The 129,389-nt window shown below is 38.8% G+C and overlaps 1 protein-coding gene across 1 annotated transcript; it reads right to left on the reverse strand.

Moving 5' to 3' along the window:
- Positions 1 to 5,470: 5,470 nt before the first annotated feature.
- PLA2R1 (phospholipase A2 receptor 1) lies at positions 5,471 to 109,364 on the reverse strand. The gene is made up of 30 exons (XM_006196204.4): positions 109,016 to 109,364; positions 93,086 to 93,466; positions 90,348 to 90,521; positions 79,763 to 79,936; positions 75,988 to 76,101; positions 75,359 to 75,502; positions 73,140 to 73,334; positions 71,716 to 71,873; positions 69,782 to 69,880; positions 66,494 to 66,606; positions 58,139 to 58,308; positions 46,846 to 47,048; positions 44,900 to 45,045; positions 41,489 to 41,573; positions 39,234 to 39,366; positions 38,618 to 38,653; positions 38,011 to 38,168; positions 32,526 to 32,590; positions 32,150 to 32,253; positions 30,432 to 30,571; positions 24,183 to 24,300; positions 23,364 to 23,494; positions 22,849 to 22,996; positions 19,466 to 19,704; positions 17,737 to 17,905; positions 15,829 to 15,969; positions 15,241 to 15,357; positions 13,960 to 14,136; positions 11,622 to 11,654; positions 5,471 to 11,475 (listed from the first exon to the last, which is right to left on the reverse strand). The coding sequence occupies exons 1-30, from the start codon at positions 109,125 to 109,127 to the stop codon at positions 11,264 to 11,266; spliced, it is 4,389 nt and encodes a 1,462-aa protein (XP_006196266.3). The 5' UTR covers positions 109,128 to 109,364; the 3' UTR covers positions 5,471 to 11,263.
- Between the last annotated feature and the right edge of the window lie 20,025 nt (positions 109,365 to 129,389).

The following is a 129,389-nucleotide window of genomic DNA, read 5'->3' on the forward strand; positions in this document are numbered from 1 at the left end:
ACAGGAAGCAGAGGCTAAGTGGATATGGGTTGGACCTGGAAGATCACAATTGTGCCCTGGGATCTGGTTCATGGTTTTAAGCCACAGAAACACACTCTTGTTTGGGGCTAGGGGAGGAGCCATCACTGCCACAATAAAATCACACAGGGGACTGAAGTTGCTGTTGCAATGCTGATGTATTAATTTACAATTAGAAATTTAAGACGAGTACTTACACAATCAGCACCTTTTCTCAAGCTGCATCAGAAACTTAATCATAATCACAAGCCATTTCCATTACCGTAGGCAACCCCTTTCCTAGGGGCCTAATCTACTCAAAGTCTGGGAGGCCAGACATTCTCTCAACGCCAGGCAAATCTACACTAAGGAGATTTTTGTTGGGCATGGAATGTAACAAAGGAAGTTATGCTTATAACACTAGGTCAGATGGTTAATACATCCATCTCACACAGAGATGTCTTTAGAACCCTAAAATCCTTGGGCTAGTCATACTGTTAGGAGACTTGCCATTAAGAAGTGGAAATATACTCTACTCTGCCCATTATCCAGGTCCCCATACCCCCAACACTGCTGAGGATGTCTATCTCTGGGCCTGCTTCCATAGGGTGCTCCCTACCCTCTTCCTCAGCACCTTCTGCTTTCTTTCCTCAGACATGTTTAATCAAGTTGGCAATCTAGACAGTAGACAGTTCGCCTGGGGAGCTGTTTTCTCTCCTGTAGATGACTTGTTTATTTATGCTCAGATCCATCCTGTGTGGATTTCAGTGTTAAGTTCTGAGTGAAATTCTCACTTCTTGTGTTTGGAGTAAACCTCAAATATTAACAGCTGAAGAAGCAGCAGCTGAAGGCTTCACTGAAGGCCAGTCAAGCCCTCTGTGAAAGATGATATTAAAATAAAGGCAAGGCTGCATTCCTGCTGGTTCCTTCAGGTACATGGTAAATGAGATTGGTTATGTTTGTTCCCAAATCCATTTATGCCAAATGTACTAGGTGTTGTAGTTTTATAGTTTAAATAAATTATAAAACAAAAAATGAATATAAAAGGAATTCTTTTAGGAAAACTAAAAGCTTTGCAAAGACTCAATAAAGGTAAATGGCTAAGAACTCTGTTGTTGAGTGATAGTGTCACCAGGCTGTGTGATCCTTCTCTGTGGCCAGGAGGTGTTGTTTCACTCAGGTGTGCCCCCTGCTGGGCAGTGAGTAGAGAGACTGGTTTTCCTTTGCACCTTTAGGCATTGTGGGGAGTGAAACAGGAGTAAAACAATTTTAAGCTGGACCAGAGGAGGACGTCTATTCAAGGATGCTCAATCTTAAACAAGTTTCTCCTTAATCTACACAAATCAAACTTTGAATCAGGAACTCCAAAGCTCTTGCTGACACGTGAAGTAACCCTTCCTGTTAAGTCCCCATTCCTCCTAAATCCTTTCAGTGAGTTTCCCCTGATTCTGCCTTCTGGTTCTGGGTCTTCCCCTCTCCCCAAAGTCCATAGGGGTAAGAGTCCTGATGATTCTTATATCTTTGAGTTGGGTTTCCAACTCCTGCCAAGTTCCACTCTCTGAGAAGGTGAAGAATAAAGTTTAACATAGGCAACATTATCTCACATATATCTCAGCAACGTTCTCCTAGAGCAGCCTACCCAAGCAATAGAAATAAAAGCAAAAATAAACAAATGGGACCTAATTAAACTTACAAGCTTTTGCACAACAAAGGAAACCATAAGCAAAACAAAATGACAACCTATGGAATGGGAGAACATATTTGCAAAAGATGAGAATGACAAGGGCTTTATTTCCAGAATATATAAATAGCTCATATGACTTAATAAGAAAGAAATCAAACAACCCGATCCAAAAATGGGCAGAAGACCTAAAGAGGCAATTCTCCAGTGAAGACATACAAATGGCCAATAGGCACATGAAAAAATGCTCAATATCACTAATTATCAGAGAAATGCAAATCAAAACTACAATGAGGTATCACCTCACACCAGTCAGAATGGCCATCATTCAAAAGTCCACAAACGATAAATGCTGGAGAGGGTGTGAAGAAAAGGGAAGCCTCCTACACTGTTGGTAGGAATGCAGTTTGGTGCAGCCATTGTGGAAAACAGTATGGAGATTCTTCAAAAGACTAAAAATAGACTTACCAAATGATCCAGCAATTCCACTCCTGGGCATATATCCAGAGAGGTCCTTAATTCAAAAAGACACCTGCACCCCAGTGTTCATAGTAGCACTATTTACAATAGCCAAGACATGGAAACAACCTAAATGTCCATCAACAGATGACTGGATAAAGAAGATGTAGTATATTTATACAATGGAATACTATTCAGCCATAAAAATAATAAAGTAATGCCATTTACAGCAACATGGATGGCCCTGGAGAATGTCATTCTAAGTGAAGTAAACCAGAAAGAGAAAGAAAAATACCATATTTTATCACTCATATGTGGAATCTAAAAAAAAAGACAAATGAACTTATATATAAAATGGAAACAGACTCATAGACATAGAAAACAAACTTATGGTTATGAGGAGGGGAAAGGGGTGGGAAGGGATAAATTGGGAGTTCAAGATTTGCAGATACTGACTGATATATATAAAATAGATAAACAGGTTTATACTGTATAGCACAGGGAACTATATTTGATATCTTGTAGTAGCATACAGTGAAAAAGAATATGAAAACAAATATATATGTATTCATGTATAACTGAAACATTGTGCTGTACACCAGAAGTTGACACAACATTGTAAACTAACTATACTTCAATAATAATAATAAAAAAGAATAAAATTTGAACAACCTCCTGGGGACATGACCTCTTAAATTGAGACTAAAGGAGCTCAAGCTAATTCATAAAGTACTGAATGGAGACAATACTAAAGTCACAATTTCAGGGTTGGAGGGGGGACAGGGGAAAATACTTAAATGGCCCTTTAAGTAATTTGCTTTGTTAAATTAAAAACAAATTTGAGAAATACCCAGGACAATATACAATGCTTGAATATAATATAAATGAGAGACTTACTAGGAGAAATGGAAAAGAGTATTTTATATTAGTTTTTAAAATACATTTCCATTTTCAAATAGAAATCCAGGAAACAAATTGAAAACAGCATAGATCAGGATTTTTTTTTTTTTTTGCAAAAAAAAATGGTATTGCTGCTCATAATTACAAGAAAAGGATGACAATATTTTAAGTGAGTTAGCTTTGGCCCATCATGATCACTTCATGGTGTGAAGAAAACAGCACTTGAATGATTTTTTTCCCCTTAATTTGTTCTGAATTACAGCAAAGTGAGCAAAGTGCTCTGTGAGAAGCAAGTGCTCGTGTTAATTAACTCTGCGTAAAGAAGGTCACTGGTATACATAGGACTCACTTTGTGGTTTTAGTTGTAGATTTTTTCTTCTGCAATTAGAATTCTCCATTAGGCATTATAAGCATATGCAGATAGTCACTTTTTTATCCAGCATTTTAGATTTAGGCACATTTGTTATTTTTCTCTAAAAAACTTTAAAATGCAACAGTACTAATGGAATTGACTTAAGAGTTAAAACATGGTTCAACATATTTATAGGTTTTCCTAAAATATTGCCCTTTAAAAAACCCTGAATATTATAGCTGATTGTTTAAAACTGCATGCACTGTTGTACTTCAAATTTCACAGCATAAAAATGAACAAATCTGAGTTTTCAGTTGTATATTGAATTGTAAACATTGAAGATAAAATTCTAAATGCAGTAAATTCTTGTAAATAATTCAAGATACCAAAAGTTTCATCAGGCTTTAGAGAACCGTGAACAGCTAAGTCAATGTTTCTAAAATAGATAAAACTTTTAAATGTTGATTTCTAATGTTCAGTTATAAAAGCTTTATGTTTTTGAGCATAAGCCATTATTTTTATGACTAAGAATTAAAAGAGCCATGGTATGTGTTAATTATGTTGCTCATATAACACATGCTATTGATTTTAAACTGAAATTGTTTATGGAAGTAAACATTAATGCCATGGTATGATCAGCAATGTGTATTTGCTCGCCCTTTCCATTCCACTCCAGTAATAACATATTATAGGAATAACTATAATCAAGTTGGCTTTAAATGGATTTAGCCATAGTGTAAAGGTAATAATGTATGCCATTCTTGTGATTGTCTTTTTTCTGAGGATTCAAAAGTTAGGTGTGTGTAAATAAGGTCCATCTTTTTTTCAGTATTGTCTCCAGACTAAAAAACGTCTTCAGTATTGTTCCAAAACTAAAAAATAAGAATGTTTTATCTAAAATTTCCTACTATGTAATAGGCATTGCTCTCTCTTATTTCTCTTTCTCTACCTGACAGAATTAATCAGTACCCTTTCTTTCTGATTCTTTTTATCCTGTAATTGTTTGTATCACATTGTATTACACTTTTAATTTACATATTCCTCTTCCCCTGAGACCTCATGAGTGCAGAGATGGGGTTTTATTCATATTGCCAGCTCCAGAGCCAAGGGCCCTCCCTGGGCCACAGTAGGCTCTCAATAGATGTTTACTGATCAGAACTGATTATCGATGCACTGAAGTGCTGCCCACTTATGTAACAGTGCTTGTAAGACATATCAAAGGATATCAGACTTCCCACTGGGTGTTTATGATCTAAAGCTGGGGCGGGCACACTTTTCCTGTAAAGGGTGAGATGGTATGTATCATAGTATCCTTTTAGACTCTGCTGTTGCAGTCTGGAAGCTATGTTCCACTAACTTTATTTACAGAAACAGGCAGCAGGCTGGATTTAGCCCTGCCAATCGCTGCTCTATATCATTGTTTTGGGGGGTGGAGGAAGAGGAAATAAAGATTCCAACCATGTATCATAATAATCACCACAAAGTTTCTAATAAATGTTGGCGGTAAGAATTATGGTGGATGTAACATTTTGAAATATCTCCCAAGTTTTGTTCCCTAAGAACGAAGAAGAAACTCAGAAGTTTTCTTTTTTCCTCTTCTGTACCCCGCCTCCCATGAAGACTAAGCTCAGAGGTTGTAGTGAATAAGCAACAGGAAGAGAAGTAGAAGTGCTGACAAGGCACTTGGGAGGCGAAACAAGAGTGTAGAGACGGGAAAGCAAATAGAAATAAATGTGGCTGACAACAAGACATATGTTAGTCCAAGGCCTCCTGTGTTTGGGGGTGGGGTGGGGATTGGCTTTTAGACTGAAGAAAAGCTGGGTTTTGCTTGCTTCTCATTTGGGACAGAAGAGAAAGAATGTCATATAGCAGTGGTCCTCAAACGTTTTTGCTTGCATACTTCCTGAAAGAATTTTGAAAAAAAAAAGTATGTTATCCCTTCATACATTTCCAATTTGACATCTAAAATTTTTTTATAATCAGGGTGTAATTATCATCATATATAAATAATTTCATTTAAAAATAAAAATGTCATGTTGCCCTTTCTATATATCCAATGGAGTCTAACATCATCGCAGATTTTAAACTTTTATTTTGAAATAATTTTAGATTTACAGAAAAGTTGCTGATGTAGTACAGAGAATTCCTATACACCATTCACTCAGCTTCCTCAAATGGTACATATCACATGACCATAGTACAATCATTAAAACTAAGACATTAATACCGATACAATACTATAACTAAACTATAGATTTTATTCTAATTTCACATTTTTCCATATGTCCATTTTCCATTCCAGGATCCTACCTTGCATTTAGTTATCATGGCTCCTTACCTTACTCCCATCTGTGACGTTTTCTTAAGTCTTTCCTTATCTTTCATGACCCGGACACTTTTGAAGCCATCAGTTATTTGTGTAATGTTCCTCAATTTGGATTTGTCTAATGTTTTTTATTATTAAATTGAGATTATGCATTAATGGGGACGATACCAAAAAAGACATGTGTCCTTCTAGGGGGTACATGATGCTGGTGTGGCTTATTACTGCTTCAGTTAACCTTTTTCACTTCCTTAAGTTTTCTCCATTGTAAAGTTAGTACTTTCCAATTATGATTAATGAGTATCTTGGAGGCAATATTTTAAGGCTCTGAAATTTTTCCGTTTCTCTTCAAATGTTCATCCATGGATTTTAGCACCCACTGGTGGATCTGTCCTGCAACAATTATTACTGTAGTGTTTGCCTAATTTTTGTTTCTCTCATTTCTTCTGCATTTTTCAATTGAAATTCTTCTGTAGAAAAGAACTGTTGCTTCTCCCCAGTTCATTCATTCATTCATTTATATCAAAAGGGACTCATAGATATTTATTCTATGCTTACAATCCAATATTATTATTGTTCTGTTACACAAAGTATTCCAACTTTGGCTTTTGGGAGCTCCTTCAGGTTGGTCCTGTGTCCTTTGGAAATTACCCCATCTTTTTGTGAACATTTCCTTACTTTCTGGCATCACAAGATAGTCCAGTTTCATTTTGTATTTTCACTGTCCCAGACCTGGAATCAATCACTTCACCAAGGAGCTCTACTTCCTTTGATTGGGGATACCATGACAATCTGAATTCTATTATAATCTATTTTAAAATAGAAATACAAACAAAGGAGTAGAGAACTTCTAAGTTTCTGGGTCCAGAAGCACTTGGTCTTTTTAGCAGTCAGAGATTCTTGTTTTGTTTTCCCTTTAATCTTATTTCCCATTCCAACTCCCATCCCACAGAATTTTTTCCTAATATATTTTTGTTCTTGGAAGTATCTTATTCGTTGTCGTATTTCCCTGAAGTAAAAAATACATATATATATATATGTAAGCTGAAATTATTTTAAAAAAACTTCCCTGTGAGCATAGGCTGTGTTACACATTTTCTGTATCCAGTTGCCATTTCAATTACTGTTAGTACACAGCTGATCAAAACAACATGAACATATTACAATGGCTAATAAATAATTAGTATGTATCAAACTAAAATGTTATAGTGGTGCATCTCTTAATGAAATGGGTGCATCATAGATCAAATTAATCAATATCAATTTAAAATTGCTAGAATGAGTCAGGATTCAGCACAAATTCTATTCCCCTCTACCTTTTTTGTAGCTATATGTGCAGAGAAAATCCGGCAGAGATCACTGGTGCTCACCGTGGTTGGTTACTCTCCTTCCTAACACCCTGGGAAACCTCCCAGACTGACTTGTAGTTGGGTTGGACCCTGTGACTACTTCTGGCCAATGATATGTGAGTGAAAGTGCCATGTTGTGCTTCTGGACCCAGAAACTTAGGAGTTCTCTACTTCTTTTTAAAATGACTATTAACTATGCCTGTTACTCTTTCACTTATAGGCACTTTGTTTTACCTGGCATGCAAAGTAAGGTTGGGAAAAATAAAAATAAAAATAAAAATAAAAATTGTTAATTTTATGCTTTTGTCATTACTATTTTTCTATTAAAATATCTTTTATCTTCGCGTATGCTTTAATCAGAACACTAGAACTGCACATATAGTTCATTTAATTTAATGAAAATGTTCATCATAAAACTTAATTGGTAAAACCAATCCTCATTGTTAAACAAATGAGCCAAATAAGAAAATGTTCAGAAAAAGTCTGATTTCATTTTTTCAATTCAAATAAGCATAATACTTATCCTCAGAGCTCAGTTAGGAATCTAAGATAAATAAAGCTACAGAGCTTTTCACCCAAATTAACACTTCAAGTCCTTATCAATAGTTACACTTTCTTTACTTTGCTCTCCCCAGATTTTCTTTCCAGAAATAGTCTTTTATTATAGACAGGGGCTGGACGAGATAAAGTCTCAAAGGAAGGTACTTAGCACTTCTGCATTTATATATATATAATTATATATACATTTGTATATACACATATACACATATATAATTATATATACACATGCGCAAAGTGTATTAATTTAGACTATCCCAACGTGGGGCAAAATAACTCATTTCTAACTCATCACTTCATCCTTAACAGAAAGATGTATGAACACAGGAAAAGACTTGAGAATTTACACTGGGTTTATAAATTTCTTTATTAAAAGAAGTTTCACTGACATCATTATTTTGAAATTTTTTCTTTGTTTGATGCCATGGAGGATTTTCCCAAGATAGGGCATCATAGTAATATTTGAGGTGAAAGCCATTTTTTAAAGATAGAAATGGGCATTTCTGCAAATTGAGGTAGGAAAGAAGAACCAGCATGACACCTTGATCTTAGGCAAGTCAATTCTAAGAAAGAATATATATGATGGTCAAAGAGTCTGGAAACTGAGCTCCTTAAAGATACCCATGCCCCGGTATCCCTCAGGGCACATGTCCTCAACTTAAAGACTGTTAACTTAGAGAATGTATTTCTGTAGCCTATAGGAGTAACATAATTAGTCAAAGACAGATCTCTAACTCCTTCTGTCAGGCAGAGGTAGGGAACCCACTGGGGACACCCAAGGCCTTAGGAGATGTAAGCTCTACTGTATTGGAGGAGCCTGACCTGATGACTGAATAAAGGAGAGTCTTTCTGCTAGCCCGTGTTGGTGTGGATGAGAAACATACCTTTGCTGTGTTAAGCCAATGAGATTTTGGGACTGTCTGCTACAGGATTAAGCCTCCCCTGACTAAGAGAGTAGCTGATGGTGTGCTGGGTGGGGTCTCACTACTGCAGAAGTGATTTAGCCTTATTGCCAAGAACTGTAATGTCCAGGTAGGGGAATGAATGGGAGTCATGGCCAATTCTCCAGGGATAAGGCAATGCCAGGGAGAGCCAGGATGGGGCCAAACCAAAGAGAACAGACTACAAGTTACACTAACTATAGACTTCATAGAGATGCCAGCAGAATTCCCAGGTGTGGGCCAGACAACTACCCTCAGTGGACACCAGGTAACACATCTACAGTGAGTTATCACCTGCTCCCCACAATACCACAAGGACAGAACAAGTTCTCATATATCCAACCACCATTTTGAGGAGGGAATGGAAACTCTGGAAGACTGAATGTCCATCTAAAGAGACCATCTACTCCACACTTGATAGGGAGTGGAACTTTCAATAGAAGAAACATTTAAACTGAAAGAAGGCTGTTGGAATTGGATCAGCCCTGGTTATCTTTAAGTGGAAAATCCAAGATTTTTCATTACTCAGAGTTATAGAAAATAATTTATTTTTTTTTTTGGAGGGGGCACATTAATGGTATGTGAATGAGTTTGTGACCCTGCTACTTTTTTTTCTTTTCAAGAGTAGCTATGAAATCTAGTTCAGATTAAAAAGAGATGTGGAAAAAAGTTTTCAAAAGTGCCTGTATACAGATAAAACAGTGTATTTCAGTACTTCCCATTTCTGAAATTTCAGTACTGAGAAGTAGTGCATGATCTGTCCATGGGGATGCAGTTCAATACTAAATAAGAAGGTACAGAGCATTGATGAGCAGTACAGGTTTTTTCCTGCAAAACCACTTTATTTTGACATATTTTGTCAGATTTTTATGTGTGACTGACTACTCCACTTCAATATACCTTGACTAGAAGGATAATTGATTAGCAGTTTTTACCAAGCTCACTAAAAAGATCAGAACTTTAATTTCACTTGACAGATTGTTAATTTGGGCTTTTATAACTGTTAGTCCAGGCCAATTATTCTTTTGAGTCATAAATATACAACGGCCACATGATGTAATGTTAAAAAAAATAAAGTTCCAAAACTTGAACAAAATTGTGGACATAGATTGTCTCAATGTGTAAATTACACAGTAGTAGCAAAGGGCTGCTTTTGGAAGCTGCATTAACTGTTTCAGGCCATGAGGACTCTATTCTTAGGACATGTTCTTCAAACTGTATTTCTGATGATGACGGTTTTCCACTTAGAAATTTATTCATACTTTCTCCTGCGGAACACCTTGTGACTTGTGGCCACTAGTTCTGAGGCAACTGGTTGTAATAATTAAAATGCACATTCTAGGTAGATCCCCCCAGTTTCTCTCTATCGCAAGGCCTTACTTAACTTTCATAACCACCTGATACTTTCTCTATGCATTTCTTTACTGGTTTACTGTCACTTTTCCTTCATTAGAAAGTAAGTGCTCACTCTGATACCCCCAGTGTCTAGAATGACTCTTGGTTCTTAATAGGAACTTGATAAACATTTATGTAATGAGTAAACTTTTGAATATTGATTGGGAAGTCATTTTTCTTTATAAGAAATTAATGAAGGAAGATCAAATCTGTGATTTTTAATTTGTGGATAATATCATACTTTGAATCACTTTTTAGTGACTACACTGACTAGTCCAATGCAAATAGAGTTGGTTCCCCCAAACCATAGTTTACTAAATAGAAATCCCCAAATAAACTCCTTTATATAGCAAAGGTGTCTGGATTACAACTGGACAGTAATTTATTTAGTACTTCTCAACATATCCTCTAGTCTAGTTCTAATGAAACTGTAATTCAGAACTTTAATTTTTCCCCTTTAAATTCAAGCTGTATTTTGTATCTTTTGGTTGCTAGGAGTGGTATATATTTTATACCTTTAGATTTTAATAAAGCTCATGAGTTTTAAAAGTATTAATATCTCAATAAATTCCTTTGAGCTAACTATAAGATCTTTTTAACTATCTAAATTTGTCATCATTTAGTAACATAATTTTAGGCCACATTGTGTGGTTGCTTATGAAAGTGTCCTGCTAACCAAGATCTTTACTATTTAAAGAAGGATTATTTTTCTTCTCCTTTAGTTTGAGAAGTCAGAACTAATAAAGATAAATGTCACCGTAAGTACTATAGTCCATAACCTGTGAGTTTTAAGCTTAGAAATTAGTGTTTTCCAAACCCTGCTGTTAAATGATTGAATCAAAACCAAACAAACAAGAAACCTCTTAGGAGCCTTTTTTCCTCTCTTATACAAGTGTAGGGCTTTAAAATTTGTTTTGCTCACTCTCTCTTTTAGTAGAATGAGATTGGGTAAATGTCTGAATAGATACCAGATTATTTTTAAAATTCGCAGAAATTTTTGGTAGAAGCACATTAATGCAACAACTGTTACTCACATTGGTTTGAGAGTTTTCAACTGGGAGTTTCTTTTCATAGTTCTTGTTTTCTGAATAATCGTTGTAAAATTTCCCCCTTTTAATAATAGATCACAGTTTGAGGAAATGAATAAATCAACACCCATCTGATTTGGTTACAATTCAAAACCAGTAATCACTTTAAGAATAATTAAACTGGTGATACAATTCACATTATAGTGGCATCTGGTCTATGAAGGAAGATACTCTTCTTGACTCATTCTCATGGCTGTGGCATTCTCTCACTTCATTATTATTAATCATTCTTCTCAAGATCAGAAATGAGAATATTTTCTTCTAAATGTACTCTTCTAAAGTTCGTTGTAGGATAGTAAGGATTTCCAAACTCTGCAAGTCTCCTGAAGATAACCCTACTATGTTTGTATATGCAGAAGGAAAGTGTGGAGATTGCCAGAATTGCTATCAGTGTCATTGCTACTGCAAGAGGTATAATGCTGTGACTTGGTCCTAAAAGAAGGTGAAAAAAAAAAAAAGAAAAGAAAAGAAAAGAAAACTTAAATGACAATGAAGTAAAATAGATACTGTCACATAGTTACTTTCTGTTTTATTATTTCTGTGAAAAATCAAATTGTTTTCTACTGTTCCAAACCTACCTTTTCCTGGATGTTCCTTTACTGTGTGAATATCTAAAATCAAATACAAAAAATATTGAGATGAATTTTCCTTTTAATTCAGCAAAGTTATGTCACTATTTATAGCAGGGCTCAGCCAACTATGACCCATGGATCAAATCTGGGCCTGTTTTTATAAATAATGTTTTATTAGAACTCAGCCACACTAATTTGCTTCTGTTGTCTTTGACTGCTTTTCTGCTATAATGGCAGTGTGACAGGGACCATATGGCCCCCACAGGCTAAAATATTTACTACCAGGTCCTTTACGAGAAAAGTTTGCTGACCCTGATTTATAGTAATCATTATTAGTGCTCACAAACACGCTCACTGTTTGTTTTTTTTTAAGTGGAAGAATCCCCATCCAGTCTCAGCACTGTGCTGCAATAAAAATATGAGTAACGTATAGTCCCTGCCAGCAAGGAACTCAGTTTGGTTGGAACTTGATGTGGAGTTGGTCCAGCAATGATAACCTCCCTGGCTTTTTTGCAAAGATTTTAAAAAATCAGCAGCTTCTCATCTTTTAGATCTCCAGAATCTTGGGAAATGAGTAATACCTTCTTCACTCAGAAAGTTAAGAGAGTTCCTGTTTGAGGATCTTCTACTGTAAGAATACGTACTTTTCAGGTAGACTTTATGTCAAAATTTGAACTCTGCTATTTTAATCTAGGTAAAGATCCAGAGAAATATGTAGTCCTTGGTGCAGGACTTATGCCCATTTACCCTTATAGACTTGAAAGAAATGTCAACATTTTTACCAGTAGAAAAGCCATATTTAAAAAAAAAAACCCTTGACCTTGTAATTTAAAAATAATATTGTATACTTTTGCATAATATTATTGAGAACATCTATTATTGTATATGTGCAAAGATACTTTTTAAACAAAGACTATTAAATGAGCATTCATTCTCAGGATTGAGGCAGTGGGCAGGTATAGAAGGGGCATGTGGATTCAGAAAACTTGGAGTGTAGTCCCCCAGGTACATGTTTGGACAAGTACTCTTCTCATCTGTAAAATGGGAATATTGTATTGGCTCCACTGCCTTGGAAAGTTGCTGTGAAGGATGAAACAGGTGTCCTATGTAGTACAGTGAGCTTTAAAGTCCTGTACAGACTCGAGGTATTTCTGATTTGTTCTTGATATGCTAGTAGTCGCTTGGGCACACTATTAGGTTAGTCCTGTTTTCCACACAGAGTTGATATCCACACTATTGGAGTTTCTTGTTTCCCATACCTACCAGTTTTTGTTCCTTCACTCCCAGGATCCAATCAGTCACCAAAGCCTGACGATTTTTTTTTTCCATTTCCACCCTTCCTTTTTGTTCCATTCAAATTACAATAGTCTCCTTTTACATTGGATGGATATGACTCCACTGTAGGTGTCTACAGAGCACAGAGGAGTTCCCTGTGTCCTTTACCATGAAGTTTAGCTCTTTAGGCTAGCCTGCTCTGTGGATGGATCCTACAGTAATACGGATTTATTCCCATCACTGCCTGACATGAGCCCTTCACTTGAGTCTAACCTCATTCTCAACTGCTACCTTTAGTCATACTGGAATCTTTGTCTGATACTCCTTCCCTCCTCTCTTCTCTTCATCTTTTGTGATTCCAAAGCCTCATCCTCTCTCTGAAGCCTTCTCCAGGGGCCCAGGCCACATCAATCCCTCCTTCTCTATAATACTGGCATTTAGAAACTATTATGATTATTATAAACACCTTCCCACTGTTAATGATCCTTGTTAACATCGTATCTTCGAAATCTCTGCTATTATTTGCAACTGACTAGAATTTCCTGGCTTAGAATTTCAACTGACTAAAATTATTTTTATCATTACAAACTAAGTATATAGCTCAAGATGAAGTTAAAATATGATTTTTATAACATATTATGGCTTGGAACAGAGAATCACATCTACTTAACCACAACAAGGATACTGAGGCCTGGATTATATTTCCTGGGAACAAAGATGAAGCTTAAAAATTCTGAGTACCAGTTGCTTGCTGGTATAAGTTTCCAGCTCCATTTGCTTGAGGTTAAACTGCTTGTTTGCCCATTAGTTTAACAGCTGGGGTGACACAAGAAAGTCACAGTCTTTGAGATGATTTATAATGATTTTTTCTTCATATCAGAGAAAGAAAGAGCTGAAATGTTGTTCTGTTATTTTCTGACTCGTTTGATATAGAACAAGATGATAATGTCAGAATCGATCTGAATAGTTTCTTATTACTTGGGTTTTAAAAGCTTTCAGTGCTAAAGAGAGGGGTCAGCTTTAGGCAGGGGAGAATCAAAATGAAGAATTACCTTCTGACTTTACCTACCTGCTTCCATTTTACATATAAATCCCTTTTTTTCTTGGCATGAGGATAATTGCCACACTCCTTCGGGAATCCTCAGGGCCACACACAGATGGGGTTCGACGTGGTTCATCTCTGGCTTCCGAATCCCCCAGTTTGACTGGTCTGTGGGAGTTCCATCAAACCACTTTATGGTTTCATCTGTGGAAAACATGTTGACTTATTATGAATTATGTACATGGTTATCAAACATATTAAGACTGGAATAAACCATAAAAAGCAGCCCCTAATTTAATGAGACTCTCTCCTTGTCTGATGCATTCAGCTCAGTAGGTACACTCATGAACTCCACATCTAGAGACAGGTATTATAAAGTTGCCTTGTGACCTACTCCCTTGATTTTAGGTATATTGTTCTAATTAAGTTCATTTAAGATAACACGTTTCTTAATGTAACAGTTTGAATTTTGAAAAATTCCCGTTAAATAACCAATTTAAAGAAATAATTTGAAGTCCTAACATCGATATGACAAAATGGCTCACTTTCTGAAGAGAATTTTGCAGTGAATTTCTTTAAAAAGCAAACAGTGGTTTACCAAGGGGTGGGGGCAATGGTAGAATCCATCTACCTGTGGATGATAAGGGGGTAAATTGTCTGAAAAGGATGTAAAACCAACAATAAAACTAAGTAAAAGTCTGTCAGCTTTTTATTATCACCATGTGCTAGAAATTTTAAGCAACATCAGTGATTGAAATACTCTTCCTTACCAGGGCAGACCCATCCTCCACCCTGGTACACCACTGTACCAAGTTCTCCGTGCCAATAAAAATAATTTTCTTTACAAGTAATTTCAATAACCATCAGTTACATAGAGAAAAGAATACCATGCTCTTATCTGATTACAAACTCTGGTTTTTGTAAGTAGCAAATAATAATCCTAATAGTACTATTTATCATGGAAACATTTCCATAACTCTGTTGTGCTTTTGTAGCATTTATGAACTGGGAGTATTTTCAAGTCCATATGGTTTTGGTGTCCATGAACACAAAGTTCCAGCCAAGCATCTTCGTGATGTGAGATTAAGTATAAGATAAACTTACTTGTTTTCATGGATCATTTCAGAGGACAAGAGGGTATAAAACAGGGTTAGCAATGTTGTTTTTGGGAGAAATGGCTTTAGGATTTATGCTATTTTTTCATGGCAGATGTATCTAAGGCGAGTTTTCTGGTTTGCAGATGCCATTTCCACCAACCTTGACCACTGTATATTTATTTACACCCTCTCCTCTACCCAAATCACTTACGGTCACCATCAAACTGAGCATTCAGCCAAACCATCTGGACAGAAGAACTGAAAGCAATAAGCTCTTCTAGGAGAAATGAATTTTCAGCCTCATCTTTGATCGTTAAAAGATTAGATCCTATAAAAAAGACAAACAGCAAATGAATAAGTATTTGTGTTTACATGTAAATACAATTAAAATAATGTCTTCTGTACCTAATTTGTAAAGTTCAGCCTTTGAAAAGTGAAAAGTTCCATTGTACATAGGTGATTTTTGATGAAGATTTTAAAAGTAGTATGGTATTTATTAAAAGATGCAAGCTTGTACCTAAAGTATAGATATTAATTTTAGGAAATATTAAAGATTCATAATTCAAATCTATTCAAAGGGAACATTTTCTTAGGAAAGTGCAGTATTCTGAGACATCATTTTGGGTTTTTAATTCTATACTGGACGTTGCACATACTGGCCATTGCCCAAATGCAACAACATTTATTTTTTCAATTGTTTTTGTTGCTCCTAAAGTCACTATATAATCAGACAAAAAACAATACATTGAATGTCAAGAAGGAACACATTGAAAGCATTTTACCACCACAAAAGAATTACCTTCCTTTTTGCAAAATTCATGAGCAGCCTCAAAACTTGTACTGTCTAGGACTGTAGAAAAACTGTAGCAATTACTTCTGAATTTTATCCAGGGAATAGATGTTTCTGAGCACAACTCTGGGTCTTCATATGGTCTTGTTTCTATGAACAAAATCAGTTATGATTTCAGGGTGGTGACTGGGTTCATTTATTGAGATAAACATTGCATTGAATTCTGTGAAAGACCAAGATAAAGATATGTAATGAGATTTTCATGATAATACTCTGAAAGAGTGGGTTTAATGTGAGTGATTACAAAACTAGAAATGGTTTATGGCATGTCTGACAGAAATAATCTTTATCTATGCATACCAGGGTATATTAATGTATAGCTTCATAGGCTTAGTTTGGGTGCTGCCCGGGTGAAGGTGGCTATCTTTCATATTTACAATTAGTATCCTAAAGGTTGGGAAAACTGGGAGATGTGATTCGTAGATTACTGGTAGCTGAATAAAGTTGGCAAAATGTACTTCCAAGTGTGCAAAATGTGTTCCATTCAGTGCTGAATATTACAGACTTAGTAAATCCTTACCTGCTAATCAACCTATGAGAGAAAATAAGGCATTCAGTAAAGTATCATAACATAGCATAGCATAGCATAGCATAACATAAAACACATAACTAAGGAAAATTTGGTGTAGACTTTGTTCCAGAGGGCAAGCCTGAGAGTCAGACACACCCACACTGAGAGTCTGGGTGTGTGGCTATGAGCATGTTATCTATCCTCCCAACACTTTGGTTTCTTTGTCTATAAAAGAGAGCTAACAATCACATCCTTCTTACAACTTGAGAAGTTTAAGTGAGCTAGAGCCTGACACTTAAGCACTCAATAAATGCAGTGTTATTGAAAAAAGAAGGCTAATTTTTTATCATATTTTAGAAGCAGAAATAGCTCTTTCAATATATATGGCTATCATTTACATTTCTATCCTGAATTGTTTTGATCTGAAGTTGCACAATATATATGCTATTTGACTTACAGTATCCAGAGTATAAGGAAATACATGCATACTTACTAAATGAGAGATTTTAAAAAGAGACCAGCTAGTGTTAAGGAACTCTCTTTTTGTACACCATAGCAACCAAGGGGAAGGGGACCTGGTGTAATGGGATAAACATCACATCAGAGAGTGAGAAAACTTGTCTTCAAACCCTGCCGCTCTTGACAGACATCTATGAGATCTTCAGGAAGCTATTTAATGCTCTGAGTTTAAGTTTCATCTTTAAAATAAAGTTCACCTGGTTGGGTCAGGTGAACTTAAAGTGTGATGAGATATCATTATCATTATTATATATATATAACCATGATCATGATGATGACAATGGCTCTAGAATCCTATTACTCTTTGACTTAAATATAAACCCTCAGTCTGGTGTTCAAGGTCCTCCACATATGCACCTAAGCTATGTTTCTAGCCTAATTTCCTACCCTTCCCTTACCCAAAACCTGCAATGCAGGGAACTATTAATACCGCCTTTGCGTTATACATGCCCAATCTTTTCTTCCTTCTGTGTCTTTGCCCAAGCTTTTCTGCACAGAATGCCTCTCCATGTCCCATAATTGCCTGATTATATCCCACCCATTCTTTAAGGCCAGTCTCTACAGCCATGTCCTTCAGGACGCCTTTCTACTTTCCCCCAAGTGGATATGATGTGTCTTTTCCTCGCTAACCCCCACAATACTTGCTGCATCTCTTATATCATTTGGTAGCACTGCCTTGTGTAACATTTATTTATCTGTACATCACCTACCAGGCCAAATGCTTCTCGAAGGCAGATGCTCTTCCTCATAGCTCCTGCTTAGCACAGTGTCTTGCATACATTAGATGCATAGTACACATTTCTTGAGTTGCATAGACTTGTACCTACCAGTGGGCACATGACAAATGGCCCCTTGCAGAAACGACTCGCAGTCTGTGGAACTCCAGTGTCCACTCGTGTCGGCAAAAACACAGTCACCCAGGAAGGATGACTCATCGTCTTTCCAAAAAGTGAAGGAGAATTTGGTGCCATCTGTCCAGTCAAAATGAAGACCATTCTGTGGAGGGAAATTAAACCATCATTTCCTTGCCACAACTGCTGGTGGCATCACCCAGTGATGTCTGAACAGCCCTCAATTCACACAAAGATTTGCATTTCCACATCTAGACTTACACTTCAGTGGGTAGGACAGCTTGTGATGATGGCCTAACAAAAAAGACTACCTGCCACAAGTAATATCTTTTTTAGTTTTTGGGAATCCTTAAATCCCTGCCACCATAATTTCCCAGTAAGCAATCAGAGTGAAGTTGAATCAATAGCTTGTCCTTTACACACAAATAAATTTGATTGATCAAAGATTCAAACATAAAATTGAAAACATAAAAGTGCTAAGGAAAACTTGGTGAAATATTTTATACTCTTGACGTTGGGAAAATCTTTCTAGGTCTGATAAAAAAAATCCAGAGGCCATAAAGTAAAATTGACTACATAAAGTTAAAACATTCTGTAATATAAAACTACAATAAATAACCACAAAATAACATCCATTCAACCATCCCACTGACAAGGATTAAAATTTTGACATACCCAGTGTTGGCAAGGATGTGAAAAAAAACTAGATGTTATCACACACCATTGTTAGCATGTAAATTGGCACACACTTTTGGAAGGCAATCTGCCACCACTTGTTAAAGTGTACTTAGCGACTTCATTTCTGGGGATTTATCCTACTTGTACAAGGATATTTGTTGTGCATTGTTTGGAGTTGTGAACTGGGAAGAACCCAAATGTCGATTCACAGCAGAATGGTTTAATAAATTGTGGTATATACTTATATGCTGCTGTCCTAAAGAATGTATTAGATTTTTATGTGCTGACATGGAAAGCTATACAAGGTATATTAAATAAACCAAGTTTAAGTGCAGCATATATAGTATGAACTCATTTGTATTTAAAAAACAGTATACAAATTAATCCATTACATGTGTATATATGCACATAGAAGATTTCTAAATGATGCACAAGAAACTGTCTATGGTGATTGACACTGGGGAGTAGAACTAGAGGTCAGGATAGAATAGATTTACTTTGCAGTAAACTGAGTGTGTAACACTTATTTAAAAAAAGAAAATTAAAAAAATATTACTTTTCAAACCACATTCCTAAAGTGGGGGAAGAATAATCCACATGTTAAATTCCAAAGGGTACTGAATTAATTAATAACCAAATTTCTAGGCAGGAAGCATGGTTCATTTTTCTTAGGGATTCCTTAAATGCAACAAGCTACCCAAACTGCAGGTGCTTGAGTTTAAAATGCGTTCCGGCTTGCATATTGAGGCAGTATCCTGCAATGGCTCAGAGATTTTCAGAGAACCTTTGAAGGGCTTTAATTTTCAGAAATTAGGCAAGTAGATGTTTACTCTAAAAAGGTGTGCAGCTTTATTTTATAGTCATAGGCTGCTCATAAGTTTGGTCAGTAGTGATTGTAGAATTCAATTACTTAAATGTATTATTTTGGTCATTTTTTTCTGTGCTAATTTCAGTGGCTATATCACTAAGGAAGTAGATGAGAAACTTAACCATGCCAAGATTGTCCAAGAGATTTTAGGACACCTACATCTTCAGTGAACAGTCCAATCCAGTGTGCATGTCCCAGCCGGCTGAGGATAACGGTGAGGAAGGACTGGTGGTACTGGTCTGTAATGCTGACCAGTTCTGCTCCATGCATTAGGCAGGTTTTCATTGCTGTATACCAAGTCATGTTCGCATTAATTATTTTGTAAGTTCTGTTTCCATATTCTAAGGTACTGGGGATTGGATACATATCAGATGTATTTACACTGTGTCCAGAAGAATCTAGAATAAGAAGGACAAAAATTATTGTAGCATCTGGCTGAGAAAGGGGGAGGCCAAGCTTAGTGTGGAGCTCTGTCACAGAGAGCCATGCTGTTGTTAACATCAGAGGTTTTCTTCCCAGAACTGACTAAAAATGAAGGCAGTACCTGTAAGCGTAGGTGACACTAAAGGATAAAAACACTTGGGAAATTTAATGAATGAGTTTTAAAAAATATAAACATATATTGAATAATTTCTAGAAGATTTCCCATTTTTGACCACTTTTTGGTGGAACTGATGGTGATCTCCTTAGACAGGTTTAATTTTATTAATTATGCTCAGCCTAACACATGCTGTTGGCAGAACTTAATACTCACTAAAAGAATACTGACACATATAATGTAGTCAAATACTGCAATGCAAACATAATTTTATAATTGCATATTCTCAAATATAATACTTTATTAAACTTTTAAGACTATGTGATAGTTGCTATCATGTTTAATATTAGCATGTATAAATTCTAAAAAGAAGTTTAAAAATTAAGTTGATAAATGCTTAGAAAATACATACAGTTCTTATAAATCATTACTATTAATATGTCACCTAGCATAGTCAAGATTGATAAATTAAAAGGCGAGGTTTTCCCACACATGATCATTGGTGCTTTGTATTCATGAGTGGCTGTGATCATGTGAGAACCAAGCTTGTGTGTTACATATGGATGCTTCCTCTTTCATATATGTATTTGCCCTTTTGTTCCGTACTACATTTAGGCTAAATGCAGGAGTCCTAAAACACAGAAACAGGGTAAGAATTCCTGAATTTTCTGATCCAAAGTATCTGGTTTTCTCTCTGTATACTGGTTTTTATCCCTTTTGGAGTTGAAAAGGAGCATGGTGAGGTGTGGATAAGGCCAAAGACCTTGGCCTCAATTCTAGTCCTGACCCTAAATGGCTAAGAGACCTCTGTAGACTTCAAATTTCTGGTCTGTAAGAGGTTACTAAGGCCTTCATCAGAGTGTGGGTAAAATTCAAGGAGATATTCATATAGAGCACTTACTGTAGGATCTGGAACACAGCAGGCACTCAATAAATGCTGCTTCTTACTCTCCCCTCCTCCTCTTGTCACACTCTCCCAAATAAAAATGGCAGAGTGGAGATCTGACTTTTCTTAACACTGTTACCTCCATATAGCAGTAGTACGTATTGTAAAACCAAAGTGAAATTAATCTGTTCACCAATTAAATTGAGATGGAGCACTTTTCATCATCTGTTCTTCTTTGCTAGAAGTCTATTAGCCAGCCGAAATACCGAGTCTAAACATTATTTACACAAAACTGATATAATAACAAAGTAGCTATTTAAAAATGATAATTATTAAAATTAAAGTAATTCAAACTCTTTGTATATGTAACTTAAATGCCAGTTTAACTGTTTTATCCCCAATAAGTTGTGTACCTGTATTTTCACATATGTGAATTTCTCCCTATGCAATTGATTTCATCAAGTTTCAAAACATACATGATTTTGAGCAATGACTGCCATCTGCTGCCCTGAGAAAGGCAGATCCATTGGAAACCAAGTTCAAAATTGGGGTCTTGACTTTGCCCTTGTCTCTGTCTTTTTTTTCAGATATCTTTATTCTCTCAGGTAGATCAGAGACTTTAAGTTCTAAACCCAATGTAAATACATATTCATATGGCACATAAAAAAGAGGGGACAGAATTTGGGTATTCATTGTAGACTGCAAGAATTTGTGTAGTTGAATAATAATACAATAAAAACAATAATAATGCAAACAACAGTTGTTTGTTAAACATATGCTGGGAAACTTAATAAGCATGGTATATATGTAGAGTCTGTGAGATAGTTCTTACCCCCATTTTACAGATATAGAAATCAAGGTACAGAGAAGAAAAGAAATTTGACTGACAGTTTATTTACAGAGGTGGGATAGGAACTCAGGTGGGATTTGGACCCCAGTACCCATGCACTCCACCACCACTACTCTATACTATACTATTGCCAAAAGAACATACACATTGTTAGCCCCAAAAATATCAAAGAGAGAAAGTAGTCAGGTCAATATCAAGATCCTATAATAGAATCACTGTATTTAACTGAGAGACCTTGAGTGTGTTACTTCTATTTTCTAAGCCTCAAGCTCCTCATCTGTAAAATGGGGAGACTTTAACCTAGAATAGAATTGTCATGAGGATTTTATGGTATAGTGTTTATAAAGCCAAGACACAGTGCCAGGTGCATTGTGAGTGTGCGAATAATGATATACTGATATGATTTCTTTTCCTACAAGACTCTGCTCTTCTCATAATACTCTCGCTATAACTAATCTGGTATCTGACCACTATTATGCTTAAGTGATAGCTGTGAACTAGGGAACAGGGTTTCCCGGGAACTGTTCTGTCTGAGGATGGGTTGATACTTAGTATCATCAAAGAGTTCACGTGTATCCAAAACTAAGAGGTATAATTCATATTCCAAGTAAGCATATATATCCTAGGCAGCCTAGGATTCCACACAGTTCCAGACACAAATTACAGCCTTCTAGGGAAGCCTGGGATTCAGTAAAAGCATAAGGTGTGAGCTATTGTTGTTTTTATTTTTATTACTCAAGGTCACTTACGCTGCATTCACACTGGTCATTGACCTCATTGGCTCCTTGTAATAATATAGCTTTGGTATTTCAAACCAGAAGTCACTGGGGGTTCTGATGATCAGATCTAGAAATGTGCCACGTGTAATATTTAGCCACAGCCACTCCTTTTAGGGTTCCAAGAAAGGAGTAAGTGTTGAGTTGGTTTATTTTCTTGACTCTTTTCCGCCATTTTCTCAATGTCTTTTTTATTGTCTGAACAGACACATCATCCCAGAACAAAGCAATAAAGCCTTTTAATATGACCAAAATGGATGCATAAACTTGGTCATCACTCAAGTGGTCTCTGCAGTCCTTAGAACCCCAAAAGAGGGCATAACCCTGAGGTAGAGGAGATTAAATGGCCATATATATATATATGTGAAGCTCAAAGAATATGAGCTGGCACTGTTAGTTATGAAACTGTCCTCTATGCAGCATGTAAAACAAATTTGGAAGAGAAGAGTGGGCCATGGAAATGAAAGGAATAAAAAAGCAAATATTTCTTACCCTGCATTTTTTCACAAACAAACCCATAACCTTCTTTTCCACAGTCTTCAAAATACCATTTTCCAGTGAAATGAAAATTAGGATTACTTGACAGCAAGGCACAGAGAGGAATGTGTTTTTGAAATTCAGTGGTGTTATGACTTGGAGCCTTAAAAGAATACATGTTTTCAAAAAAGGTGGTAACATATAACATTATTATAACATTGACATTTTTACTAAGGATATAATTTTTAAAATTCAAACACCATTATTCCTTCACTTGCTTTTAATAAACCTATTCACAGATCACTTCATAACCTACAAAATAAATAAGTATTGTGATGAGTAAAGTAATTACATTTATGGAACATATGAAAATTGCATGAAATTACATTATTAAAAATTAATATATTAATAACCAACTAATAAAAATTTATGCCTACAAAATATAGGAAGTGGAAAAGAACTTCAGTAAACAAGTCTCAAATAAGATCTCTTGGTAAAATGATTTCCAAAAGATAAATCTTAAAACTTACATTTATTATATCAAATGGAGACCAATTAGAAAATGACACAGGCCTTCCATTTAGCCATTTTTCATAATCATCATATTGTAACCCTATCCACATGTTAGTGGTCTGGCCAAAAAGATTCATAGTAATGAACGCTGAAAAATAAGAATATGTTATCAAATTTAATACCATTAAAACCATTTGGGTAGTCATTGAATTCTATTTATAGCTATGATTTTATTTAAATGACAGCAAGACTTAATTAAAAATCAATTGTAGGAATTTTTTACTTTGTCCTTATTAAAGTGATGCAGACTCTTTCACTTTTGTCCAGTTTAAATTGACAGAAATTAGCTGACTAAGCCTGGGATTTCATCACACTGTTAACAAAACAACTTCCAGTGTTCATTCAACGCTCTTCTAAACAAAAGAGATTTATCTACTATAGTTAAACTAAAGCATACAATTATTGCCTAAATAGCAAATAAAGTGTGTAGGTAAATCTAAAGGGATCTAAAAAATTATACCATGCAATTATAATCAGTTATACTTTAGATTACTTTAGCCATTTTGAAATACAGATCATAAATATGTCCTTATTCTTTCCACTACTCCTGGTGAGACAAAAACTCCAAAAAATCAGCAGTTTGTAAGCAATGGAGTGTACTAACTTTTACAGATGTCATCATATAAACCTTATAGGTCAAACTGAAAATTTATGTGTCACCAGCAATATAATATTTAATATGTTGATTTGAAAATGTTAGTGTTTTGGAAGAATATCTTAATAGACACTTCAGTAAAAATGGCTATTTTTGCCTGATTGTACATTGAGTACTCTACCTTGTTCCACCTCATTTTCAATGGCAACCAGTGTCCCCCCTTCTTCAACACAGAAATCTTGAGCAGAAGTCCAGTTCTTCCAATCGCTTGGGTCTTTGGGGATTTTCATCAAAAGGCACTATAAAAAATGTCCAAAAAAGCATTCATTTCCATATTTTTCTAAATGAATTAAAAATTTCATACAGACACAGAGGATCAGCCTTGAAAATTTTTTTGTAATTTCCTTGGACAGAAACAACTCTTTTTTTCTTTTTTCAGGTGCTTCAAAGGTGTGAAAGTAAAACAAAGAAGACCAGCTTTCTGGGTGAGTCAGTGTCTTTTGTGCATTTGCAGCAGGTGGGAACGGAAGCAAGGATGTGTTTTGCCATGCGAATGGGATGTCAGAACAGTGTCTTCTGCTCAATGAAAAGTAGTATTCCTTCTAAAAAGGAGCCAGCCTTACTGCAAAGCTTACAGTGGAGGATTTAATCTAAAAAAAAATGTCTGTGAATGGCACCTAATAACTTCATTCACTTTTATTGACAAATATACTTCTGCATTTTAAGTGAGAGAGGAATATTAGGGCATCACAACATATCAGGTATTTAAATTCGCTAAATATTTGGAATCAGCAATGTGATCCAAACACCAATGAGGAAGAGCTAGACAAGAAGAAATGAGCCCAGTGGGAAGAGAGCAAGGACAGGACCAAGGAAACCTAGAAAGGAAAAACGAAGGGGAGGGTCACCAGCAGGGTCAAAGGGAACACAGAAAGAGGCTGTGGGGTTTGGCAGTGAGTGTTGATTGTTATGCATGAGAGAATCGGGTCTGTGGCATGACAGGGCTTACTCATTAGGGGATGAGAAATATGGAATGGTAACTCCTAGGCAGGACAGGCAGGGTTGAAGAAAAACACCTCCTCACCAAGCTTAATGAAATTGAAACATGTTAGTAGTGTCAGATGGAGTCAGGGGAGAGGGAGAGATAGAGAGAAAGGCTGTAACAGATCAGGCAAAGTTCCATAGAAATCAGGAGACAGTTTGTACAGAAAATATTCTATGTGGATTATTTTCTCATTAATGAACATAGACAACCCTAGTCATTGATAGATCAAATCTTGAGATCTTGCCACTGAGAAAAATTCCAGCTGCAAGATAATTCTATCTGATGCAGCAGCTTACACTTGAGAGAGCATCCTTTCCCATCCTTCTTTAATCTCTTCAGTTCATCTGTCCCCATTCCTTCCCCACCTATCATAAATTCCTTAAAAAGCAGAGAGACTAAGTGTTGCTCCTCTTTGAACATCACAACCAAGAAGGGCCAACTTGCTCCTCAGGTGACATTTTGATAATTTCTGGAGACATTTTTGTTGTCACAACATGAGCAGGGGGCTGCTGTTGGCATCTAGTGAGTAGAGACCAGGATGCTGCTAAACGTTCTATAAGGCACTGGTCAGTCACTCACAACAAAAATATATCCAGCCCCAAATATCAGTAGTGCTCAGGTAATTCTTTTCAGAACTTAGTCCTGAACACATCACTCGTTAGTTTAAACACTTCAGGGATTTTCCACTGTTCTTAGGATAAAAACCAGAAATCCTGATCTAGCCTGAGGTTGAGTTGCCAACTAAGAGAGGAAGTACATTTTCAATTCTTCTGGGCCCCTTTACCTTGTTTGCTTCACAAAGAAATGGAATTGGCTTTAAAGGATTTTAATTTTCTAACAACTATCCTTTTATCTATTTCCTTTCTTTTTGCCTCTTTCCTCTAATTACAAATTCCGAAGAGTGGCACATACTAATTATTAGGAAGTCTTATCATTTAATGCGAATTCACCTTGTGTTCAGATAGTCACACTAATGAACCATTCATAAATACCAATGAACCTCACTGGTTCATTTAGCTCATGACATCTCTCCAGGAAACACATGCAGCCCCTTCCCACCCAGTGCCACTGCTACCCTGTTTGCTTCAGCCAGGATTTACTAGCTTGACTCTGGGAGTATAGCCTCCATTACCACAGCTTCATTGTTTCTAAAAATATAACATGTTTACTAAAGCACTTTGGAATGGTGTCATTAATAATTAAAGCACAGCAGCAAGATGAAGTACAACACCCTTAATTTTAAATTGTTTATTTACTTACTAATTTGCAAAATGTAATCAAGTTTAATGCATCTCTAATCATTATCATGAATTAAGGATATCTTTTGTATTCCAAACAAGTTTTGACTATAAAATTCTTTTTTTCTCCAAGTCATTTCCAGCTCAAAATTTGAAAATGGAATTCATGGTCTTCTTCCCAGATTGGGACCTTTTTAAGTGGTCTTACTGACTTTGAATGGCACAGTCAGTCATGCATCTACACAAGCCTGAAACCTGGGTGTCTTCTCACCCTTCAGGCACCTCCATCACCCTTCAGTCCTTCTATTTGGACATCCCATTTCTGAGTCCTTCACCACTCTTCCTGTTCCCACTGCCTCTCAGTCTCTGCAACCACGACTTAGCCAAAACGACTTCTCTCTTGTCTGGACTATAGCTTCCTAAGTGCTCTTACTTTCCTCACACTTGCCTTCCTCCAGTCTGTCTTTGGTACTGCAGCCTGAATGATTCTTTTCAAAACTCAATCCTGATCATGTCCTTCTTCAGTTAAGACCCTCTGGGGTTTCCCATTGCTCTTAGGATAAAAACCAGAAACTCTTAACACAATATCGCCCTTGCCTGCTTCTTTTGTCTCACTTTCCACATTCTGGTTCTTTATACCTCTTTTTGTTTCTTCAGTATGTCACATCCTTCCCACCACAAGACCTTAGCACATGTTGTTTCTCCTACTTCTAATGCCTCCTGTCCTTCTGACCCCCTCAGTCAGGTCCTCCTGTTACATACTTCTATGGAACCGTGTGTCTCTCCATCACTTGTGTCACAGATTAGATTAGACTTATTTTCCTGATTGATTTACTAATGTTTTTTTCCCCTCTAGTCTGTAAGCTCCAGAAGAGAAGGGATTGTATTTTTTCCTCACTGTTGAATCACCAGTATCCAACATAGTTAAATGGAATGAATGAATAAAGTGCTAAGAATTTGAATAATTCAAAAGAGGAGAGAATTTTTTTAAAGGAAAAACTATGTTGTGCATGAAATGAAATATTGGCTAATTCCAAACTAGATATTACAAAGCAGCCTTTCGCATTAAATCCAGATCCTTGAATAAAAATGTGTAAGTAGAAGCACAGGAGTTAATCTAATACACACACACACACACACATACACACACAGAATTTCTTTCTCTTACACACAGCTCTGCTGTGACAAGCATCTTGGATGACTCACTCTTCCTGGGGTAATCCCTGGCCAAGCCTCTTTCACATCATCAAACCTGGGGGAATAATTTATGAGACATGAGAAAAGATGCTTAACTTCTGATATCTCAGTTTTAAAACTCTTAAAGGTGGATAGTCAACCAACCAACCAGGATTTTTTTTTCTTAGAAATAACCAATAAAAATTAGTTCTAGGAAGTTGACAAACAAGAAAAGATTCAGTAGAGTGTAATATATTGACACTCATTCAGAACTGTGAAGTGAGTGATGTTTGTCATTGCTATCTACCAGTTTTCCTTCCATAGCTTTTGTTTGTTTGTTTGCTATCAGAACCATCCCCACTGGGCTTTCTACTCTTCCCAACTATCAGTCCTCTTCCCAGCTTTTCTAAAGATCTGATAAACCCACTTATTCCAAAATGTAGATGATAGAAGAGGCAATCTCAGAAATACGTCCCTGAAAACACGTCACGTGTTCAGGCAAAGGCATGAAACTCCCATGGTGGGATTTTAGCCATTGAGATGCATAGGTAGTCAGTGTGGGTGGGGAGACACAGTTGGGGACCCTGAAACCTCACCCTGTGAAGCCTGCTGTGACAGTATAATAACAAAAATACAAATAACCCAAATAAAATAATGGGCAAAGGACTTGAATATACATTTTTTCCAAAGACAATGTACAAATTGCCAATAAGCACATGTGAAAATGCTCAACATCATTATTCATTAGGGAAAAGTGAATCAAACGACAATGAGCTAACACTAGACTCTACTGTTGGCAAAAATCAAAAAGACAGGTAACAAGTCTTGTCAAGGATGTGGAGAAAATGCTAGCATACATGTTGGCAGGACTGTAAAATGGTTTAGCCACTGTGGAAAAAAGTTTGCTCGTTCTTCAAAAAGTTAAACATAGAATTAGCATATGATGCAGCAATTCCACTCCTAGGGATATACCCCAGAGAAGTGAAAACAGGGACTCCAACAGATACTTGTATGCCAATGTTTATGGAAGATTTATTCACAATAGTTAAAAAGTGGAAACAACTGAAGTCCATCAACAGATGAATGGATAAAGAAAATGTGGCATGGAATATGATCCAGTTATAAAAAGGAATGAATTTCTGATGCATGCTACTCAGGTATTATTGAATATTTGCTATGTTTCTCATATTGAAATGTACAAATAATTTCTACTCGGTAGAACGATTTTACAGTCTGAGAAAATAAGCAGTTGAAAGTATCAACTATTAAAAATAGTGTTTCTCAGTACTATGTAACATTTTAGAGAATGACTATATTATTTTAGAAAATATATCTCAATACCACTGGACTGACTGTACCATGGGACTAAGATGGTGTGGTAATTCTTAAGTTCTTATATGAAATGGCAGCTGTAGGAAGGGGACAAGTCTCAAGACTCAGGGTCAGAAAACCTAAGGTTGATTCTCAGCTTCACACTTATTCATTGTAAGTTTCAGAAAAACCACACAATTTTGTTAGCCTCAGTCTTGTCATATGTAAGATGGGATAGCAGTTCGGTATATTTTAAAAATTCAATTATTTATATATATATATATAATTTATATTTATATATTCATATATATATGTGAAATCACCAGTAAAAACAGCTACAAGGTGGAAGAATCCACCAATGGATAAGTGGAAAAACAAAATGTGGTATATGCATATCATAGAACATTATTCAGTTTTAAAAAGGAAGAAAACTCTGACACATGCTACACATGGGTGAACCTGGAGGACATTACGCTAAGTGAAATAAACCAGGCACTAAAGGACAAGCACCGTATGATTCCACTTACATGCAGTATCTGATGTAGTCAAATTAACAGTGATAGAAAGTAGAATGGAGGTTGCCAGGGGCTGTGGGGAGGGAGAATGAGGGATTGTTGTTTAATGGGTTTAGAGTTTCAGTTTTACAAGATGAAAAACGTCTACAGAGTCATCGCACAGCAGTGTGCTCGTACTTAACACTACTGCACTACGCATTTAAACATGGTTAAGATAGTAAATTCTATATTATGTGAATTTACCACAATTAAAAATACTAGTGCCAAATATGTGGTGGATGCTCACTAAATGTGTGTTAAATACAAATAGCCCTGTTTCACAAGTTAGCAATGAGAGGAAGATCAAAGGGAGGGAATGCCCTGCCAATATAACTAAATATATAGCCTGAAAATTGGTTGTCCACGAAGGAGGAGCAATTTCATATTCACATATGAAATTATGACACTGTTTGAGTTTTTTAATTATCAAAGAGTTAAACATTTATAATTTGAGATGCATTTTTAATTACTTCCACCTAAGTCCTATAAAGTTACTTTATTTTAAAACATAAGGAGTAGAGGGGCAGTCTCAGCCTTAATTGGAAATAGTATCAGAAATAATAAATCTGATTTACAATATCCCCACTGGCCATTTAAAAAAAGTCAATTCTGCATGGAAGCACCAGCTTTATGAGGTTCGAGCTATGTTGTTCGTCTGTCAGTTCACAAGGTGGGCAGAGCTCTCTGCTGGTTCCAGGCAGGGAAGACACAAAAACAAGGTGATGGAGACTGGGTCCTCTGGAGTTGACAGCTCATTTGGGAACAGGGCCTGGATACGCATGCACATGTGCACACACACGTGTGCACACACACTCATCACACCTAACGAAACAGCCATACAGCACAATGAATGACAATGTTAGTAGCAAAAACTGAGTATACAAAGGAAGGGTGGTGCCAAGGCTGTTTTTGACAAAAATGTTTTATTCTAGGAGATCTGTCCCTAAATAGAAAACTTCTCAAATCTCTTGAAAATTGTGACCAAAAAAGTTCTAGGTCCAATGGACATCTCATGGTTTTTCAAAGCCACATCTACTTTTTGATTACTTTCTAAATTTAACATCTACAAAAGAGAAACAAAAGCAATTTTTTGAAAACAAATTTACCTTGTAATTGAAATACAGCCATCCCTTGGGACACGTTCCATGTTGTTTTGGTATATCTCTCTCTTTCTCTATGACCCAAAACTTTTTTCTCTTACAGATGCTAGGCATAGAAACTGAGCACTCTTCACTAGCCCAGAGTCCTGGAGGAGAAAAATGGAGTAGAAATGACTAGAAACAATGGTGACTCTTTGTAGGCATTTTCTGTTGGTCACTAATATTTATGACTGCTGTGGTTTCCCATACTTTGTTAAATCTAGAAATTGAACTAAATTTGACTATAATCACAGAGTTCTCTAGTGATAAGAGCTTATTGGGCAAGGTGCCAAATCAGTTATTCTATTCAAAAATTTAGAAATTTTGCAAATGCAAAAAAAAAACTAAACAAATACTGCAATTGAAATAACAAAGCTGACTAAAAGTTCTAAGAATATTTGACTTGGTTAGCAAAAGAATACTTTGTAATCTTTTTGTTTTAAAATATTCAACTTCAAAGTAAATAGAGAAAAAATGACTAGAACAATAGATGATCATTTCTACTTTATATTTCTTAAGAAAATACAATAATTTAGAAAACATAACTCAGGAACTTATAAGGAAGAAGCACTTCTCAACACTAACACTCAAACAAAACACACACACCTAGAGACATGCCCTCAGGAAGATATATCCCAAAGCCCTTAGCCTCCTGGAAATTTTTTTTTTTAATTTAGAAGAGCTGTATTTTCAGAGTAAAGGTTATAGAATGCATTTCATTAGCATTCAAATTATAAATTCCAGAATAGGGCAAGGATGCATGTAAATTGCAAAGGCAGATTCAGTTTTCTAGTGTGAGGGGTATGAGCCAAAAATATGTTGGCATTTTGAAGGAGGGGCTGGAATGCTATTTTCAATGCAGATTAGCTGCTATTCTTCCAGAATCACCAAATAGCCTTTTTGTAGGCTGTTGTGACACCTGCTGGCAAAAGCAAGCTGATTAACAGCATGGTTTTTCCTCTCCTAACTTTCTGCAGCTGCCCTTACACCAAAGATTGCTTTCCAAGTTTATCCTCCTCCTCATTTGGGGCACAGGTTCTTTATGAATCTGTTAATAGTCAACAGCATCATTACCTTTTATGGGATAGAAAGAGTGGGGTGGATATGAGTGGACAATCAACCCAAATAACAACTGTACTTATGAACAGAATTTTAAAAACTCATCTTAAATGTACACGTACTTCTAAATCCAACTTGCAAACAGTTGCTGTTCTAAAGCAAGCAGCAATGAATGCCAGGTATTTTTAAAAAATACTGAATTCAATGATAATTTTTCTTAAATGGGGAAATGGAAGTAAATTTCAGAGTTTAAAATTCTAGCCAGTTTAAACTGGATACTAGAAAGATTTTTTTAAACAATGGTCACATACTGAAATTTCATAGAGAATAGTATTTGTCAGGCATACTTTTGACCAATTTCAATGGGTGCACTTTTGGTGATGTTTTGGTATAAGAGGAAGTACTTATCTGGATGTAAATTGCTTTCAAGAACAAGAATACATGGAATAAGCTGTAGCAATGATCATCCTTAAGACTTAAGACTGATGAAATTAAGTATATTCAGTTGAAAAGCAAAATACCCAAATAAAACCTTCTCACTGAACTAATGCAATGAAAAGGAGACTTCAAGCCTCCCGAAAATTATGTTTGTATTGTAAACCCAAAAAGTGGATGAACAAAATAACCTGTTATGGATGAAATGAAGCCACATCTCTGGCTCTGATTATTCATAGATCCTTCTATTCCTTTGTCCCAGTTCTGGTATATTACAGGTGACCCATCTCTCCAGCTGTAGGAAAATTAAAAAATTAAAAGTCTTCTCTCATCCTGCGTGTTCAATCTCCAATACCATTTTTGGTGTTCTGGGGCATGGATTGAAGGCATAATGTTTTATTGAATTAAAAAAAATACTCATGTCTTTGGTTAGGGAAATGAAAATTTATAAGTTAAAGATAATATTTGAAGGCTATTCAACAAATTAACCACTAAGATCTAGTCCAATCATTCTGCAGATAAAAACCTGTCAAACAAAGTCAAATGCAAATTAATCTAGGTCCATACCGAAATTCATCATTGGCTCTTTCTTCTCGAAGTCCAATCCACCAATTTACACCATACTTTGATAGCTATTTAGAAAAAGAGAGAGAATGTCAGCATTTATTCCACTAGTTTTCCCTTTTCACTATTAAGATTAATGGGGTTGCTGTTAATAGCTTTCTGTTCTTCAGTATTTTATGCAATTATCTAAAAAAGAGTACTCTAAGGCCTAGCATCGTGAGAAAACCTGCAACTTCATTATTCTAAACTATTCCCTCCTCGTCCTGGAGGAAAATTGGGACAAAATATTGAAAATAATTTTACTTTCATACAACATGCCATAACTTTGTTACAATGTTTCCTATATATTTAAAAGTAAAATTTCTAACTCTCCTAATAGGGATTTTAAAAGCAACACTGTAAAGTAAAATAGAATGTGGATTCCTTTATGTGACAGAAAATTGAGTGGTTTATCCTCTCAGTGATTTATAGAAGTTCATTGCGAATGCCCCACTACTTGAAAAACAATTCAAGGCACAAAGACCTCAATAGTGAAAAGAACTTGTAGTCTAGGCGTTAGTCTGATTGGTGAGCTTTTGAATTAAGTATTATCACCCTCCCTATTCATGTAGAAACCACAACACAGGACAAGAGAATACCACAGTATTTCTAGTGCTTGACAGCAGGAAAACTATCCTTTGTATATTTTATTAATTTACACCACTATTTATCACATAAATCTCAGTGCAATAAAGACCAGACTTGAAACACCACACACATGCACGTGCACACACACATTAGAGCAGATGTAATACTGGACTTACAACCCAGGAAACTGAAATTCCCTCTTTAACTATAAAAGAAGAAGAGGCAGTAAGGATTTCTCTAAGACCTCTGAATCAATATACTTTACTGTGTGTGTGTTGTGTGTGAAATGTAACTTAATTTTTTATGCTAAAAACCTGTTAATTTGAAGGCATTATACACTTAAATTTGCACTTCCATTTCTTCTGTAAAGACTTGGGAATGCATTTTAAGATGTATATATTTTTTTCCATATGAATTTCAGGTCATCATACAACAGAACCTAATAGCTCTCTAACATTCTGATTTATAAACAGGTATTTTCACTCTTTAACCAGGATGGCTGTCTGCCATATCAGCAATTTGAGAACAATATAAGATGGAGCAACTATAATTTTGGATCCCTGAAGTGTTGTTTCATGGACGTGTTCTTACATGCTGAATTTAGATTCCTATTGTCAGACGTTGGAATGGGTCCATGGAGACTGGCTGGGAACTCAGTGGGAGAACCACAACAATTTCGTTCAGTCTAAAGAGGTCTCATATGCAAGAATGGTGGAAATCATGGCCTGCTAGTTCACTGCCCCAATTAAGGACCTTAAAGAGAAATTATAACTACTGTATTCTAAGTGGCATATTTATTACCACCTCAATTATAGTGTGGAATCCTCCAAATGGCACATCACAACCTGTTGTAATATGGAACAGAACTTCATAGTACAAGCTAGAAGACAGCCAGAGTGAAAAATCCATGTGAAAAATAGATGTTATAAATTTTAGTTTAGGTATGAAACAACAACAATAGAAGACATAAGTATTTATATAAAGAAATGTGTTACACTCGTGGACTTTATAATATCAATTATGTTTTGTTACAGTAATTATTGATAGCATGATATGGGAAGAACATTTACCAAAAATAAATAAACCATAGTAATAGCCAATATATTAGTCTTCTAAGCAATATGAGGAATAACAACCCATCATCTCTTAAAATATTTCCATAAAAATAGCAAAACAAAGTTATTTTAAGGATTTAAAACACTAGATTTTAGAAGATGACTACTAGATTTGATATATTTTTGTTAGAAATATTTTGAAATAAAATTTTAAAAATAAAAGTAAATTACAATTTTCAAATGCAAATACTGTACAACACAGCACAAAAATGTTAGCTTATGTCAAACAACTCCTTAAGTGCTTGTGGTTTTTTACTTTTTTGGCATTGATGTGAAGAACAAAATGGCTCAAAAACTAGTACTCAAAAATTCCCTCTCATCATGCCTTGTGGTCTTCCGTTAGTCAAAGAGAAAATTCTGACTCATTTTTCCAAGATGGAAATACTCTCTTAAAAAATTCTGCTCCAGATTTTAAAAAATGCATCCAGCTTCTTTTTTAATAATTAGTTTTCTATTCCCCTCAACTGAATGCTGTTTTTGTCTTTCACGTTCCCGAGTTACTACTCTTCGTAGAGGAGCTATACAACACGTATGCAATTACAGGATGAGTGTGCCATGAAAATGAGTAGTATGACCTTTATATGTTTACTTCCTCATCCTGGACTTCTGGACCGACCCATTCCAGTAGGATGTTCTTAGATATGGGATTTCTTCCTTAAGAATTTTAAATGGTCACCAAAAATACCACCACTACCACCAGCAAAAATTGCCTAATAGTTACAAATTATGCAAAAGGAAGAACTGCTTTAGAAACACACAGCATTCTTTTTTCTAAATTGATACCCTTTTCCTTTGGCTCTCTTGTCCTAATCTCAGTCTCCACATTCTGTACTCTCCAATAACTTTCTTCTGTAGCACAGTGTGGTATTAGATAAGTCAGCCACTCACTCATAATACTGACAGGGCATTCTGTATTAACATGGTCATAGGCTGGGTAACAATTTTGCCATACAAGACACCACAAGGTTGGTCTGGTTTGAGATCACTAGATCTAGTCCTCAACTAGATCATGGCACTGGCTATATCTTCTCAAATGGCTAAGCCTGTGGGGTTTTACTATTCCCTTCAATGGGTAGTATTAATTCTGCCGTTCCCACTGGCTTCCCAAACACCAAAGATTAGGAGAGTGAATTAAGGGAAAGGTGAAGAGAGAAGACCTGCAGAGTTTCCCCCAAAAGAGCTAAGCTCTGTTGGAAAGATCAAAGAAGCCCTTCATTGTTCATGTCTGAGGCAGAGCTGGCAGCCATCTTTTGGGGAGGGATTTTATTTTGTTTTATTTATTATTAAGTAATTAATTGAAGTATAGTTTATTTATAATACTATATTAGTTTTAACATAGTGATTTTTCAAATTTTTATAGATTATATCCCATTTAAAATAATGGCTATATTTCCTTGTGCTGTACAACATAGCCTTGTAGCTTATTTATTTTATATATAGTAGCTTATACCTTTTAATCCTCTACCCCATCTTGCCTCTCCCCCTTTCTCCTTGACTGATAATCACTGTTTGCTCTGTATATCTGTGAGTCTGTTTCTGTTTTGTTATATTCAATTATTGATTCATTTTTTAGATTCCACATACGAGTGACAATGTTTAGTGTGTATCTTTCTCTGTTTGCCTTATTTCACCAAGCACAATATTCTCCAGGTCTATACATGTTGTTGCAAATGGCAAAATTTCATTTTTTTTATGACTAATATTCCATTGCATGTATACGCCACATGTTCTTTATCCATTCATCTGTTGATGAGCACTTAGATTGACTCCATATCGTGGCTATTATAAATAATGTTGCTATGAACATTGCAGTGCGTGTATCTTTTTGAATTAATGTTTTCATTTTTTCCCCAGATATATACCTAGGAATGGAATTGCTGGGTTTAGTTCTCTGAAGAAACTTCATACTATTTTCCATAGTGGTTCCATCAATTTACATTTCCACCAACAGTGCACAAGGGTTTCCTTTTGGGGGAGGGATTTTAGAACTAGCATTTTAATATAATGAACATAATATTCTGCTGCCCATCGTGGTTTTTTAAATGACGTAAGTCAGATAACCTGGGTTCACTTCCAAATTCCACTACTTAGCTGTTGTGTAACAAAGTTGCTTCACTTCTTTGGAGTTCTAGCTTCCTCATCTATAAAATGTAACTGATGATAGACTTCCTATAGAGAGCTCTTGGAAAGATTAAATGCCATTAAATATTAGTGGTTAGCAATGCCTGACACTGTGACAATAAGTATTGGCCAAATATCAGCTCCTTTTGGAACGTGCACTTTGTCATTTTGATAGATTCATTTTTAATAAATCACCTGATTTCTTGTAATTGCCACCAGGGGTGAGAAAAGAAACAAATATATTTTCTGACATCATCATTGTAATTTGTTGATACTTAATATTACAGTTTTGGCTTGTGTGTTCCATGTGTAGGAGATGAAGAGTGGTAAAATAATTCATGAACTAATAGTAGGGAACATCTGGGTTCCATGGTTGGTCTGCCACTGAGTCTCTGTGGGACCATGGGGTTGTCACCCAACCCCCCTGTTTCTTGGCTTTTCCATGAAAACTCAGTAGTAGTTTCAACCTGCTTGTAGCTCACCGGCTGCATGTGTGCCAAACAAAAGTACAGAAACAGGAAAGCCCTATGAGCTGTGAGGGAAGGCATTTCTCTTACAAGTCAAGATGCTTTCAAACAGAGCTTCATTTTAACAGTCAACTTACAAACATATGAAAAGATGATAGAGTGAGAAAGGATTCCTGGAGACCATGAAATAATGTTCAATTATGGGGAAAAAAAGGCTTTTTCTTACCTTCAACATTTTCCTGGGGAAAATTGGGAATGAGGTTTTCCCTCCCTGGGTGCCCCCTTTGTAATTTGCACATACTTCTCCCTTTTCACTTACTACATCATATTATTTCCAGCTTTTAAAAACAGTGACTGTATCTCCTTTCTGTGTCCTTGACATCTTTCTGTCCTTGACAAATACCACAGTGCCTGAGACATACCTAATGCTCAATAAATGCTTGTTGAAGAAATACACTGAAAATCAACACTATTCCTTGCCAGTCTATTTCATTGTTTAACAGATTTTGCATGTTCCTTTCTAATTAGCCTAGCTCCTCAAAGGATTAAGTCCAGTCTTTCTTAAGTTGAAATAGAGAACCACTTGTTACCATTTTCTGTAGAGTATTAAAAAATATTGTACTCTTATAAGTAAAATTTGAAACTTTAAAACAGCCATGCACTTCCCAGTACTCCTTGTCCTTCATTTGTGTTTTATTTTCCTCCACGGCATTTACCCATTTATCTTTTTCTAAATATTACATAATTCTATTTACTTATATTGATCACAGTCTTCCTCCCCAGACTAGACCATGAACTCCAGGAGGGCAGGAATTTTGGTCTGTTTTAATCCCTGATAGAGCCTCAGCCCCTAGAAAAGTAGACTCTGAATAAATACGTGTTGAGTGATGGAATGAGCCTCACAAAAACAATGAAACTCTACTTACTCATTATTGTTGCTAATAAAGCATTGAGGAGAAGTGAAATGACTGACCAGCGTAGTAAGCCTGTGTTTCCATTATTTTCTCTAAATCTCTATAACAGGAAGGAAAAACAGTTCTCAAAACTCTAAAGCTTTTAACGAAACTTAGATGTCTGAAGTCGTATAAAAACAAAATCCCGCAGGACAGAAGAAGTTGCTAAACTCTGAATTTCTCATAGTTAATCGTATTTAAGTACCGCTCTTATTTTGCTGTGGATGAATTCTTGCTCACGGGCAGAATGAATAGTGAGGATATCACTGCGCAGCCAGCCACAGACAAACTCAAAGGAGGACCATTCCGAGGCAGAGGTGTGAAAAAGGTACTCTGCATCCTGATAGAAGAGCCAGGGTGCATCTGAGAGAGAAATAAGCAATGCAGATGATGTAACAATTACTGAGCAGTATAGTGCAGATTTAGATAGGGTATGCTATGATTGACCCCAAATGTGTAATTTGGTCACTCAGCATTAAGAAAAGATGTGTGTATGTATCCACCCTCCCACATAAATAAGTATATAATTTGCTCCTCTCTCTTGGCTTATTTCATATACAAAACTTTCATGTGTATTCAAAGGTCTGGAATAGATGCATATTTTAAAATCATGTGTCATGAAAACAGAGTTTAGTTATGATATTAGTCTTTGACATGTTTAATATTTATTAATTTGATTACTTATTAATGATTAATTTGTTAATTTGAACAAATTAGCTCTGGATAGACTTGACTGGAGGAATGTAATAACACAGTTATGGTACATTACAGCACGTAATCAGAAGTTCAAGAATGGCCAGAACAGTTCTTACCATACTGATACCAGGGTGGAATCTTGGGTCTCACATCTGCAAAGTGAAAGCAAGCCAGTCTGAATGACCTTTATTTATATGTGTACTATCTCTGACTTACTTCAGGTCTAAACACAGTATTTTGGACTTTGCTTTTTAAAAGGTCATTTAAGAGCCAGGTACTTTGTGTTGTTTGGAAAATTATTAGTTCTCATACTGGAAGAGGTGCCTTAAGCGAGACTTCTGGTTAAAGAAAAAAGGACGTGAACACTTGCTGAGGGCCTACTGTGTGTCACACACTGTTCCAGGTGTTTTCACTTGCTCAGTTGATAAGTAGTTTTGTTTGCTCCTAATATCATAGTGACATTTCTTCCAGATTGTACTTGCAAAATACAATATTCCACAACATAAGCAGTTATCCTCCTTTCCTAATAACTAAGCATACTGCGCTTCGGTCATCTTTTTTCATTCCTCCATGATACATTTTTTGCTAAAATAGCACAAATGGTTCATCATAAAGGTTGCTGGTACTGTGGTCCAGGGTGCCTAAATTTTAGACCTCTGTAACTGTTCACTTGGGAAAGTGCTATATATTGTTAGAAAGCAAACAGAGTAAGGATCTTATTAATATTTTTACCTCTTGGAATTTTGCATATCCATTCGTGTTTGGAACCACAGTGGGAGGGTAGCAATGTTTTATTTGCCTTATAAACAGCACAATTTCTTGCATCTTCTCCAAAATAAGTATTGTCTAAAAATGAAGAGACAACCTGCAGCAGATGAAGTTCATTATTCCTTAACAATGATCCCCCACAAAACGTTTCAAAAGATCAAAAAGGCATCCTTGTAAATAAATCACAATAGACTTCTGGAAGAAAGTCTGGTTATGATGCCAGTTAAAGGTTGCTCCATATTTGTGCAAGGTAAGCTAATCAAAATTCTAGCATTTTTTTGAAGATGCTCTTAAAAAAAAAAAAGTATGCTACTCCTTCTTCCAGAAGGAACAAGTCAGATAAACTTTCACTGTTTTTCACTGGCAGGCTTAGCCTAGCCCTGGGATATACTGGGTAAACTCCGTAGTGGCTCAGGGATCTGTCAGAATTGGATCTCACTTTTGATGTAAATACTTTTGGGTAACCATGAAGCTTTTAGTCTCTAATTACTAAATTATAAGTCAACCTTAGCTTCAGTCAGGAGACTATCCGATGCTTTCCATGAATGATCACAAAACAGGGGTATTAATTACAGCTTCAACCTTCAGTGATTTAATGACTACCTGACAGAAGAGTAGATGGACCACGAGTAAAATTGAGGTAAAAAAAGAATGTTTTGAAACCATCTGTACTCCTCCTCAAGCATGTACACAGTCATACAACAATTCATCTAACTTATATATAACTCACATTCAGAGAATGGCATGAGTCTGATATTTATTCTGTCCAGAGGGAAGTGGCGAGGGACTCAGTCCACTGCTTCGTGGCTTTACCTCATTGGTCCTGAACCAAACTGTCTCCTCTCCTATGACTAATGACTTTGTTTTACCAAAACGCATTCTCAATCTCTATGTACCATATTTTATTTTTCAAGTGCTGCACTGATGTTAACCATCCAACTGTGCCCTGTGGTGGCTTCCATTAAAGGGGCAGGTCGACCCTGCTGTGCCCTCTCCGCTTTCTGGGCCTTGGTTTCTTTATCCGCAAAATAGATGGGTGGGGCTGGGTGATGGCTAAGATCTCTTCCCACTCTCTGGTCCTGATGCCCTTTGCAAAGAAGAAGCCCTGGGGTGGAAATGTTATCTTTTTAAAACTAGCACGTTTGTATTATTTTTGTTCCCACTGTGAGCATATAGCTTTTCCACCAACCCTTTCCTTGCTACAAATTTGAACATCATCTGTGTAGCAGGCCTTGAGGTCCCTTTTCTCTGCTGATCTTTACTGTTTCCAAGTTCAGCTGCTGATATTTTGCCAACAAGGAGACACTATGACATTGTGGCTTTGGAGGCAGACAACCTGTGTACAAATACTGTCTTTCTTAGGTATTATTTTAGGCAAACTATTTAATCATTCTAATACCCACTATATGGAATCATTATAAGGATGAGACGAGATCGTGCAGGTGTGCACTCAGCCCAGCGCTCAGAACATAATTAGGGCTCAGTGAACAGGAGCTGCATTAAATGCTCACCGCAGGCGGTTGCTAGCCCCCAGTTCACAGGTGAAACTGAATAATTTTGGCATGTGCCCTCAGATGGATCTCATTTAATCTAGGATGCTGCTTCTGTGTTTTTCCCCTATCATCTTGAGGAAAACCTGAGAGTTCCTCATGGCACCTGAAAAAAAATATAATTCTGAGTTCCCTCTTTCCTTCATAGAGGTTTTTACACACATGAGACTGAATAAAAAAACTAGTCCTTCTTTTTTCCTTCTAAGTAACCTGTTCTGGCTGAGAAGGAGGTGATAATTCTAAGGCTGGCCTCGTTGTCCTTCTAGAGTAACAGAAACTGAAATGCCTCTTTTCACTGTGACACAGATAAGAGTCACACACTCACACAATCAGGTGCTATGCAGGAGTGGGGAGGGCAAAGGAAGCCGGGTATTATTTTGTAGAATAGTTGCTTCTCAGCTGGAGATTCTTCACATGGGAGATAGTTTGGGGGCTTTTCCTGAGATTTTGATTCCTTTTTAAGATGAAATCTTATAGCTGGCCTCAGAACTATCTGGCTAGCTAAGGTTTCTCAGGACCTTGCCAAAATAACTCTTTCAGAACCAAGGTTAGGTCTGAGTCATGGGAAAGATGGTCATTATTTCCAGGTTCTCTTGGTTGGTTTACCAAGTGGTTCCAGGACCACCTGCTTTGAATTCACTTCCTTTTTTCTAGTTTGGGAAGACTTACAGGAGTTCCATCAGACCACTCCCAAGAGCCAGCATTCAGTGGGTTTCTTTTATTAAATCCAATCCAGAACTGCCTTTCTTCTGTCCTAAGAAGAGAAGAAACAAAACGTTGGCCCTTCCCATTGAATTACAGCATTATGTAAAAGGTTGAAGAAATATTTTAAAGTACTTAGGTGTGCAGGAAACAGCTGGTGCCACTGGTAGAACTGATGAAGTCAACAAACATTTACTGAGCATTTCCTAAAGCAAAACCTGAGCTATGAAATGAACCGAGAGAAGATTTAATCTCACTTCCCATTTCTCTTAGTTTGTATAGTGTGCTCACTGGTGATGGGCAGCTAGGGGAAAGTCAGCCCATATGGAGAATGTGGCTCTCTCATGTTCATTAGGAATGGCAATGCCTTTCAGTTAGGATAGGAACACATGAAAGCAAATTGGTAAGAAATTAGGGAACATCTTTTCCCTGTAGGACTATTTGTTGACTATTTTACTATTTATACTAATTTACTTCGTTTTAATTTGTTGCTCTTTTGTCAAATGTTCATGTATTCTTTGAAGGTTAATCGCCACCATCCCCATTTAATAAAAGGTACACAGCAGATTTGGGGTTTTATTCAGGTCCCAACATAAATAATTCCACAATGAATCAGTCTGAGGCACGGTAGATTAACTTCAGCAGTCCCCACTGGTTAGACTTGGCGAGAAGCCCCATGGAGAACCATCTTCCCTCCTATTAGGTGGAGGACAAATACGTCAAACCACAGAGTACTCAATAAATCAAGCAATAAAGCTAATTGTACAACGAACCGTCTCACTAAGATAATTTTCTGAGAATAATTTTGAAGAATTAAAGGCTTAAAAGATTCAGAAGTCATGACAGATGCTTTATTTTCCTTAGTGCACAGAGGCAAGCCTCTTCAGAAGCATCCCTTTGTCAGCTGTTTGAGTTCCTGTGCCCGAACAACACAAATGAAAGTAAAATGTTGCTAAGGAAATGCCAGAATCACTGAGGCCTGTTGCTCACTGCCATGATTCTAACTCACACGTGAGGTCCTGGCAAGGTGAGAACACGGCCTTGAAGTTATGCCAGGCATGTTAATCTCAACGCCCAGGCTGCAGACCCACATCACTCTCCCCAGTTTCAGAACTATTTATTCCTTTCCTCACTGGATTCAGAGTTCTCCATTTTTCCTGCCATACACTGGCTCCTAGAAGATGAACTGGTATTTATTTCCTCTCTACCAATTTCCTAAACTTGTATAATTTTAAGTAATTGACATAATATAATATGAATATAGTAAAGTAGAAATAGAAGAACAGTGCTGTGGGAAGGAGAAGAGGCATATACACTATCTATGAGAATTGGTCTATTTGCTATAATTCAGCATCAGATTTGGCTGAACTCCCTGGCAGTCTGGGCAAAATGTAAAACAAACATGATATGGCTTTTGGGATTAGGTGCTAAAGATCAGTAATCTGATAAATGCTTGACATTCCAAATGTGAGAATTTATATAAATAGAAATCATACAATGATATTTGATGTTACAGCAAACTTGGAAGCACTTTGCATGTGTTGTTTCATGGGGCAAACCTTACAGTATGCCAGTATGAAAGGATGTTTTGCAAGGGGCTGAAGTCAGGAAGCCAAGTTACCATTTAGAACAATGGAGACTATCACATATCCCTTGGATCTGAGGCCCTACATCAGACTAACAATCCAATCAACCAGGAAGCTTCTTGAACTCTTCAACAGCCTCAGAGAATCTGACTCAGCAGCTCTGGTGTGAGACCAGATGGTCCCATGTGAAAAAGTCTCCCAAGTGAGTGTGACAATCAGCCAGGTTTGGGAACCACAGTCTCAGGTCAGCGTTTCCTGCAGGGACTAGCAGTTCCATGGGATGTTGATAAGTGGTCTCAAAAAAAAAAAAAAAAAGAAAAATTTTTCTGTCAAAGAAAGTGCTTCCTTCCAGAAGCCTTTACAATGCTAATGTATATGGCAAATTTCCAAGATTAGGCTTTGTTTTGCAAACATATTTGACCACCAAATTCCTGTTTTCCCACGGAGTATTGCACGGGACACATACTGGGAGACGTTGTTAGACTCCCACCTTTGAGGTCATTTTTGTAGATGCTGGAGGTGAATAATTTGATAGATGTTACATATTGACCTTCCTATGGAGTGTCCTAAAGAAAACTTATAGGAGAAGGTTAGGATTTTCTCCAAAAAGGGATTCTGGGTTTCCTCTGAGTTTTAGGCAAGTGTTTCACCGAGACTTCAGATTTCCAGAGCTTAGAGCAGAGTACCTGGTATATTAGTTTGTGTTAAATAAATGTACGGAGGCGTGCACCTCTCCACCCTCAGGGGCGGGATTTTGTCTGTCATGTCTATTGGATTCTCCAGTCAACAATGCTTATAATAGTGTCCCTTCCATAGCAGACATTCCTGAAATATACACTTACTGACAAGAACATTCTAGGGAAAGAGGCCAAGGGTTGGGAAAGTCACTAAAAGAGAACATGATGTATGTCTTTAAATATTTGAAAATAGAATAAATTTGATCTGTATTGCTCTGGTGTACTAGAAAGTTGATCTTTGAAACTATCCTCTAGCAATGGAATGGACTTTATCCCAGGTAAGGAGCACTTTGAAACTGAAAGGAATTATGTAGACAGTAGATGACCACAGGAATGTAGAGGAAGAAATTCCTGTAATGAGTCAGAGGTTCTCCAAGACCTCTTAAGTTAGTTCAGATTTAAATTTAATTGATTTTCTAACTTCATGGAGTTCAAGATTCTGTTAACTTGCAAGATGAATGCAGACAAGTGAACGTCTGTTTTCCCAAATGTAAAATTAGAAGGTTGACTGGATTTTTTTTTTTTGAGGATGATGAATATATGCTGATGGAGTTTTTTTTTAATTAGTTGGTCTTTTTTTCAAACAAAACTTTACATGGACTCCTGTTATATAACAATACAACTAGAAGTGGAGTTGTTTGGACCTGCTCTGGTGAGTTAAGTCAGTGAGCAAGAAACCAGGAGTTCCATCCACTTGGGCCCTCCTGACCTTGGGGCTCCGGGACCCTCAGGATCCTTAGATAACACTTCGAAAACCACCGGGCTAGATAATTTCTGAGTTTGACAGAAAACCTCTAAAATTCTGACTTGAAGCACACATAAAAGATTTCAAATATCAAAATTATCATCACGCTGTTCTTTGTTTTATGGAATGAGGAGTTGGTTCCATATAAATATAAAACTAGAGGTATATATTTTTCTTTCACAGCTAGTGGCTAGTTGGTTTTAGACTTAAAACAAATACCTGAGATTTCGAATATCCCAAATACCCCAAGAAGCCATTACTGGGAGATAGAATATTTGCCTGCAACTTTTCCAAAATAACAAGTATTTACCTATTAAATTTTGAATGTAGAAGCTCATTCACAAAATTCTCTTCCTCAATATGGGCAAAGCTTGCAAGATGAGCTCCAAATTCCTCACAAAATGCTTCAGCATCTCTCCATGTTCTTTTCATCAGGACTTTTTCACTATGAAATACCTGTGTAGTAAAAGGGGAAAAAAGTCAACACAACCATAAGTAAGGTGAGGCTGTTTAATTCTGGACAAGAAGATTTCAATAATAGAATAGTTGTCATTATTTCTACATTAAAAGCTTGACCCAGTAGGGAAAAATGAACTGGAATGTGTCTAGTCATTGTAAAGCTATTATCTCATTTTATTCTCACAACAAATTCATGAGGAGGCTACAATAGGCTCAGTTTTATAGATGAGTTCCTTGAAGACCCTTTTCCCCCTCTAAATTTCCTGGCATCTACTTGTCCCTTAATAAAATGTTTGTCAAGAGGTGAGGAGAATCAGAGGGGTTCCAAATTTCAGGTCACACAGCCACAGACTGGCAGAGCTAGGGTTAGACCAGTAGTCCTTAGCTGGGTGATCATGAATCTGTCTGATTTTTGGCCAGAAATGAGAAATGAGACCTGGGACCTATGGCAGGTGTGTTTCTAGGGTCTTTGGGTCTTAGCTATGCCTGAATTCTTTGCTGTTTCCCAGCTGTCCTTACAGTAGCAAGAAGTCAATCAAATGGAGGGTCTGCTTTTGACTTTCCTTAGTATCAAGGGTGAGGGACTGAAGACCCAGAGCTTCAGATTCTGGGCCTCTGTACCTTCCTCATTTTTAACTGCCTGATGCTGTGTCTGAGTCTCTGATGCCATGTAGGCACCCTGCGGCCAGGCTTCGCCAGACTGATTTGCTGAGACCAGAATGAATAACCCTCCCAGTCCCATGGACCACAGCACAGCCTTTCCATCTTTTAAATTATATGTCAAAACTCACCTCCTCTGGGAATCTTTTCTTGAATCACTTTAGATTTATAAGTCCTACCACTCTGCCCATCAAACACATTGTATATCTGTTGATATATCAGGGTGATACACAGTAGACCAGAGATTTATTTCAACTCTGTCAATAAATAATTGTGATCTTGGGCAAATCACTTCACCTTGCTGCCTTAGTTTACTCATTTCTAAGGTTTAATTTATTGCTCTGTGAGGTCACTTCTGGGCCTATTATTCCACGAATTTAATGTAGGGTTATACATGTGGACATTTAAACTGAATGCATTCACAGGTGCTTCAGGCTATGAGACTGCAATATTTCTAGAGATAGAGGCTGTCTCCATTCTGCTCTGCACGTGCCCAGGTGCCAGAGAGCTTTCTGCCAGGATTTTGGAAATCTCTATTTGTAAAATGAACCAAAGACAAAACCACCAAACAAAAACATCATATTTCAAAAATGTATTTCTGAGAAGATTGTAGATACTGATTTAAATCTACAATCTATAAGCCGATTTGCAAAAAGACATTTCTTCACACACATATATACATATACAGCATATGTATGCATATATACATATATCTGTATATAAACTGTACATGTTAATTTAATCATCAAAGCTGGAAAAGCTTTTCTTTGCAGCAGAATAATATTATTCTGTAATAAGGACTTTATTGATTTGTTTAGAAACAATATGGAATTGTACCATTTCAATACCTAGTGAGTGTCTGCCTTGTTCATTTGGTATATGCAATAAGAAAAATATTGATTGTGGCCTTGTTATCAGTCCTCATGAGGAGGCCTTCAATATCACCAGGGATCTGTCAATCCTCTGATTTAAAAATTATTTTGGAATATAATGGAAAAGATAGAGACAGCCTACAAATGTTAATTGAGTACCTGCTGTATGCCAGGCACTGTTCTGGAATAAAGGAATTTGGGATATATGGACAGAACTGAAAGAATGTTGGTCTCATTGAGGATGCCCGTGTAACCTTGGCATTACCTTGAAGCAACTGGCCAGGCCAGGCCCTGACTCCCAGTCCAAATAGCAGGGGTGAAAGGGCCATCTCTCTTCCTGCTCAGTTTTCTCCTGATTTTCCACTGGTTGCTTGCACAGGGACATTGCCTTAAAGTGCCTACAGTCCTTCACTTCCCAGCGACCAGCGGGACTCCTTCCTCGCATGACAACACAGCCACCACGGTAGCCTGAAAGCAGAAAACAACACTTTTTAGTATCAGATGACTAGAACATTCTGTGCCTGAAAGACGGCTCTTTACAGTGTTGAATAATTGACATCTTCTAATGAAGCACCCAGACAAGAACAATAAAGGCAAAAAAGGATGCTTTCTTGGCATGGTTATCTCATTTCTCTTCAACTTTGGAGAAAAGAATAGAAGATGGAAAAGTGAGAGAAGAGAGACTGTGGAGCCTGAAGTTTGGGCATTTTGAGCTCAGATAGCAAATGATGAGAAATGAGGAGCTATTCCAACTTGGGACCGAGATATCCCCCATATATCATCAAATGCCAACATCTCTCTACTTTGAATTATTGAACTTTTTAACTGTGCAGAGGAAAATTTAACTTACTATTAGTTGAGCACCTACCTTGTACACTGTGCTTTGAAATCTTACTGTGAAAAATTGGCACTGAAAAATGCACAGTGCTGATTCTCTGGGAAATAGATTCAATAGGAAACATACAGAAATGATGCAGTAAGGCAGGCTGCAAGGTACAGGACATAAAACCAAACTGTAAACCATGGGAGAGTGGAGAGAATGAGGTCTATTTCAACTGGGATGAAACTCTGGGGGCAGGAAGGGGGGCAGACATCACGGGAAAGGGAAAGACCAGCTAGCTATAGGTAGAACTCCATTTTATTCTTTTGTGTACATTTGAACATTTTGGAAAATGAAATATATTTTTCCATAGAAACAGTTTCTAAATTAAGATTCTCCTGTTTGTCATCAAATCTACATGACTCATAAGACAGCTAAAAATTACACTTTAAATTTCAGTGAATAGTAGAAAACAATCCCATTCCAAAAATAGAATGAAAGTTGAGTAAAAATGAACTTCTTTTTTCTTGAATAGAGTGATCATTCAATTAATTAAATCAATATTCAACAACAACAAGAAAATTTTGCATCTACATCTGCCAGGCTAGGCTGTATATTATTAGCTGCTAGAGATAGCAGGATGAAACAAGGCCAAAAAAAAAAAAACCCAAAAAAACCCCCAACTCTTAGTTTAGTGTGAGGTATAGATACATAAATACTTAATTGCCATAAATATAACGTGTGAAGTGCTATAGTAATGGTGTGTTCAAATTTCTGTGAGGAGATGTCAGAAGGGGTGATGGAGTCTGACTTAGGATGTCAGTAAAGGATTTACAGGAAGTGACATTTGAGCTGAGTTTTGAAGGATGAAAAGGAGAAAGGTGTTTTCAAAGGGAAGTGGGGAATTTAAAAAAAGCAAGCAATTATAGATGAAGCATCTGAAGACTTGCAATGATTCTGGACCCAAAGGCACTTTTAAAAATGTAGTCACTTGGTACTACGTATTTGTCTTGCTTAATTTCCCTTCAGAAGTAATGGCTTCCGTTTTTGTAGATACGGGGTAACTGGCATTATCCTTATCAGCCATATTTTGGTTGTTTTATGCTGATAGAAAGACTAGGGAGATGAAAAATGAAGGTTGGAAGTGAGAAGGAAGAAGGCGGAAGATGTACAAAAAGCCTCTTATAAAGGAATGGAAAAGAGTTTGTGAAAGAGGAGAAAGAATAAGGATGCTAAAGAACGAGGATTTGTGTCTTCAGTAACCTGGGTGCACACCCTGTGTTAGGTACTGGGCATCACGGCCATCTGCAGTAAGTCACAATCTCATGTGTGTATGCACACTGATCATCAAGGAGACCGTCGAAGGTGTAAATGATCAGTCGTAAATAAGAAAACAAGACTGTATGACATATGGAAGAAACGGAAGTCAAGAGAGAGTTGATGCATACAATGCCATCAGTCAGCTCCATTGGCCAGAAGAGCTAATCAGTGGTCAAGATGAAGGGATGGGAGTGAGGCAGGGGACAGAGAGCAGGGCATGCCACTACCCCTACCATGGGTGGAACGTTCCAAGACTAGTGAATGTAATTTTGGAATGCAGCTCATAATCTAGCTGAGTCATGAACAATAGAGGAGATGCTGCCTGCTCTGTGCAATGAAATTCTAATGAAATTCAACTGTGGAAATCCATGTGGAAGCCCCAAACCTAATATGTATATTAATAGAGTTGTTCTAGTTGAAAGAGCAGGGACCAGATTCCTCCATCCTTCCTTCCCAGCAGTCTTTGACTTAGAGCCTGAAGTCTGGGGTTCTAGTCCCAGCACAAACATTTAGTAACTCGAAACTCAAACAGGTTAATTAACCACAAGAAACCTTGTCTAAAACCTGGGGGCAATCATTCTTTTTCTTCTTGTGGGTTTTCATGAAGATCGAATAAAGTAATGTATTAAAAAGCTTCCTGAAAGATACGAAGAGCTAAAACCATCTCTAAGATGTTGCTTCTATTCTTATTTTGACTGTTTTCACTACAAAAGCTGAAATTTTGTGGCATGAGTTCTGCCTGAATGTTCAAAGAATTTTTTAAAAGCTCAAATCAGCAAGTTTAAAGTGTAATACACTGTTTTTTGTTGGTCTTGCATTTTGTCTTACTTTCCCACATCAGACAATGATTAAATAGCTTTGGTTTTAGACACTATAGATATTCAACTCATCTTCATTAGCGGAGAAGGAGATGTTTGTGAACAGCTATGAAGATGAAAAGTGCTGCGGGAGTGTTATTGGTATTTTAAAGTGGTTAACTTAATGGAACATTTGACCTAAATTTTAGAGTCTCAGCCCCAAAGAAGCAGTAAAGTGGTATAATAAAGGGAGACTGGGCAAAGGGAGTTATAAACCAAATTTATAATCTTATGTTGTGGGGATGCTTGCAAAGCCAAGTAATAAGGGTAGGGTGTGGGAAGGAGCATCGGTGGTTTTTCTCCCAGAGAAAATTGTTCTCAAATTTGATAACTCATTTCCCATTGGGGAAGAAAAGCTATCATCCTATTCCTGAGTGGTGAATCTCACATTTGAACTGACTCTCCTTACCTATCTTTTCCTCCCTCTACCCCGCTTCACTCTCTCTGGCAAACATGAATGGGAACATTTTCAGTCAATTAAGAAATTTCAATTCACTATCCTAGTCTCTTCAATCTGGCAAAGCAATTTAGCCATATAGGAAATTGAACCGAGCTGGGAAAGCCTCCATCTTTCACTTCTTGGACCATATACCTAAAAACAAACAAAATCTACTTGTGGTCTCAGGGCAGGAGGGAACCATAACTGGGTCTTCCGATAAATATTTGACTCGAGCTCACTGTCCAGTGAGCAGGTGGAGACTACCTACTTAGTTTTCCATTCCCTGCAACAACCCTTTCACATCCTTAATCTCAAGCGCTGTGCCCTCCCGTCTCTCTCCTATCCTTCCACGGAGAAGAGTGAAGCTATTGAGGCAGGGAAGGTGAGCGTTCCCGGAGTTCTGCATATCTGCCCAATACTGTGTTAGGCATTTTATAGTTTTTTCCCTATTTAACTTCAAAAACTCTTTGAGGTGGATGTTCATATCTACAGTTTGCTAGTGGAAGAACCGAGGCACAGAAATGTAGGAACTTGCCTTGGGCTGCACAATGCTTGACGGTTTGACCTAGAATTTGAAGTCAGATTTAACTGAAGCTCCATGAGACAATGTCAAGACACAGAGGAGTCGGGCATTCAATAAACAGCTGTTGAAGGGATGATTGAATCTTCCCTTTGTATCCTGCTCCTCCATTTCCGTGGCGCTCCCCCTCTTTCCCCGGGTAAGGCTTCTCTCCTTCATGTGACCATAGCATTTCCTTGAAGACTGACTGTCGCATTTTTTACCATGTATGATAGTTACTTATATAATTATAAAAGGACATAGAAATACCAAAAGGGTGCTCAGAAATGAGACCAAGCTTGTCCTCATTTATGTGTTGGTTCATTTCATAATCTGATGAGCCTTGAAATGGATAACTATCCATCTGCCTGCCCACTGGACAGGCTTCTTATTGCCACGTGCAGGGCACTTTCAAGAAAACAGATCTGACTTGCTCTACTGGGATCCCATTTTCCTTGTTACTGATGGAAGATTCCATTGATGTGGGACAGGTGGGTAAATGCTCTGGAGTTCTCCCATATGAGTGAAACATGCCCTTTCTGCAGTGATATCTAGATCTAGAAACACAAAACTTTTGTCACAGAGCCTGAGTTATGGATAGATGCAAAATTGTGGTCTCAGTTTCTTTTTCTCTATGAAACACCTGTGAAACTCTAATATGACCTGGAAAAGCTTTTTTTGAGTATCTTAAAGGATGGACTAACCTGATTTCCTTCACCATAGAGCAGCCTCCATTTGTGTTGAGTCTTTGAACTAAGTACAAAGTACATTTGAATTTCAAATGCATTATCTTCTCCGTAAATGAGAAAGGCCCTATTTATCATCGTTCCCTTTAATCGGTGGCACTAGTTTGTGTGGTTCAAAACTGTTTTTCCTGTTTTACCTGAATAGTTACTTCTCTTAAAATATCTAGTGCCATAATCTCTTTGTTATTGTTGTTTTCATAAGAATAGCAGGAAATTATCTCTTTATAGAAATATCCCAGCTATGAAGCTTTGAAAAATCCCTAATTAATTGATGGGTCTAGGTATTGATCATTAATAGCTGCTAACATTGCAAATAGTGAGAAAACTGGACACTGTGTGCCTCCAGATAGATCACACAACACCTATGAAATGGTCTTTCCAAAAAAGATAAATAGAAAGAAAGTCTGAATTGGATCAGGCCTCTGATTATAACTTTTAAAAAACAGAAATGTCAATTTTATGAAAAATAAAGAGATTAACACGTTTTAATGTGTTATGGGGATACAGTCAAAAAGCCCAGACTGCAGGAGACTCTACGGGACAAGCAACACATTTGCACCAATAAATTAATTTTTTAAAAAATGTCAGGGGGCAAGGAAGAGGGAAATCTAGAGATGAAAGTACTTTAGGAGGTCTATCAACCCATGGCAATGGTAGAATCTTTTTTCAATCTTGATTCAAGCAACTGTAAAATACATTATATAATATTTATGAATCACTTAGAAATTTGAGCATTAACTGAAGATTTATGATGCTACAGAATTATAGTTAGATAATTTTATTATATTCATGTTTCTAAAAAAGGAGTCTATCTTTTATAGATAATAGTGAAATATTTATGTATGAAACAATATAATATCTGAGGTTTCCTATGAAAAAATATGAGAAGTTGGGAGAGTGGGCAGGGGTAGAAATGAAACAAGATTGACCACAGGTTGATAGTTGATGACCCTGGGTGATAGGTATATATGGTGGTTCATTTTACTGCTTGGTGAATATCATACAAAGTTGAAAAAAATGGCAGAACTATGGTTCTACCACAGATTGAATATTTTGATGATATGACATAAGGACAGAGTCTTCACTGAGTTTATAAAAAGCTACAGGCTTCCTGTTCACTGGTCAATTTATATAGTCACTATGGACTGGATTAAGATTCTGACACGGGGACCAAGCTAATGGATTCTTTTGTGACAGGCAGGAAAAAAAATGTGATTTAGGATGGTGTTTCTGCAAACTGCAATTTAAAAGAAAAAGGGAAACACAGGAGCTTTTATATTGCTATTTCCTTCAAAAAAAGATTTACATTTTCATCTTATTCAGAGACAATTTACTCAATGTCAATCAGCCTGAGCAGCCAAACGGAGCATCACGATATTATTTTTGCTTCAGGGAAAAAAGAAAAAGAGTAGTGCCACTCAAATAAATTACGGCAGAAACTTATGAATGACAAGGAGTTATGCTTCAGTTTCACATTTTAGACATCTAAATATGCCCCAAGGAAGGTAACATTAAAAACTAAGTATTTTGTCTACTCAAAATGTATTAATTTATTGTGACAGGTATAGATATTTCCAACAAAATTCCAAAGTATATTAGAAATGGTACCTGAGGTTTTTTTCCAGTAATAGTATGACATGGAACCTTACTATTCTCTGCATTTTAATAATATTCATAGATTTGTAGAATGAGAAGATTGTCTATTGAGTGAATTGTGATGTTTCTTGTTTAGAGCTATGCAGTCTGGTTTCTGTACAAATTTCCTAAACTGATATTTATATGCAGAAAATCTAATTTGTCTTAAGTTCACCTTGCATGCACTTAGTTTTTTTTTTTTAAGAATGAACTATATATTTTAGAACATTTTAGGTTCACAGAAAAATTGAGTGGAAAGTACAGACTTCCCTTTACCTCATGCCCCACATACCTCACTATTGACATCCCATACCAGAAAAGTACATTTGTTAAAACCTGCATTGACACCACTATCACCCCAAGTCCATGGTTTACATTAGGGTTCACTCTTGGTGGTGTACATTCTATTGGTTTGGACAAATGTATAATGACATATATCCACCATTGTAGTATCATACAGAATGGTTTCACTGCCCCCCAAATCCTCTGTGTTCTGCCTATAAATCCCTTCCTCCCCTCAACCCCCGGAAACCAATAATCTTTTTACTGTCTCCATAGTTTTGCCTTTTCCAGAATGTCATATGATTGGAATCATACAGTATGTAGCCTTTTCAGTTTGGCTTCTTTCACTTAGTAATACACATTTAAGTTTTCTCCATGTCTTTTTCTGACTTGATAGCTTACTTCATTTTAGCACTGAATAATATTCCATTGTCTACATGTAACACAGTTTATTCATCCATCTATGGAAGGACATCTTGATTGCTTGCAAGTTTTGGCAAGCATGAATAGAGCTTCTGTAGAAAAAATCTGTATGCAGGTTTTTGTCTGGACATTATTTTTCAATTCATTTGGGTAAATGCCAAACAGTGCAAGTGCTGGATTGTGTGGTTAAGAGTATGTTTACTTTCACAAGAAACTGCCAAACTGTCTTTGAAAGTGTCCATACTGTTCTGCATTCTCACTATCAGTGTATGATTGTTTCTGTTGCTCCATATCCTAGACAGCATTTGGTGTTGTCAGTGATTTGTGTTTTGGTCATTCTAATAAATGTGTAGCAGTATTTCATTTCAGTGTCCTGATGACATAGGATGTTGAATGTATTTTCATATGCTTACTTTCCATCTATATATCTTCTTTGTTTAAGATCTTTTGTCTGTTTTAAAATTGGGTTCTTCATTTACTTATTGTTGAGTTTTAAGAGTTCTCTGTATATTTTGGGTAACAGTCCTTTATCAAATGTGGTTTCTACAAGTATTTTCTCCCAGTCTGTGGCTTGTCATCTCATTCTCTCCACATTGTCTTTCTAAGAGTATAAAATTTAATGAAGTTTTAGTTTTAATGAAGTCCAGTTCATCAGTTATTTCTTTCATGGATTTGCCTTTGGTAGTGTGTCTAAAAATCATCACCATATCCAAGGTCATGTAGGTTTTCTATTACCAATAGAAATCCTCTAGGAATTATCCTCTAGGAATGTGATAGCATTATGTTCTACATGGAGGTCTATGATTCATTTTCAGTTACTTTTGTGAAAGGTGTAAGCTCTGTGTCTAAATTTTTTTTTGCATGTGAATATTTGATTGTCCATTTGTCAAAAAGACTATATTTTTTCCCATTGTATTGCTTTTGCTTCTTTATCAAAAACCAGTAAACTATTTTGTATCAGTCTATTTCTGGATTCTTTATTCTGTTGTATTGATTTATTTGCTTTTTTTTTTTTTGCCAAAACCACATTGATTACCTGTAGATTTATAGTAAGTCTTGAAGTCAGGTAGTGTCAGTCCTCTGATTTTATTCTTCTCCTTCAATACTGAGTTGGCTATCCTCTGTCTTTTGCCTCTCCATATAAACTTTAGAATCAGTTTGTCAGTATCCACAAAATAGCTTGCCAGTTTTTTGATTGGGATAGCATTGAATCAATAGGTCAGTTTGTGTAGAACTGACATCTTGACAGTATTGAGTCTTTCTATCCATGAACATGGAATCTCTCTATTTAGTACTTCTTTGATTTCTTTCATTAAAGTTTATAGTTTTCCTCATACAGATCTTGCACATATCATTAGATTTGTACCTAAGAACTTCATTTTGGAGGTGCTAATGTAAATGATAATATACTTTAATTTTAAATTCCCCTTTTCATTGCTGATATACAGAAAAGCAATTGATTTTTGTACATCAATCTTGTATCCTGCTATCTTGCAATAATTGCTTATTAGTTACAGGAATTTTTTATTGATTCTTTTTAATTTTCTATGTAGACGATCATGTCATGTGTGAACAAAATTTTGTTTCTTTTCAATCTGTATACCTTTATTTGCTCTTCTTGTTTTATTGCATTAGCTAGGACTTCTAGTATGATGTTTAAAAGAAGTGTTGATCGGGGACATCCTTGCCTTAAGGCCTGATCTTAGTGGGAAAGCTTCTGGTTTCTCACCATTAAGTATGATATCTGTGGGTCTACTGTAGATGTTCTTTATCAAGTTGGGGAAGTTCTCCTCTACTCCTTGTTTGCTAATAGCTTTTAACATGAATGGGTGTTGAATTTTATAAGATGCTTTTTCTGCATCTATTGATATGATCATGTGATTTTTCTTTTTTAGCCTGTTGATGTGATAGGTAACACTAGTAGATTTTGGAATGTTGGACTAGCCTTGCATACTTGGGATAAATCTCACTTAGTTGTGGTGTATAATTCTCTTTATACTTTGTTGGATACAATTAGTTAATATTTTGTTGAAGATTTTTGTGTCTATGTTCATGAGAAATATTGATCTGTAGTTTTCCTTTCTTGTAATATCTTTGTATGACTTTGGTATTAGGCTCATGCTAGCATTATAGAATGAGTTATGAAGTAGTCTCTCTGCTTCTGTCTTCTGGAAGAGATTATAAAGAACTGGTATAATATTTGGTAGAATTGGCCAATTAAACCCATGTGGGCTTAATGCTTTTTGTTTTGGAAGGTTATAATTTATTGGTTCAATTTCTTTAATAGATACAGACATATTCAGATAGTCTAGATCTTCTTGTGTGAATTTTGACAGATTGTGTCTTTAAATTATTGTTCTGTTTCATATAGGTTATCACATTTGTGGCTATAGAGTTATTCATAATATTCTATTATTATCTTTTTAATGTCCATAGATCTGTAGTGATATCCTCTTTTTCATTTATGATATTAATTTGTGTCTTCTCTCTTTCTTCTTAGTGAGCCTAGCTAGAGGCTTTTCAATTTCATCAATCTTTTCAAAGAACCAGCTTTTGGTTTCATTAATTTTCTCTACTGATTTCCTGTTTTCAATTTCATTGATTTCTGCTCTAATTCTCATTTCTTTTTTTCTATCTACTTTGAATTTAATTTGCTCTTCTTTTTCTAGTTTCCTAAGACGGACGCTAGATGATTAATTTTAGAGATTTCTTCTTTTCTAATACATGCATTCAGTGCTATAAATTTCTTTCTCTGCATCTCACGAATTTTGATAAATCATATTCTCATATTCATTTAATTTAAAATATTTAAAAATTTCTCTTGAGAATTCTTCTTTGACTCATGTGTTATTTAAAAGTGCATTACTTGATCTCCAAGTATTTTGGAATTTTCCAGCTATCTTTCCGTTATCGATTTCTAGTTTAATTTCATTGTCATCTGAGAGCAGACATTGTATGATTTCTATTTTTTTAAATTTGTTAAGGTGTGTATTACAGCACAGAATGTCGTCTGTTTTAGTAAATGTTCCATTTGAGTTTGAGAAGAATGTGTACTCTGTTGTTGTTGGATGAAGTAGTCTATAGATGTCAATCATATCCAGTTGATTGATGCTGCTGTTGAGTTCAGCTTTATCCTTACTGATTTTCTGTCTGCTGGATCTGTCCATTCTTGATACAGGGGTGTTAAAGTCTCCAACTATAATAGTAGATTCATCTGTTTCTCCTTGCAGTTCTATGCATTTTTCCCTCATGTATTTTACCTCTCTGTTATTAGGTGCATAAACATTAAGGATTGTTATGTCTTCTTAGAGTACTGATTCCTTTATCTTTATGTCATGTCCCTTTTTATCCATGGAAACATTTCTTGTACTGAAGTCTACTCTATGTCATATTAATATAGCTATTCTTGCTTTCTTTTGATTAATGTTAGCATGGTATGTCTTTCTCCATCACTTTACTTTTAATCTATATGTCTTTATATTTAAAGTGGGTTTCTTGTAGATAACATATAGTTGGGTCCTGTTTTTTGAACCACTCTGAAAATCTCTGTCTTTTAATTGATATATATACAGTCTTTTGACTAATTATTGCTATGTATTTTATATATTATTATCATTATTATAATATTATAGTAATAATTATCTATCCTCAGGAAAGAGCCTGAAGCTCCTAACCCATTTCCTTCAGATACAAATTTAGTGGCAACCTACTGCCTATTGTTTAATGGGGTAGCCCTGATTGATATTCACAGGCAAGAAAGAGACCAATGCATCCAAACAGGGGCTCACACTGAGGTAAAGGAATGTTGGATCTAGGTTGGTGACTAAGACTAACACAAGGGCCTAAAATTTGTTCCACAGGGCCTGGTTCTAGTGTTGATTGTGGCTGAAGCCATTAGCTTCTCTGGAACTGACTAACTGGCATGGCTTCATGCTTTAGGATCCAGAGCTGAGCACAGAAGGGTGAACTAATAGAGCTGTAACTCTGAAATCCTGGCTAAGGTACCACAGACATCCATGGAGGAGATAGATTAGCAAGGTTACCGTTCAGTATTCCACAGCAAAGTCATGTGGCAGTGACTGAGGACTGATTAGTTGTGCTCAAATGTGCTAATTTACTGTGCTTTGAAGTCTAACAGACTATTCTGGGGCTGAGTAAGCCCTTGAGATTCTTGGACAATGAGGGCGGTTGGGGAAGAGACTTTAGGAGGAAGAAATTGGACATCCTGCTAATAAAGGCACGTGTGGTCTTGAGCATTGAATTTATAGCTTGAACCTGTCAAGTGACTCATATGGATTATACTTTTTTAAATGACCAGTCATATATCATTCCCTGAGAGCCTGTGGTAATTGTTTTAGTTGATTTAGGCATTAAGAAAACAATAAGAAAGAATCAAAAGAGGTGGACTGTGAGGTGGAAGGAATTTTGGGCAAAGAAAACAGGCGGGAGAAGTGGTGTCACAGTCCCCTCTACTCACGGGGCTGACGGGCATTCCAGTGTGTGTACTGCACGGGCTCTGACTTCTGTCCTGCTGTCTTCCAAGTGTATTCTCCTGTGTCATTTTGATCTTGAAGAGCTATCCAAAAATAAGTGTCCTTTGTTTTTACCACACTACTGATCAAACTGGTGATGAAAGCCTGTTCAAACCTTAAGAAGGGAAAAAGGAAATGATTATAGTAAGTTTCTGGGCAATTAAGAAATGTCATTAAAACATAATGAGGTGCACAGAATGGCACCAGAGCAAGCATTTTTCGTGAATTCTTGAGAACATGGAGCAGCAAAATACTCAAAGACCTTGAAGATTACTCACAAGTGCTAAATGCCAGTGCAGTTCCCAGAAATATATAAGTGAGGAGAATTTGATTCTCAAAGTTGGGGCTTGATTCTTTTGAGGAGTAGAGTCCAGCTCCAGTTTTGGACTGTAGGTAGTGAAGTCCAGAAAGCTAGCAATACATTTCTTGGAGTAACACATGCCCTATTTTGTAGTTAGACCACACAGCACACACCATGCCGTAATGTACGTGCGGTGGGGAGTTGGGACAGTGGGAAAGAGGAGAGATATTATGCTTTTCTGAATGAGCATCTGCCAACATAGAGTCCACATGCACCCTCTCTCCCCGCCAACACCACACTTGCCTGGTGAGAATGGCACAGAGATTGGAGTAGCAGTTTTATGTCTCCCAAATCAGTTTGTTCACAGGCACATAGAGTCACTGATTTTTCAGATGTGCATATTCATTGAAGATAAATATAAAACCCGAGGAAGTTATCCAAAGAACCACGCCCACTTTATTTCCCAAACAGCTGAATGAATTCATTGATTGGTGGCAGTGCTCCCTTCACAACATGAATGCATTGAAAGCAGAATCTAGAAAACTTGGGTATATGCTTCCCCTTGAACACCTAACAGAAAGATGTATGAAAATTTAACTAGCATTGAAATCTTAAGCTAAGTTGGAAACAGTCTTGAAAAACTTAGTTTCAATACATATTAAGTTTTGAAGAAACACCTTTCAAACAGTGGTGAATTTTGGTCAGACCTGCTGAGTCACTAAGAAAGGAAAGGCCTTATTAAAATTACCTGGGAAACCCAAGGAGAAAGCAAATTAGAATTTTTCATCCAATTTTAGATTTTTTTTTCATTGCCATGCATCCTGAACTTCCTAAGGAAACCTAAAGCAATGGGGTCATTCAAGAATAGAGGAGTCTCAAAGGAAACAGGGGAGGAAAAAAAACCCAAAAAAACAAAAAGAGGCAAACTTTTTAACTGCCTTATGAACATCATGAGCAACAGTTAGTGATATTAGGCATCCAGGGACTCATCTTGGCAGAGCACATGCTTTAGTAAATATTTTCTGCAGATACTTTATTAATAATCCAAATAGCACACTCTGAAACTAGGAAAGTTCTTTTAAACCAGACTGCAGTGGCAGAACTTTATGGAACTATGCTTCAAAAGGAAGGTATAGAAAGCTAAACACTGTCCAGATGCTGCTGTGCTTTTCCTTACACTTCCACTGGTTTGTGCTCTCGCAACATGGGATCCTCTTTTCCTTCTCGCCTCTGGGGCAGAGTAGCATCATTATCACACCCACCTGGTGCCTGAAACTGCAATGCTAGGAGGTCAGCAAGGGTCTGCACTGTGGAGGCTGTGGCCAGGATCACCATTCACAGTGCTGGTTCTAAACCCAGGGGACATGACTGGCTCTTCCATTACCTTGCACTATGGCATTTATTGGATAATGGAGAGAGAGAATGTTGTCTGTCAGCCTGGCCTCTGGTGTCATTATTCATGACAACATTTTGCTTTTGTCCCCTGTTGGTTTTAGATTGATTTAGTCTACTCTGATTGTCTATTTTATAACTATTTATCATTGCTTAAAACAATACAAACCTGCTTTTTTGAATTGGCAAGTATATCTTTTAAGCAGTTGCATATAATACTCATACATTAAATCCTATAAACTTCAAATAAAAACAGGACTAGTTTTTCTGGTCAAGTTGAAAAGATGGCATTGTTAATAAACAAATTCAGCAACTGTATCTTTCCTCTAAGCCATATACTTTAAGAAAGTAACTCTGGATAACAGCATGCAATCTCCTGAGTGTCTGTTTCCAACTGACTCCAACAATAGAACACTTTATATCCTTTATCAATCACTATTTGGTTTCAAACACTAAAAGGGTTGTGAAAACTCTGGCTTATGGTAATACAGGAGATGACCTTTTAAAGTCTTTTTTGGCCCTGTGTTTTAGAATTCTTCGTTTGAGAATATTCCAGAATTTCATATATGGACTTTTTGTCTGGTTTCACTGAGATTGCGTAATTCAAATGTTGTTATAGTTTAAGAAACAAAAATAACCACATGTATATATTTTGTATTATTTTTTTGAACCAGGATAATGTGTTATTATTAAGGAATTCAGTAAAGTAAAAATTGTTATTCTTTAGAAAAACAAATGATAAAATATTTTGCTTTTGTGTACCTACTTATAAAATAAAATTTTGTAGGAGATTAATTCTTAAAATCAGAAAAAAAATTTCCCATCAACTGTTTAAAAAAGTTAAGAAATCAAATGTGTATTCTCAGTGTAAACAAGAAAAATATATCTTGAACTTCCACCAGTTTGAGAAGAAACTATTGCTGATGGTGCTAAACATTAAATTTTAATTTCAAAGATGCAATTTGAATACAGCAATAAATATTTTTAGCATACATTGACATTTTTTCATTTCAAAATATTGTGCATTTCAAAAATGTACACTTCAAAAAAGCTATTTTATACTTAAATATCTAATTGAATATTATATTCTTCATCAATTTGGCCATTGAGATATGCACATAAATAACACAGTACTCAGCAGAAAGCAGTATTTAATGATTGTGTTTGTAGTACCTAAAACAAAAGACTGAAAAAAATAATGCATTGGAAGCAGCTTAACTAGAGAGCCAATTCAATCAAAAAAAAAAATATATATGTAATAATCTGGTTAGGAGGGACTCAGCTTTGAGCTGAGTAATTGCAGTTGCATTTCTCCCAATAAAACATTTTTTAACATTTTTTATGCCATTTTCAAATAAATAATTCTATTGCTGAACTAGTACAAAAACGATAAATTTCTTTCTCTTTCTTTGAAATAAAGAATGGCAATAGAATATAAGTAGTTTTCAAATGGGAGACACGCATCATGATTGCTATTGCGAGAAGTTTCTGGCGGCATTCCCCAAGAACTAAAAATGTTAAGTTTTTGAATATTGCTTATTTCAAAAGACAAGAAGAAAAATATAGAATTAGAAAATACGCCTAATATATACACAAAAAATAAACCTAGGGGAGCAGATTGGGGGAGGAGTGAAAGTGAGGGGACACTTTCACTTTTTAGTTGATACTCTTCTGGCTTGCTTGAATTATATCAATGAGAATGTTTCTATTGCAAAATTTTAAAAGGGTAATCAAAATGTGTTTTTAAAAAGAAAGTTAACTGCATTCTACAAAACAAAGAAACAAACAAAAAACCCCAAACCAACCTGTCAGAATTAATAAACGAATTCAGCAAATTGCTGGATACAAAGTCAACACACAAAAATCAGTTGCATTTCTATATACTAACAATGAACAACCTGAAAAGAAAAACAATTCAATTTACAGTAGCATCAAAAAGAATAAAGTACTTGGGAATAAACTTGACCAAGGAGGCAAAAGACTTATTATACATTAAAAACTACAAAACATTGCTGAAAGAAATTAAACAAGACACAAACAAATGGAAAGATGTCCCATGTTCATGGATTGAAAGACATTGTTGAAAATGTCCATACTACCCAAAGTGATCTACAAATTGAATACAATCCCTGTCAAAATCCCAATGATATTTTTTTTTGCAGAAATAGAAAAATCCATCTTAAAATTCATATGGAATTGCAAGAGATCCTGAATAGCAAAACAAATATGAAAAAGAAGAATAAAGTTGGAGGTCTCATACTTCTTGATTTCAAAACTTACTAAAAAGTATAGTAATCAAAACAGTGTGATATTGGCATAAAAACAGACATATAAATCAGTGGGTTAGGATAGAGAACCCAGAAATAAACCCCTGCATGTATGGTCAAGTGGTTTTCCACAAGGGTGCCAAGACTGTTTAATGAGGAAAGGACAGTCTTTTCAACAATAATGTTGGGAAAACTTCATATCCACCTACAAAAGGATGCAGCTGGACTCTTACCCTGTACCATTTACAAAACTAACTCGAAGCGGACCAAAGACCTAAACCTATGAGCTAGAACTATAAAACACTTTAGAAGAAAACACAAGGGAAATTTTTCATGACACTGAATGTGGCAGTGATTTCTTGTATAAGACACCAAAAGCACACGCAACAAAATAAGAAAGGCTAAACTGCACTTAATCAAAATTAACAACTTTTGTGCATCAAAGGACACTAGTCAATAGAGTGAAAAGGCAACCCACAGAATAGGAGAAAGCATTTGCAAATTATGTCTCTGATATCCAATTAATATCCAGAATATATAAAGAACTCCTACAACTCAATGACAGAGAACATTCCAATTCAGAAATGGGTAAAAGACTTGAATAGACGTTTCTCTAAAGGAGACATAGAGATGCCAATAAGCACGTGAAAAGATGCTCATCATCACTAATTATCAAAACCACAGTGCAAATCAAAACCACAGTGAGATACCACCTCATACTCATTAGGATAGCTATTAAGTAAAAACTGAAAATAACAAGTATTGGCCAGGATGTGGAAGAATTGGAACCCTTGTGCACTGCTGGTTGGAATGTAAAATGGTGCAGCTGCTATGGGAGACAGTATGGCTGTTCCTCCAAAATTAAAAATAGAATTATTTATATGATCCAGAAATTTTACTTCTGGATATATTACCCAGAATAACTGAAAGCAGGGACATGAAAGATATTTGTACATTCATATTCATAGCAGCATTATTCACAATAGCCAAAAGGTAGAAGCATCTCATGTCTACCAATGGATGAATCAATAAACAAAATGTAGTATATACATATTATGGAATATTATTCAGCCTTAAAAGAGAAGGAAATTCTGGCACATGCTACATCATGGATTAACCTGGAGAACATTAGACTAAGTGAAATAAATCAGGCACAATAGGACAATGACTGTATGATTCCAGTTATGAGGTAATGAGAGTAGCCAACTTCATACAGATAGAAGATAGAATGGTGGGTGACAAAGGCTGGAGGCAGGGGAAATGGGGAGTTAGTGTTTAATGGATACAGAATTTTAGATTGGGAAGATGAAAAATGTTCTGGAGATGGATGGTGGTGATGGTTGTACAATCATATGAATGTACTTAATGCCACTTACAAGGGTTAAAATGATAAGTTTTATGTTGTGTATATTTTAGCACCATAAAAAAAGTTAACTGCAAAAGTCTTTGGGGCATATGGTGGGTGCAAGAAAATGGCAGAGCTGTAAAAATATTTGAAAATAATGCATGTTTAAACTTAGGAGAAAATGAGATATTGCAGCATTCCTCACTTTTGGCAAAATTCTCAAAATCAAATATCATTTTAATTGTTTTGTACCAAATATTCCATGGCTGATTGATTCGAGGTTTAGATAAACATGCACTTAGACAATTATCCATGGTAATTCTGAAACTCAAGTTTTGCATTCATGTTCTGTCTGAAAGCAAAGTGATCAAGCCTGAAAAAAATTTTGTAACAGCAAGCAAAGCAAATTCTGTTATCAGTGATAAGGGTTTGTTTTTCTTTCCTTCTCCATTCCACAAAGTGTTAAAAGTCCTAGACCAGGAGCAGTTGCCTGATAACAAAAGAAATACGTAATTTGTAGCAGGTGGTTCTAATTGTGCCCATCGAATCTGTCGCTCAATTGTGCAGAAGAGTGGAAAATCAATTAGTGACTACAAGCTTGGGTACCGGTGAGTGACAGGAGTGCCTTAACTCAAACAGGAAATCAGTAATGGAAGAAAATGATTACCAAGGTTACTAGTGGATAGTCTTGGATCTGAGGAGACTTTCCATCTTCTGCCCAACCTTCTCAGACAAAAGATGCTGTTGAAAAATATCCGAATGTGTATTGTCACTCAAGAACAGTATGGTGTGGGTCTTTGTTTCTTATCTGATAAAGTCTGAATGAATAAAAATCAAGAGCATAGGGCCCTTCCTTTCCTCAACTTGCATGTCCCATGTTGGAGTCACTGCTTTGGGTGTAGACACGTTTGCAGGGCCTTGTGCATGCTTGTAAACTGCCTGGCAGAGCTCCTCCCTGCGATAATGTGTAGTAGCTCGGGGGCTTGGCTGGTGACTGAGTAGCATGACAGCGCAAGGTCACCTGGGGGGCCTAGGAGGCTGGGATGGGATGAAAACAAATTTACCTATGCTATTGTTCTGCTTGGGAGCTGGACCATGCATTAGCTTTGGCTACTGAATACAGTTTATCAAAGAAAAAGTTTGTGGTAGTCACAGCATACTCTTGTATCCAGCTTTGGGAAAATGAAACAGAGTAGATTTTTTCCAGACAATTTCTATCATTTGCATAAGGTTCCCGAAGGATTCTTAGAAAATGAAGTGTTTGAACTCCAACAGATGTCTGCCTTACTGGGGTCACTTAGGCACTATGAGCTTTCTGTAATGTCACTTTGAATTTATCCATTTACTGTTTTATTTCACTTTCTTCAATTGTTTCACGTGTCTCTTTATCTGCTGGCCTGCTAGTAGCACGAGGACAATTGCACTGTGACTTTTATTTGTTTTGTGCAGCATGCCAGTGTTTAATATGATGCCTCTCACAATAGAGATATTCAGTAAGTATTTTTCGAATAAACTCTTGACCGTTGATTGTTTGCATAGTCAGATAACATATGAAAGTAATTAACACAGTGCCAGGTATGTGAGGCACTCTATGAATATTACACAAAAAAAGAAATGAGAGAATAAGACATAAAAACAGGTGAAATAATTAGACCTTGTTCTTCACTGGAAAAAAAATAATTGTAATTAACAAAAGAGCACAGCTTCATTGGTCAGACTCCTGAAAACAGTCCAATGTTGACACACTGACTGGAGGGCTTACCAACCCAAGCTGGTCTTGAAACCTTTTGGGTGGGTGAACAGGTGGAAGATAAAGGCTTCCTTCCACCTGGTAGCTATTCTGGGAAGGAGGAAAGTAGAACTAAAAACAACATTGAGCTATATCAGAGGTCGTGCTATACCCCAGAGAAAGGGTCTCCTGACCATAAAATGTTTCACCAGGCAATTTATTGTGCAAATGCTATCAATCTATTCGTGTGTGTGCGCGCGTGCAGGTGCATTCCTGTGCATGGTTTGGATGAAACACTGGGAAAGAAGTTAAGAGGTAAGAGGAGAAAGGAAATTTGCGTGGCTTTGAATGTTGACTTCCTATGTGGAGAAAGCAGAGAAGTCACACAGAATTCCTCCTGTGGGTTAGACCTACATGTGAAGGGTCTCTAGATAAAACCATAGCACCAGTTGTCCTCTTTCCTGGTCTTCAATGAATATTTTTAGAGACCATTGCCTCAGTTTAAAAAAAAAAGGCAAGTGACTAGCCTTGTGGCGGTAGTTTTCTGTGGAACCACTGAAGAATTCTACCTTGCTTTTGTCTTTGGCTTCTAGGAGTCATTCTCGTAGCCCTTATTGTCCTCCTGGCATTGATAGTGACACTGAGGTCACTTCTGATGTTGGTACTTTTATTCCCTGCGCCACATCTGAAGCATGTTGCAAATTGTATGGAGTGTAAAAGGGACACGGATTCTCTGCATGGAGAAGACATCTATGCACAGAGAAATCTAAATCTAAACAAACACAGACCTAGGAAGCAATGGGGAAGCATTTGAAAATCCTCCACGGTTTAGTTTTACTTATTTTTGTTCTAAAAAATCCCACATGACTCACACACAGTACATTTTAAAAATACTTCATTTTTAAATGGCATATTTTTTCTGTAATCACTTAGATAAAATAGAAATACACCTGAATAAATTAACAATCTAGATAGTTAATAAATCTTTATGGAAAGTAAAAGTCATCTTCAATTTTACTGTTTAAGGTATACTATACATTAGAGCATTAAATTAATTTAATTTAATACTCTAAATTATTGATCATTTTAAGAACAACATTGTATGTTTTAAATTCATCTAAATCAACAATTTAAATAATTTAATACCCTAATGTATAGTACACTTTAGATTTTGGCAAGTTACTGATTATGGATAAATTTTGTCATTCCAAGAGCCCTCAAGAAAAAAAGCACAGCCCAGTTTCTGATAGAAAACTTCTATTTTACCTGTTTGTAATGGTTACAAGTGCAGGAGGACAGTAGTAACCACTGGAGGCGTGGTCAAAGCTTCGAAGGACAGTGTCAATTTTGTAACAGAATCCGCCATGTCTCTTCCATCCCTTAAAAAAGGAAAAGAAAACTTAAGGACATAATCTGATTTAGTTAAATAGCAAAATATATATTTGTGTGTGTATTCTTATTTACCATTTATACAACTTTCTTTGCTGAGCCACTCAAAACTTGAATTTTTGTCTTTATATCTTTATATTTATTCTATCTGATAATGCCATTTGTTACATCCACTTCTACATTTATCTAATTAATTCTTAAACCTAAAAGCTTTAACTTAAAATCTTAAAACCCAAAACCTTAAAAGCCAATGAAAATAAAGGGACATGCACTCAAGATCTCTCCTCCCCACTCCCCACTTTCTCTCTGTCTGTTTAGACTTAGAGGATTTCATGTAAATGGTTCCTACAGGGTTATAGAAATCAAATCTTGGCTTTGAGGACAGAATGCATAGGTTTGAATCCAGGCTGTACCATCGTATGACCTTATTTAACTCACCATGTCTTAGTTTTCTCCTCTGTAAATGGAGATAATAATAGTATCCACGGGGGTTGTTTTGAGAATCAAAGGGAGACAGTGCAGGCAGAGACTGTGGAATAGAGCCAGGAATTTATACGAGCAAAGAGGGCATAAGTATCTAGATAACAATGTGTTATATTTTTTCAACTTTCTCTCACATTGCTTATTTCATGTTATCCCACTGAGATTCACTGAGATTACAGAGATGGATAAAGTCAGAGACTAGTGGAGACAGTGGCCTGGAACCCAATTCTCGTGCAATCCAGGATGGTCTTGACTGGATCATCATGCTCCCAAATAGAGATTGGTGAAAATACATTTTTTTTGGTAAATATTATTCCCAAATTAATTGGCTAGACTTTTAGAGAGAAAGCAAACAAGCTTTGGCACTCAGACAAAAATGACAAATGTGTAGCTGTGTAGCTCAGCCCTGGGAGCGATGAAGGGTGGCTCTATTCTTTAAAATCATACAATGCAGGAGACATGGATTCATTAGTCTTCTCTATTTCAACTGAGTTAGTTTAGTTCTTTTTTTCCCCAATATTAGAAAATCATATCACTTCTATCAATCTATTTTTATGTATTCACCAGTTTTAAAATACACTTCACTTTGTGTCATGCCAAAACTTGCCAGATTTTGATCAAATATAAAATGATTTCTGCTATACTATTCAGAAAAGGTCTTGGTCTTGCAGTAAATTAGAGAAAAATCTTGTTTTAGAAATAAGCTATTTTAGTTCAAAACATTATTAAATGAGGCGTGGATCACAGGAGTGCCTGCTGCATCCAGCCCACCAGGATGTGCTCTGAACTCACCCCCTTAACTTCTCTCCCCAACCTTATCTGTGTGAATAATTGACAGTGTCAGCCGAACCCCTCCATAGGTCACTCCAGATGGGGCAGGGAGGTTAGACTGCTTTTGTATTTGGAAGGACAGGAGGAGAAAGGCTGACAATCTGACCTTTCTGACAAAGTATTCCTTCTTCATTAGTGGTTTTTAGATCATAGGCTGCTTAGCAAAACAAAAAATCCAAGAACTGAACAGGCTCAAGAGAAGAGGGGAAAATGTGGCATTGTAATAACCAGAAAAACAAAGACTCTTTACTACAAGCCTTTGTTCACACAATGAAAGTGGGAAGAATAACTGATTGTATTTGTGAATATCCTTTGTAAACGAGGTGCCATTTCATTTTAAATGAAATGATGGTGGTGACAATACTGAAACAATTGCTCATATTATCCAGTCCCAAAAAAGTGACTCTGATAGAAATAAATTGTTAAAAAATTTCTGCTTTGATATTACCAAGACATTTTATAAGTTGATTGTGCATGTGCAGACTGTTTAGAGAATTGCATTGAAGCAACTGGCTAAAAGAAAAGAAACTTTTGAAACCATATTCATACACAGATGCATAAAGAAATTAATGGAATTTCACCATAAAGTTATACAACTGGCTCTGAACTCAGGATCTTTAAATATTGGTAAGGCTACCCAGAAAAAGGGAAGCAGTATACAAAAGTTTGAATAGAACATCAGTTGTTTCTGTTGTGTAAGAAGCTAATTACCCTTTCAACATAAATAAAACATGTTGAGTTGCCTTGAAAGCCACTGTAAGACAGAATTTTTTTCAATATTTCTGGTCAGATGGAGATTAGGTCAATGATCAGCTCTAACTCAGGAGTTGTAATCATTAGCTACAATGTTTGGTCATATGTCAGCTATGGTACATGTATTATTCAGCTAAAGTATGAAGAGTAACTGATTAATGAATCAAATGCAGTTTCTGGAGAGATGGGTCATCATTTAATTGGAACATAAGTAACTGGATTAGAAGAGAAAATAATGAAAAGAGAATTGAATAAAAACCAGATCTGTAAAAAATTTGAGATTCACACAGCATAAAAATCTCCAGTACTTAAATCCAAAATTTTTAGGGGTGTGTGTGTGTGTGAGAGAGAGAGAACACATGTGTTGAGGACACTGATAGGTAAATTTTTTGTAACTTACTGCAGAATATTGAATATATTTCAAGAAATTTAAAAAAGATTATTTTCTAACTTTAAGCCTAAAGTATTAAGTATTTTTTAAGTACTGAAAATAGTACTTTAAGAACCAAAAGTAGTTTATTACTTAAAATAATAAGTAATACTTCTATTATCCCTTTCCTAAATAATAAATGTATTGCAAACATGCACCTCTCTTCATTATTGTATTTTATTCAAATATTCAAGTTGAAGACAAGTGAAAAGGAAAGCAAGACTCTAGGTGCAGAAGGTCACTCTCTGACTCAAAGGAATACATTTGTTTTCACTCTGACAGTCTTCATTGGAAGACAATGAAAACCACGTGTGAGACAGGGCATCTCATGACAGGCATTGTTTGTACAGATGGTAGAACAGGATCATTTACATTTTTTATCTCAAAAGAAAACTAGTCTTGGGTGGAAGTAGATGGTAAGACAACAGTGCTTTGCAGAGCTGTAAATCCTTCAAGTGACTAGCTGATAATTGTCTGGTTTGTTAAAAGTAGCCCACATTCAGGAAAAGAGAGAAGGAAAGGAAAGAAGGAAGGAAGAGAGGGAGGGGAAAGAGAGGGAGGAGAGAACAAAGGCAGGAGAGAGAGGGAGAGAGAGATTAATTCATTTTAAATTGATGGTGGATAAATTATTCTGGTTGTGAAGTCCCTGCAATGTTAAGAGCTCTTACCTCTTGACAGCCTGATTCAGTGTTAGAAAGGACATGGCCTGCTTTCTTACAAACGTAAAAATGTGTTTCTTCGCAATTTTTAACTTTCCAGTGTCCCTCCTAAGGGGAAAAAATGTTACAAGATGAATGAATACACTCTGTTACTAATACTGATAGGCAACACCAATTATTTTGAATAAAAATATGATTAATAATAAGTGTTTCAGGGTGGGGTATAGTGTCAGGATCTTATGCTGTCATTAGAAAAGGTTGATTCTCTGCATACGAGTGGGAGGTCTGGCTTTACATTAAGCTACTCTCAAATTTTTTAAAAGATGGGGTAAGTAGTGATTCTCAATCTTATTGTGTGCACCAGAATCACCTGGAGGAGTTACTAATACACAGTCGACTGGGCCCCATGATCTGCATGTCTCATTCAGTAGGTCAGGCAGGACCTGAGAATTTGCATTTTTAGCAAGTTTTCAGGTGATATTGATGCTGGTGGTCCGGGGGGCCACACTTTGAGAACCACTTGGATGAAACTATCCCCCTGACTATGGGAGAGTGCTGCTTCCTCTCTGCAACCAGTTTTAGGTTTAAAATTGAATACTTTGTTGCATACCTGGTGCTGTGTAAACCTGATGCTGAGGAAAAGCCTAAGATAACATTATCATAGCCGAACTCCATGTTCACCTCCCAGTGCCCTTCTTCACCATGAATCCTCCAAAGCCCCACTCCATTTTCTCTTTATGTGATGGGCAGATACCTTCATGTCTTCTAGCTCTATTGAAGGCTGTTCTTATATCCTTCATTAATAATGATTAAAATTTTATCCCCCCCGAAGGATTTTTTTATTTTAACAGACCTTTAGGCTAAAATCACATGATTCAAATTTTAGGTGGTATCTCAGGCATGCAGGGTTTTAGGGAAATACAGAGCTCTTCCATGACCCTCAGAAACATACTATGTAGGAGGCTGACACCTTCAAATGTTAAAAGCAGCCTTGTAGCCCTTTAGCCTTGTAGTCTTCCAGCAAACCATCCAGTGGGATAGTGTCAGGCACAGTGTAGTTGCTGAATAACTATTGGACAGATGGATGAATGAATAGCTTCCTAAGCTCTCAGATTCAAATTGAAGTGTCAGCCATACTTGCCTGAGTGCTGTAATTGGACTGCACATTTTTTTTTGACAGCCTTAAAACATAAAACAACGGAGTGTGTCTTAAAAGTAAGTGCTTAGGAATTTCTCATGTTTGGCTGGCAAGATCACTTTGTCAAGCTACTTAAGTAACATTTAGTAAACTGTTTCTTGGGGGAACTTGGTATAGTATCCTGGTGTTTTAAAAGAATGAGGATACTTACCTACCTCTCAACCTCCTAAAACTCAGCCAGTGAGTTCAGCAGCTCTCTGATCAAAGAGATTCTAAACATATGAAAAACAAAAAGCCTTCAAATAGCTTGGAATTAAACTAATCTCCTTCCAATCTTTTCTCTGGGTAACAGCCACAGTTACTCTTAAAATGTAAATCAGATCATGCCCTTTGTCTCCTTGAAGCCCTTTAGTGGTTCCTATCAAACATGGCAAGCCTTGGCTGACTTTGGGCAGTAGTCCCCTGCTGGAATGATCTTCCTCTGACCTTGAAGAGTTTTTTTTTTTCCCCTTTACATCCCTGCTTCCATGTCCCCTCTTTAATGTAACCTCTTCCATGACTGTCCTGTCTGAAACAGATGTCCCAACCCAAGTTTCTCACCGTTTTGAACCTACTTCCTCAGAGCTACCGTCACAGCCATAATTACTATAATTTTGGTGTGTACGTGTTAGCTGCCTAGCACAGAAGCCTCATGAGGGGCAGGCACTGTGCCTGTCGTAGTCTCTTCCACAGCCCCAGTCCTCAGCACAGGTGGTGCTCAGTGCAAGTCCAGCAAAGTGAGTATTGAACAAATGAGTCAACTTACAGGTTGCTCTGCTGAGACACATTGCTGGCTTCTATTTGGAAAAATTTGGGGCTCAAGTGTGTGCCAATTTGTAAAGGTGACGGAGGAGCCACTAGACCATTCAAAAGAAACTGGAATTCTATTGCTGCTCAAACCAACCCATGTTTCTGATGCATTTCCTGCAAGAGATAAATGGAAATTACTTACAAGAATCTTAGTATCTGCAAAGGAGATAACACACAGGGACTATTACCGACATATACCGCTTTGCATGTGGTTTCTCTTTCTTAATTCATTGGATGAAACCTGTTTAAGTTTCAGTATGAAACATCTGCTTAAACCTTTCCCTCCTTAGTCTATCCAGATCTGCCCAATATAGGCCTTATAAGTGAGGCAGAGGGGAAGGTAAGGCCAGTGCAAGGACAGAGCTTGCACAGGTGAGATTGCTGAAGCTCTAGTTAGTTCCTACTACAGTGTGGGGAATAGACCTAAAAAGTCTGGCTTTTCTTCTGCTTCTAGAAAGGAAAAATAAGAGGGTATTTTGGATTAAGAAAGGGGTACTTAAAAAACAACAACAACAACAACTTTTAATGGTGTTTGGCTTTTATTCTTTTTTTTTGCCTTGGGGAAAAAGGAGCAGAAACTCTTAGTATCATTGAATGGGAGCAATGGGTTTGCTAGAAAAGTAAATAAAATAAATCTTGCCAGTCTAGGTAGGGTGAAAAGACTCTCACAGACGGAGAGAGATGTTCCAGTATGCCATCAAGATGGAGGCAGCTGCAGGAGTCCTTTAATCCCAAATGTAAAGGGTGACAAAATTGACAAGAGGAGTTTTGTTTTCACTCCAAACTAAGACCTAACATTGAACAGGTCATCAGAGTAGATGCTGGAGATTCTTTCCATTTAAAAAATTTACGCTGAGTCAATGATTTCACGGTTTTCCAGCAGAAATCTTGGTCAATATATGACATCGGTAGGGGCAGATCTGCTCTGGTGGAAAAAGCTGGGTGGAGGCCTTGGAGCTTGGAAACCACCACACCAAATAAATTATCCATTTTCACTGGCCAAAATCCAACATTTCCTAGTGCTTGGATTACATGACCACAGCACACTACTGCTATCTAGTGCCCATAATTACTACTATCTAGTGCCCATAATTCAGGCTTTTTTAGAAATTTCATGAAATGACCATTGCCCCTTAAAAAACATACATAGATATATTAGGTATTTTGACATGTGTGAGATGCTACAAAGTTCCCAAACATGTATTTTGTAAAAAAAAAAAAAAAAACCAGTGAATTTATACTCCTGGATATTATTTGGAAATTTCAGGTATATGTGCCATAAATAATCACTTTCAAGTAGCTTAATTTCTTTTTAGCTCCACTAATATAGTTACCACATTACATTTCACATCTCTTAAATCAAAGACTCTTGGCACTCACCATCTCCAAGAAGGGTTGTAAGAAACTCCACCTCTGCTAACGAAGCTATGTCTGTTAGTGTACTGTTATCAGACTGGCAGGAATGCAAAGCTTCATTCCAGGTCTTCTCTTCTTTCAGAAGTTTATAGCAATAACGATTGTGGGGATTCCAGCCAGGCTCACAGTGGGTAGCATAATATTTCCAAGCATCTTTTTCTTTTTAAACCAACAAAACCAATGTCATTTTCTACAATTATTTTACCATTACTTATTACCCTCAATATAAATTACCATTAATATATGATTATTTTTTAAATTTGAAAAGCAGAAACATATGATACAATGATATAAAACATAGCCTTCTAGATCTTCAGACCTGAGAAGAACCCACTCTATGATCTAGCTTCATTTTCCAGATGAGATAATCTAAGGCACAGAGAGGTTAAGGAGACTTGGTAAAGTTGATACAACCAAAGTGAATGTCAGGGCTAGATACAAAATTTAGCAGTTAGAGCTGTCCTTCTAAAAAAATATTTTTACACTGAAAAAGGAGTATTATAGGACACACTTTAAACGGTTCTTAAAGGATTTTATATACAGTATTAGGTGAGGGGAGTTATTTACCCTCAACTGAAAAGAGTCTGAAATTCTGCTACTTCCTCCAGAACAGAGATGGCAAAAAGCTTGGATCCTGGGGGTCAGTCTGAGTGGCTGTGGTGTCCTTCTGGGTTCATATGGACTCCGGGTTTGACTTATGGGAAAAGAGCACCCAGATACTTTGACATTGGTGGGGAAGGCAGCTGTGTGCCTGCCAGTTTTGGCTCTCCTCTTCCAGGAGCTTGCCCCTAGACTGGGTAACTCCCTTAAGCACTAATTTAGTTAGAAACAACTTCACTGCTCTTTGGCAAACAAGACATTCTTTTAAAATTGCTTCTAGGACTCTGACAGTGATTAGAATCACCATGGAAGAATGTTAGAACATTTAGATATTATCTATCCCAGTGGTTTTCAAACTAAAAACATACTCACAGAACCCCCTTTAAAAATGGGACCATAAACTTTACTCTAAAGATAAGATAAAGAGATAAAAGAGGAACTTCTCTGATGCAGGGTGGAAACAAGCAAGGAACCTGGGGACCCCGGATACATAGATTGAAGAAGACACTGGACTAGATCATCAAAAGTATTTGTTGAACTTGAAGCTGCAGCAAATAATGCAAACAAACTTAGCTTAGTTGCCCTCATTTCTTTTCTTCTGACCTCAATTAATAAATCAGGAGAGCAAATAAAACAGAAGAAAAGAAGGATAGCAGAAGGCAGTGCAGGAGGACATAAGAAAAAAAATGAAAGAAGAAATTGAGACAGGAAAATGAAAGGGAAAGAGGGAGGGACAGGACAATAACACCACCAGCAATTTCAGCACATTCTTGACATAATGAAAAAATCTCTCCGTGAAATCTGGCACGATGCTTCTCCTCGCCCCCGTTCTCTGCAATACCCTTAGACTTAGCAGCTTGAAGAAAAATAAAAGTCAAAGCTTAATTGTAAGGGATAAGACTTTAAAATGATAACTCAGCTTGTTATTTTAAATGTAGAGTTGTTTCTACTTATGCTGGTAATGATTCTTTAAAAAATGGTTATGTTTTTAACTCTACTTTCTGAGTTAAGATATTAATTCCCACAGAAACTAAAAAGAGATAGCTGACCTTAAAAACAGGAATAACTGGGCTTTAGGAACTAGATTGTAATTCGTTGGTATTTAAACCTTAGTTACACCAAAAGCTGTTGTCGGTTATTTCTAGGAGGATGTGTTACTAGTAAGAGATACGGAGCGTGATAGGAAATCAATGAGGTAAAGAATTTTAAAAAACCGTTTACTAATTTACATACTTAATTTCTAGGGTAGCCATAAATAAAACTCAACTAGAAAAGGAAGCATATTTTTTTTTCTAAGGCAGAAAGAATGCACAGTTTTTGAAAAGAGTGGGAGAAAATGTTTTCTATACTTAGATTATTTTGCTTTAGCTTTTGGAAAAAACCTAAATGCATTTGTTAAATTCCTGCTGCCTTTGGAATAACAGATCTTATCTAGTTACACATTTTTAGTCATATAAAAACTAGCTTTAGCTAAGTTTAAATTATGAATTATTAGCAAAAATAGAGGAATTTGAATATTATATTCAAATATATTTGAGGACAAGTAAGCAATTCATAAAAAAACTTAAAATAAAAACACTTACCAACTACTTCCTGATCAGTGTGGTTTAGGTATTTTTTACATATATAAGGCAAGGTAGACTCACAATCCCGACTTCTCCAGGCATTTGGCATAAATGCATTAAATGTTCCACAGTGATATTCAATGAATGGCTCAAAATTTATTTCTGAAAATACAATGTGTGTGTTAGAAGCAAAAGCAGTTAGTTTAATATATGTTGAAATGCAGTTTTAGCATCAAGGAGACAGCCCTTCTCTTTGGCATAAATAGTAAATCCTATAAGATGTTATATTTATGATTTTGCAGTTGAAGTCCAGGCATGACAATGAAATGATTTCCCAAAGATAGCAAAAACTGATTTTATCGTTTTCAAGTAGAGAAATATTTTGCAATCTGTTGCTATTTTTAAAAACAACTGAGTAGAATCTTGGCTTTGACCCAAATCCTCCTGCAACCTTGGCTAAATAGCTTATCTTCTTGGCCTCCATTTTCTGGTCCAGAATAGCATTCCTTGTAGGAATTCAATCAGGCTTTAAAAATGTTTATAAGCCATTTTCACAGTCACATATCTTACATATACGTGGGAAATACTGCTATTTTAGGCCGTGGGATGATGCTACCTGTCGAAGGTAAACAAAATGCTGCAGGTACCTGGGTTCCAGTTCAGGTAGTTGAGGGGTGTTCTGTCAGACCACTGCCAGCCAGCGTTTTCATCCAGCTGATTCAGACCTATCCACAATTCCACTGCTTCACTGCCCAAGTGCTCTGAAATGAAGAGAAATACGGACTTTCAAAAAAAAAAAACAAACCAATATTACACTTCTTTCTTGTTTTCCTATTCCTAGAGCATGGAGTCCTAAATTAACTCCACCAATGACAGAAAAGGCTTTAAGTGCTACTAAGCCCCACCCTGGTGCTTCAGAGTGAAAAAGCCAGCAGCTGACAGCAGCTGTGAAGTGCTTAATGTAAGCACCCACCCAGAAATGCTGCTTCTCAGTGGCCTTCAATTCATCAAGTCTGCATGGTGACAAATTTGAGACCATTTAATTTGTGTGAGCTCATGCACCTGAGGGTTTTAAAGAGTGAAGGAGGAAGTGTCCAGGGCCACTGCCAGGAAGTGCCCCTTTGTCTTCCTTCTTTTGCCACCTATGCCTGGTGGCCTCAGTCTGGAGGCTCTGGAATTTAAGGAGGTGTGCTAAAGTAAGCAGGGGGAGGGCTGTCTATTTGAGGAGCCAGTCTAGCCTAGAGGATGGCACAGCCCAAGGGACCAGAGCGTCCAGAGGGATCAACAGCAGGCTGGGGCCGTGAGCAGTGCAAACGCTTCTTCAGCGTGGGGTGGGAGAAGGTTTTCTGGCCCTGGGAACTCTGCTCCAAGCCAGTGCACCACAACACCTTGTGTTTTAATTCAACACCATTTTTGTTATAGATACTATGTATAAACATGTGCATCGACACACTTGTGTAGAAAAATATGTTTATCAAAATTGTAGAATTCAGGGAAATTTTTCTTTGGCTTTTCTTTCCATGGACCTGAATATTAAAAATTATTCTAGAATAAACATGTACTACTTGTGCTGTAAAATTGGGGGGGGGGACAGTGTCAGAGACTTTTAGTGAAAGTGCCTAGTTTTGTGACACCTTCAAATGTTGCCATTGAATCTTTTAATCTATAAAGGAGAGCATTGTTCCCTTATGGTTCATCTGCTTCAGAACTCAATTTATTCTGAGCCAGATGCCAGGGCCATGCCTGAGACTGAGACCCTGACAGATAAGAGTTATAAATAAAGTGCATGTATGTCTCGGTTTGCCTGGAAAATTCATGGCTTTTGCTGGTAGTTCCAGAATAAGTATTAATGGCAGCCCCTTTTACTCTCAAAAGAGTCTCAGTTTGGATGATCAATTGTACGGGTCACCCAGGTTATAAAGATTAGTGCATTCAGACCACGAGGTTGCAGCACCCTCGGTGATTGGGCATTTTAATATAACAGTGGAAAACTGGAAGAACCTAACCACTTAAGGAAAAAGGAAAAGATGCTTTATAATTTTGAGACCCCCAAAATCACTTAGCAGAAAAAGTATAACATTCATGGGCCCAGCCCTTCCAAGTTTCTGTGGCATAAACACTCTTCCTTATGTCTGTTTGAGTAGCCCTTTCAATAGCACAATTTGATTAAATCATCTAAAGGGTGTCATGAAGACAGTAGGCAGAACAGAAGATGGATTGACAAGGTGGAGAAATTTCCACATTTCTGCATTTCATATCATGTAAATGCCAAGTGATGCTTTCAAATAATCTACCTAAAATATTTAGATATAAATTATTCCTATCTTAAAATTATTTTGAATAGTCTCTATGCAATTGTTTTAACAATACACATAAAAATATTGTGTAATTTATAATCTGTGTTTAAAAGTACAAAAATAGTCTATTTAGCTTTACAACTAAATTGGATCATAATTCTATAATCATAAATTCAAAACTAAATTCCTTTGGATATTTCTAGGCATTTGTGGCACCTTGGATAATTCTTTATACCATAGTTAATGTTCATCAGTCATTAACAAGAAACAGTAGATTATTCTCATCAATAAAAAATACCTTGGTCAGAACAAGCTTTAGTCTTTATGAATAGACGTCTGTTTTCCTAAACAATTCCCCAAATCTAATTATAAAATTGTGGTACTTAAGTCAAAGTCTCTGACATATCTTATTTTTTAAATCATCATTCAAATTTGATGAGTAAGTCCAAACTCTCTATTAGAGATCCAGCAGTCGAAATAGATAACAATTTTAAGTCATAAATGGTACACAAAATTTTCCATAAATACCATTACAGGCTAATAATGATATTGGAAGTGGGTGTTCTCCTGCAATATGGCTGATTCAAATTAGTTTCAATGATAACTCCCCACTTTTGCATATCTGTGGGGAAAGGGGATGACATATACTGTTCATGCATTTGATACAATCCTTCTAGAAGGTATGTATGACTTTCAAAAGCCTTAAAATGTGCTTCCTCTTCCACTCAGTGATTCCACTTCTGCAAACTTACAGAGGAATAATTGGGGATCTATGCACAAAGGTATGTGCAGGGATGATTTTTAATAGCAACAAATAAATAAAACAAAATAAATAAATGTATCTATTCCTATCTCATATTTGGAGATTAGATAAGATACATCATTGCTAACCTTTATCACTATGTAGCCATAAAAACAATGATGTATATATACATTTATAGACATGGACAGATGTTCATTACATGCAGGTAAATTATATAAGCATGTTACTAAACTGTGTGCATAATTGCTGTTTAAATGTTGAACACACATTGAGTGTTTGTTATGTGTGCCAGGCACTTTTCTAAGACTTCACCTGCACTACAACATGTAAGCCACACTGCCAGAAGTAGGCATTGTTATTATTTCCATTTGATAGTGGGGAGAAGTTGAGACACAGAGAGGTTAGGTAACTTATCTCCTTAGCCCTGTTAGTAAGTGATGGTGGTGGACTCAAATCCAGGCAGGTGACTCTTTGGTCCCTGCTCCTAACCTCTGTGCAACAGCTGCATCACATTTTTATACAATACCATTTTTCATAGATACTATGAATGTATGTTTTTGCAGAAAAGTGTGGTTATCTCTGGTTTGTGGAACTGAGATTTTTCTTTCATTTTCTTTCTGTATATTTGAACTTTTAAAATTATCCTAGGATAATTTTCTTATTGTTATTCTAGAATAAACGTGTGCAATAAAATGTGAAAGTGTCAGAAACTTTGAATGAAAGTGACAAGTTTTGCGACACTTTCAAATGATTCCCCCCCAAATTTAAATGCTGTATGTACACATCTACAAACATACTTGATCTGTAAAGGAGAAGTAAGAAGACAGTTGAGGTGAGAGGTGAAATGCAAGACCCAGTCATTAGCACTCTTTTGATAGTTTGTTATTGTCTTTAGTGTTAGTTAACATGTGTGTGCTTTTTGCTTTCCCAATTAAATTTTAAGTTCTTTGGCATCCACCAGGAAGCCTACTTACACAGTGACTGACAGGTCAGATTTTGTGTAATTAATAAGCAATTTAATTATTTATTAATGGAAACTGAATGGCTAAGATTTCCAGCAAAGCAGGACTTCGTACTTAAGTTTAGAAGTCTCCTGGACCCACTTGTTAGAGCTGCAAACTCTCCTGAGTCCCTTGCCGTGGCCTTGACTTCTCCAAGGGAGAGAAAATAAGAGGTGCCAAGTGGAATGGCTCAGAGTTCAGGTCAAAATTCTGGGTGTGAGTTTGGACCATGTTAATAAAATAAAAATATTTTCCAAGGGACTTACTTTCACCAGAATGTCTCTTTGCATGTATGGACGTAATTGTAAACAACGGTCATTTTAATTGTATCAACATCAATGTGCATCATCCACCTACTTACTCCTTATGAAATTTTCTTCAGTCTCATCTGCAATACTTAATAATGCACCTCCTTGCAGCTGGCATGAAGAGTGTGCCTCACTCCAGGAGAGGGATGAAAGCAGGTTGAATTGGTAGCAAATGTGTGAGTTGAGATCCTTCTCCCAGACAGCATCACAACCCACCTTGGTAGATGCTAGAAACAAAATCCATTAAAACATTAACTATAAATCTTATTTTTATCTATACAGCAATATATTTCTAAGATGGAAGTTGAATGAAATTATTCCAACTTACAACTTTTAAAACTTCAGTGCCCTTATCTATTCTTGGTTAAGTCTTTATGATGAAATCTGCATTGTTATCCCATTGGCATTTTATGTTTAAACTCTTTCAAGATTTAAGGAAAATTGAAGAAATTATCAACAAAGAAGCTCTAATTCTTTCTGGGAAAATAATAGAAGCCACTTTTAAGAGAAGGAAATATAATTGAAGCATTTGTGAAAATTTAATCTGAGTTCTTTAAAAAGCAGTCAGTTAGAACTTCACACTAAAAGCTGAGTGAATTGAAATCTTTATTTGAGATAGATGCAAATATCGTTACAAAATGCTTTCCCCCAAAATACCAAAATGCTAGGTGGACTAAAAGGTTACAGTAGATATATGAGTCTATAATGAACTGAAGTTTTCAAATAAACATTGAGAACAGGAACACTGATACTTAGTTTAACAAAGTTCTTTCAACCAAAAGGAGAAGCACAATCCACTTGCAAAACATTGGCCAAGGACCGCACAGTTTACTTAAAAGTAAATTTAATGAAGTATGAAATGTGGATGTGAAATCTGAAGTTTATTGAAATAACAGAAAATAAAGACCTAGGATGGGTATTTTTGCTGAAATTTAAATCAAACGCCACAGTGAATTAAGCCATAATAATTACCTGAAATCAAACTCAGCCAAAGAATTTCAGAATGTAGAAAATGTGGACCATGCTGCAGCATGAGTGTAACTGATGGTCAGATAATCTGTTAAAATCTAGAAACAGCCTTTCCCAAAGTGCGATCCACAAAGTATCACGGCTTCACGAGATCCCCAAGAAAAGCTGGGGCATAATGCACGTGTAGCCTCCTCTGGGAAAATTATGATGTAACTAGCATGTTTAAGACCCTAAGAAGTTCTATAGTAAAGAAACAGCTGAATTTTAACTCAGTATCCTTCAAACTTATTTGACAATGAACTCTTTTTCGTTTGTTTTCTCTTCCCTGCAGTACTTAGTTAATGGCTCCCTTGGGGGTGGGGGTAGTTTGTTTTCACGTCTGGTGGCAACATGTCTTCCCCAGAATTGAGTTAGTTAAGGAGACATTAATAAACCTAGACATGTAAATCTAAGGTTGTCTACAGTTTCCTGACTGACACACGTATTTAGAGAAGGATCCAAGATGGAGGGAGGTCAGAAGACAAGGCTATCACCAAGTAAAACTGAAGGGAAAGAAGAGAAAGGAAGGAGGAGGACTTGGTTTTTGTTTGTTTGTTTATTTGTTTACTGGGTAGCTTAAACAACATTATTTCTCACAATTCTGAAGGCTGGGAAAGTCCAAAATTCAAGGGCTAGCAGATTTAGTGTCTATTAAGAAGGAAGGACATTTTCAGTAATCATCTTGCCCTGGTGGCTGAAATTTCCCCATTGAGTCTGAGTTCTTAGAGACTGTCTTCAGTTAAAATGCAAGGCCATCCATAAGATGGTCAAGACACTACACATTATCAGACATCAGTTCAATCTTGTTTATCCCATATGACAGCTAGGGCCATGAGAGAGGAGCAGGGAAGTCTTTACAATTTCTGTGTGCATAAAAGTCGCTTCACTAGCTTCTAAAAAAAAAAAGCAGAATACTTGTTCTGAATCTTACAGTCTCTGAATTAGTAAATCTGGGATGGGATTCAGAAACCTGCATTTTAAACATATTCCTGACTATAAGGCAGTTGGTCCACAAAGCAAACACTGGGGAACACTGGCTTAAAAGAAAACATTCCAAGCACTTTCCAAGCAGAGCAGGTATGAGTAGCCTTTGGCTACTAGAAGACAGTAGGATCAAAAGGGGCAATGGAGGAGAATGTCAGAAAGGGAGATCTGGGTATTGGGTACCTGCCTCTCACCTACTGCCTTGGGGAAAGAGTCAATGATAAGTCCTAATTACAAGCCTCCAGGCTACAGCCACATCATAATAAGAAAAGGTCTGGAGGACACTTCAATTGATCTCATTCCCATTTTTGCCAAGAGTTGGTCCTGCCCTTTCAACAGGACATGGACTGAGCTAAGTAAACACAGCCTTTTGCAGTAAACTGCCTGGATTCTATACAGTAAGCGGTTAAGGTGAGAGGCTTGCGGGTGATCCTGCCTCTGCTGCAAGGTACTTTTTGTTAGATTTCCCTTGGCTTTGTATCATCTGTGCCGATTCTTAAGCGTAATCAAAAGGAAAACTTCCAGTCAAATGCTTGCAACAAGGGCTTATACCTTATACTCTTCTAACAGGGCAGTTCATTTATCATTGAAACTTGGTTTCAGCTAAAATATAGGAACGTGTACTTCTGTGCAGTTAGACACAAATCCTCTCTCTGCTTCTTTAGATGGGCTGCTTGTCACTTCATGTGTCTTATTTGAAGATTGTGTGGTGGAAAATGGGATGAAAGTGCCACCTTGGGCCTGGGCACTGTGATGTGCTCTCTTGATCTCTCTTCAGGACCGAAGGCTTTACTTCCCCAGCTGTCAGCACGCAGCTCTTAAAGTTAAGCCTTCTTCAAGTATTGCCTTGACTGAAGAGGCTGTTTCCCCAATGTCACTCTCCCTTCTAAAGGCAACCTGCAAGCCATGACTAGTCAATGCAGAGCTATAGAGAGCTCCTTGTGCATCAGTCAGGGGGTGGCCGATCCTGCATCACGATCCTCTGCAGTCCTGCTCTTTTCTCTTCCTTTCCATGCTTATTGAACCTGAGGCCATTCCCCAAGAGACCTCTTGTGTGTCGTCTTGGCCTTGGAGACAGCTGTGGGGGAACCCACCTGCCTCAGGCTGCACCTTGGCCTGAGGCACTGGCATGTATTTACTCCTAGTCCTCTTGCTTCTTCATATTTAATCTCTCTTTCCAAGCCACTGCAAATGCAAGGTTAAAGGCTGGTGTCTCAGGTACATTTACTTTTCTTTCAAATTAAAAAAATTCAAATCTAAGGGCTACCATCATATTATTATATTTCCTTTGGTTGTCTTTATATTATCTTTTCTGTCACTAAATTATGAGCTCCTTGAAGGAAGCAACTGTGCCATATATTCCTCTGTACCTCTTATTATTTGGTGAAAGATTGCCAAAATCTTTTGCATGATGCTATAAATAGGTGATTTTTCCCTTTCAAAATACACCTCTCTTCTAATGAACTGAAGTATATTCATGTCAACACTGATTTTATTATAGATATGGCTGAGATGCAGCCATTTCTCCTTCTCTGTTAACGTGGCTTGTTTGTACCCTAAGGATACAGCCTTGCCATTGTCCCAGGTGTACTCTTTCCTCCCACTTTAAGAAATGGTTGAATTCTTAAAAAAGAAAAATTCTGTAAGCATCTGTGTACAGGTTTTCATGTAGGCTTGTTTTCATATATTCACATGTATTGATCTCATATCCTATGAATGAGTCTATTCGTTGTAGTAGTTTTTTAGCGGATTCCTTAGAATTTTATATATGTAAGATCATATCACCTGCAACTAGAGATAGTTTTACTTCCCCTTTCTCATCTGGATGACTTTTACTTAATTTTCTTGCCTACTTGCCCTGCCTAGATCCGCTAGCACAGTGTTGGACAGAAGTGGTGAGAGTGGACATTCTATCTTACTCCTGATTTTAGGGGGAAAGTATCCGGTCTTTCACCATTAAGTATGTCCTTTATCAGGTGGAGGCAATTCCCTTCTGATCCTAGTCTGTTTGTTTGTTTGTTTTTCATGAAGGGATGTTACGTTTTGTCAAAAAATTTTTTCTGCATCTATTGAGATAATCATGTGGTTTTTCTCTTTTAACCTATTGATATGGGTATTGCATTAGCTGATTCTCAGATTTTTAAGCCCCTCTTGCATTCCTGGGCTAGGTTCCAGCTGGTTGTGGTTACAGTTCTGTACATGCTATTGGATTCTGCTTGCTGGTGTTCTGTTGAGGATTTTTGCATCTATATTCATAAGAGATTTGGTCTGTAGTTTTCTTTTCTTGTGATGTCTTTGGTTTCAGTACCAGAGTAATGCTGGCCTCACAAGATGAATTGGGAAGTGTTCCTTCCTTCCTCTTCTATTTTTCCATTTATCCTCTCTCTTTCTTTCTTTCTTTCTTTCTTTCTTTCTTTCTTTCTTTCTTTCTTTCTTTCTTTCTTTCCTTCTTATTTTTAATTGAAGTATAGTCAATTACAATGTGTCAATTTCTGGTATACAGCACAATGTCCCAGTCATGCATATACATACATATATTTGTTTTCATATTTTTTTCATTAAATGTTATTACAAGATATTGAGCATAGTTCCCTGTGCTATACAAAAGAAACGTTTATTTTTTTAATCTACTTTTATATATAGTGGCTTTCATTTGTAAATATCAAACTCCAAAATTTATCCCCTCCCACCCCCTTTCCCTGGTAACCATTAGATTGTCTACTAAGTCTGAGAGTCTGTTTCTATTTTGTACATGAGTTCATACTGTCCTTTTTTTTTCTTTTTCTTTTTTACATGATTCTACATGAATGATATCATATGGTATTTTTCTTTCCCTTTCTGGCTTACTTCACTTAGAATGATGATCTCCAGGTCCATCCATGTTGCTGCGAATAGCATTATTTTATTCATTTTTATGGCAGTCCATTTACTCTTTAACCCACTCAGTCTGGCAACTAGAATCTATCTTGTCAAGGCCATCAGTGACCCCCATGTGGCCAGATCCAGCAAACAGTTTCAGACCTGTCAGATCAGGCCCTGGAGCAGCATCTGGCAAACTGAGCTCTCTGTCCTTGCTGACGAGCTCTTTTCTTGACTTCACATGCTTGGCTACCCTTCCCCCTTTATGGCTGCCCCTTTTCAGTCTCCTCGGTTGGTTCATTCTTCTCTATTCAAACTAAATATGAGGGCTTAAGACTGGGCCCTGAGTCCTCTTCCTTTCTGTTCCACCCATGCTCTGGACTATCCAACCCAGTCCCATAAATCCCTTTCCTATAACTCTCAAATATATAGACCTTTACATCCAACTGCCTGGTCCACATCTCTGCATGACTCACTCACACATCCCGTGTCCCCATTTGAGAGCTTGATTTTCTCTTCCAAGTCTGTATCTCCGCTAACTTGTTTGTGCATATCAGAAATCTGGGGGCTTAATTAACACCTCACTTTCTCCCTTATCTTCTAAGTCCGTCCTCACAGTGAGGAGTCCAGCTCCTGGTTTAAAATCTCTAGTGATTTTCTAGGCCTGACCAGAGGCAATTACAAAGGCTGCATGGCAGGCTTCAGGGGAGTATCCGCCCTCCCCACAGCTGACTTGGTGCATAGTCTGTGTACTGCAGTCTCTAAAGGAAACTGCAGGTAAGGACTCAGGCAGCTCTGGTCCATCAAGCTCTTTACATATCGACCTTCCTAGCCCTGGCACCTTCATCCCTAGGTCTCTTTACCTGAGGCCTTGGTCCTCCCCTGGTGTCTCTCTATGGGGTTGAAGGCGGGGGAGGGGAACCTTGAAGGCGCTTTTCCCCTCTGACTCAGTACACAGTGTTTTTCCACTCCTGTCTCTTCCCTCTCACCCTATGTTCTACCCTACAGTCCATAAAACCAAAGAGCACTCAGGGTTCCCTCAACAGCCTGTGCTCACCCCCGGACCCTTGACTGGTACACTACACCACAGGAAAAACGAAACGGGGGAGTCAGTGCTTCCTCCTTTTTTAGGCTCTTGCTTATACCATCACAGTAAGTGATTAAGGGTTCAACTCTTTCATCTTGGTTTGTTACTTTAATTGGCTACTCAGACATCTGACAGCTCAGCTCTCTCTGTCCAGCTCAGCTGAGTTCCTGCACCATGTGCTGTTCAGTCTATCTCCAAATTAGATCATCAGCACATCCGTCCATGTCTCTCCAGCCCCGCTGCTGCCACCTGACCCAAGTCATCACTATCCCTGGCCCAGGCTATTGCTGGATCCTTATCCTGGCCTCCAGGATTTCCCTCTCTCTCCCATGGAGGACATTTGCCATAAAGAAGCCAGATTAGGCCTTAAAAAATGTTTAAATTATTATCGCTCCCCTGCTTAAGACCTTTTGATGGCTTTCATTTATTGTTAGAATTAGGTAAATCCTCTAGGACACCCTCAATTATCTTACCATGAGTTGGCCTCTGCCTACCTTCCCAGAGTGTCTTGCTCCTTTCTCCCCTATTCGCTGTACTCTTGCCTGCTTGTCTTTCCCTGGTCAAAGCCCTCAGACATTTGGCCAGTGGCACGAGGCGGGAGTAACAGAGTGAGGTGGGGGTGGGGAGTGGGGGGCAGTTGACCTGGATGGGTGGGAGTCATTTATCATGGATGGACGTTATTTGGAATTGTCAGTGCATGTGCTTGGTAAATTAAAAGCAGACTGACCTTTAGTTGGTTTTATATTACTCTTTAGTTCTACTCAAACAATATGCTCGCTTTATTGCCTAGACCCAGTGCTGACCACTCCCCAGCTCTCCCTTCCCCTTGTTGCTCCGTCACTGCTGAGCCATGCACTTCAGGTAGGATGTCTCATCCCCCGCTTCCATCTTGATAACTCCTACTCATTTCTCAAGCTACAGTTTCCTCAGAAAAACCTTTCCTGACTCCTTGACTTCCTTGCTAAACTTAAATTTGATTTCTCCTTATAACACTGTTTTTGCTTTTTTAAAGTAGCACCTATCAAAAATTGTAACTGTAAATTAATTTGAGTGTTGTACTTGAATGTGAGCTTCCTTAGGGCAGGCACCATGACATTCATCTTTCACTTTTGTGGTTATAATCCCCGTGGCCAGCAGAGCACTTGCTTCCTAGTAAGAGTTCAGCACATATTTGTGAAAAGGAATGAATGACTGGTTTGTGGAAAGGGAGGTCAGACATGCATCATCACAGAAGTCAAGAAGAGATAGTGCTCTGAGGAATGTAAACAAGGTGAAGAGGCATAGACAATTCTTTTGAGAAGTCTGTCTATGGCAGAGAATGAAAAAGACAGATGTTTTCAGGAGGCAGAAGTGGGGATGAAGGAGTTGTATTATTTTTAAGATGTTAAGACTTGAGCAGGTTTAACTGCTAAGGAGGTGAATCCACCGTACATCTGTATTGGAGTGGAAGTGTGCTTTGGAATCACCTGGAAGGCTGGTTAAAATACGATTGCAGGGGCTGCACTGCTAGAATGTCTGGTATTGGTGTCTGGGGTGTGCATTTCTAGCAAGTTTGCAGGGAATGCTGATGCTGATGAAACAGGGACCACACTTTGAGAACCACTGAGATAAGGTTGGAGAAGGGCAGAGGGGAGGCTCCAGAGTCCAGGTGGGGAGATGTGCCCAGGGTTGGAGGAGGGCCACACTGTACAGGATGGAGAGGAAAAGATGGGTGCAGACTCAAGTCAGGCTTATAGGTTTGGGAGCAGGAAGTTTTTAAACGTGCCCTGTTTTCTTTATGGAGAAGGAATTGAGGCCATCTCTTGAGAGAAGGGAAGGAGATGTTGGCCAGGGTTAGAAGTCAGGGGAGAGAAGAGAGGTTTGCCTGGCCCCTATAGGAAGTGAGAGAGCAGTATGACAAGAGAGATGGAGTAATATTGCTGACCAAGCCGAGGTTGGCAGTCTTACATCTGTTTTGATACCAATCTGCTCTGTTATATCATTCAAGTCACTGATACAAATTGTATCAGCTGAATGAAGTTTCGGGGCAAATCAGATTGTTCCAGAGGTTGGTATCCTAAACATATCTCAGACTAACTGAGTGTGATTCTCAAGCTGTGTAAGACACACAACCAGGACAACCCAACATGACCCCGAATTGCCTGTAAACAAACTCAGAGTGATTCCTAGACATCATCCTTATTCCCGAAGATCTATAGTGATGGATGTTTTATCACATCCCTCTTTGCTAGTGTGTTTTTGTATGTGTTTATCAGCACTAAATTTAAATTTTGCCCACTTACAATCAACGTTGGTGTTTTTAAAAAAGGCATCACTCTACATTGTAATACTAAAAAATTTCTATGTAAGAAAGGTGAGATACAGATGTAGGAATCTCTGCTTTAATCCACTCCTCTTGTCCTGCCCACTTGTTGACCTCATGGAAAGAGCTATCAGCTTACACAGATTCCAGTCTCTGGTACATCGTTTTGAGTTATATTGGCCACCAGGAACCAAAAGACAAGAAAGGAAGAAAACTGGAACTGTAATTTAGCACTGTACAGATAAACATGCTCTCTGCTGGTTGTGGTAAAGGTCAGGAGAGTGGAAATCTGGCAGGTTGTCAAGCGGAGGAAGCTTCTGAACTCTAGGAAGCTGAACAAATAGATAGTCTGGGGAGGGAAAAGCCCTGGGTACCACTAAGCCCAAGCTTCCACCTGGGAAACGATAATTGGCCAAAAGTGACAGAGGATGGTGACAGTGCTCTTTGAAGAATCTTAAAGAGAATACTGTAGCTTAAAAAACACCCCTCGGTATGAGGGTCATGTGTAACATATGTTAATTTTATTAGTATTGGCTTATTTACTTTTAATAATGACATCTATTGGAAATCAAATTGGAAACAGAAGATGATGTCAAAAATGTGACATCTGACTCAAGAATCCAAGGTGTGTAGGGATTACATGCACGTACACCTACATACAGACATTCAAATTCAGAAAGAGAAGGCTGATGATCTGACAGTTAGTAAATAATGAAATATTTCCATGCTGGTTGGTGAAGGGCTGCTGTTCTGAGCTCCTCAAGTGCCTCTTGCTGCTCCCATGTCCCATCACATTACAGCAGCTAAGGGGTTAATACCAGCAATGGGCCTCCAGGACTCCTAGCCCCCACATTAAGATCTCCACTTGATTGACCAATAGCCCATATCATGTTGTTTGCTAAATGTCTTAATATCAGCCTTGTATATAGATGTATGTTGCATAGAATTACCTGCATATTATGAATTGTCTGATGAATTATCGGCCACAGGATCACCTGGGCCACTTGTCAAAAATGCAAATGCTTATTGCATCTCTGGGACAGGGTGAGGATATGCATTTTAAGCTATCCGCAGGTAATTCTAGAGCATTGTATCAAATATAGTCTGCATTTTCAGGCATAGAGCAAATCTGTCCTATATTCCATCTAGAGGTCAAGTTCTTCAGAGAGAGGGTCCTAAGTCCTAACACTATGTCTAGCTTGTCTGGTAGCGGACAATAAAGAGGCGGGACCATTGATACAGAAGCCCACGCTGAAAAGATAAGTTAGCCTTGAAGATGATGTCATGATGATAATGGTAATCCTGGCGAGGGCCAGGTACTATCATCTAATTGGATCCTCTCAGTAACCCTAATAGGTCCTATTTTCAACTCCATCTTATGGTGAAGAAACTGAGGCTCGGGATCTCATTGTTGGGAGGAAGCAGGACTCCAACCTTGGTCTTTCTGATTTCAAAGCCTATGCTCTTTCTTAGTCACTAAGTTGTACTGGCTCTTAGATTAGAAAAAAACTCTACAGGTAACTTATAAATCAGATTCTTTTGAGTTAATCTCCTTGATTTCTTTTTGTTTTGAATTTCTTTATGGCATTTTGTTAACTATGTGGAGAGAAGGTAGGCATGGAAGATGAGGAGATTATAAAATCTATATTCTCTGCCTTGCAGGAACCAAGGTGAAGGAAATTGAGTATAGAAAGTAGAAGGTATATATAAATATTCCCCAATACTTAAGAACCATTGGAAACCTTTAAGCTAAATGAAAATATAATAAAATAATAGTAACTGACAAAAAATTTAGAACATTGCAGCTATCATTGACCTTGAAAATCAAGTTAAGGAGAGAAAAAGATTTTGAGGTTATAGCTAGAAACTGAGTAATAAGAAAAGGGAATCAGGATAAGAACTCATTGTTGAGAAATGATAAGGGCAACTGTGCTTTTAAAAAGATCATCAAAGTCCAGTGGATGCCTGGACTTGACAATGGGCAAGACAAGCAGTCAGGACATGGAAAAGTTAAGGCAGCTCGCAAGAGGAAGTGGATTGGAGGAATAACTGAGCTTTATATGCATTCAGGTTTATTTTGAAGTATCCTGCCTGGAAGCTGGGATTAATGAGATCACAGAGTATTATAATTTGATTCCAGTTAAAGCATCCTTATGCACTGAACTTAATGAAGAATGTCTAATTAACATCTTTTGAACTTAAAGGAAAGAAGGAATACACATCAGAATTGTCTTTTCAAGCAAAAACAAACACAAAATCAAAATCTGGATAAATGGAATCAGAGAGCTTATTCAGACTTCAATATATCAATCTAGGTGCTTTTCTGTAGATACAAATAACTTTCTAATCATCCTTGGTTCATTACTGACATGTAGGAAAGACTAGGTTTTATACTTACTGGGATCTGGGCAAAATCCCCACTTCTCATCTCTTTCGTACCGGCTTGTTGTGGCACACCACAGGGAGTTGTCTTCCCGCCCTTCCCGAGTACACTCGTGATGCCACTGCTGGTTATACTGGAAGGGAAACATGCATGGTGTCCCATGGGCGTTACCTTTGATCGTATACAAATCTAGGAGAAAGAAAAGGACAAAGTCAGATAAGCATTATGTCAGCTTTATCTTTGAAAACTGTAATAGAGTGAATGCATTTTTTACTGACCAAAAACCTACAATGGGCAAGGTCTTCCCTTTGTCACAGTGAACGCTCAGGACCTCTGTGTCTAGAGCATGGAAAAATGCAAGGCTGAGTGCTGTGTTCAGGGGAAATGCTGATAAATGTTTGTTATTTGTATGTTTATCTCCTTGTTTATTTTCTTTGGTGCACTGCTACAGTTAGCATACATATTTGTAAATGGATGAGAAGAGAACAAATTTATTTATTATTAATTTTTAATTTAAGTAGAGTTGATATTTACAATATTGTATTAGTTTCAGGTATATGGTTTCAGATTCTTTTCCATTATAAGTTATTACAAGATAGTGAATATAGTTAGAGAAAAATATCTTCCAGTCCCCCAAAAATCAGCCATCAGCATCTGAACCTTGAGTTTCATGAGCATTTATTAATTTATTCATTCAACAGATGTCTGTTGAGCATTTAATGTGTCTAACACTGGATATATGATGTAATAGTGAACAAATGAGTAAAAGTTCCTTTTTAGATGGAGCTTCTGTTCTAGTGGGGAGAGAAAAAGAGAAAGAAAATATGCAAGTAAACATATAATTTCAGGTAGTGATAAGTACCATGAAGAAAAACAAGATAGGGGAAAACAGAATGACTGTGTGGTGTGTGTGTGTGGCGGGGTGGTGGAGGGGCATGATTTTTGATACGGTGGTCAGTGACAGCCTCTCTGAATAGGAATGGGGGGAAGTGAAGGTTCAAGTCTTTGGAAAAGAGTTGTACTGGCAAGAGGAACAGCAAGTCCGAGGGACCTGCGACAGGAGCTGTGAGGGGTGAATGGGAAGAGTGGGGAGGCCCGGGAGTGGGTGGAGTGTGAGCTCACAGAGGGCTGGCTCTGCCACATCATGGACTTCAGTCTTTACTCTGAGGGTGGTGGGAAGTCACTAGTGGGTTTTGAATGGGAAAGTCTCACAATCAGATTTCCATTTTTAAACTCATGAGGTACGAGGTTCTGCAAACAGAACATGCACGGGGCGGGGGCAACATGGATGCTGGGCTGGAGGCCCCCACAGCAGTCTAGGAGAGAGATGGCCATGCTGAGGCGCCTGCTGGCTGCTTCCTCAGAGTATTTCAATAATTGGTCATCCTTGATTTTTGGCAGGAAACAACAGAACTTTTCATGACTCAACTGAAGCTTTCTATGGTGAGGGGAATCAAGGCCACCTTCAATTAAGTCAGTAGGTCCTGGAGCGAAAAGGCTGGCCATGGGGATTCCACCCTCTCCCACAACTGGCGGGGGCTAGCCCGAGCTCACCCCACCTCACCAGCGCTAGAGGCTGGGGCTGTTTGGGAACTACTGGTATTTCAGGACACATTCTCTTGTCTCCATCCTCTGCCTTCTACTCAGTCTCCCCCTGAACGTGTTGTGAGTGTGGGTATATGGCTAAAAAGTTAACCTAAGACAAAATGTCAAGTTCTTCCTTGGAACAGTAGGTTATTCAGGTTGCTGGTTTGCAGCTCTTGCTTCATTGCAGTGAGTCCTAAAAATGGCTTGCTCTTGGCTCTGTCTCTCTTTACTCATTTCTCATAGGAGAAAGTCTTGCTTTAGATTGTAGACGCTCCTTGCTCTGCTTCTTAGAGTTCTTTAGAAAGATAAGTCCTTATTAAGGCATAGTTCTAGAGTACCATTAGGGCAGGGACCACATCTGTCTCACTGGCCTTTGTAAATAAAATGTCCGATACTGTGCCTGAGAAACAGTGCTCAATGAATGTGTGGTGGACAGTGAAGGGGTGGATGAATGAATGAAGAGAGCTACGAAACAAAGCCTGAGAAACAGGTTTGAGGTTTCAGAATCTAGAAGTTGCTTTCTTTCTTTCTTTTTTCTTTTTTTCTGTTTAAAAATGCCCCAAATGACAAAACTATGGAAACAGCCCCCTCCTCTCCCCCAACACACACCCCAAAACTCTCCCACTTTCCCACTCTCTGGCACTCATCCAATACCCCTGACAGTTGTTTGCCTTTAGATGCCTTGTGACATGACCCTCCCATGGATGCCAGCCAGGCCTCAGGAGGCTCTGCAGTGCCTGCAGGCATGCTCCCACACATGGGGCTGAGTTCCTACGATAAGGGAAATGGTGGCAGGAGAGGCTCTTACATTCACCCTGGCGAGTCCTTGCGTTTTCGTTCTACCTTCATTTTCTCTCTCCCTCCTCCTCTTGTTCTTTCTCCTCCTTTCCACCGATTCCCAAAGTTATTTAAGCATTTTCTTGCCTAACACCTTTAAATTCTGAGATGTTCTGCTTTTTTGGCAGAACTTAGCAAGTCCATTCCAAGACCCCAGTAATCTTTTTACGATAAACGGCTGAGCAACTGAAATGTATTAGAAGTCCCTTGAGGTTCCAGGTGCATTGTACTTCTTTCACTATGATCTATTTTACAAATCTTTACTTACGGGCAAACTTTCTGAATATACTATTTCGTGAGCCCTTTGGATGAAATTATTTTTTTTTTACCTTTGTGCAGATATTCACAAATGCCTCCACCGCCTGACATGTAGGGGATCCACTTATGAAGATACTTCCATGAGGCCACAAGCGTGTTGTGCTTCACCTGGACCGAATACTGGTGCGGGCCAGTGATCGTCTTCCTGTTGCAGCGCCACCTCAAGGAAATGTGAGTGGAATCACACTCGTATATGCTCAGAGGCTGCTCTGGATCAGACATGTTCAGGCCCAGACAGCCGCTGCCTCCGATGTTAAAGAGGTGGTGGTTTGAAACCCATTTCCATAGCATGTACTTGTTTGGTGGTTTGCAGTTCTCCAGGGTCAGTGTAGATTTGCCTGCTTGAATGCATTTCTCGAGGGTCTCACTTTGGATAATGAAGATGCCTTTATCTGAAACAGCAAAATAGAAGATATGGTATAGAATATTTGTGTATAATAATTAACTAGTGTCATGAGGGTCCCAGTGTCACGCATGTCTGAGCTGTGAAAGGTCACAACTGACAAGCCTCAAACAGAACTGAATTTGATCGGCGGGGTCCATCACCAGGGCTTTCTTTGCACAAAACAAAGGAGTTTCCTGGGAAGCATAAATAGACTTGGTGGAGCCAGTGGGAGACCTCTGGTCTAAGGCTGCCACGGCCCCCCAGTAACAAGGGCTGCTTGTGAATCCACTCAGGGATGGTACTGATAGAGAAGGAGCTTGCCACCGCGGGAGGGAGTGGGGGCTGGTAATAAAACTCAGGGCTACAGGGGAGGGACATTGGGTGCCCAAAGGTGTACGGTGACACTTTGGTTTTCTTCAGACAAGTGCCTGAATGTCAGGAATATGGCAGCTGAATCAAGAGCCACTGAAATGAACATTTCTGCCATCAAATTTCTGTAGGAAACCCAAAGGATAAAAATTAAGTGCTGCTTTGTGTCTTGATAAAAGATGCAATGTTGGTGGGAAAAAAAATGCTTCTCCATAGTGGTTTTCTGCTCTGGGTCCATCCGGAGGAAAAAGGTGGAGACATTTGCTATGGGGATGGCCTCTTCCCGGGAGCACCCTTGTTGGGTGGGCCGGGCAGCAGCAGACAGATGCCCAGGACACTAGCTGAGGCCCCACACCTGGATACATGAAAGGAACAGAACCACCATGATAGCTGTGAAACCACACAGGCCACGTGGCCATGTGGAGAAAGGACTCTACTCCTGAGTCCCCAACCCCCAGAGCCAGAAGAAGGGATGTGGGTGAATTTCCTGTGGAAACGCTGGCGGGGCCCAGCCAGGGCTACCTGCTCGCTACTTGACTTTACCTCAAGTCGCTGGCCTGGAAGGCATCTATTACGTAACAGTTATGAACATGTCCTCCCATGGGTTTTTTGAAGGTGGAAATCATGTCTAATTTCTTTAATCTAAGTGCAGAGTGTCCTGAGCATGTCGCAGAAGTTCAAGGAATGTTTGATGTGATTAAACATGCTGGCAGCTGCTGCTGGGCCTGCGGTTGCTGGGGTCACTTAGCTCGGACTGTCTGGTCAGGCCCATGAGCCCTTTTGTTCTCCTATTAGCTAGGCTCTGAGCTTCTATTTTACTTCCTGTCCATTATTCAAAGTTCTGAAGGGACATTGTCGGGCTCCCTTCAAATGGCTGTGTTTAGGGCCAGTGCTATCTCTTTTGGCAGGGGCGTAGCAGACACAGGCAGAGAGGCCTTCTAGAGATTTGAGCAGTGTAGAATGAGCCTCCCCGTGTGTTAATGAATGGGAACAATGCTTCATTTTGGTCAAAGTTCTTTTGGTTTTTCTTTTTCTCAATTTTTTAAATTGAAGTATAGTTGGTTTACAATGTTGTGTTAATTTCTATTGTACAGCATAGTGATTCAGATATATATATATATATATATATATATATATATATGTACACACACTTCTTTTCATATTCTTTTCCATTATAGGGTATTACAAGGTATTGTGTAGAGTTCCCTGTGCTATAGAGTAGGAGCTTGCAGCCTATTTTATATATAGTAGTTAGTATCTGTGGCTCAGGCTGAGAAGAACTGATTTACAGTAACCAAAATCACTCAAGACACTGTTTAAAAAAAAGATTGTCAATGCATCAGTGGAAGCTATACTTCATTTAATAATTGATAAACTTACTTACAGCCGTATATTTGAGGAGTCGAATTAGTTGTCAGAAAATTACTTTGCTCACCGTACATCAGAGCAAAAAAGAAGGGAGTTGGGGGTGAGAAGGTAGCAAATGAATGGTTTTAGGGAGATTTTATTTAGATCAGGAAATTTGTTTTCCTAATGAAGCCTGTGTCTGTGTAGTTACTAGTAATAGTCATCCAAGATCAAATCCACCTCCAGCCAATGCAATGTGGACTCTGATAATTAACCTTCTCTCCAACTCTCCTGCTCTCCTTTTTGTGCCTGGGTTGAATGTTACCTTAATTTCTATTGTAATCTACTAATTACTTTCTAGCTAGCCCAGAGTTCCATTAATTTTACACTAAAGGATAATTATTTTACTATAATTGTTCCTTAGTTTAGCTTCTATCTAATATACATGTTCAAATATATCCAGCTCTGCAATTTACAGGCTGGACCTCAGTCCTCTGGGCCTCAGCTCAGACACCTGAGATAGGTGCGTAGACTACCTGGCTGCTGGTTAAGAGCTCTGGAATCAGGCAGACCTGCTGCAGACCAGCTGCGTGGCTTTGGGCACATTTCTTGATCTCTGTGAGCCTTGCCTTTCTACTTTTAACTGGGAATATGTGTGATACTGACCTCACAGGGAGGCTAAGAGTATTCCATTAAATAACTCACGCAAAGCATACCACACACTACGTTGGCATGGGGAGACCTCAGCAAATGTGAGTTGTTGTTATTATCATTCTGGCTTCCTGATTCTTGGTCTGTAGATCCAGCCATAAATTTGATTGAAGACCTATAGAGTACTCATTTGCACATACCCCAAAGACTTCTCTTCCATCATTAGCACAAAAACTCATTTTGACTTTAGTTTCTGCAGCACGTATTGGAAGTAGACATTTTAGTTAACAATCCTGAAATACTATGCTGTCACCTTTTATGGAGGAAAAATACTCTTTAGACAACGAGATAACTAAATCTTTGTCTCAGATATATGTGTAATTATGAATTAAGAGTTTTCATCTGTCCATCTTCCACACTCTCTACCTGTAAAGTCTATACTGCAGCTTCCTCACAAGAAAGGCAAAATTACCTGATGTTGACAGGGAGTGTAGGAATGGGTGAATGAACGGTCTGTAAGTAAGTGGACATGGAAATTACATATTGCTAAATTTTGTGAATAAATAATGTTTTTAAAAGTCCAAATTATCAAGTGTCAAGAGAAAAGGAATGGTAGAATCAGAACTTCTGTAGTCCCACCAGTGGTCGTTACAACACTTTTGCAAAGAATATATTAGACAAACTTAATTCCATGCTGCTCAGTTGCAGGGGGGCTATCCCATTTCTATGCCCAGCTGCCTTTAGAAAGTGGCTTTGGAAAAGTTCTGCAGCATGTATCATAAACAAGTAGCTCTGGCCTACCAATAACAATACACATGCCATTGCCAGAAGGATAGTATATGTCACACTAAGCTAAAAAATGGCCCAATCCTATTTTCCCATTAAGCTGTAATGGAATCGGGTCCTGGCATCATTAATCTCCATAAATCCACTGAAGAGAAAACAACTGTTTCCAAATAGACTGTGAGGAGACCCAACATAGGTATCAATATTCTGATTATTATCATATGTGTATATGAGTCGCCTCGAACAAAAGCATAATGTGAAAATAAGCCACCCATCCTTAGTGTCTGTAGGCATATTTCAGAAAGGATGAGAATCAAATGTGGGAGGAATCAAGATTGATTATATATGTCAAGGACATCAGTTCTGCTTGAACACTGATTAAGTGGTTAATGAAGTGCTGCCAGAGTGACTAAACCTCTCTGCAGTAAAATGCTATTATACTTCCTTTCATAATTATAAGTTTAGGAAGAGAAAAAGGATTGATTTACTAAAGGTAACTTATAAACTAATTTTCATCCTTTTTTTAACAGATAAAATCCATGGAAGATAGTGGCTCTGCTTTCTACTTCTGAGTTCCTTTTGAGAGGAAATCATTTTAGACCCACTTTTTGGCCCCACAGGATAACATCTACTTTTTTAAGGAATGGAAGGAGAATTACTTTATTTATTCATTTATTTATTCATTCATTCAACAAGTATTCACTGGCTTCTGACTGTGTGGAAGGCACTGTGTAGGATGTCAGAGAGAGAGAGTAAGGAATTATTTGTCTAAATATCTGTTCCTTAAAACTATCTCTACTTGTTCTGGAATCATGGGAATTCTCTTTGTTAATGGAAAGAAGGGAGTTTCATCAGTTCCAAAGCAATCATTGTAACTGCACTTAAAACAAGTCCTTAAAAACAATTGATGAAAAGTAAGAAAAAGAACGTAGACTAGAATTTAAAACACTTGACTGGATCTTCAACTGATGTCACCTGTGAGGTGGACATGACGTCTCAGTGTCATCAGACCTTTCTGAGTGGAGTGTGTGTGTCTGTATGTATAGGCATGTACTTCCCTATTTTCCAGGGAGGAGACAGCAGAACAGGGCTGGAAGGAACACAGACATGGCAGAGGAGAATAACTACCCACACACCCAGAACCATGAACTTCAGAGCTGGGTGGGACAGTAAAGCTCATTTAATCGAATCATTCTTACGCATTTTTTTCCAAATCCATTTTTTCTTAGGCATTTTACACCCATACACTCAGTGAGGACCATATAGGTCTAGCTTCATTTACATGTACTAATTTATGACCTAGAAAGAAGAAGATGAACTGCTGTAGATTGTTGCCAAACAATTTGAAAGAGGAGACTTGAAATTTCAAACAAACCTTAATTGAGGGCCTAATAGGGCATGTGTTAGGAGCCCTGCAGACAGAAGGATATGTATGTCCTAGTGTTTGCCCTGAAGGAGCTGATGTTCTCCCTGGGAGTACCTTGTGAAATGTACAGAAAGAACTATAACTTCATGCCAAACATATTTGACCTAAGAGGTATAAGCAGCGTAAGGTGGAAGCCAGGAGTTAGAAGGGATCAGTTTGGCCTACATGGTCAGAGAATCAATCAATCAATCAATCAGTCAATCACTTTCTCACAAGAATACACACACACACACACACCACACACTTTCATTTAACAAGCATTTATTAGGAACCTAATATTTGTTGCACATGGAGCTGCACTGGTGAGCTAGACCAGCATGAGTGCCTGTCCTCATTACAGGGAGAGAGTTCAGGTAGTAGAGGAGGTCTATAGGTGGAGAGGTGAAGGGGGCACTGGGGACAGAGCAAAAGTCACCAAAGCTCAGGGGTGATAAAAATAATCAGCTCTAGTGTGACAAGGGCCTCACTATGTAAAAGTTTGGTGGTTGTAGAATATAAAGTTGGAAGGAGATGGTTTGAGGTCATTTTATGAAGAACTTAAATTTTATTCAAAGGTTTGCATATCCTTCTTCAGATGAAAGGGTGCTTTTGGAACAAGAGAAGGCGTGCATGAGGGAGGCTATGGTGCGGAAGATGAATTGGGGTGGTGAATCACTCGAGAAAAACATTTATTGAGCACTTTTTGTGTGCCCAGCATTATTTTAGGAGAATAGAGGTGTGAGACAAATGTCCAACTGCCTGCCCCAGAATTCTCATTTAGGTGGGATGAGACAGCCCACATGCAGAATGGAGAACAGTCTGAAGGCTATTGCTTTGATCTGGCAAGGGAGATAGAGGTGTCAGTTCAACTGATGGTGATGAGAAAGGAAAGAAGGGGGTGGTTAGACTAGTCACTAGAGAGAGAGTTCAAAGAGGGAAGAAATGACAGGATTTGGTGATCGATAGAATGGAAGGATTTTGGAAAAGGTGGTTGTGATGACTTGTGTTCTGGCTTCAGGTATTTGATGAGCTGTCAGATGCCTACCAATCCCTATGCCACCTTGAGGTTGGAGTCTAAGGCTTTGAGCTGCGGCTACAGTTGGAAGGGTGTCAACTCGAGGTCCCAGTAGGAAGTTTCCCTTGAGGCCCTCCCACTTGCCTTTCAGCATCCCTTCTGACAACCTCCACCTGCCTTTTGGTGGCCCCTTCTGCTTTCAACAGCTCTTCTCTTAGAACTGGCTGAGGTTTGAAGTGGTACATGAATAAGATACGGTTTGAAATGTCAAGCCTTGGTGAGGTTTATGTCCTTTGAAAAAACAGCAACACTGGAAACAGACAATGACACAATTCCTAAAGAAATCCTTTTTATGGTGGATTTTAGGCAAGCACAGGGTTTTCTGGTGTCCAATAAACAACACCATGACAGTGGCCACTTAATCCAGTCCACACATAAGCTGGCCTCTGGGTAGCTCTGTGTTAAGGGAACTGGAAGGAAAAGTTCAAATACACGGTTCACGTCAAGTGCAATATTTAAGACAAGCTAATAGGAAGCCACAGCTTTCCAGCTACAATCCAATTTCAATCTCCTACCCCATTCCCTTGGGACTGAACGTCTTCTACTTCATCTACCCACACAGTTGGTGCTGGCTCACGCACTTTCTGCCAGGATCGTCTCTTAAATCCATCTAGTTTCGTGCTGTTCTGATAGTACCCTAGTTTTGGCATGGAAGGGGTCCAGGAGGTGGTGGGGAGGGCATCTCTGCCCTGAAACCGATCTAACGGTGAGCAGCTTTTCTCTTGAGATGTATTGACATTTTCCAGCTACACAAATTCGTGTTGGTCCTGTCCAGTAAATCAGATTCAGATCTGATTCTGTTCCTTACTTAGATTACTCTGCAGCAGGAAGGGATGCTTTGAGTGGCTGAATCAAATCCTGTTCATGGCTGAACAATGCAGAGAAGCTGGATTCTTAATACGACTTTCCAAATCAATAAGGCAGGAATTTCTGATGTGTGCAGCATGCGGCATGTGCATTGAAAAGACAGAACTAAGTGAAAAGTATGTCTGTCCTTCCTGGTCCTCTCTGCATGAATATTTGCAATTTATCCCACATCATCTTAGATTTGGTGTTTGTCTCTTGACAATCTGATAGCACCTAACAAAATCTGTGTCTTCCTATTAACTGCCTTCTATATCTAAAAAGTTAAGTACGTTTTAAAATATCTCCTTGTCCTATCTCAGAACTTCTTTCTTTCCCTGTCCTAGTGTTGTCATTGACTTTGAGCCTTCTTTATTTTCCTGCAGTTTTTGAACCTGGATAATCACCACCTCCACAGGCCTGTGGGACTCCCTTGCTAAATCTTTTTACGTGTTCTCTTCCCTTTTCTTTCTAATCTCCCCAAATCGTCACTCCAAGTTCCATGAGGCATACAATACTCTTTCTCACATGCAGGAAAAATGAAACCTCACTTAATCAGCTCCACTGGGCTCCAGTTTTGTCAGGATTCAAACTGCCTGTTACCACCCACTGTGTGAAGTGGATTAACCCTTTCAGACTGCTCTCATCACTCCCTGCCACTCTCCTTCCCTCCCCTCCCCGGTCTATCTCATTTAGCAGTAACTGACTCTCACAGAAAATCTTTTCTCTTCCAAAGTTCTTTGCTGAGTCTCTGCATCTTACTAGTGATTTTTTTTTAGTCTAACAGATTTTTAAAAAAATTTTTATTGTAGTATAGTCAATTTACAATGTTGTATCAGTTTCTGGTGTACAACATGTTTCAACCAGTGAATTTTTAAACTGAGATGAAAACATTTTTCTTCCTTTTAGCTTTTAGTCTATTCCTCCATCATTTTTGTCTTTATTTAACTCCAAAGTATTTCACAGGAATTGTTGGTGTAAAAAACCATTGTTCACAGTGGCTCTATTGTCATCTTACAGACTGTGTTGAAAGTATACCTTCTCAGTCACCAGGGAATCTTGTTACAAAAGAGCATGTTGTGGTGACACACAATGAGACACAACATTGTTAAACTTCCCCCACAAATGCCTTCTCCTTGAAGTCCAGGGGGATATGATTCAAAGACTGGGTCATCAAAACAAACACAACAGAAAACAATTCCACCAACAATCAAATAACCCTGGAAATGATGTGACGTTATTGAAAGCAAAAGTATTTGCACTGAGCTATCCTTCTTATCTGCTTTGTGAATATACCCACTTGGGAAAATTACATATTTACTTCAGTGGGAGATAGAAATGAAAACAATAACAAATCCAACTTTTAATAGTAGATACATTGTTGGTCTCTGTATTCATTTGCTTGGGCTGCCATACCAAAGTACCAAACTGAGTGGCTTAAATGAAAATTTGTTGTCTCCTAGATCTGGAGGTTCCAAGTCAAAAAGCAAGCTCCTTGGAGGCCTGTGAGGGAAGGATATATTCCAGGCCTCCTTCCTCAATTTGTAGGTGGCTGTCTTCTCCCTGCGTCTCTTTATATCATCTACTCTCTATGTATATTTCTGTGTCCAAATTGCCCCTTCCTGTGAGGACATCAGTCATATTAAATCAGGACCCACCCTAATCACTTCATTGTAACTTGATTACATCTGTAAAGACCCTATCTCCAAATAAGGTCTTAATCTGAGGTACTGGGGGTTAGAAATGCAACATATTAATTTTGAGGGGGTCACAATTCAATCCATAATAGTCCCAGGCTTCTTATTCAGCTACCTAATTTGCAGAGCCCAAGATAAAATGAAAACTGGGGCCCTGACTGTCAATCTCCACTTCCCATGGGCCAATGACAGATGGCAACCTCTGTGGCAGAAAGTGCTGGGAACACACTCAGTACCTGGACTGGGGACAGGTGATAGGTCCTCACTCAGTCCTCACAGGACAGCAGCGGTGCTGCTGGCCCAGCGGGGACGGCAGCCTTGTCCTGCTCCCCGATACCACAGACCGTCCACTCCCAGGCCTGGGGCCTCCAGTCCCCCAGCCCCAAAGCAACCTGGTTGCCATGGTGGATGGAGGACAGGAGTATGGAGGGGGAGGCTGAAAACCCATCCAAGGGAGGTGGGGAGGTGACATGAGGTTGGACTGAGCTTGAAAGGAAGCTTTAAGCCCCTGGCTCATACTCCATTGTCCCATGGAATTTCATGCCCAAGGCACAAATTCAGGAATAAAAATTATTAAGAATTCCAAGATCTCAAACCACAGAGCATTAAATCCTAAGCAAGGCCTTGCCTGAGCATGGAGCCCTATGAGACTGTTCTGGTCACAAACCCACAAAGCCTGCCCTATTAACTGACCGAAGCTAACACTATGGAAAAAAGACCTTAGTAAACTACAGAGCACTTCTTTTAGGGTAGAACTGCTTGAAGCTAAAGAGTGTCTGCCTTGGTTTCTCCATCTGTACAATGGGCTTAATAATAGTGCTGGCCTCATAGGATCCTGATAAGGATTACCACAGTCACGATGGCCACTTATAAATTAATAAGGGGAAAACAAATCTTAACTTGGGACGTGGGTAGTGCAAATCAACAGCAAAGTAAGACAACAGTGTTTACAGTTAGATAATTACTTTGAATTTCCTGTTTATATTTTCATAATTGAAAAAGGAAGTTCTCAAGAATGGAATGCAAAAAGCCAGAAATAATGAAACTTTTTTATAAGCATATTTCTTTGGAACTGTAGTAGTCTGGAAAGTATCATAAATTAAAAAGTCATGTGTCCACGCATCAAAGCAGAAACCTCTTGTCTGTCTTGTTTAGCTCTGTACCACAGAACATTTGTAGGAATTCTAATAACAGTTCTCCATTTTTCTTGAGTGGCTTTATAAAATATCCTACCCTAAGTGACTTTATTATAGTGTTTCTACAGTGTTCTTTTGTTTGTTTCTTTTATGAACTACAATATTTCTTTTTACTTTGGTCAATTAAATATATAATTTATGATCCTAGCTTTGTATTGGAACATCTCCTAAAAGGCTTTCAAGGGTAATTTCTAAAAGAAAATGGAGACAAGGGTCTATAAATGTCTCAAATATATTGCTTTGATAGATCATATGAGAATTCATCACATAGGAATGAATTCAGAAGAGGCAAAACAAAGGAATTGTTTCTTCAGAAACCCTGATGTAAATAAACAAATTGTTAGGTCAAGGAAGGGGAGCTGAGGGGACAACTGAGCTCTCTGTGTGGCGCAGCCTTTCTGGTCATTGGCTTGGAACCCGCACTGTGCGGTATCAGCTACTGTGACAACCAACAATAGCAGAAGAGGTTAGGAGCTTAGTAAGAAAGAGTAAAAAGAACCAGAAAAACGAAATCTATGCTGACTCTCAAAGGCTTGTGAGAAAAGGAGCCAGTCAGAGAAACTGGGATGGGAAAAGTATAAAGTGGAAGAGATTCTAAGAGATGATGGACGGAAAGAGAAGAAACAGTCTGACGACTGGAGTGACTGATGGCCAGGAGGGCAGCTAAACCAGTATCTGATGATGCTTTTATTTAGATTCCAAATCTCCAGATTAGGAGCATGGCTTATTGCCCAGGAGTATAAAAATTGCCTAGAAAAAAAAATCAATGGCTTTGCACATTTCTGCTTTATGACAATACTCACTTCTACATGTGGAAGTACTGATTTAGAAAAGGAAGAGCTGGAGAGAACAAGAGGCTGGCCTCCTGTTCCTCCTGTCAAATCTTGTGCTCCTATCAAACAACACAATATACAAGCTATTTTATAAGGTCACAAGGCTCTCCAGGGGTCCTTTGCATTAGGGCTCGAGGACCTGGTTCACATTCCCACTCTACAAGTTCTTGTAGGTGCAAGTTACTTAACCTTTCTTCATCTATAAAAGAAGGGTATGCATTAATAGTACTCACCCGATGATTGTGGTGAGGGGCATTTTGACTTTTGTATCGGAAATGGAAGCTCGGGGGAAAATCTCGGGGTCACAACTTCTCCCCACAGCTGCCTCCAGGTGGTGGTTCTCGTCAGCCTCTTTCAGAAACCTCTCCTATGTGGCACCCTCTCTTCATTCCTTGATATTGAGGAGACTGCCCTGAACCTCTCCCTCACGTCCCCCATGTGATTCCAGCAAGCGCTCCCTTGTCCTCCCCACCCCAAGGTCTCTAACTTCCATGTGGATGACCCAACCCTCTGGCCCAGTGTTTTATCTAGTGAAGGTTATGGCCCATTAATGCATCCTGAAATCAGTTTAGTGTGTAATGACCAGCATTACAAGACAGAGTAGAAAAGTAGCAGCACATCGTATTAAGTAAGGGTGTTTTTTAATGAAACTTTTATTTCCGACATTTATGTCTGTACTGCTCTGGACACTCAGTTCCTCGACCTCCTTTTCTCCCAGGACCTTCTTTACCTGTTCTCACTTTAGTGACCATTCCTACAACCAGACCTTGGACCTGGTCACCACTGAGAACCGATCCATCTCCAAAACTCGTTATTTCCACTGTATAATCACTACCCGCCTCCTATTCTGCCATCTCTCTCTTAACTTACACTAAATCCACTGTTTTTTATTTTCTTCCTTTTAACTCATATTTATTGAATCCACATTTTCTGCTCCTCAGTATTCCTATTGAGACTGACATAGCTCAGTTCATCAGCATCTCTCTTTATGGGCAATTGCTTTAACTTTCTAGATGGTTTCTTTGGTGCCTTTTAGGATTACCCCTTCCAAGTCCCACACTGACCATGGCATTCCTAAACTTAGAAGTGTGATCTGGTTCCCCTTTGTCCAAACTCACGAGACTCTTCTCAGCAGTACTCAATTTACTCAGCCAGATTTTTTTCCCCTTAGGCAGAGTCCCTCTAAACCAACTCTTCATTTCCTCATCTCTCACATGCTTCCAAATAGAGTCATGCCAGCTTCTCATCCTGCCACGACCCTATTCTGGGGATTTACTTCACCCACAGCCCCTGCTGGGGCAGTGTCCCTGTATGTACCCATTCTCTGTCACAGCCCCACTCCATGGCCTCTGACTCAAGGGCAGAGCACAGGGACCGGCCAGCCTGCTGCGAACCGTGTGGACAGACTCCTCTCTTAGGAAATTAAGGGGCTCTTCCAAGGATGCTGTGGAAGCTACATATGAAATCTCCTGCAAGTTGAAGCTGAAGAAACCAGTCCACAGAAAGAGAATCAAACAGGGACCACCAAGCAGCCCCTGAGAGAGAGAAACAGAGAAAGTAGCTGCTTTATCCCAGTGGCCAGTTCTAAGTTCCCAAGGGGTCTGGCTGCAAGGAGAATCCTTGAGAGCCTGGTACTTCTACATCCAGGCCTGCGTTTGCCTGAGTGACCTTCAGTGGCCCTCTTCCCTCCAGCTCAGAGAGCCCAGATCAGAACATGCAGCCCCCTGAACGACTGTGGCCCAGCACGGGGTTCTGTGCCTTTGGGCACATTCCATATGCCCTGGCTCCCATGTGACAACTGCCTACTTCTCCTCCAGGAAAACAAATGCCCTTTATTGAGTCCCCAGACCCTCAGGCCAGTCCTTCCTCTGCATCCCTTCACTCATTCCTGGTTATCCAAACATCTCCTGCACTGTTTGTGTTTCTGTATCTGTCATGGGGATAGCGTCATATCCTACTCATATTTTTATCTCCCCGATCTGGGGGTGAACAGCAGATTCTGTTGGTCCCCAGCCCACACCGCCCACCTGGGAAGTCGCAGGCCTGAGGTCGTTGCAATAGACTCTGAATGACTTTCTGTCTCCCTGCCTGACAGTGCCCTGCCCAGGCCAGAGTGCCAGGGGATGAGAGCCCCAGGAGGCCCTGAAATAGAGAAATATCTCTGCTTCCTGCCCCTCTGTGGGTCCACTGTGCTCTACACTGTACCTCAGAGGGGCCCTTGTGAAATCGAGTCCCAGTTGCCTCTGATGGCTTTCTTCCCTTCCCTGTCTCATTTCCTCACTCCCTCACCTTGCCTTCTGGAATCAGCTCCCAAATAACCTACTTGTATCCAAATAAATACATGTCTCAGGGATTGCTTTTAGGTGAACCCAAACCAAGAAGGGAGATGAAGCACCCAGTGCTTGACAGATAGTGAATGAACAATGGAGGCCTTCAGCCCCTCACCCCTCTTCCTACTGGCACAGGATGTCCCACTCTCCTCCCCCCAGTTCACTTTCTTCTCCCTAGACAGGACCCCACGGTCCAGGACTTTGACCTTATGCTCATCAGCACTCTCACTTCCCTTGGTCACTGGCCATTTGGAAGAGCTACCCTGATGATCCAGAGGACTGACGCACCCCTGCTGAGGGAAGCTGAGGGCTGCAGGGGAAGCTCTCCTATGTTGGTGGGGGCCATTTCACATTTATAATTTTCTACCCCAATGTAGCTTCAAAATGCTTTTACTTGCCCCCAGTTCATTTTCTTTAGCAACCTCCACAGAGACTTTGTCCACTTTTCCCCATGATACCCGCCCCCTTCTTTATTCTCCCCTCCACCCTCCTAGTATCTGGGAGTGAATTTATTAAGTTTTAGAACTTGCTAAAAAAAGGGCTCTGATTTCAGAACCCCAATGAGGCCCCTCAGTATAGTCAAGTAGGGGTAGGAGACAGGCTGCAGACATGCCGAGTATAGTGCTGTGCACAGGAGTGTAAATAATTGTTACAAGGCTGTCAACATGTCAAAATGGTCTGGTCTGGCCAGGGGAAGAGGGCATCATGGTGATACTGAAACAAAAGGACAATACTTGAGTAAGTACTATTATTAGTTCTATTTTTTGTATATGAGGAAACTGAGGCAAAGAGAGCTTGCCCAAGGTCACACAGCTGGCAAATGGTAGAGCCAGGATTTGAACCCAGACAGTCTGGTTCTGGGGCGCATGAACTTAACTACCATATCATATTGCATCTACTGATTTTTTTAATATAAATTTATTGATAAGCGATTGAAAAGTCAGCACAATGCCATCCATCATCTGCCTCTCAGGGGTGGGATGCTTATAATAAATGAGATCAATCAGTAATATATTTCAAAGAAATTTTCATATGAAAAACACTATATGTGTATTCTACCTTGCATTATTACTTATCCCTTATTAGTGCACATGAAATTGACATAGGTGTGTTTTCTCCTGGTTGCTCTGGAGATGCCAATCATGGATAAAAGTAAGTCACTGTAGTACAGTTAACACAATGGCAAACAAAGGCACCCAAATACAGCTAAAACCATGGCTGTATCTCCACTTCTATATCTGAAAAATGGATGGCTGGACTAGACAATGTCTCAGGTCCCTTCCAACACTAAGGTTTTGTTTTTCCACCTTTGGTCAAACAGGAAAAACTTAATTTTGAGCCTCCTGACGTGGGTGTTTGGAGTCAAGGAGGGAGTCTGTGTGAGAATTGGAACAGTCGATGGCACACAATCACAGTGCTCTTTAGAAGTTAGTAGCAGCATTTCTTATCTGAAGTATCTCTATGCCAGCTATGTCAGATGCCTTCAGATTTGCAAACTGTCACCTGGCGTGGATAGGAGGGAGCGGATGATTCTAACTTCATCGTGTCCTTGGCCATTCAAAAGAAGGCACTGATTAGAAGCTATCTCAGCTGGGATTTGGATCTGCTGCATATAGAAAGGATTAGCTCATCAGTGCTAACCCTGGCTCAGAGGATCACCAGCCCATTTGCTCTGTGTGGCTGGACTCCAGCTTCTGTCCTCCAGGCTGCTCACTTGTTCTAGATAGATATCTAGTGCTCAGGAAAAACCCACATTTTAAAATGTAAAGGAATAAGCACAGCACAGTGACTGTTAGTGGAGATGGATCACCCCACGGGGTCATATGCCATTTGCAGGAACATTTTTTTACTGAACTGACAGAGGAGGTAAGAGGTATCTGACCTTTGTCTACTTTAGAATAAGAATTGCTCAACTTGTCCCTGCTAAAGCCTCCTAGGAATGCTAGAGAATACCGTCCAGAGAAGATTACCTCCCACATAGGTTGAGAGGGGAAAACACACACACACACACACACACAGAGAGAGACATTGGTGACACCTTGTTTTACCCCTTCTCTCCAAGCTTATTCCCAAGGGCTGAGAGGATGGAGGCTGCCTGGTTTGTTTAGCTTCCTCTGCCTCCCTTCACACAATGGCTTGCACTTTTCCACACTGGCTCCTTTGCCTCAGAGGTGGCCCATATTCACAAGTGTGGGCCCCTGCAGGAAGATATCTTTTTGTCTCTGTGTATGTCTCTTTATGACTCTTAGGTATAGTAGGTGCTGGATAAATGTTTGATGAATTGGTCCGTGTGTACACGTGTATATTGTGGGGGTAACTCTGCAGGAACTCTCTCTCTATAGGCATGCCATGTGACTTGCAAAGGCTCACATTTAATCCTTAGTGGTCCTATGTTGGTAGTTGGCCCCACTTTTCTAAGGTGAGAAACTGAGGAGCAAGGAAGATAACTTGCTCCAGCTCACAAGTTCACTGGGGCCTCAGGGGCTCCTCTTCCCCATCTGGTCTGAGCGGTGTTAATAGAGAAGATTGTTTTCTTTTCCGAAGCGGCAGAGGGGAGAAGCCCAGCTTGGGGCCATTCCTCAGGTGGCAGCGTCTGCCCAGAGCGCTCGCTTGGAGAGGGGACAAAATGGGACATCTTTTTGCCATAATTTATCTGACAGAAGGTCCTCCCAAATAAACATCTCTCAGAAAGTTTACATTTTGAAACAGCTCTACCCTCCTACGCCAAGCATGTCCCCAGCCACAGCGGAGTCAGATTGCCTGCGAGCCCAGGCCCCGCCCTTCGCCGCGCCCCCCACGAAAGCCTGGAGGAAGTGGGGAGAGGGTGCAGGGCCCTGGGAGTGGGGTGCAGAGCCCGTCCGGGTGCAGGACTGGCCCAGCCGCAGGGCTTTCTCGGGACGTCAGAGCCGAGGCCACTGTATAATCTGGCCGCCCTCGCCTGCCCCCAGGTTCGCCCCTTCCTCCCCCTGACCACCCCTGCCGCCGACGTGCCCATCTGGTCCCTCCGGCCCGGGGGACACTCACCCTGCCACTCGAGGACACGCTCGGGAGTAAGCGCCGCCGCCGCGCCCTCGGCGGAGCCCGGAGGCGCCCCCAGAAGCGGCAGCAGCAGCGACAGCAGCGACAGCAACGGCATCGCTAACCACTGGGCTCGCCGGACGCCGGGTGTCGCGCCCGCGGGGGGGCCAGTGCCGCTGCCGGAGCTGCGGGAGGCGGGACCGCAGCCTCCTCCGCGCTCCACCCCTCCCCGGGGGCCTTGCCACCCCTGCGTCGCGGAGACCCACCCCGTCACCCCTGTCGCCACAGTGTGCGGACACTCGGGGCTATGGGCTGGAAGACGGGAAAGCTGCGGAGGTTTCTCCGCCCTACCCACTCTGGTTTGGAGCAGGAGGAGAAAGAGGGGGTGGGCCATCTGCCCATCCCAGAAATTCCTGCCTTTAGGGTGGGGAGAGGGGAGGGGTGAGGCTGCCCGGTGCACGCTCCTCCTGCTTCCAGCCTCGTCTCTCCTTCCTGGGGGAGACCGACTAGGAGTCGGGGATGAGCGAATTGAGAATCTCTGGGACAGGAAGTCTGACATCTGGGTTTGTAAACCACCCAGATTCTGGTAAACACTGCGGGTTTGGCAGCAGGCAGCTAAAGTAAACCGAGCTGGTAGAGGGGAGGGTGGAACCAGGAGTTTTGGGAACGCTCTGGACCTCCTCTCCCCTGGAATGTGGAGCCTGGAGATCCCTTGGGTGCTCCCTGGTCGCCCCCTCTTCACTCCAGAGTACCCTGAAGGTTCTTCCATCAGTGAGCTCCTTTCCCGTGTAAAAACAACCTCCCCCTTACATCTCCCTGGATCCCCTAAACCAGTAAGATAGCTGGGTTGTGCTGCATTCCAGCCGTTTACCCACTTACAGCTAAAAACTAGTCCAGAAAGGCAAAGTGATTCGCCCTAAGAGGTTATTCCTTAATTTGGCAAAAGCTACTTCCTAAACTAGGAAAACCCTGACTAGAATGTAGTCTTCCTAAGGGTAGTCTTTCAAATAACTAGCGGAACACTGAAAACATTTAATATACATGAGAATAGGCTAAAAAAAGACCTTTCCTAAATAGTCATTAAACATAACATTGTTTATAGCATTAGTCATTAAAACATAAGAGGAGGGAAGAAAGCAAAAGGGAGCTTAAAAAGAAAAAGAAGATAGTGGGATCTTGGAGGACCCTGCCTTTCTCAGCTGCCTGTTGGCCAAGACCAAACCCATATTTTTGAGTAACACTGTCAGCTAGAGACTGAATTGTGTCCCACCGCCCCCATCCCCCAATCATATGTTGAAGCCTTAACCATCCCTCCCCCCAAATGTTATTGTATTTGGATATAGGGATTTTAGGAGTTAAAGTTAAATGAGGTCTTAAGGATGGAGTCCTATATAGGGTCAGCCTTATACGGAGAGGAAGAGAGAGAGCTCTACACCCAGCCACCAAGGGAAGGCCATGTGACGACACAGCAAGAAGGTGGCCTTCTGCAAGGCAGGAAGAGAGCCCTCATCAAAACCCAGAACCTCTAGAAACTTGATTTTGGACTTTCCAGGCTTCGGAACTGTGAGAAATAAATTTCTGTTGTTTAAACCACCCAATTTATAATATTTTGTAATAACCCGAGCAGACTAATAAAACTGTCTTAGCCTGGTTCCCCAGAAAGCCTGGGATGAGGTCCCTGGCAGGGAGTAGGATTAAAGATCCAAGTGAAATAGAGAAGAAAGGAAAGCCATTGATTGCCTTGGCCACTGTAGTAGCAACCTGTGCTCAGTCTAGCTGGAACCTCATAAAATCTCAGAACTGTCTGCTCTGGGGATGGGAGGAAAGGGGAAACATTTATCCTTAGGCTCACCATCCCTGCTAGTTAAGGTGGTCCCAGGGTTATTAACTCCTCTGCACACTTTTATGGCAGTGGTAAGTTTCAAGGGTGGTCCCATGCCTTGGCATTCGGGAAGCCGTGGGGCAGGCAGCAACAGGTGCATGACATGGCCAGAGGTTAGGTGCTGTCATGTTGCTCCAGAGGGAACCTGTGTAGGGCTGGCTGCTGCAGAGGGGACTGGAGTAAGAGGTGGGGCTGAGAGGATCGAGAGTTTCCAGTGTGGGTGCTGAGTCAATAACGTATTATTATATGCAGAAGTCAGCATCCATGCCTGAAACATGCAGAAAAAGGATGGTTTCAGCATACCAGATTACATAGACTTCAATCATGAATATTCATCAGTCTCTCCAGTGGCCTCAGAACTACTTTATGTGTTGTGGGAATAACCCCAAAGTAGATTCAGCCCTGTCTGCGTGGGCTGGCCTCTAATGCAGCGGCCAGGTGCAATCCGTGTGGCATAATTAAGTAGTAAAGTGCAGCACTGATGTTAATCTTTGGTGAGGTGCAGCACAGGGAGGGTAAAAGGGAGAGAGACCAGGAGGAGCTCGCATGATGGGGCAGGGTTAGATGTGTTCAGATAGGGAGTTAGATGTGTTCAGATAGGATGAAGGGTATTTGGAAGGAAGAGGTTGTTCTAGGATTGGAAGCAGTTGTGGAAAAAAATACAAATGTTAGATTAAGAAATCCTTGCATAGGAGAGAGCAAGTGGGCGGGCCTGGCTGCAGCAAAGGGCAGCTATTGGGGAACTCTGGCAAATGAGACCAGTCACTGAGACACTAGGTTTCCTCCCAGTGATTGGGTCTGGGTGAGACATTCACCTACTAGGGCTTCAGTTTTGTCCTCTGTAATGGGGGGGGGGCCTTCCCTGACCCACAGCAGACAATATTCAAAGTAGCAGAGCTATGAATACGAGCGGGATAAAGAGGGGAAACAAGCCATATTTCATGTTCGGAGCAATTAGTGTAATGAAGAATGGTGATGATAGCTTCCTGGCCTACTGACACCAAATTTCCTATGCAATGATTAGAAGACTCCGAAAGAGATGGTTTTCATCTCTTCCTGAAGTATTGCGGCTTTGAGGTGGAAATCTGTGGCCCAAAGAGCTTTTTGCCTTTGAGAAAATGATCCTTTCCCATACCCTCGTCTTGCATGTGTTTCAGATTTGTCCGGTAGGGTAGTGTAACAGGTAAAGTAAGTGCTTTTCCACTTACAAGCCGGTTTCCTAGTCTGCTTAGCCTCAGTTTCCTTCTGTGTAAGATGCAAATGGGACTGTTTGGTTTACAGGGCTGCTGTGTTAAATGTGATAAGATTGTGCAGTGCTTGGCACAGTCTGGCATGTGGTCAGTGTCCATTTATTGGAACTGTGGGTGTGTAGGGAGGAAGCAGGAGGGAGGGAGCAGCAAATAGAAGCACAAAGACAGCTCAGGAGGGAGCACTGCAGAGCTCTCTTCTGCTGAAATGATGTCTCTTGCATCCAGTCAGCTCAGAACACGGCTGCTAGTGCCCTGCACCTGCAGATCGCGTACATCTTCTGTCACTTGATGTATCATTTTGAATTAGAATTATTTCATGTATATCCCTCACCGGAATGTGAGTTCCTTGAGGAACTGCATACATTTTCCTTCTCTGAATCTCCAGGGCATTTCAATTCCCGATAGTAAATTCTCAAAAAATCTCTGCTGAATGAGTGAATGAAGGAGGGAAGGAAGGAGGTTGAAAGGAGTATAGTGTTTGGAGTCATCTGAAACTCAATAAAATGTTAGAAACCTGAATTATGTTGAATGAAAGTGGTGAGGACAATTCAGGGATTTAAAGCTTAATGTATGGGTTATGGTGGGGATCAAAATTAACAAATATATTTTGAGCTCTGTAGGAATCAGGGCCTCAGCAAGAAAGCGTGAGACCCTGATTTATAGTGAAGAGCTATTTATACATGCATGGGCAAAGTGAAGGCAACCAAAACAGGACAGGGAAGATCTAGTTCTAGCAAGTGCTGGAAGCTGTCACTACTACACCTGGGCCTGAAGGAACAGGGCAGGAAGCAGTTACAAGGACCTCATGACAGCTGTACCTCTGGGACAGGGAACATCCAACAGGGCAGAGGAAGAGCAATTGCTACCAAACTGAAGCCTGTCAGGGAGGAGGCTGAGAAAAGGAATAGCTTGTCCTGTCTTCTCCTGCCCTCTGATCTCTTTCCATTGGTTGAACCCAACCAGAAGTCCGTGGTGAAGGAATTCACAGAAGTCAGCTTTCCAGAGCACAGGGCAGCATAGAGAGCTCTGGACAGTGAGTCTGGAGGGACAAACAATGACTCTCAAAGCAATCATCTTCTGTCTATCTTGGTACTGGTGTGGAGGATACCACAGAGAACAGGGTGTGATGAGTCCTTGCCCATGATCACAGAGTTCTGAATCTGGAAGAGAAATGAATACATAAACAAACAATTACAATAACAAACAAATATAGTAACAGTTACAATGCATGTCACAATATGAGGATGTATCTGAAACTTGACAAGTACTGAGAAGGGCTACTTATCAAAGCTTGAGGCTCAAAGAAGGCTTCCAAGTGGAAGTGGCATCCACATTGGCACCTTGAATAGTTAGCTAACTTCAAAAGATACACTTAAGAGAATGAAAGAAAAAGCCACTAATTGGGACAAAATATTTACAAACCATAATCTGATAAATAACTCATATCTAGAATGTATAAACAACTCTCAAACTCAATGATAAGAAAACAAATATCCTAAATATCAAATAGGCAAAAGACTTGAGTAGATACTTCACCAAAGAAGATGTACAGATGGCAAATAAACACATGAAATGATTTTCAAGGCCATTAGGCATTAGGGAAATACAAGTTTAACCACAGTAACATACTACTACACATCTAGTAGAATGCTTAAAATTAAAAAGACTGACTATACTCAGTGCTAGCAAGGATGTGGAGAAACCAGAGCTCTTACACACTGCTGATAGGAATGGAAAATGGTACAGCCACTTGGGAAAAGAGTTTGGTAGTCTTTTAAAAAGTTAAAAAACACATAACTACTTAGTTTCCTAGAGCTGCCATAACAAAGTACCACAAGTAGGGTGGCTTAAAATGACAAGAACTTTTTCTCTCACAATTTTGTGGGCTGAAAGTCCAAAAGCAGGGTGTCAGCAGGGTTGGTTTCATCTTGAGGGTCTGAGAATCTGTTCCATGCCTCTCAGTTAGTTTCTGGTGGTTGCTGGCAATCCTTGGCATCACTTGGCTTATAGCTGCATCACTGTAATCTCTGCCTCCATCATTGCATGGCTTTCTTCCATTTATATCTCTCTGGTCTTCACATTGTCTTCTTACAAGGACATTAGTATTGCATTTAGGACCCACCCTGATCCAGTATGACCGGATTATAATTAAGTACATCTGAAAAGACCCTTCTTCCAAATAAAGTCACATTCTGGGGTTCCATCTGGACATTCTTCAATCCAGGACAATAGCCATATGACCTAGCCATTCCACTCCTAGGTATTTACCCAAAAAAAAAAAAAAAAAAGAAAACATATATCCATACAAGGTTGGTACGTGAATGTTCATAGCAGCTTTATTTGTAATAGCCAGAAACTGGAAACAACTCAGATGCACATCAGGGGATGAATGAATAAATAGATTTAGGTATATCCATGAAATGGAATACTACCCAGCAATAAAAAGGAATGAGCTATGGATGCATGTAACAACGTGGCTGCATCTTGAAAAAATTACACTGAGTGGAGGAAGCTAGACAAAATGAGTCCATACTTTATGACTCAATTTATATAAAATTCTGGAAAATGTAAATTGTTGTAATAAAAAAGTAGATAATGGTTGCCTGGATATAGGAATTGGGGGCTAACAGAAGAGAAGAAACTTAGCTGAGCTAAGAAGGAATGGCAAAATGTTCTAGGCAGAGGGATTAGAGGCAAGAGTGGACATAAGGTGCTTGACAAGTTCTTTTAGCAGAGAGACTGGATATTGAGGTGGGAGGTTCTGGGAACATTAAGGCTAAATAGCAAAGCTGAGGTTAAGTCCAACATCATGTTAAAAACCTTTCTGCTAAAGGCAACAGGAAACTATTGAGGGATTTCACTGTGACCAGATTTATGTGTTAAGTGTTAGAAAGAATATTTCTGCCATAGTATGGAGGATGGACTGGAGGTAAGCAATTCATAAAGGTGAGGAGGCTATGGCAGGGGCCTGGATAAAGTTCTTGTCTGGAGTAGAAAGGAGACAGTGGAAGACTGGAAGTAGCTAACACATATTGCGAGATGTGTAAGGGGAAGGATCATCAAGACTTAGTGTTTGATGGGATATATTGGGAAAGAAAGAGAAATTTGTCAAGAATAATGTTGTGGCCAGCCTAGTGGCTCCATCTGCTGAGAAACAAGTTTGGGGAATAAGGTTTCAGTTTGGGATAAGTTAAGAAGCTGGTGGAGATGTCCAAGGGACAGTATCATACGTGGCTGTCAAAGTCAGAAAGCATAGATTTGGAGGTTATCTGTGATTGATAATTAAAACCGTGGGAGTAGATGTGATTGTTATAGGTTGAGAGAAAAGAGGAGAGGCCTGAAAAGAACCATAGGGAACAACAACATCTGGGGACAGCTAGAGAAACAGACTGAGAATGAGTTAGGTGTTTGGGAGCTGGGAAAAAGCATTTCCAGGAGAGAATCATCAACAGCCTCGTGTGCTCTGCTGAGGTCAAAGGATTTAAAGGCAGAAAGGTGCACTGGATTGAGGGACAAGGAGGTAGGTTATAATGTTGGGAAGAGCACTCCTAATGGTTGGAGGTGGAGACATATGAGTGGGTTAGGGGTGCCAAGGAGCAGAGAGACCAAGGGTAGACGACTCTGTCTAGTAAGTTCATGGTTGTAGGGAGAAGGAGAAATAGCTGTACAGGCCGTGGGTATATGGTTGGGGATGCGGGTTAAATCTGTAGTTATTGTGATTATGTTATTTTTTAGATGAGAGACTTGAGCATATCTGAATGCTGATGGGAAGGGTCCAGCTGAGAAGGAGAATTCAAAGATACTTACTGTTGGAAAATTCAGAGTGAGGTCCCTAAGAAGGCAGAATTTCCAGAGCAAAAAGTAAAAAGATTCACTTTAGAAAGGAAGGCGATGCCTCCCATCCCAGCAGGAATAAAGGAAATAACAGTTGCTCCTGTAAGCTGATGGTAGAGTTAAAAATTCTATCATCTACAAGGTTCTAATTCCTCGGTGAAGAAGCAGAGAGGTTCATCTGCTGCCTCATCTGCAAAACTGGAATAATGATAGTGCCATTTCATTGGCCTATTGTGGAGATTAAAAGAGTTAGTACCTGAAAAGTGCTTAGAACTGTGGCTGACACAGAAGACTCAGCAAAGGTAGTTTTTATTATTGATTGCTATTGCTTGAATAAAAAAATTTGAAGGTGGAGCAAACAAAGAATAAAGATTGATGTGGTTTCTTGCTGGGTGGAGAGAAAAGCCATGTGATGGTCCTTTTTTTTAAGTAGCTGCTATTTCCAGAGTGCTTGCTGTATCCACAGTGTGTTAGTGAGGAGAGAAGATTGCCTGGTGGGGAGTCTGCTTTGTGACCTATGCCAAGTCACTGCACCTTGCCCAGCCTCAGTTTCCCTTCTGTGAAATAGACTACTAAGAGTGTCCACCCCATAATAAAATACACAGAAAACACCCCATAACCTGGCAAGTAGTGAGTGCTCATGAGATGTAACTACAATTATTAGACAACACCCACGACAGTTATGCTGTGAGGCAGGTGTCAATTACAGTCATTATATACTGATGAAGACACTGAGCACTTCGATGACTTATTGTTAAAGCCCTGCCCTGAGCTACCCACTAACTTCATGTAACAAGCTATCTCATTAAGAGGAAACTATTCCATAGATAAAAGAGAATATTGGTTTATATAAGACATGAGTTTTCTAACCTATTTAATATGTATTTTTAGCAGCTTTCCCCAGCCATTTATTAAATGCTTCTGGATATGTTCAAAATATGACTTTATGTGTGATTTAGTGGCATCGTGGTATTTTAACTAATAATACCCACAGTGACTGAAGCAGGAAGGAGTGAAAAAAAGTGAAAATTCGTTGGGCTAAGGGCCAACTTCAGTAGTCCGTTAATGAACTAGTTTTTCACCTTAGTCTAGGCAGCAATTTATATCAATTTAATTCAATTAATGGCTTTCCCAGTGTGTGGTATTTAGGCAAAAATTGCAACTCACTTGGAAGTTTCAGCTGAGCCTATGTTGTCTCAATCAGGTCTTCACAGGGTGTCTTAAGGCTGCCCCTGGCAGGCAAAGTGCATGCACCCAAAGAAGAAAGAGGAGACCCCTCCAGAGAGCAAGTCCACCAGCGGTATGTTATCTGACACCCAGCTGGCCCAGGGGTGCTCAGCCCTCACAGTGGCCAGAGTCCCCTGGAGAGGTTTTTAAAACTATCGATACAGAGGCCCGTATCCCCAGTGATTCTGATTCAGGTGGTTTGGGGTGAGACCCAGACATTAGTATTTTTTAAAAGAAAACTCCTAAAGTGATTGTAACATGCAGCTGGAGTGGAGAGTTTCTGGCTTCTCCCATGAACCCATGTTGGGTTCTGAACAGATGAGGACAGAAGGCAGCGTCTGCCCATAAAGAGGAAGTGAAACCTACAAGAAACCTCTCAGTTCAGGGAGAGGAGGCTGGTTTTAGAAGTAAAATTTCCAGTTGGCTGTGTGGTAATCACACAGAGAGGGAGGAGTGAGGTGTGGGAAGCCCAGCAGACCTGGAGTGGCTGTCATGGGGCAATGTACTACCAGACTCTGGGGGCGCCATCTGGGGACTTGCACTACCGAACAGCCTTCTCCAGCCTTGCATCTCTGGTTGTCACCCTGCAGGCTATAACTTACCCAGAACCTAATGAGAAAGGCTGGGCATAATCAATATTTATTTAAACATTTATTAATCATTTTCTAGTAATTGAGATATTCTATTCCATTTAATATTCAGTAAAGTGTATAGGGTAGTTTTTGTAATCACCAATGCTCCTTTTAAATAAAAACAGTAACAAAATAATGGGGTGGTCGCACCTTTTGATTTCATCTGAAGAATTCTCTGATAAATCCAAGCAGAGTTTGTGGGCATGTTCACATCTTGAAGGAATAGATAAAGGGAGAAAGAGGAGGAAGAGAGAACAGGGTGGAACTGACGGGTTAAAAATCCTTCTTCTGTTATTTCTTAGCTGTGTTACTTTGGTCAAATTACATAATCTTGCTGAGTTTCCTCTCTCTTTGTGGAACAATAAAAACCTATCATGCAGGGTTGTTGTAAAATGAGAAATGCCGTTGAGTCAAATGCCAAGCACCAGCAGGACCTCCCCAAGTATAGCCACAGCCATTCTGCGGGACAGAAAATGATCCTAACGGATCAGGGACAAAGAGCCTGGTGTATTCATGCTTGTGTTGTCGTGTGTGCTCAGAGGGTTGGAGACCTGTCAAGTTTTATTTCTCAGACAATTCAAAATGCTAAATAAAGCTCAGGGAGGAAGAAAAAAAAAACACGGATTAGACATGAGACAGTCATAGGGCTATGAAAAGAAACTTGCAGACAAAGGTCTTCACCTAACCTTCTTAGGTTAAACTGGTAAAGTACTTAAAGTTCAGCATAGCTTTCTGAGAAGAAGATCTGCAAAGCTAAGTGAATAAATCAATAATAAATTGGCAAACATGTTTTATACTGCTAGGTCTTCTAGAATCTTCCAAGGCATGCTACTTAGGTTTTCCATAGCTTAACAATTTTTCTAGGTTAAAACAGGAATCATAGTGTGGCCAAGTGTATGGATTTTGTGAAAGGGGAAGATATGAATAGGTAAATGATCAGGAATCTATGTATATAACTTAACTTTTCCTGTATTATGTTTATAAATCAACATATACTTTTGTTCCTGCATTATTGATTTATTTTTCATTTTATTACTAGAAAAAAGCAATTTATTAATATAAGGTGAGGATCCTCAGCCTTTTTCATTAAGATTGGTGGGTAAAACAGCATTTTTAATATATTCCTAGCAAGTCCAGTGAATTAGAAAATTATAGAAGGCCTTTGTTGTAGCTTTATTGAAATAAAATTGGCAAACAATAAACTACACAGATGTAAAATGTACTATTTAAGAATTTTTGTTGTATTCATACACCCATGAAACCATTATCACAGTGAAGAGAGTGAATGTATCCATCATTCCTACTAATTCCACTGTGTTCCTTGGTAAGCCCCCTTTTCCATTCCTCCCTATCCCAGACTCCAGCCAACTATTGATCTGCTTTCCATCACTATAAATTAGTTTGAAATTTCCAGAATTCCATATAAATTAAATCATATAGTATATGCTCTTTCTTTGTTTGGTTTCTTACACTCAGTATCATTATTTGGAAATACAGCCATATTGTTTCATGCATTAAATTTTCAATTATTTTTATTGCTAAATGATATTCCATTGTATAGATATACCACAATCTGTTTATCCATTTACCTATTGATAGATATTTGGGTTGTTTTCAGTGCTGTGCTATTATAAAGTTGCAATGAACATTCATGTGCAAAACCTTATATGAACATATCCATTCTTTTTCTTAAGGAAATACCTACAAGTAGAATAACTGAATAACAGAGTGGTTATGCGTTTAACTTTTCAAGAAATTATCAAATTGTTTTCCAAATTGGTTGTACCATTTTACTTTCCCACCAGTAGTATGTGAGTTCCAGTCCCTCCATATCCTCACTGTTGTGGGTTGAATTCTATTCTCCCAAAAGATGTTAAAGCCCTAACCCTCAGTATGTGTGACCTTGTGTGGAAATGAGGTCTCTACAAGTGATTGAGTTAAGATGAGGTCATCATGACATTTGGACACAGAGACAGATATGCATACAGGGCAAACACCATGTGAAGATGAAGGCAGAGATTGAGGTGGTATGTCTATAAGCTAAGGAATGCCAGAGAATGCCAGCAAACCACCAGAAGCTAGGAAAGGGGCATGGAGCAGATCTTTCCTTCACAGCCCTCAGAAGGGACCAACTCTTTTGACACTTTGAATTTCGATTTCAGAACTGTGAGACAATAAATTTCTGTTGTTTAAGCCACCTAATTTGTAGCACTTTGTTATGGGAGCCTTTAGAATCTAACATTCTTATCAACATGGTATGGACAGTCTTAAATTTTAGCCATTCTAATAGGAGTATATTGGTATTTCATTGTATTTTAAATTTGTGTTTCTCATGCATTATGGTGTTACATATAGTTAATACGTTTATGCACTGTTAGGTATTGAAATTTGCTAAGAGTGTAAACTTTGTGTCCTCACACCAAAAAAGGTCACTACGTGAAGTGATGGATATGATAATTAACTTGATTATGGTAATCATTTCACAATGTATACCTATGTTATATACTTTAAATGGATATAGTTTTATTTGTCAATTATACCTCAATGAAAGAATTGCATTTCTCTAATGACTAATGATATTGAAAATCTTTTCATGTGCTTATTTATATCTAAATATCTTCTTCGGTGGAGTATCTGCTCAAATCTTTTGCTTGTTTTTTAATTTGATTGTTTTCTTATTACTGAGGTTTGAGAGTTTTTTTTAATGTTTTACTTGTAAAGATACAAGTTCTTTATCAGATGTATAATTTGCAAATTTTTTTTCCCAGTTTGTAGCTTATTTTTTCATTCTCTTAATATTTGTCTTTTGAAGAGCAGAAGTTTCAGATTCTGGTAAAGTTCACTTTATCAATTTATTCTTTTATTGATCATGCTTTTGAAATCGAGGTATCTTTGCCTAATTCAAGGTCACAATGATATTCTCTGCTTTCTTCTAAATGCTTTATATTTTAAGACTTTAAGGACTCAGGTTCATTTTGAGTTAATATTTGTGCTGTGAGGTTCATTTGTTTACACGTTAATAAACCCCATTTAGTATCTTTTAAAAAATTGTTGGATTCCGTTTGCTAACATTTTGTTTAAAATTGTTTCCACATATGTTCATGAGGGATATTGGTCTTTAGTTCTCTTTTCTTGTAATGTTTTGTCTGGTTTTGTTGTCAGATTAATGCTGGCCTCAAAAAATGCATTGGGAAGTATTTCCTTCTCTTCAGTTTTCTGGAAGAATTTGTGTAACATTGGTCAATATTTTTTTCTTCCTTAAGCATTTGGTAGAATTTATCTGTGAGGCTCTATGGGCCAATATTTTCTTTGTGAGGAGGTTTTTAATTATAATTTCAATTTCTTCTGCAGATAAAGGACAATTTAGGTTACCTATTTTTTATTGAACAAGCGTTGGTAGTTCTTGTCTTTCAAGGAATTTTCCCATTTTATATAAGTTTTCGAATTTATAGGCATAAAGTTGTTCATAATAGTCCTTTATTTATCCGTTTAACATCTGTAGAATCTATAGTGATGTCACCAGTCTCATTCCTGAAAACTTGTGTTTTCTCTTTTTCTTCTCCTTGTCAATCCAGCTAAAAGTTTACCAGTTTTATTTATCTTAAAGAAGCTTTTGGTGTCATTGATTTTCTCTATTGTTTTTCTGGTTTTCAGTTTGATTTTTATTATTTCTTTCCTTCTGCTTGCTTAGGTTTTATTTTTTTCCTTTTCAGTTTCTCAAAGTAGAAGGCTGAGGTCATTGATTTGAGACCGTTCTTGTTATGTAATATAGACATTTATTGCTATAAATTCCCCCTAATTACTGCTTCAGTAGCATCCCACGTATTCTGATATGTTGTACTTTCGGTTCAAAACACTTTCATTTTGAGTTCTTTTTTGACACGTGGGTTACTTGGAAATGTGTTATTTAGTTTCCAAATGCTTGAAGATTGTCTAGATATCTTTTTGCTATTTATTTCTCATGAAATTCCTTGGTTGAATAACACACTTTGTATGACTTAAGTCCTTTTAAATTTATTGAGATTTGTTTTATGGCCTAGAGGGGTGTGGTCTATTATGCTAAATATTTCGTATGTGCTTAAAAGGATCATGTCTCCTGCTGTTGTTGAGTAGAATGTTCTACAAACGCCCATTAGGTAACCTGGGACAATTGTAGGACTGTACGGTCAGGCCACTCAACAAGGCTGTTCTCTTGCTCTCCGTACATCCCTGCTTAACCAGTCCCTGCCTCACCTACACCCTACTCACCTAACTGACCTTTCTTCTTAATTATAGAGCCTAATCAGCAGATGCCTACATACTTGCCCTAAGCCCCAGCTAATGATTGTTCTTATCTTTAGATAAGAACTACCTCCACTAGGATGGTTTATCAAAGGGTTCGTGAGGGGCATGCTTTTCTGCTGATTTCCCTGGTAACTAATGGGCCAACCTGACATCAATTCCCCTTATAAATGGTTACCCCCCTCCCCCAGTAGTGACGACTGCTGCCTTGTCCTGCCCACCATCAGCTGCACATGGTGGGGTGTCGCTCCAGGAGCTTGCTTTGGACATATAAGGTCCCCCTATCCATTAAATCATTAATGTCTCTGTTGCTGACTCCAGGCTCTTTCTTCAGTCCTGAGGCTGGGCAAGCACAGGGCTTGCAAGCCTGTGGGCTGCAGCCCAACAAGGACTCACCTTGTTTCCTCTTTCTCGGGGATTACTGCCCTTTAATGCCTGAATGTCCATTACCTTGAAAACCATTGTTTCATGTATTTTGTTTGTTTGTTTTCGTTGTTACAGGCAGTAAGGTAAACCTGATTGGTGCCTGTTGCTCCATGTTTTTTGGAGGCAGGAATCTCTTTTTTTTAGGGACTTTTTTTTCTCACATCTGCATTTGACCTCTAAATTGACTTTAGATGAGAAGGAGGAGACATAAATAAAGACTAGCATAAAGAACTTTAGAAATCTGTACCATAATATTTTTCAGTGGCTTAGGACTCAGCTTGGTTTTTTCCCAAGGAGTATTTGTGGTGTGTGTGTGTGTGTGTGAGATTAGTATATATTTCACACTTAGCTAGAATGAGTAGACTTCAGAGCCAATAAGCAAACTTGAAAAACCAACCAACCAACCAAATCTGAGCAGCCAAATTAGATGTAAAAATCTAAGAAGCACTGAAGTATCTGGGCTAAAATGTCTGTGCTTTGTTTAAGGAGCACACTTCAGACCTATACTCTTATATTATGAATGATTCTAACATTGGGATGTCAGGGTTTCATCCAATTGCACAGAAATGGGATTTGAAGGACAGGGGCTGCACTAGGCATTCACGCCGAGAAGCCTGGTGAGTGGTCCCACACTCCAGCAGCCACCCCTTTCCAGGCCTGGGCACACCTGTGTCTGATGCTTCTCGTCCAGCTTAGGCAGTGCAGGAAAAACACTGACCGGGTCTTCTCTTCACCTTTCTTTTCCTAGGCTCCATGAAGACCATTGCCTTCCATTAGCATTGTCCTTCCTCAGAGCTCAGAGTAGAAAGTACCGTCAACAGTCTTGTGGCTTCCTTTTAGAAATCCATCCCAGCCCCGTTCTAGATGTTTTACTTCTATTTGTGGAATAGCCAAATTTTCCTGAGTCACTTATTGCAAGATGGTCTCTTGGATTATTTCTACAAGGGGTTAGTCATCTCCCTTTGGGCTGATTTTGGCTAGTTTCATTTCCGGAGTGATTTAATTTCCAGCTCTGGGGGTGGCCTGCTTCCCCCTGTGGGCTGGATAAAGGTATGCTGTGCTTAGACCGCATCACCCAGGCAGCATGGCAATACTTTCAGGACCATTCCACTCCCTCCAGTGTGATGAAATACTCTGCCGGCTGGATCTTTCGCTGGTCCTTTGCCTTTAATTGTACTGCTGTGACGGTTGTGTGACTCACCTCTATGAGCTACAGAAAATATGTGCATCTCTTTTCACAGATCTTTCTATGTTTTGACTTGTGTTTTCTATTCAGGCAAATTCCTGTTTATTAGTAAGAGCAATTATTTTCAATAAAGGCTAAACCCAAATCTGAACTGGCCCTGGCTTGTTAGCTTGAGTTTCTTAACAAATGAAATCTGAAATCTATCACTTGTGTTCATTATTTACCTTACATAGTTGTGGCCTTGTTATTTCTATCAGTATTCTTAATTTTGCCTGTAAGTCCCTCACGACCTACGTTATTCCTCCATGCCTTCCCCCCTAATTTTCCCACTGCCTTCCTGTTTCTCAGAAAAGCCTGCAATTTGTTTTCTGGGCTGTCCCTCTGGGGGGACTAACGAGGGAAAGGACTAAGCGAGAGACATAATTGTGAAATTATTCTTAGAACTGAGTGATGACCTCCAAGGGTGTACAAATGTTAATTTGAGAAATGTTGCTTTAAATCATTTTTCTTTTGTCTACCTCCATAGCAGATATTTCTGTCCTTTGAGTCCCAAATGTTTCCCAGTGTCAGCACGCAGTGGGTGATGAATTAAGTCTTTTTTGACATTCAGATTTGAATTTTATCCATGATAGTCTTCACTGTGGCACCTGGAGGACTTAAGGGATCCCTTCTGGGGTTCACACTCACTTCTAGTATCTGAGGATCCCCAGCGGGCACCTTGTATGCCCCACGGCGACTTGGTGGTGCCCCTTCTGGCAGCTGCATCTGTGGTACACTCACAGGCCCGAAATGTAGCTCCAGCTCCACCACTGGAGCTGAGTACCTGCCCCCCCCACCACTGTGCTCCCCTGCTACTCAGGTCACCCGCTGCACTCCCTCCTGCTGCCTGTCTCTAGACTTTGCTCCACCTGGGTCCCAGCTCCACTGCTGCTGCTCACCTCTGTGCCACAGTGGGATGCTCCGCCTTCTGAACCCACAGAGCCCATCTTTCTTTCGCCATTCGGAGGCAGCTCCTCTCTTCCATTTTCCTCTCTTCTCAAAGGGGCCCCACAACAGAACTGCGTGGGCCTCAGGGTTTAGTAGGTCAGACTTCAGTTTACATAGAACTCTTTTAAAGGCAGTTTTAAGAAGCTGTCTTCACATTTACCCAGACCCCGCATTCTCCTCTTACTATTTGACCTTTGTTCTGAATTATCTAACTCATGGTACCGCAGACTTTTCTATGTTGTTCTTTTTCACATACTTTATGGTTTTTCCTTGAAGTTTGTCTTCTGTTTTCCGTCGTCCCTTTCCCAGTTCTTCAATCACACCTAGAATCCAACCTTGGATGCTCTGCTCTTTTTGATAGAAGGTGACTATTGGAGGCACTTAGATGAACACAGCTACCATTTATGGCAAATATATGGAGTGTATATGGCAAATACTTCAGTACCTCATTTCATTTATTCTCACAAACTCCCTAGGAAGTAGGTGAGAATACATGCAGCAGTGATAAACAGAACCAGGTTGAGGACGGGAGTATCTATCAGCTTGTTACCTCCTCCCAGTATGTGAAGTTAGACACAATTAAATATTCACAGCCTGTTACTGCCCACATCTAAGCCTAGGATATTAAATGATAACATGTGTGCCTAGAAAGTTGCTTTGCAACTGCAGTATAGAGATTATAGTGTGTGCTTTCCTGTGTCCATCTGACATCATTTTCAGGTTTTTGAATGAATCATAGAATTTTATTAAAGCATGGGTTGATTATCTCTTAAAATGAACACTAGATTTGAATAAATCAAACAATGACTGAACATGAACAAGAAAGCCTCAGAGAAAAAACATTATATATTCTTTTTTTTTGCCTCTAACAAATTCATATCTTTTATTATGCTCAGTGGTTTTAATCTCCTTTTATTTATGTTTTCTTCTCCAATTCCATCTTCTTAGTAAAAGAGTTTCCAAAATCTGACACACTTCTTGAAATCAATGAAATAGACATTTAATATACCAAAGTTATGCAAGATACATTTAATAGAGAGCCTGCTTAATTTAAATTTTCATTATCCCACTGCAGTGTTTCTAAAACTAATACTATTCTATACAGAACACAGTAGAATATAGTCATTTATAAAGAAGGAGATGAATGATAAACAAAAGAGACAGTTTTTATTTTTAAAAAGTATGAAACAGAATAACTATTAATCAAAAGAGAAACAAATGTTAAGTTTATTGGTAGAATTAAAGTGTGCTTTTTGTAAGACATTTTATAAAAGGCATTACAACTTGAATTCTAGCAGTTTATCCACCGTAGCCTAAGGAGAACTTTTAAAAGAAATTTTAAGCAAATGGTAACCATCACCTTTAATTTTTTAAAGACTAATCACAATTTGTATCTCCACTAGCTTGTTTGGAAGGGAAAAAAAGACAAGGGCTTCAGAATTACCCATATTGGGGGATCTCTCATGCCACAGTCATTATCGTTCTCTGGCTATTTTTGCCGTCACCATCACCCCATCCCCACCCTGCCCCTCCTTTCTAATTAATTAGCTAGCAAAGGGGGCCACTGGTCCACTTCTCCCTCCAGGTTCTCTCTCTTGTCCAGTGTGGGGGTGGGGGTCTCTGGTGTGCTGGACCAAGGCTTGCAGGTGCAGCCCAAGGGGAGCAGGGCAGCAGTGAGGACAGTGGTGTGTGCACTTAGCCCAGATGTGGAGGAAGAGGGAGTCTCTCCAGTCAGAGGTCCAACCAATTCTACCCACTTAGCATGAAATAGCAGCATTCCCAGAAAATGCCCCTGTGGATCTGGGAGTCTTTGTTGCTGAGAGGTTTCCTTGACATGCTAAAACCTCTACCTCCAAAACATCCTAAACTTCCCCCCCGCCAGAGCTCGCGATGTTGAACATCACTCCTGTGTGCACAGTGGCAGTCCTCCGAGGCATCTGACCTGAAGGGTGGCAGGCAGGGCTCTAGAAGGAGAACTGAGCAGGACATGCCCCACGCCGATGCTCAGGCTCCCTAACTTGGTTGGTTAGAGTCCAATGCCCTGAAAGGGTTTTTACTTTATGGCGAGATTTTATCGTAACCCTGCAGGTAAGCCTATGTAGTTCAGGGCAAATCCCTTGTTACATCTGGGAAAGCAACTCTAAGACATATCCTACCAGGTGCTGATCAGTAGTAGCACCTTCCTTTGCACAGAGGAAGGGGCAGAGCAAGAAGTGAGTGCTGCCAGTGACTTTCAGGATAGCCTGGTGTTTAAGACTGAGGTTTTGGAGTAAGATGGGCTCAGGTCCAAATATATATAATACCCTTGGCATTTATAAACTCAGCAACCCCAGGCAAGTCCCTCAGCTTTCTGAACAGCAGTTTCCTTCTTAATAAAATAGGGAAAACAATACAAGCCTCTCAGGGACTAAATACAGTAAGATATATAACATGCTTAACATAATGCTGGTTATAGGAGATAATCAATGGCTTTTATCATTCTTATGGCTTTAACTGGGATTTTTAAGACAGTAGAGCATGCTGGCTAAGAGTATGGCTTCCAGGTCCAGGGTGCTTGGGTTCAAATTCTAGCTTCGAAGTTTGCTAGGTGTGTGACCTGGGCAGGTTACTTAACATCTGTAAAATCGGAGATACTAATAATTCCACCCCACAGGATGATTGTGAGCTCTGTGTGAGTTCGCATATATAAAGCTCTTGGAACAGTAGGTATCACCTATTTTTATTAATAATGCAAGTTATTTAATGCTAGTGAGTTATATCTATTAAAACAAGAAACAATAAATACATCCATTAAATTAATAGATGTTTCCAGTAAGATACATTACTATTAAACAGTAGTAGATATAAATAATAAGTAACAGATATAAATAAATCTAGTAAGATACATCTACTAAAATAAGGAAGAAATGTATATGTATGTGTATATCCACACAAACATTCACCTATGTTGGATTTAGCAGAACCAACTGGATGAAAAAGAAAAGCAGAGTGACTTTTTCCCTAGTCAGTTATTGACAAACAGCAGTTTCACAATGCATTATCTTTCGATGTTGACCTGGAACTGGTTTGTCTGCTGTTCAAGGGCCACGACTGTAAATACACTGCAGACTGAAAAAGCATTGTACTATTTGAGCAGTAAGTCTCCTCATTAAACTTGGACCTAGAAATTGCAAAGGTCAGATTGAAATGCCACACTGAACTAGAACCTTTGTGGGGTTTGTAAAGCCTTGAAGTTGTTCATGACACCAAAGTGTGTGTGTGAGTCAAATCTGTGACTTCCACATGCTTAGCATGCACAAGGTCCTGGGTTCAACCTCCAGTACCTCCATTAAAAAAAAGAAGGGAGGGAGAGAGAGAGAGATAGAGAAAGAAAGGAAGGGAGGAAGGAAGGAAGGAAGGAAGGAAAGAAAGAAAGAAGGAAGGAAGGAAAAGAAAAAAAAAGAAGGAAGGAAAGAAAGAAACCTGTCTTTCCCAGGGTCTAGCTCCAGGACCAGCAGTCGGGAGGGAAGAGTTCTGGCAGTGCCCATGCTGCCCTCTTGTTTGTGCAGCCAAGTGGGAAAGAACAGATCAGGTTTTCGACCCTTCACTCAGCCCAGGGTGATCCACATTTGAATGCCTCCAAATCACAAGGGAGGTGGCATTTAACACCCTGCAGTCCACAGCACAGAGGAGCTCAGACCTTGGCCCAAGTTGTGGGACCGTTCAACCACTGCCCACCATCCTGGCTACAGAAGCCTCATCTAGAACTTTACTCTTTCAGTACAAGAGCATCCCAGCCCAGCTGGTCTATTAAAAGGGCCATTGTGAGGAGGCCCTGCCACTTAAGTCTCCTTGCTTTTTAGCTGTGTTGGCTTGAATCTGTTGCAGTATAATGAAATTTAACAAGAGGGAGAATTTCTATTTATCACATTTCACTCAATCCCTGTTTCTCATTCCCTCTGAATGAGAAATTTTCCCCATTTAGATTTCTGTGAAATGAGGATGATATAAAGTCACTATGAGTCAACAACATTTAAATACATTTACTCTTTTGAGAGGTTGACTTTCCCCTGCAGTTAAAGAGTATCCTTGGTGGGATGGCGTCTTGTATCATGTCCCCTCAAGAAGTTCTGGAAGGAGTGGGTGTGTGGAGGCAAAGAAGGGAGCAGTTCAGAAGACTCTAGGTTGCTTTGGGAGGATTCAGGGGTGTCACTTGGGGGGGTTCACAGCAGTATTTCACTGCACAATTGTTTCTGGTGTTGAGGAGTCTGAATGGGGAAATTTGAACCAGATTAAGTGGACCGCGTGGACTCGCTGAAATCCCCATGGAGTGGGCCTTCTCAGTCTTGCCTTGGAGCCCTGCAGGCTGCCTTCGTCAGAGGAACAGCAGGCCCCAGAGGATGAGCACACTTTATGTGGACAGCCAACCACCCCCACCCCTATATGGCTCATTGTCAGCATTGCCCAGGCACAGCTGCTGCCCTAAAAACTTTTTCTTCCCTCTTCCCCAAACTTCTTATCTTTCCTCTGAGCCCAGCTGGGTAAGCTATTTGTATCTTTCTCCTCCTCTCATTGGCTAGTGCTTTACTGTTCAGGTCTACTTATTCTTGCATTCTTCTTTTAGAATTTCTGTTTTCTTCATTACCCAGATCCAGCCGCCACTCAGGACTTGGGCACAGGACTTACTGTGGCCCCA

Source organism: Vicugna pacos, chromosome 5, assembly GCF_048564905.1.
Source record: "Vicugna pacos chromosome 5, VicPac4, whole genome shotgun sequence".
In the NCBI taxonomy this organism is placed as follows: domain Eukaryota; kingdom Metazoa; phylum Chordata; class Mammalia; order Artiodactyla; family Camelidae; genus Vicugna; species Vicugna pacos.

Coding starts and splice junctions, on each gene's coding strand:
- PLA2R1 (XM_006196204.4), bottom strand. CDS start 109,127: ATGCCGTTGCTGTCGCTGCTGTCGCTGCTGCTGCCGCTTCTGGGGGCG. Junction 79,937..90,347: donor GGGATTTTGCCCAGATCCCA/GTAAGTATAAAA, acceptor TTTTGTTTCTAG/CATCTACCAAGGTGGGTTGT. Junction 38,169..38,617: donor TCCACCCTGGTATCAGTATG/GTAAGAACTGTT, acceptor TTTCTCTCTCAG/ATGCACCCTGGCTCTTCTAT.